The sequence below is a fragment of the Hypanus sabinus genome, chromosome 7 (genome assembly GCF_030144855.1).
Source record: "Hypanus sabinus isolate sHypSab1 chromosome 7, sHypSab1.hap1, whole genome shotgun sequence".
NCBI classification, from domain to species: domain Eukaryota; kingdom Metazoa; phylum Chordata; class Chondrichthyes; order Myliobatiformes; family Dasyatidae; genus Hypanus; species Hypanus sabinus.
Window position 1 is genome coordinate 41,091,678 of NC_082712.1, and position 144,179 is coordinate 41,235,856.

Here is a 144,179-nt window from a genome sequence, read left to right on the forward strand (position 1 = left end):
GTAATATATAATTGATGTAAAAAGTTATATTGGACTAATCTTAACCGGACATTTATTGTATTTGTCATACTCTCAAAACATAGTCTTGACCAATTTTTTTCTTCAATTTTAATATTCAAGTCACTTTCACATTTTTGTCTTGACTTATGGACTCCTTGTTTAATTGCCTGTTTTTGAATCAAATTATACATACAAGAAATGAATTTTTTAATCTCTCCTTTTTGAATTAAAGTTTCTATTTCATTAGATTTCAGCAATAACATTGTTTGACCTAATTTTTCTCTTAAATAAGCCCTTAGTTGAAAGTAACAAAAAAGAGTGTTGTTTGATACTTTATATTCATTCTTTAATTGATCAAATGACATTAATATACCTCCTTCAAAACAATCACCTATATATCTAATCCCTTTTTGAAACCAATTATATAAAAGTTGATTATCCATTGTAAAAGGAATAAGTCTATTTTGAATTAAAGATCTCTTTGCTAATTAGGATTTCTTTATCTCATCTTCAACATTTATCTTATTCCATAAGTCAATCAAATGTTTTAATATAGGAGATTCTTTCTTTTCCCGTATCCATTTAGATTCCCATTTATATATAAAATCTTCTGGTATATTTTCTCCTATATGAACATAATTCTTATACAAGGATAAAATGGATAGTGTTAATTTATAAACAAGTTAAAAGTAGAGCAGCTTAAGATAATAATTTCAATCAAATTTATATCGGAAAAATATGCTTGTTTTCATTTATATTTACTAACAGGAAGAATACTGTAATCACTTGACACCGATGAGTCACTGATTTACAAATGTATATCCTTGCAAATCTGCAACATCAGGATAGCCAAAAGGGAAATTATATATTTCAGAACTAAAGACATTTCAAGAATGTGAAAATAAGTATTTGTTTGCTAATTGATACTTCTCATGTTCATATATATTAAACACATTAGTGCTTTGTAGAATACTCATAGAGTGGAAGAATGTAACAACAGAACACAATTATCATTTAACAATCAAGAGCGAGCTTGGAGGAGTGAGAGTTGATGAAGTGGTACAAGGAACTAGCCCATTTTACCTTCCCAAAATTTCTAGTGCCCCAGATGAAAACCAGAACTCAACTGTCAGCTTTAAGGTGATTTATTTTGAACATACATTTCCTAGCAGTGGTTAACATTAACATCTACTAGTTCACTACAATTTACAAACTAACATTTATCATTACAAAAACTACATAATATCAATACAATATATATTCTCTGCATGATCCAAAATATTTGGTGGCCCCAAAAACTTTCTTCAAAATTCAGCAGCTTATCAAAAATTAAAAGCATGTTTCTATTCCAAATGAAGTTTTATCAAGTTTACACAGAAGCAGACATCCAAGAAATGTTGCTTATATTCATTGAGGGGGTTGCAGGAGAAGATTTCAAGGACACATTCTAACATCACATTACTTGTGAGTGAAGCTCTTTAAAAAAATCCTTTGGTCATTAAAATTCAGAAAACTCCCATGCACAATTGCAATTACTTTCCAATTCTAAAACTTACCATGATAGCTACATGTCTGTCAATACCTCTAACTAGCCCACAGAAATGTGACTACAGAAGTTCAAGAGATTACTGTCATCTCAAGTTGCAGCAGGGAGTGAAGACCAAAGTGCCACTAAGCCATTACTGCACTTGTTTTGATACAAATATCATGGGACATTTACAGTTTTATACTTCATAAATGTCACATTCAGCTGTAATAAATGACAAATTATCCACAGTATGACCCCGTCTCATTCATCACAGGTCCCAATTACAATGAGGTAATACATAATTCAAGTTTACGTATATACTGACAAAACAGTTGAATGCTAATCTTTATGCAGTTTTTAAATTTAAAATCCGTAAAGCTTTGTAGCTGCAGAATAGAACATGTGCGAAATGTGTAAGTGAACACAACACCAAGTTCCATTTCAGGCAATGACCATATTTTTACAAAGTAAAATCATGTGAATTTACACAGTGGTATAAAAGTAAATTGACTTGAATCACCTATCATTGCTAAATAATGTATTGTTAGAACCTTTCAAGGGGGAAGCTCAACCAGGAAAGAAAGGTAAAAGGCTTATATAAAAAGTTAATGCTGACCTGAGATTTCTACAACAAAAATATTCAAGTAGAAAAGCTACATCAATAGCAGCGGCTGTTTCTGCAAAGACAGCACACAAACAGCACTCCATTCGGTGTGAGGAGCAGACAAACTAAGCCGTGCTTTAGCATGCCAAAAAGGCAGATACACTGGAATGTGACAGACTAATTCTCATGACTCCCAACATTCTTCCTACACTCAAAAACCATATGGAACATCTACAGAACAAGCAACCATAATGTGCTGTATATCCCATGATGCATTTAGTTTGAGCAAAAATTGTATGTTTTTTCACACTTTTCATTAGAGTAAGGAACTATTCTGACAGAATCTATTTGTTCCTTTCAATTCCTCAGCAATATGAATGAAATTGAAGCTTTGTTTTACACTCATAAAAGGGCGGCTAAAATCAATCTTAATCATACATCAACAATGCACTGTGCATGCAAATTTGAAAGTACTTCAGCTATTTCAGTTTTTAAGTTTCTCCGGTAATTTTACAAATGGATTTAAATCAGGGAGAGAAAAGGGAAGTAAGTATGTGATCCCATTTTCTATGTTAATAGGTGAGGAAGGTGGATATAATTCAACATTTAAAATATTTTGCATTCACTGTCTCCATTACTAGGTACAAACATACTCTTCAAAAAAATTCAAAACTTTAATACAGACTACAAGAATAAAACTTATTTAAATGAATACCATGATTCAGTGAATTAAATTTCACTGCACAAAGTATTTTTCTTACAAATATTTAACTGGATACTAAAATTAAAATGTTACAAGTTCTTTGTTACAAATATCTGATCAGCAGTTTTCAACATCACACGTCTTAACAGGCTTCTCAAAACTCTTAATTTTAAGTTGGTCACAAATAAAACTTTGCAACGTCAACATAGAGAGAACACTTTCTGTAATGTTCTAATGTGGGGGGTGACTCAGCTGAGAGTACCAGGTGGCTACTATGTCACCTGCTTTAATTTAACATCAGATGCTTGAATGGCAAGAAACATTTCTCAACATGAAACATGAATTTGGTTTCCCTCTGCAGATGTTGCCTAACCTGAGCTTTTCCAGCATTCTGTGTTAAGCAATAATTTATCAGAAGCTCAGTTAAGTGTGATATTGTAAAGTGCCATGCGGGTTTCTAATTTATTTTAGAAAAAAAAACACATGATATTTAGAAAAGATCAGACAAATGAATGAATGTTGCCAGCAAATTGTCCATTCACTCAAATAGGATTTTTGGCTTTTTATTACAATGGCATACCAGATGGAGACCAGAGAAAAACATTACAATCATTTGCCATTTCCACACAAACACCAGAATAAGAAACAAGTAGTAATTCATGTAAATTTTCATTATGGCCTCAATTTTTAAATGAATAACAAAACTAAAATTGAAAACAAAATGCAAGGAGCAACACATTTCTCCCCCAAGGTGCTGGAACCAACTGTAATTTAGGATACTACAAGCCAATTATGTAGAAGTTGTATGCAAATAGAATTGGAGTTTTCAATCATTCAGATAAAGGTCAATAGGACAAGTACATTTAAAGTATCAGACATAAGACCGTTCAGTCTGTTTACACAAAAATTATTGAATGAGGAAATAAATATTTCATATCAATAGCTGTGGATTTCCACTCTACTAAAATGCATTAGCCCTAGCTGGACTTAATAAAGATGCCTCAGTCTTTGAAATACTGCATTTAGATTAGTTATACTATTGTTCAAATTTGAATACTGCTAGTAAATGCAAAAAATTATGCAAAATGTGCTTTGTGGGCACTACAGATTGCCTGTCCAAAACACAACATACTTCAATCATAATTATCCGAGATTAGTGTATCTCATTGAAGTACCTCCTTGGATAAAAATTCATCCAACTGTTAGTGGATTCTCATGTAACAAAATCTTCTACAAACAATCCAATAACTTGCATGTTATTTTGGGTCTTTATAATTGACAAATATTTATTTAATTTCTCATATAGGTAGTCTTATCAGCAAATTAAAACTTAATAATTTTGTACTAAAGCGTTTGAAAAGGTGTTTTAGCATGAAAATTATTTCTGGATGCTAGAAACAAAAAATTGAGAGAACGGATAAAGGGAGAACAAGAAGCAAAAACAATTACTTTATTTTAGCAGGTATAGTTTAATATTACAGTAATAAAATTACTCCTGATATTTCAAGAGCTACATTACTGTAATATTATAGTGTTTTCTTCAGCAAAATGACTGGCCAGAGTGCCTAGAATTAAAGAATCTCAATTATCTAAATTTAATCGTTACTTTGTCTTCTCAAAAAATACCTCCATTGATGTATTTATAAATCTATGAAAACTGTTACAATTATGTAACTTGTATTCCTTACACCTGAACATTGAAGTGAATTAAATCCAACTGGAGTTTTGTTAATGTTTTGTATAAAGTGACACAAATCCAATAGGAAATATATTTTTAGTTAGGCAATATCTGACCTGAAGAAAATACTCTTTCATACCAGAAGCACATTACGCACTTTTTGGAATCAACTGAAGGTTGTGAGCAGAGAAAATTCTTTTGGTTGAAACCTATGAACAACATGCAAGTACATTTCTCTTAAGAATAGCTTCTAGTAGCAGCTAAGGAGCTGTTTTGTAATAACCTGAGCAATTTTTAAAATAATTTATGAATTAATTGGCAATTAAAGTTCATTACATGTAAGTTTATGAATCTGGCACTTCTGGAAATGGCCATGCAAGTTGATGGGAGCTTGTTCTAGGGTTCAGTTAACCAGCATAATAAAGGATTTGTATACACTAAGCAATCATTATGTCAAGTTTGTCCAATCAATTTCCAAACTATGCAAAGGAATGTATAAATGGCATTCTTCATGCAAAGTTTTAAGGAAATTATAATCCACAATGCAATGTGAAGCACACCGTAACTACAAAATTCCTTGCCACAATTTCAGTCTCACAAGCACGCGCAGACACACACACATTCATAAACACACACAGAAAGCCTGTGTTTTTCAGTGCATTAGTTATCCCAGTCATTGCACACAAAAACTTAAAAGCAAGCAGCAAAACCAAAAACAGCCAAATATTGTCTTGTGTAGCAAAATATGCAAATTGAGGAAAACCTAAAAATATGAAAAAAAACTGTCAGGGCTTTTAAAGCATTAAAGTCATTTGCTGTATATCTTAATCTAGCCTTGCAGCCTCCAGAAGTAGTGCAGGGCTCCATACTCTGACCAGCAGAGCTGCTAATTTCCCTGGGGGGAGGGTATGTCCCATCTGAAAAAAAATCCTAACCATCACGGGATCAGACAGTTAACATATTACAAAAGATACATAACAAAGGTCAAGTGTACCAGTTGGTTTTGTTTTCCACATTCACAGTACATAATAAAAAAATAAAAAAAGATTTACAACAAAATACACATTATGGGGAAGGGGCAGAATTCAATGTAAAAGGATTTATTTACACAAAGGAGTATAGAAAGCAACATAAAGTGGAACAAATTAAAGGAAAACGGATCCATTCCTTTTGTACTCCTGCAGCTTTAATGGCACAAAGGGCCACCAATGTGCCAATTTTTGTTTCAAATATTTCAGATTGAAATTTTCACCTATCCCACTTAAGGACAGTTAAGCATCTCATGAGATCATGCTTTGAACAAAAATATTACCAATCAAGTCTGATTAAAACACTAAATAAAGCAAACCTTTCTCTTACACTTGTACATTTTCTTTATATGTTATATAATTATGCAGCTTTCAATTGCCTTACTACATAATTCTTTTAAGGAGGTTCTATAATTTCAATAGTATATAACCATGCAAGAAGCACATCACACTGACAGCACAGAGGCAACAGATTTGCATGGAGATTTCAACTTTCCACATTGTGCAGGTGACACACAATACAATAACAATCTTAACCCTAGTGGATCCTAACGATACTTCAAATCCTTATAAACTGGTTATACCTATGAATAACCTTAACAGAAATTAAAATCCTATATGAAAAGCCTTGGGGTATTTTACACAAAATCTATTCAGTAATATTGCTGAGCTGTACCACTAGAAAAATATTCTTAGTGGGAAAGAAACCTTACCATTTCCACTCTCTATGATGCACGCATGCTAGCTCAATGTCTCACTAAACAAAGCAACCTTACTGCTAACCACAGTGAACCAAGTTACATGCCTGTACCTTTAACTAGAACATGTACACTACAAAGATGTTGCTTAGAAAGAAAATTTGAACTAAGGCATTTTAACCAGTTACTTGTACTATCCTTTGTGTTTCTAAACTGCAAAACTATTTCGAAAGATATGTCAAACTTTAACCAATATGCACGTACCATTCAATGAAAAAACAAAAACCTTATTTTAGGATTTCCCAAGCTATTTTAGGTTGTTACCAATCATTTGTCATTCACTGTGACTGAAAATATTACTTAATCAGAAACTTACATTTTCATAGCTATGATTTTACGTAGGTGTTCACTATCTTGGAAACAAGCTGCTCTTCTGAATTGCCCTAACACTGTCATTTTTAGCTCTCCTAAAATCATGCATAAACCTATTAATCCCCAAGTGTTTCCTTAATTCTTACCTTCAGCCTTAGTTTGAATGCAAAACCCCCATGTCTCTGGCTGTCGACTTTTAACCTAATGATTATGATTTTCTCTCTGCAATTAAACCCACTTTTGAAGCCTACATTACTGCATTTGCTGCAGTTTCCCTTTGTCAGAACATGATGTTTATGGGTCAGATGTCTTCCTTTGTTTCTTCTCTTCTGGTGAAAAGCTCTAAAAAGAAGAGACAAATGTCCATCGAAAAAGACTTCAGGGTTTAACTTTCCCCAATGTCGACTGAACAGTGCGACGGCTAAACATCTCCCTCCCACCTGTCCCAGTAGGGTTGGGATTGTACTATATGTCCCACTGGTTTACCCTTCCCCCCCCCGTAAAGGGTAACTTTTTCCCTGGGTGCAGAGGCTCCCTATGGACTTCCCAGCTTGAATGACCTGTAAAGACAAAGAAAACTATTTTACCACATTGGACAAATACAAACAGTGAATCCTGTTCAAAGAACACATTTCAGAAATTACCACCAATATAGGTTGACAACAGCATACACAGCTAGACTCCATAATATGCTGCAAGGCGTTCCTTCAAAGGAGGTGGGAACTGGTCTGAAAAACGGCTCCAATTCTCATCCCCAATTTGATTTTTAAAGCCATGAAGTATCTAAAATGAGGAAAAAAACATTTTGGGAAAGAATTTAATTGTGCAGGACCAAGTTCAGTAACAGATGTATGCACTATCAAATTAAGAATTTGAGAGCAATATTTTGTTAGCCTCCCCAGCATCGAGGACATCTTCAAAAGGTAATGCCTCAAAAAGGAGACATCTGTCATTAAGGACCCCCATCACCAAGGATAGTGGTCACCAACCTTTTTAAGCCCAAGATCCCCTACCTCGGTCTTAGTGAAAGGCAAGATCGAAAATAAAACCCCACAACCCGGAAGTAGAAATAATGTATAAACACCAGGGATACCCACCCTTTTTTGCACTGCGGACCTGTTTAATATTGACAATATTCTTGCGGACTCGCCGACGGGGGGGTGGTTGGTGTTAAACACAATCGGAATACACCGATACAGGATTCTTATGTCCAGTCTATTCCGCAATTTTTTCCCGGCTCTCGGCATTTAGCTTCTGTCCTGTCTTGCTCACGTTTTTTTCCGCTGAAAAATCTCAACGCGTTTGTCTTTTAAGTGCAGGGTGCTTGGACTCAGGGTACCAAAGCCGTTTTGAGGGCTTCATTTTCATTGCCTTGGATAGCCTTCCAGCCCAAACTGCAGCCTCTGCCCACCCGCTGCCAGACACCTTGGCCAGGTGTGGCTGGTCACGGGTGGAGTGAGAGGACAAGGTCAGGGCCGGAGATGTCCCCGTGCCAGGGCCACGGCGATCGCAGTCCAGACAGAGCGACTGACCGAGCAAGGAGTGTGACAGGCCTGCCTCCCCCCTTGGAGATCTACAGGCCGACAAAAGTTTGTTTTAGTAAATCGCAGCGCAGTAGCTGCTTTGATATTTACGAAACCTTGAGCCCGAATTAGCACCAGCTTCCCCACGAACATTCGGTGTGGTGAACAGCTTTAGAGGCGGCGCTCATCTGTCCGTGCTCCAGGCCCATAGCAACGGCACTTACTACTGGCCGCGCTCCGGGCCAGCAGCATCGGCACTTCCCGCCGGCCGCATCAGGCCAACACTGGCACGAGGGTATCACTGCGTTTAGGCGACTGATGATCTCGCGTGCGTTCAAGTTCAACAGTGGGCATGACAGGGAACGAAGAAAAGTGCAGCTGACTCATATTGTTTCCTCGCGGCCTGGTGGTTGGGGACCATTGAATTACATTGTGTAGTGCTGGGGAGCTACACACATGCACACTGGGCAGAAAGAATGGAACTAAAACCCCACAACCCAGAAACAATCTCTCAACAGTATCTGTGTATTTATTTTTCATTTTTTTCCGGGATCTACTGGAAAAGTCTCAAAGATCGACCAGTCTATCACGATTGACGGGTTGGCGACCACTAACCTAGGACATGTACTCTTCTCATTGCTACCATCAAAGTGGTGGTACAGGCACACGAGGACACACTCAATGATTTAGGACAGCTTCTTCCCCTGTCATCAGATTTCTGAATGGACAATGAACTCATGTACACTACCTAAATATTTCTGTTTTTTTACACTATTTAATTTTGAAAATATATTTATTGTAATTTAGTTTTTATGTATTATAACATACTGCTGGCACAAAACAAATTTCACAACATATGCTAGTGAGATTAAATCTGGTTTATGATTATGGCTAGCACAAGTTAGCAAGCAGGGTTCAATCCTATGATGAAGTTAGTTTCCTCTAAGTGCCCTATTTTCTTTCCACCATCTATTCCCAATGCCCACATATCAAAAAGACACTCAGGTAATTGACCTATGTAAACTACCGTGATTGTGCATATAAGTGGTACAATCTGAGCTAGTTGATGGGAAAGTGGAAGAATAAAAATAGGATTTGCATTACAGACTCTGTGAAGTACTATTTCCCATCATGTATGGCTTTGATTTAAACAGATTAATTTGTCATTATCATAATGCTGAAATTTTGCTGCAAGGTTTTCTCATAACACTTCAAAAGCATTCTTCCACTCTTTACAAAAGCTATTACAGATTGCCTTAAAAATGTATTTTAAAATATTTTCTTCAGTAAATGTCAACAACTTCCAAGTACCAAACCAAAAAAAACTGATTACCTTGTAGAACATATCACGGAGGTCATCTTTTGGACTAATCCAAGATGCCACTGCATCACAGAAAAAAATGAAGTCCTATAAGAAAAAGAAGAGAATTGTGAACTTACAAAAACACACACTTATTTTTAAACTCATGGAAGATAAGTGCCCTTGACAATAAAGCCACCATGCCTATTTCATCCTTCCAATCTAGTAACATTTCCCCATCATTATTTTGTGATGTCCTAGGGCTGAGAGGATTTGCCACATATTATCAGATTTCTTCTGGCCTTGCACTCACACTGTCTTTTGCACTTTGATCAAATATTGCAAGGTCAATTATACTCAATCTCATTTCCACTCTAAAATTTAGTTATTTTACTTAGACCAAGCTGTAGTAAGGTTTGAAACAAGTTGGTTAGAATTCAGCATGAGCATAGTGAGTATATTAATTATGCTATCAACTAAGTATCAAAAATTCACTAAATTAAAGCAAATAGGCAACTGGAGAGATCTATATTTAAAAATGTTTTCTCAAAGTTTTGTACAAAGACTAAATTCAAACAGGACTAACAGCAATCAAATGCTTATTTTTGGTGTAAAACCAATTTCCTTGCAGACGGCAAATTCGGCTATTTTTATTCATAGATTGGAGCTGAAATATCAGTATTGATGTTGAAACCCACAAACTCCATCCAATAAAAAAGATAGCCTTTAGCATTATTTGGGAGGTTGCAGGAAATCCACGTTGATCCTTTCAAGATCGGAATAAACGGACTTTAAGTCAAAGAGATCCACTATGCATCTTATAGAATCAGCCCATGATTTTTTTCCCCAGATGTGTTCACAACTTATTTTTTAAAAAAGCAACATTGCAAATTGAGAAATTGTGTAATTATATTACTTCTATTGTTGCAGCACGCCACCCACATTTAATCTTATTTTACTGAAAACAGCATTTACATTTGGATTGCTATATTTCAAGGGTAAAGGCACTTTTAATTACCTACTAAGCTTGTGACATATATTAAATTCAAAAAGAACGAGTGAACATCTGCTGTAAAACCAGCATCTATTTTAAACTGGCACTTTTTTTAAACCACAAAAGCTTTTTATCAATAAAATTGAGAGGGTCCATGGGGGGTGGGGGTGATTCCACACGACTTCTTTCCATGCCCTTCCTGTGGTGCTGTCACCTTCCTAGACCCTTAACTATTAATTCTGCTATTAACAAAGGAGCTGGTTGTGGACTACAGGAGGAATGGAAACAGGCTAACCCCTACTGACATCAATGGATCTCGGGTTGAGAGGGTGAACAGCTTCAAGCTCCTAAGCATCTACATCACCGAGGATCTCACATGGTCTGTACATACCAGCTGTGTGGTGAAAAAGCACAACAGTGCCTCTTTCACCTCAAATGGCTAAAGTTTGGTATGGGTCACCAAATCCTAAGAACTTTCTACAGGGGCACTATTAAAGAGAATCCTGACTGGCTGCACAACTGCCTGGTATGGGAACTGTACTTCCCTCAATTGCTGGACTCTGTAGAGTGGTGTGGACAGGCCAGCACAACTGTAGATGTGAAAAAAGGGCCCCAGGATCACTGGGGACCTGAGTCACCCCAACCACAAACTGTTCCAGATGCTACCATCAGGAAAATGGTACCACAGCATAAACAGGCTCCAGAGCAGCTTCTTCCACCAGGCCATCAGATTGATGGAGTCACACTGATATAACTGTATTTCTCTATGTTCTATCGATTTCCTAGTGTACATACTATTTATTACAAATTACTATCAATTGCACACTACACATTTAGATGGACATAACAAAAATTTTTGCTCATGTATGTGAAGGATGTAGGTAATAAAGTCAATTCAGTTCTTCAGATTGCACTATGATCTTTGCACCATTCTGCTCTTTAGCACATGCTGTATTTATTGTTCTATGTACACTGTTTATTCCAAGCCTTACTTGAGCAATAAATTTCATTGTATCTTGATCTATAACAATAAACTAAGCTGAATCTGAACAATACATTACTAATGTCTATTTCCTCCTGCTTTTTTTAGCGTTTTGGTTTAAGTTTCTGTGGTAAATTATCCTACTTTGGAAGCCACAAAAATGGCAAATCCATAGTGCATGCAGGCTAGCTTAGGCTGTCCCTCATTCTTTAACAAAATTGTGAACAAGTTTTATCACCCCTTTTTCATCCCACTCTTAATCTTCAGACCAACTAATGTCACACCATTAAGCATTGCATCCCACATACAAAATCTGATAAGCATATACTCAATTTCCATATTTCAAAACATATGTGTAATATCCTTTAACGATATTGCAGAAGTAAGTAAATTCACACGGATTGCTAGCAAATAGCTTTAAAACCAAAGAAAAAGAACAATTTCCAAGGAAGCAAACACAAGGAAATCTGCAGATGCTGGAAATTCAAGCAAAGCACACAAAATGCCGGTGGAACGCAGCAGGCCAGGCAGCATCTATAGGGAGAAGTACTGTCGACGTTTCGGGCCGAAACATTGACAGTGCTTCTCCCTATAGATGCTGCCTGGTCTGCTGCATTCCACCAGCATTTTGTGTGAATTTCCCAGGAAGCCTGCTTACTGGTTTTTAAAATCAGCCAAAGTAAGAGAAATTTGAGCCTTGCATGTGCAAACTGAAACAACTTAAAAAAAAAACATTTGCAGAAATATTGAATGCCACATTTAAGTGAACATGGCTTTAAACTCCATTGTAGATTCTCAAATGGGACCATGAACATCAAATCTATGTCTAACTTGAATACTTCTATTGTTTGTTTAGTGCACTGCCAATAATATCACTGAAAACTTGATTACTGCGAGGGTGAGAGAGAGAACAAACCAGACCCCATCTCCTATGCACTCCCACACACAACCACCTCTCACTCAATCTTTCTTTGGCAGGACCATCTTATCTCGATCTTCACACATCTTCCCTTTCAAGTTCTACAAAAGAAAACTATGGTTGTGTAAACCTAATAGGTATACATCACTGGATTTGGTCTAGTTTCGGTTGCCAATAGTGGTATTAAGACAACAAGGTTATAGAACTAGAGGTGTTACAAATATTCAAATATCTCTGGGCTAAATTTATAAGTTTCTTATTCAAATGTCTGTGGAGTTATGGAGTTTGCCATACCGTCTAGGTCGGGGGTCGGCAACCAGCGGCTCTTTTACCTCTGTGCTGCGGCTCCCTGTTGCTTTGGGAAATAATTGGTCAGTATTTAATTAAAATGTATTTTATGTTAGTTTGTTAGTTTTTGAAATGTAATTCTAAATTTGAAGATTATGGTGATCTTGTACAATCTAAATAAGACGTTGTGGCGACCCATTTCCTGGCACATTGGAACTGGCTCACAATTAGCCACCGTTCCGGCTAAGGGAGATAGCCTACGGGGGTTTGTGAGTACGTGTCTTTGGTAGCATCCGCGCCCACGGGGACGGGTTGAGGGAGGCTTAAAAGCAAGGCTGTTTAGTTCGAATAAAGTTATTCGACTGCAGTTTACAGACTGCGTGAGCACACCGCTACAACGTGTTTTTATCGCTATTAATATACGTCACCACTGCCAATACCTGACACCCGTCAGTGCGCGATTTCTTTAATTTTTCAATCCAAGGTAGGCTAACTATGGAGAATTCTAAAAAAAGAAAAGTGACTGAAGAAAACAGAACGTTTAATGATACGTGGACAGATTCATTTGCTTTCACTGCTGACGAGACTGGTTTACCAGTATGCTTAATATGCAATGAGAAACTAGCAAACAACAAAAAGTCAAATGTTGCAAGGCATTTCCAGAATAAACACGCAGCCTTTGCTCAAAAATATCCGGATAGAGATGAGAGGAAAAAAGCCGTTTCGGAATTGATGCGGAAGGTTGATCTGAGCAAAAATCATTTCAAGCAATGGATGAAGTCCGGAAAACCAACGACATACGCTAGTTTTGTTGCCGCTCAGGAAATAAGTCAGGCACGGGAAGCAGTTTACAGATGGTGAATATATAAAAGAATCTTTCATTAAGATTTCAGAACATCTATTCACGGACTTTAAAAACAAGAGTGCAATTGTGCAGAAAATCAGGGATATGCCCCTCTCTACAAAGACTGTCAAAGACAGAACCATAAAAATGGCAGAAGACATCACAAGACAGCAAATTAAAGACATCAATTCAGCTGTGGCCTACTCGATTGCCTGTGACGAGTCTAAAGACAAAGGTGATGTTGAACAGATAGCGCTGTTCTGCCGGTATGTAAACTCTGCCTGGCCACAGGAAGAACTGATTGAGTTGATACCTCTAAAAGACCAAACACGGGGGGGAGGACATCTGTGAGGCTGTCTTGAATTGTTTAAGAGCCAAAGGAATAAAGACTACCCACCTGGTGTCAGTAGCTACTGATGGGGCACCGGATATGACGGGAATGCACAAGGGAATTGTGGCTTTACTGCAGAAGTTGCTGGACAGAAAGCTGCTGATTTTTCACTGCATCTTGCACCAAGAGGCACTGTGCGCTCAAACATTTCCTCCGGAATGCACAGAAGTAATGGATGTTGTCATTCAGATTGTCAATAAAATAATGGCAAAAAGTTTAAATCACCGTCAGTTCTGTTTGTTACTGGACGAGCTGGAAAGCGCATATTCTGATCTCCTGCTGCACAACAAAGTCCGGTGGCTGTCCAGAGGGGAGGTGCTGAAACGCTTTGTCGCGTGTCTGGAAGAAGTGAAAACCTTCCTGGGCAGCAAAGGGCTCACCTTTCCTGAGCTGGAACAACCAGAGTGGCTGGAAAAGCTACACTTCATGGTAGACATGACAGCACACCTGAACACGCTGAACACTGCTCTTCAGGGGAAAGGACGTACAGCCCTACACATGTTGGAGGACGTTTTGGCATTCGAGCGCAAGTTGACAGTGCTTGCCAGAGATTTACAGAAAGGCACTTTGTCTCACTTCCCCAATTTGAGAGAGTTCAAACAAGGTCACGACATGATAAATTCGGAGTATTTACATTCTGCAATCATCGCAATGCAAACATCGTTTGGGAAACGCTTCTGTGAGTTCAGAGAGGAAAAAAAAACACATTATCCTTCCCGGTCACTCCCCTAAGCATCGATTCATCTCTACTGAATACGACTGCATTGGCAGGCATGAGTAAACCTGATTTTGAGATGGAACTGGCCGACATAGCCGACAAAGACATATGGGTGTCCAAGTTAAGACGTTTGACAGCAGACCTTGAAGATGTTGCCCATCAGAAGGCCGTTCTTGTTCAGAATCAAAAATGGAGTGATATTGAAAACCACCTAAAACCGGACAAACTTGTGTTCGAAACATGGAATGCTATCCCCGACATTTATGTAAACATTAAAAAGTATGCGCTTGGAATCCTGTCAATCTTTGGATCCAGATATGTATGTGAGCAGGTGTTCTTTATTAAACTTATTAAACTTTATTAAAAACAAACATCGTGCACGCCTCACAGATGACAGCTTGAGATCCTGTGTAAAGATGAAGGTGGTATCATACAGCCCTGATATGCAGATGCTGTGTGCTGAGGTCCAGGAGCAGAAATCCCATTAACCAAGTATGATAAATATTTTAATTGCCTATTATTTTACGTATATTCATATTTTTTCATTGTTCATTGAAATAGTCCTTTTATTTTTCAGGTTGACAGCTGGCTGACGTTATTTTTGGTTTGCTGCTGGCGGACAATTTAAGTTCGGCGTTTTTCATAAATACAAGAAGGACTCAAATAGACATTGAGTATTTTACTTAAAAGTAACCTTCAACCCAACGTCTTTTTTTCGGAGTTCAAAATGTTTTTGTTGCATGCAGAAATGTAATTTCGTTTTCTCTGCAGGAGTTCATCAATTTCATAAATGCAACACATTATAGTTTGTTTATACATAGCATAAAGGCAAAAAAAACGTTGTATGCAGTGTTATTTCATTTTAAATGTCAAACGGGTTTTGCGGCTCCCAGTGTTTTTTCTGTGGGAAATGGGTCCAAGTGGCTCTTTCAGTGGTAAAGGTTGCTGACCCCTGTTAGGTCTATAACCTTGTTGCTCTATCCTTATGCATATCTGCTATTCAGGCACAGACATTTCCAGTGAAATCAAAGGCTGAAATATATTTCACTTGGACAAAAAGTAGCAGTGTTTTGGTATTAGTACATAAAATTGTGATTAATCTTACAGTTTCAAATTTGCTCAAATCAAATATAGCATTCAAAATTATTAGCAAACTATTATGCAAACAACTTAAATCTTCATGAAATGAGGATACTACAATATGTATTTTGAACGTAATTTCACTTTATGTTCAAGGAGGAAGTTGCAACTTCAAAAATACAAACTTAATTTTAATACTTCTAACGTCAGTTTTTAAATCTTCATCAGAAACACCTCTGAAAAGTTTGTAAATTAGCATTAGGTTTGTAATTATTAATTTCTCACCTGCACAACTCCTCCTGGGTTGACACCTATCATACTGCAAATGCCACGGAAAGCAGAATCCTTCTCTTCATTATCTCTTATGTTTCGTAGTGAAGTACACCTGTTCAATAGTTTTCAAAAAGGTCGTATGTAAACAGAGATTAATTATAGATATTTCAATGCACAAAGGCACTGCATGTGACAAATCCAGGGCATTTAATGGAATTATGTTTATGGTCCTATTAATTTAACAGCTGAATTCCCTACATTACAAATGTGACAGTTGTCATCAAGAGAATAATGGCACTTTGTGAGCACAATCTGATCTCTTAAGTTTTCCTGGGAATAGTAAATCAATGAAATTGTAATTCTCAGTCTTGAAAAATTGTTGGAATTTCATTTCATTTTGGAAATATATACTTATGTCAATTCATTAATAATTCACAAATGAAGACGTTATTGAATTAAAATAATGTAAAAATGAGATTGTGTTATGTACTATGCAACTTAATTATTCCATCAAACACCTTCAAACAAATTCCATTTAATAGAATTTCATACCTGTTAATCCATCATTGCAACAATACCCCCTCTGTCAGAACTCAATTTTTCACTTATATAAGATTTATTTTAGCCATTCAATTCTAAGCAGCGTGTGAAAGACAAATGACTGACCAAACGACAAGGTGGAACACAAGCAGGTATTCATACAAGCTGTATTATATGTTTTATAATACAACATGGACTTTCACAGTTTGCAAGCATAAGTTTTGACCTTAAAATTAATAACTTCAAAACACATTTCTCAGCCAACTGAGATTTATTTTTTAAACAAAATTTTTGCATGCATTTATCATTCTGGTGAATAAATTTAAAATGCTTTTTAAATGTTCATAATCAAGCTTCTCAACACAGCAAGCATGTGACAATCTTATCCCATGCATCAGATATTTGTTAGCCACAAAAAACTATACATATGACAGTGCTACTGAAAAATCACAAACCTGATAGGACAAGATTAGTCACATGGTTGGCAATGGTTAAGGATTGTGAATTTGCAATCAACTGAAAACTATTGCTATAAGTGAAAAGAGATAGAGAAAGAGTGAAGAGGAAAATGAATTAAATAAAGATTGAATAATACACACCAGGGTCTTATAAACTGCTGTAGCATGGGGGCCACCTCTTGAGGACAAACGTAACCAAGACGACCAATTGTTATTGCTACGGTAACGCAATCACGGTTATACACCACCAAACGCCAACCAAGACATGAGCAAATGAGGGGGAGGAGAAAAATAAAGAAAAAACAACAAATAACTCAGAAACAGAAATCAACAGAATCTGTGTATGATAACAAAATTAAGATCATCTTTTTGTGTTGATTATTAGATTAATTACCACCCAGTAAAGGGAGGCAGGTTATGGTGCAATCTTTTAAAAAAAAATTAAAAAAAAACACGTTAGAGGAACACTCCCAAAACACACCTGAATTTTAAACTAATCCTCAACTGAACAAAGAGTAACCACCCAAAAAAGTTTAATCTTACTCGTAAAAAAAGGCTACTTTAGCAAATACTTAAGATTTGAGTGTTTGCACATCATTTACAATAATTTTAAATGTTACTGGGCATCCTTCAAGCTTTCCTTACTATTAAGTCAGAGGTCTGCTACCATCTTGAAACCTACTAACACATTTCAACATACTCAGCTCTTTCTATTATACTATGAATTTCACTCGATACATACTGAAACTTTACTTAACTGAAAGGTAAATGTACACCATCATCACATCTTGCCCCCAGGCTTCGTGCTATTAAACACTTAGTCAGTCTATTTTAAACTAAGCAGGGAAAACACTGAAACTTAAATAACATTGAATGATTAATTAATCTTTCTTGATATTCCAATGGAAAATAACTTTCAAATTAGAAATTACATTATTGGCAATAGCATTTAATATATTGTTGCAAATAAATGTACCTACCCCTAAAAATGATGTAAAGACTACAATAAAACTCATGTTTACTGGTGGTAAATATTTTTACTCAAAACAGCATAAAAATTTGAAAACATGATTTTTCTTCTTCAATTCAAACTCCTATCCTTTTAAAAAGGCTCTACAGTATCCATTTACATAATTCCAAAATAAATAAAAAAGAAAAAGTGTTTTAGAAGTGTTCCCCTTCAAACTCACGTAAAGTTATCATTTCGAAAGAAAAAAGTAATGGTTTAAGGATTAATCCAAGCTAACTACAAGGACATTACAAAAATCCAGCAGATTCATATAAAGCAGAGGAGGGAAACCTATGTTTAAGAGACACAAACTATGCAACATTCTCATTAAAACAAGCAATCATGAACAGTCTGATGAGACATGCAGAGAAGCAGATGAATGTTCATTCAAAAATAAAGTTCAATGTAGGATATACTGATCAAACCAAGTGGTATGCCAATTGAAATTAAAACTTGCATTGTGCAAAATACACGTTGCACATGTAAGATTGTATCTTTTGCTGGACTTAGCAATCAAATTGTGTACACTGTCACATTCCACCAAAAAATACCCAAAACTGTATGGAGATGGTCTTTACAAAACTCAGTCTGATTAAAACAGTTAACAAGTATCTTTCTAAGATTATGAACTTATAAAAAAATTATTTTATCATTGAAAGGCCGAATTAGATACTTTAATGTATTTTTAAGAAATGCAGGAATATGCAAACCAAGAAAACAGTGACAGCTGATAAATTTTATGATTGGCTGGTACATCAAAAATAATTAAAAATTTGATAATGCAACCCCATGTTATGGCGATTTTGGTAACGGAAATTTACTTTTGCAGAATTCACAAATCATGCCTAAATACTTGAGATAGAAAATTAAATTTGAAATTTGTGTAAAAGAAAGTAAATAAATCAACAAGTTTATTTTTCTTTTCCAACTCTCACTGCTTGATACATGCTCAAATGACTCGTCTTCACATTATAGAAAAATCACAACATGGGACTGTTTTCTAAGAATGAAACCCCCCACTCCCCATAAACAGGTTCACCTGTTTACACAAAAAGTTGCGGGGAAAAATATTATTTTACTTTGAAACACACTGTATATTCAGGTAAAGAATTGATCAGTTATCCTTCATTAAACATACAACATTTTGTTCACATTTACTGCTGTGAAATGTGCAAATACTGTGTCTTATAGCACACCCCATCTACTAATTTGAAGAACCCAAATAATGCATATATGCCAAGAGGAACAAACTTATAAATCAGCTCCCCTATTCTAGGAACTTTAACCATCAATGAAGTCGGAAATGTCAACATAACTTTCAAAAGATATATGCTAAAGGAGTCAAATGAACTCCATGTCTGATGCAAGTTCTGTACAAAACAAATGCAAATAGATTAATTACATTTCAACAATATCTACGCTTCAAAATACTTATTGGTATTAAATTGCTTTTGAGAGATACTAAGGTTTTTAATGTGCCACACAAGTTTAAGCTTTCTTCCCCCTCCTCCACACCAAGTTGCCAAAAAATGCGAGATATTTTAAACGTAGGAAATTTAGATACATATATTCTAATTACATTTAATCACAAATTGTTCCACTTAATAAATGCAGATTATAATTATAGCTGAAATATCAAGTGCATACATAGCAGCTTCCCTAATACAGGAAAACTCATAAGCAGGAAACATCCTAGCCCATAGTCCTAATGATACAATTTGCCATTGAAAATCCTTAATCCCTCAACTAGATTTCAATGGTTTTCCCCAAACTATATTCTGTTTGAGTTTAGAAAAAATTAGAAGTGTCATTTTTGACCCTTCGGTCAAATGTGAAGAAACCTGGAGACCATTTATTCAACATTTTCATACGAGTTAAACTGACCTTTCCTGAACCTTTTTCTTATCACCCTTAGTTATTTGGATAGAGGTGTGGAGTTATTGACACTACTGTGTATACCTGATATGATACAATTGCTCATGTTAGGTTAGCTGTTTCTTTATGGGTTTCCCCCCATTTTTCCATTTTTTGTAATACACTATGAGTTTGGGAGGTTATTATATTTGGGTTATTAACTGTTTGTATTTGCATTCCAGCCTTATTAATTATGTACTCTCAAGCTCTCTGTATTTGCTGTTTTTCTTCTTATGTTTGTTTGAAAATTAATAAAAAGATTTAAAAAGAAAGAAAGAAAGAAAATCCAACAGTATATGGAAATTAATGTATGGCCTTTGGGAAAAATAATACTGAGATATTAGTTCAAATTCTGCCCAAGAAATCTGGGAACTTGATTATTAAATAAATCTAGAATTTAAACTAGATATTAATGTTCATGGATTTAAAAAACTTATCTGGTTCACTAGTATTCATCAAAAAATTTGCTGTGCTTACCAAATCTAGTTAGCCTTTGTGATTCTCAGCATCATATTTAAAAATGGCTACACAACTGTTATAATCACCTTAAGGCAAATGAGGAACAATAAATGTTGGCCTTGCATGAAATGCCTGCACCTTGTATATAAAGACATTTTGTATCTTAGTAAATAATAATTTAAAATCTTATGTTGTTTGATATTCAAATCCAAAATGTCTCCACATAACTTTCTATTATAATTTGGTTTTATTGTAATCGTAAACTATGAGCCCAACTATAAATCCACAAGCTTATTCTAATAATCATGTCCTTACAAGCCTCAAATCTAATGTAATATTTTGAAGTATGTGAATTTAATCAAATTTGGTACGCTATTTAGGCAGTAAAACATTCAGCTAGAATTTCCCCCAGAACAGATTTGTAAATTTTTATAACAACTTTTGATGCTTTGATCTAAATTTGATGCTTGTAATGATTCATTTCACCATCTATTAAATAGTGAAATCATATTTAATGATAGATTCAAAGAACCCTCGACTATAGGATAACCCTGTAAAGAATAATTAAACTGAAACAAAGTGATCAAACCAAGTCTGGGGTGTTACCAACAGATTGACATTTTCTTCACAAGAGATGTGGTTAATGCTCATTTGTCCACCATAAAAATATTTAGTCTCTTACAATATACTTGCTGAGCAATCTACCTAACAAGTTATGCTACAAAATCATTACTCGAGTTACCTGTATTTTCCAGTAATGTTTTTGGTGTGTTAGGCCTATTGATGATCTCCACCAGCTGGGGCAAGACCAATGGAACATAAGGCTGCATTTCAATCCCTAGTAAAAAAAAATAGTTGAATGAAGAGCTAACAGGCTAATTGATATTCAACACAGTTGTTTCAGGAGATGGCATTTGAAGGACAAAAGGAAGAAAAATAAGTGTATGTCAATTAAACTGGAACACCCTGCTTCCTCAGAAAGCTAAGAAAATTCAGCAAGTCTCTGAAGATTCTTACCAGCTTTTATAGATGCACCATAAAAAGCATCTGATCCAGATGCATCACACTTAGTATGGACACTGCTCTGTCCAAGACTGCAAGAACTTGTAGACAGACGTCCACCACACAAACCAGTCTCCCCTCTATTATACTTCCTAGTGCCTTGGAACAGCAGCCAAGGCCCCTCCCACCTCAGTTATCCTCTTCAAGCCAGATACGAATGCATGAAAGCACGTACCACCAGGCTCAAGGACAGCTCTCACACTGCTGTTAAAAGGCTCTTGAATCAACCACTTTTGCACTAAAACTAATTCGATCTCTCATTCTACCTTGCCAGGACCCCTGCCCTTTATTTGTCTTCCTGCACTATTTTCTCTGCAATTGTAACATTTATTCTGCATTTTCCTTTTCCCTTTTACTACCTGTGTGGGAGGAATTCAAACAAAAGCTTTTCACAAACACGAAAAAATCTGCAGATGCTAGAAATCCTGCCAAATACTGGAGGAACTCAGAAGGATATGCATCATCTATGGAAAAGAGTAAACTGTTGACATTTCAGACAGAGACCCTTCAGAAGTTTTTCACTATACTTTGGTACATGTGACAATAATAAACCAATTGCCATTTTTTTTTTGTCATAGCTCTGTCATCAGTTTACACAAGGGTCATGACAACTTGCACTCTAACATCCTCTCCAACCTTTCTTTTGGACGTGCTCAGTTACTGAAAATATTAAATTTTAACAAATGCAGGCACTCATAGGGAACATGGAATCAAAGTTGACTAACCACTAATAATTGAGTTACTATCACTGTTATTCAAGGTCAACAGGTGGATGAATTGATTGAAGGGAAGTCTAATGAAAGTAGATCCAACTGGGTTTTGGAAGAACAACAAAATGGGAATATATACATCGGAAAAGTACCAAGGACATTGGTGAGTAGGGAGAATGGCAGCCCCAAATAACCAATTCCATTAAAGCTTAATGCAGTGAGCTGAATGCGTAGAATACCAATAGCATTCAAACCCACCTGGAACAAGTAAATTAGTGATGATAAAGTCAAGCAACACGTTGTTAAACCACTTATCAAGAGCCTAACCAAGACCAAGAAAGGTTTACCAGTGGTCATACTGCCACTGAAGTTTTTTTAAAATCCAGAATACACTCACATCTTATACAAATAGTTCTTTCAGGTAGCATTCAACATAGCAATAACTTATTCACAAATCCAGAAGAGATGGGAGATTACTATCATTTGCTTTCTCATACATAGGTTTATCAAGAAAGGTTGGGATTAATTTAAGCATCTGAATTATCAATATTATGACCATCAACATTTTGTATCCAGTAAATTCTCTAAGACAATATGGAGGAGATATTATAATTTTGGAAGCATCACTGATGTAGAGGTGGCAAAATTTTATTACTCTATTTGTCTGCAAAATAAAGCATTTAATTAGGTAATAATAAAATTATTTGTTATGAAAGAATCAAAAGCATCGATTTAAAATAGAGAATAGTTCAGAGAAATTTAAGTAAAAAGAGAGCGCTGATTCTGGAGATCCAAAACAGAAAATTCCAGAGATTCTTAAGCAAATCTTAGCTGATGAAATAACAGTGATTTGAAATGTGCCTACACAGATGCTGAATGACCCCCTTAGTGGTTCTGGTACTTGTTTGTAAGTGTAACTTATTTATTCACACAATGGCAACATCACAATTGTAACGGTACGTTTTGCCAGTTATCAGCAAATACATCATGTAATGAAAAATCAAAAACTGAAGCAGAAGAAAATGCAATACTAAATGGAAAGAACATGGTGATTACTTTTGGATTCCTTTTCCAGAAACATTACAGAAAGGTTTAAGAACTTCTGAGTTACAACTCTACAAATACATTTCTTACCAAATCCATAGATCGATGCGTATACATTAAATACTAACCCATTTGAATGGAAATCTCTCCAATTGCCCATGTAGCATTATTGCACACTGAAATAAACTCTGGATTCAAATTAGTTCCAAGAACTGGCATGAAGTCAGCTGCAAAAGGTTAAAGTCAAAATATGTAAGTTAAAGATATTTTCTGTAATTGTTTTCCAATTGAAATTTCATATTATTCAGCAATGAAAAAGATATACAATCAAAAATATGACATACCAATGCATGGTTTTACATGCTGAAAGCAAGCCTTGGTTAAGTCACCCAACAAAGCAAATGAACTCTGCCGTACTTCTGGCATTTTATCCTGTAATTAAAAGAAAACCTATGCTTCAGTTTCTCTTTGGGCATTATGATTAGTTCCGTTGCAATAAAATAATACTAACCTGCATACACTGATACATTAACGATAAAATATTACTCCGTGCTACTAGTTGCTCAATACTTCCTCCAAGACCTTCAGCGAGGCCACTCAATAAATCAAGTGCAACGATCATGAAATCTTTATCTGGCGCCTCACACTGATCAGGTTGAGAGCCATGCAACTGCAATACAATAAAATAACTTGGGTCAGAACAATGAAATATGTTTGCTTAAAAATGCTAGATGCAATCCAAACACTACACACAAATATGAAATTAAATCAACTTCGTTGTCAAAATTCATTTTACTTCCACTGTGACCATGTTTTAAACCACAGGTCAAAAGACCTAGATTAACAATTCTCAAATTCCAAGGAAAATAATAATTCCCATCAGATCAAATTAAAGACAACATTAAATAAAGATGAGGATGACAACTACAAAAACATTTCAATGTTTGCTGACTACAGCTTTAAGTTAAAAGGTAGCCATTATTCATTCTAAATCAATTTAATCTGTTCAAGTACAGTCGGCCCTCCTTATCCGCGGGGGATTGGTTCAGAGACCCCCCCCCCCCCGATACAAAAAATGCGGATGATCAAGTCCCTTATTTAACCTGTCTCAGTGCAGACCCTAGGACCCAGCGGAACCCCGGACTTTATTTAACCTGTCACAGTGCAGCTCTGAATCTGCAGTGTTTCTGTTCACGAAAATAATCACGGTCACGATTGAAAATAAGGTGGAAGTAATAAAGCGATCGGAAAGAGGTGAAACTCCATCAGTCATTGGAAAAGTGTTGGGCTACAGTCGGTCAACGATCAGAACAATTTTAATGGAGCATGTGAAAGGCTCTGCCCTGATGAAAACTACAATTATTACTAAGCAATGCAGTGGTTTAATTATTGAAATACGTATGTTTCTTTAAGTGTTTTATATGCATGGAAAGGTAAAAAAAAGTACTACATACTAAGAAAAACATTTGATTAACTGACGCTAAACAATACCAGATGTACCTGTTCTGAATTCAAATCCGACATAATGACATAATCAGGAACGATACTCATTCATAACCCGGGGACTGCTTGTACTTTTAAGTCATTTCTAGATTACTTATAATACCTAATACAATGTTAATGCTATGTAATTAGTTGCTAAACTGTATTGTTTAGGGAATAATGACAAGAAAAAAATAGTCTGTACATGTGGATAAGGAGGGCTGACTGTATTTATGGAACATAAATTTAAGTACTGAGCACTTTCATTCAGTATGGAGCATAGTAAAACGCTACTCAGTTTAAACCACCTGCCTTGTTGATAATATTTTACATTTTTCATTTTTCCATCAACTATAGGTTGAGTATCCCTTATCCTAAATTCCAAAATCTGAAAACCTGCTGAGCACTGACATGATGTCACAAATGGAAAATTCCACAATGTGCTGGGTGATGCACAGGTGATGCACAGCTCCCTGAGTAAACACATGCTGAAAGTGAAACAAGCAAAAATTTTCATGACAAACAGAAAATGGAAGGTAACTGTGAATATTCAGGAAGCTGAAGTTTGCAGAAATTTAAGAAAAGGCATGGCATTAGATTTTTAAAAACTTAAAGACAAAGCATCTGCTGATTACAAAGCAGCAGAGTAATTCATTGATGAGTTTCAAATATTATCGCTGATAAAAATCTAATACCAGGACAAGTCTGATGTTGATTAGGTTTTATGCAAGGTATAAAAAAAAACACCTAAAACATAAAAAAAACAAGCAAAATACGAATACGGTACATCAAATAATAGCCTGTAACTTGTCTACGCACTTGGAGGCAGTTTGATGAGGCAGAACTGAGGCGAGACAGTGGGCTTGTAGCTGGGAGTGAGGAAAACATGAAGTTCGATCAAATTAAACACTGGGCCAAATTAGAAAGGTCAGGTACAGGCAAATCAATGTGGCAGGATCCAGGCTCCAGAGCAGACCAAAGCAACTGAACCAGATACTTAGATGACGATTTAATCATCACACTGAATGGGAAAGTTTGGGTACCAGCCAAATCAGAGGGAGCCAGAACCCAGAGCATATTGAAGTAAATGAACCCAATGTTTGGATGATGATTTAGGTGTGGGGCCAGATTGAAAATGTCAGGGGTCAGGGCCAGAGGTGAGGGATGAACATAAGGACTAGGAGCAGGAGCAGGCCAGCTGACCCATTGAGCCTGCTCACCATTCAATAAGATCATGGTTGATCTAGCCAGGGACTCATCTCCACCTACCTGCCTTTTCCACATAATCCTTAATTCCCCTATTATGCAAAGATCTATCCAACCTAGTCTTAAATACATTTACTGAGGTAGCCTCCACTGCTTCATTCGGCAAGGAATTCCACAGATTAATCACTCTCTGGGAAAAGCAGTTCCTCCTCATCTCCGTCCTAAATCTATTCTCCCGAACCTTGAGGCTATGTCCCCTAGTTCTAGTCTCACCTACAGTGGAAACAGCTTTCCTGCCTCTATCTTATCTATTCCATTCATAATTTTAAGTTTCTATAAGTTCTCCTCTCATTCTTCTGAATTCCAGCAAGTACAGACCCGGGCGACTCAATCTCTCCTCATAATCTAACTTTGTCATCTCTGGAATCAACCTGGTGAACCTCCTCCAAAGCCAGTATATCATTCCTCAAGTAAGGAGACCAGAACTGCACATAGTTTTCCAGGTGCAGCCTCCACTCATGCTAATATGACACCCCCAACTCTATGCATCCTTATCTTATAGATAAGTCTTTTATGCAGTACCTTCTGGAGATAATGTCCATCTGTTCCCCTCTATCCACTATGCTCATTATATCCTCAAAGAACTCCAGTCAGTTTGTCAAACAGGACCCGTCTTTGCTGAATCCATGCAGAACCTGCCTGATGGATCCACTTCTTTCCAGATGCCTCGCTATTTCTTTGATGATAGCATCAAGCATTTTCCCAACCACAAATGTTAAACTAACTGGCCTAACGTTACCTGCCTTTTGCCTATCATCACATCCATTACATCTCTCTCTGGCATTTTGGACGTGTCTTCCACCATGAAGACTGGCACAAAATAGCCATTTAAAGCCTCTGCCATTTCCTCATTACCCAATATTAATTCCCCACTTCTCGTCTTGCAAGGCACCTACATTCACTTTAGCCACCTTTTTCTGCTTTATGTAATAATAAAAACTTTTACTATCCATTTTTATATTTTGTGCTAGTTTATTTCATAATCTGGCTTCCCTTTCTTTATTGCTTGCTTAGTGGTTCTTTGTTGCTTTTTAAAATTTTCCTTTTCTTCCAGTTTCCCACCATCTTTGGTGACCTTGTATGAATGAGCTTTTAGTTTGATGCCTTCTTTTATTTCCTCAGTTATCCAAGGCTGGCTCTCCCCACCCTTACCGTCCTTGCTTTAACTGGAATATGCTTTTGTTGAGCACCAAGAAAAATCTCTTTGAAAGACTTCCACTGTTCCTCTACCGTCCCACCATATAGCCTGTGTTCCCAGTCTCCACTGTTTAGGCACTGGTTTTAGACTTAACTATTCCACCCTCCATTTGTATGATAAACTCAATTTTACCTGTCATTGCACAGGACCAGATCTCAGATAGCACATTCCCTTGTAGGTTCAGTAACATGCTGTTCAAGAAAGCCAACACTGATGAATTCTATGAAGTCCTCCTCAAGACTGCCCCATCCAACTTGATTCACCCAATCTGTGCAAGCTTAAGTCCCCCATTATAACTGCTGTTCCATTCTTACATGCCTGAGATATTTCACTGTTTATTGCCTGTGCCACTGTAACGCTATTATTCGGTGGCCAATTGACAACTCCAAACAGTAATTTTTTTTCCCTTTACTATTCTTAATCTCTACCCAGATGGATTCAAAATTCTGCTGATATCATCTCACTATCACCCTACTGGGCTGCTTCAACTCGCTTCTCCAAGACCTTTAATTGGCTCTGCACTGAACTATGGGTCTCAGACTCTCTTTAAGGTCTTCAGTTCAGAATGTTATTTGCCTGCGGTTATTGTTTGCACAATTTGATTTTTTTTCCTGTGACAATGAGGTGTTTGACAGTCTTTTTATCATGGGTTTCAGTACTGCCTGTTAAGAGACAAATCATAAGGTTGTATAATGTATACATACTTTGATAATAAATAGGCTTCGAATTTTGAACAGTGTATTGTAATATTTGAACCAAAACAGGGCATCATAGGTGGAGAGTGAAAGCCTGCCATTGTTTCTTGCTGAACAACAGCTGATTCAGGTATTCTGATGCTGTTGTACTGTTTCTGTTACCCTGCACACATTTTACAGTATTTTCATTACATTAAATGGTATGTAATAATTTTTACTGTTAAGTACATCAGGGTTTCAAAGGTACATTTAATGTTAGAGAAATGAAACAATATACATCCTGAAATGCTTTTATTTCGCAACCATCCATGAAAACAGAGGAAGGTCCCCAAGGAATGAATGACAGTTAAATGTTAGAACCCCAAAGTCCCCCCCCCCCCAGCTCACCTCCCTCCCACATGTAGGTGGCAGCAAGCAACCATCTCCCCTCCCCCCACTGGCAAAAAAAAGCATCCCATCACCGATCACTCAAGTGTGCAAAGCAACAGCAAAGACACAGACTTGCAGTATCCCAAAAACCACTTGTTCACCTGGTACTCGACATACCACAGGCTCTCCCTCTTCCTAATAAGGGTGAAAGAAGTGTCTCCATTTCACGTATGTGTGATGAACAAGTGTAAGACAAAGACTGCTGATCAGTAGCACATAAATTCAGAATTGGAAATGGTGATCACAAGCAATTTCATTATATATTACAAAATCTCAAAAAAAAATCCAATATCCAATACACTTCTGGCCCCAAGCATTTTGGATAATGGGTACTCAACCTGTATAGATTTCACTTCCTTTGTTGCCACTTGAAATTTCCTCTTTTAACAAAGCTGTGTCATTCAGTACAATTATTCCCCTTGTCAGCAAAATCTTATAATGGTTATCCGTATGAGGTTTCTCTGGACTCTATGCAGAAGAATGACTAAAAATTTCTTTAGGAAACAAATGACTATATCTTGTGAAAGTTGCATCCCGAGACAATAATGAGCACAATTGCGCTTACCATAACTTGTGAAAGTGTCTTTTGGACTAAGTTTACACAACGCTGGTATACCGGTTCACAGTATGGAAGAAAGCCAGACTGCAAGGCAGTAGCAACAGAAGACAGGCACTGGAATATATAAAAGACTGAATTTAATACCATGCCAGTTTTGGTCAACTACAACTTAGAAATAATAGGTAAGAATAGGGAGGTACATACTTGAAATAGTTCCTTTATTAACCTCTCCTGAATAATTTCAGTAAGTAAAAACTAGGAAAAAAGTAGTTTCAAAACAAGCAGGGGTTCCTAATTCAGATTAGTGCCATCTAGTCATCTCACTATAGGAAGGATGGCTTTAGAGAAGATGTATTAGAGGTTTACCAGGATGCTGTCTGGATTAGAATGCATGTATTATAAGAAGAGTTTGAACAAATCTGTGTTGTTTTCATCAGACTGGCAGAGGCTGAGGGGAGATCTGATCAAGGTTTACAAGATTACTGGAGTCTTGGATGGAGTAGAGAGCCAGTATTTAATATGAGAAGACAGGGTAAATTGAAAGACATGCAGGTAAGATGTTTTAACACTCAAGAGAATGGTGGGTGCCTGGAATGTGCTGCCTTGGGTACAGGTGGATGCAAATACAATACAGGCATTCAAGAGACTTTAGGTAGACACATACATGTGAAGGAAATGGAAGGATGTGAAAATTGTGTGGGTGAAAGGGATTAACTTAGATGAGTACTTGACCTGTTATTTAATTTGGCACAACATTGTGGACTGAAGATCTATTTCTGTGCTGTACTATTCTATGTCCTAAGAGATGGTAAGAGTGGGGGAGGAGCAGGGGCAGGGAGACAGTTGGTTATTTCTAGCTCTAACGATATTATATTTTTGATACTTATGACATTTTGCATCCACAAATTTGGACACCAAATACCAGCCCAGTCACTTATTTAACAATTGTTATCCAATTATTTCATATAGGTTTTCAAAGAATGGATTAGTCTCACAATACACCAGTTAGTCTATCTGACATTATTGTTCAATAATTTGATCAGCAGGATGCTCTGGAAAGCTACAGTGAAAAAGATTTTTATACTTGGAGATGGATTAAAGAAGAGATAGACAGCAGATGGGCAGCTATTGCTCCACTAACATTGAGACATCCAAATTACAGATATACACTTCATACATGCTTGCTCCCTCAACAGAGATAAGTGAAATATTTTCTTTGCTATTAAGTGGCAATGCTTACAGGAAACATGTTTGATCTCTTAGATATAGTTTGAAGAACAAAACACAATAAAAAGAAAACAAAGCAGTAAATGATAGACATGATTGCTCATCACTAATGTTACTCTCATACATCAAGAACTTGCATTATTGGCACCTTTAAGCTTTTCAAACAGTTCCAAGCAGCTTTCAAACAATAGAGGAAGTGGGAGATGAGAGGATTAGGCAATTGAAATCTTGAGACAAAACTTATGTAGTAGAAAAAAAAATTGACAATAACGGATGAAGGGAAATTAGGAATGCCCAAGAAATCAGAATTGGAGGAAGATAGACAAAAAGACAAATGAGATCAGATATTGGGAGGCACAAGGAATGAAGGCTATAGGTTTGATCTTTCTAATAATTAGCCTTAGATGCATTACTCTGTCGAACAAGCAACAGGACAAACAATGGACATTCTGAAAAATGGACATTGGCATAACTCCACAGACAATGCCTAGCTCTCATCTTTCCAGCACTGTTTTCATTTGCAGAATTCGACCATCTACAGCATTTATCTCTTAACAGATAAACCATGCTATAATAGTTTTGCTAAACAGAAGACCTGACTTAACAAATGCAGTACAAAAATGAAACTTAACTTCAAAATTAATTTTTTTGCAACAGAAATACAGAAATTTATTTGCAGTCTGAGCAGTAAGGCAAAAAATATCAAAAGGAAATACAAAGAATGTTTCCCTTTCAAAAAAAAAACAGTGAAGACATCCTCAACAAGCTGAAACATAATTCCTGTTATCTACAAAGATTTGAGCCTTAAAGGTTGAGGTTCTCCTAAATTTTAATGGATCACTGAGATCATATATAGCTAGAGAAAAGTTACTGAAAGCCAACTTTGTTACTTCTTGTAATTGTAACAAATTGCAAGCAGCATGCAAAATTATTCACGAAATTATTTTCAAAGTACCAGAACAAAAGGAAATGTGTCAACAAAAGATGCTAACACTTGAAAACTGATTCATTGCAACATTAATTGAAGACTTACAGAAATTATGTGGAGAAATAAAGCATGGATTACAGAAACATTATCAAAATTTAATTGCAAAAGGCAATATTTTTACAACAGAAAAGTAATGTTGTGGCGATCCATTTCCTGGCACATCCGAACCGGCTCACAATCAGCCAGCGTTCCGGCTAAGGGAGATAGCCTGCGGGGATTTGCGAGCACAGAGCTTTGGAGCCTCTGTGCCACGGGGGGGGGGGGGGGGGCAGGTTGAGGGAGGCTTAGAAGTGAGGCTGGAGATTTCGAATAAAGTTTTTCCTTCGACTGCAGTTACCGACTCCGTGTCGTAATTTTAGTGCTGCGTGTAGCACACCGCTACAATGTGATTAAAGCAAAAATGCCAAGTCATACCTGCCAGTAGGGGGAGATCATAAAATTTCACATACAAGCAAGAAATTGATTATTCTAATAGCACAAAAGTGACGAGTGAAAGCAACAGCTGAATCCAGAAATAGTGAAATGAATTCTTGGCCATTTCATTTGGCATAGTTATAATGCCAGACAAATTTGGCCAGCAGAGAGAAAAAAAACCCAACAACAAAACAATTTCATCAGAGTAGAAAGATATCAGTACTTAAACTACAATGATCTGAAGAAACTACTGTTGGCAATGAACAATGATTTAAACAAATTGAATTTAATCTTTCTTGTAATACCACATTAGGAGTAATGTCAATTATTGGTTAGCTTTGGAAAGACAAGTTGCTTTCAACATGGTGGAACAATTACCTACTATATTAATACACAGAATCATGCAAGCAGCTGAATTAGAAAGAAACTAAATTCAAGTTTGAGAGAAATACATGTGGGGGAAAAAATAAAGACAAATTACACTGATTCAATAATGTTACAAAGAGCACAATAAAGGACAGGAAGCAGGGAATAAACAGAACTTTTAAACTAACCACACTGTTAATCAAGGAAAAAAAAATACAGGACTCATCATAGAGTTGTACTTGATAACAACATTCACTATAAGGGTTCTTCAAAAGTTTTAGACATGGGAAAGAACAGCAAGAAAAATCAGAAAGACAGTGAGCCATGAAATGAAATGGAAGGTAGAAGGCAAATGAAAAACATTTTAAAATCAACCGAACAGAAAGGGATTAATATTACAAATGTAAAGCCAACACAGTCTAGGAAGCAACCAGTAGCATTCTTGTGGACTCCAGACCTTTTTATCCATTTTAGGAAAATCCACTTCTAATATTAATATTCTTGATACTAAACATTAAATCTTCATGTACCTCAAGTAAGGGAAAAAGGTCTTTGTCTTCATCCTTCAACATGTTCCATTTCTGAATGAGTGGAGGCATCAACATTTGAATATACTCCTTGTAAGAAAGAAAGGATTAATTTTACTTCTCTAATGAAATACAGTAAATTATTTGCACAAACAACTTCCATTAAATTGGCAAGCACAAACTATGACACGAAGTTTGCCCTGAACAGTATCAGTCTATTTCTTATGACAAGGAGAGTCTTGACTGGATAACAACGAGACCATCACTTTTCTTTTTATTATTCAAAGATAAACCTGGACCAACTTCCAGAGACCATTTAAGTTTAACATGGAAATCATTAAGTTATCAAAAATTCCTCAGACCCGGAAGTCTCATCAAACCTTGCTGACATTAAAATACAAGACAGGGCAAGAAGCTAGACTATTCATCTGATTATAAAGACTAAATACGAGGGGTGATTGATAAGTTCATGGCCTAAAGTAGGAGTCAATTTTAGAAAACCTAGCACATTTAGAAGGAGATGAGTTATACAGCTCTCGTTACATGCACATGCAGTTAAACTCTGGAGTGATTATGCACAAAGTTTGAAATTAATAACTCATCAGTTAATAACCCATCGGGGTGATTGATAGGTTTGTGGCCTAAGGTAGAAGGAAATGAGTTATTAACTTCGAACTTTGTCTAATAACTCATGTACATATACCAAAAGCTGTATAACTCATCTCCTTGTACTTTAGGCCTCGAACTTATCAATCACCCCTGCTGTGGACACTTTCTGGAGGTCCAAGATCTGTATGCTCCACGCCCACTGGACTAAGTGTGTAAATGTAGGAGGGGACTATGTTGAAAAATAAATATGCTAGGTTTTCTACAACTGACGCATTCTACCTTAGGCCATGAACATATCAATCATCCCTCATAAATACACAGTAACAATGTTGCAATATCTCCATTCAAGTATAGTGATACTTTTTCCTGAAAACTGCTTGTTATTATCAATGCTCCATGACACCTAGAATAAGCTTTCAGATTTTATTTGACTTGTATTATTTCTTTTGATCCAATCTTTTTCTCTTTTACATCATTTTCTGTTCATAAGTAACTATAAACTACTTAACTTGCCCTTTTTAATTTAAGTTTCATTTTGAAGTGGAATTTCTAAAATTGGGTAGGTTAAACAATGTGATAGCTAGCGTTTGACCCATTCAGAAAATATTTAATAATCTAGAATCACTGCAACAATTTGGAGGTGAGATTCCAGGTGAGTAATGATTCAAGGTAATTGACCATGTTGCAGCAGTTATCTTACTTGTTTATTTAAATGGTGTCCAACCGAGTCAGCAAGGGTTCCAATAGCATCATACAGAATAAGAAGATTCTTGTGCTGATATTTATTAAAAGCAAAAACAAGTGTATCCAGTATATAACCAAGGTATGGCACCAACTCTGTGCAGGCCTCTTCCTCTAAGGTAGCAAAAGCACTGGAAAGCAAAAAAAAAATGTATTTTTGACAAACTATTTCCCTAAGAGATCATTAAAAATCAGTCACACATACTATTTATTACAATTCAAGATTCACATCATAAGCACTCCACAAAGTCACAAAAACACAACATACTAAAAAGCATTCAAATCCTGCAGTACTATTCCACCAAAAAAACTTTTTCTTTTAAAACCAAGGCTTGGACTTGGTATCCCCTTGAGTTTTGTTCCAACTTCAACCAGGAAACACCTCTTACTAAAAAAAAATGCGCAGAAATACAGCAAATTGAACAGAGTTGGGAACGAGACATATAGAACGTTGTTTGGATGTAGCCACCATTTCAGAGCAGAGGACTAGAGTACCCATTAGCCACCACAGGAAATTTAGTCCTGAAAGTAACTGGAAAATACACACATAACCTGCGGGATCTTTCACAGAATCCAGTAACAGCCCAGCCCACTAACCTGCAAAAAGGACATGGCCAAGTGCAAAAAATATATTTGGCATAATTCCATTAAAAATCCAGCTAGTTAATTTCCTAATGCAAAGTTTTGATCCAAAATGCTGCCAATTCGCCCACTATAAGATTACCAGGCAACAATCTAGTTACCAGTTTTCCACAAGAAAAATGCAACAAATTGTGGCTAATAACAGTGAAGTCTACTAGTGCTGGCAATGTAATCTACTAACTGGATCCAGCTCCAGCATAATTCACCCATCTGTTTTGGAGTTGATCAATAATGAGGATTTTCTCATCATAAATACTGGATAAAATTGTGCTGGGTGTGCTCAGCAACATTAGACATAATCACAGTTTTGCAGGAAGAATGAAAAACAGATCCTAGTCACCGAACTTCACATGGAGTTGAGTAGTAATACTGGATGGGAAGCTGAGAAATCCATCTCTGAAATGCCTCAACATCTGGGAGGTGCCCTCTTGTCACTACCTTCAGGAAGGACGTACATCGATCCCGAAGACCCACAATCAGTGATTCAGAAAGAGCTTTTTCCCCTCCGCCATCAGATTTCTGATTAATCCATGAACACTACCTCAGGATTCCTTTTCTTACATGATTTATTTTATATCTCTGCACTGATAATAAACCTATTCTGATTCTTATACCAACCAGGCCTGGCAGAATATCAGAATCCTCATTGGAATTGGGATTCTCAGCCTGACTATTTGCAGCAAACTAGCCAGTATCCATTTACTATTTTTTTATTCTAACCCTCATCATTTCTAAGCATGCTTCTCATTATTTCAATATTATTTTAATTAGAGCAAAACATTAGCAGATTTTAAATGTCTATAAATACGAGGATTTTTTTTAAAAATGTTTCCAGCGTCGATGGGAGTTGAGTTCCTTCCCCAGCCTTACCTCCCAAAGGCTGACAAGGTGCTCTAGGAGGATGAGCTCAGAAAAATGTCCCATGCTCTACAAAGAATTCAGATAGACTTGTAGGCAGCAGTTAACACCTCTGTGAAATTCTCAACTACATCATATGCTACTGTCAATATATTCAGTGCTTACAGTTGGCAGATAATTTTAAATTACATGACCATGCAATTGCCAATTGCTGAAACTGTTCTCACTGTACATTTAGATAGAATATACCACACTATCAAATAAATTATCCATAACTCCAATTTTTAAAAGCTCGAGTTCTACTTAAATTGTTAAAAGATGCAATAAGACATGAATCAAACTTACATCTCAATCCCATTCTCCTGCATAGTCTCCATTATCTTTGACACTATTAAGAACCTATCACCTTTGCTTTAAAATATACCTAATAAATTGGCCTCCACAGCCATCCTTGGCAATGAATTCTAGATTTATCACCCTTTAGCTAAAGAAATTCCTCATCTCTGCTGTAAAGGGACATCCTTGTACTGAGGCTGTGCCCTCTAGTCCTTGACTCCCCCACTCCAAGACATCTTCAAGGAACAGTGGCTTAGGAAGGCAGCGTCCTAACATTAAGGACACCTCCCCCCACCCCAAGCAGGACATACCCATCTTCTCATTGTTACCATCAAGGAGGTACAGAAGCCTGAAAGCACACACACTCAGCGAATCATTCAGAGAAGCCAACAACTTTTTCCCTCTGCCACCTGATCTTTAAATGGACATTGAACCCATGAACATTATGCATTATTTTTTATATTACTGGCTTTTTTTGCACTACTTGTTTTAACTTAACTGTTTAATAGACATATATACAGTATAATTACTTTAATTCAGTTTTTTTCTCTATTTATCATGTATTTCATTGTACTGCTGCCATAAAGTTAACAAATTTCACGACATAAACCCAATTCTGATCCTAGATAGACCTTTCAATATTTGGTAGGCTTTAATGAGATCCCTGCCCCCATTCTTCTAATCTCCCATGAATATCAGATCAGAGCAATCAAATGCTCTTCATACTTTAACCCTTTAATTCTTAGGATCATTCTCATTAAACTCCTTTGGACCCTCTCCAATGTCAGTACATCTTTTCTTAGATATGGAGCCCAAAACTGCTCATAATACTTTAAATATAGTCTGGCCAATGACTTATAAAGTTTCAGCATTACATCCTTGATTTATATTTAGTTCTCTCAAAATTAATGTCCCAACATCTAATGAGACAATTTCAAACAAATCAAATGCAGTTTCAAATATTTCTATATAAACATTGCTAGCCTTCCAAAAAGAAAAGTAGTTGATTACAAGTGGCTGCAAAAGTTAGATCATGGTGTGAAAACCAGAGCAATTCAAAATTGAAGCCATCATTTATTATCAGACACCACATGCAGTTTTCTCAGAGTGCAAGGCCTATGGAGAGTATATTTATATAACACTAGGATAATTACAATTACTGGTTCTTTCACAAAGATACACTCCTTAGAAATATTGTAAAACAATTTAAATACAGATGATTCATTGGGCCATCGATTAACGGGGCCTCCGCTTATTTGGGACAACACAAGTTTAAAAAGAATGAGAAAATAGCTGGGATTCTATTTGCCACTATGCTGCTAATTGGAACAGAAGACTGTTGCTAAATAGTTTCTAACAAGTGTCAGGTGCATGCACTTCTGTGGCTGTTAGTGCACTGTGCCAAGGCATCAAAGGGTATGGTGAGAAGGTAGGGGAGTGGGGATGACTGGAAGAACAGGATCAGCACATGATTGAGTGGCATAGCTGAATCGACGGGCTGAATGGCCTACTTCTGCTCCTGTATTTTATGGTCTTAAGAGTGAATAGTTTTTAAATAGTGCATGTTGCATGAGTTTATGCTCAAAAAGCAGTGATTTGTCACTGACAGTTAGTGAGAAATAAGAAGCAAGCCTATTCAAAGCAGTTTTGCTTACTTCAGTTAAGCATTCAAACTTAGAGATGCCAGAAACGGCTGACAGTGAAAATGAAAACTATTAAGTTACAAACTACAAAGAATTTGAAGGTATGACAGTTGTCTTGAATGTTACTATGGAAATGAAGACTTGAAGTATACAATCATCGAAAGCATTGTCTGAAGGCAGTCCATTATTTGCACTAGGTGTCTGAGCTGAGTTTGCTCATTAATAGTCAATCAGAAGAACACGGTAGCTAGGGTACAACGGATGAATTCCTCTGTCGATAACTATTAGGAACTAATAACATTTCTATAATACATTCGTAGTATTAGCAGTGTTCTAATTTGCTGCATATTTCCTTTAAATACACAATCAGTTACTCAGTTAAACTGCAGTTTGTCTTTTATACCTTTTTAACTATTTCATGAAACTTTGACTAACTGGGGCAGCCGCTTAACTGGGCCAAATTGTACTGGTCCTGATGTGTTGCAATTATGCAGAATCCACTGTATTCTGATTGGCACTCAGAAGAAGTAACAAACCTGCAGGCAGCTTCTTGTACTCTCTTATTGCTGTCCAAGATGCGTTTCAGCAGTTCGGTCATTAATGGCTTTAAGTAGGTGTCTGCGGGCTGACTTACTACCCAATGTGCATAGCGGCTGAGGGTCCAACATGTAATAGAACGGACAAGAGCTTTCTTGTCAGCGAGGCACTGAATAAGGTGAGGGATAAGTTCTGGCAGATAAGGTATCATTCCTTGCATGCAACCTGCAAAACAAAATTAAAAGGCTCTTTGGGAAAGCAAATCTACCATGATGTCGTTCCCCCCCACCAATAACCTCACTGTTATCTAGATAGTTTTTGATTCACCAGTATCAAAACAACTTTTAAACATCATATTCTTTTCAACATACAAGCAACTTACAATATTTCCATATTTCCTAAATAGCTTTTGCAAGTTGAACACAGCTGAGTACTGAAGTGTAACAATCATGCAGGCTCCTTCAAGCCATAGGCTAACTGCTGAAAATGAAGATCATGGGGAAATACTTAGAAGATTAGGAACAGTCTGTGGTGAGGAAAATAGAACAAAGTTGCCTAGAAATGAGAAGAGGAGGCGACAAAGGGAAGTAATGCAATATAATGTAGACAAGGAGAGATTGAAAAGCCCAAGAGGTGATGGTATCAGCCAAATTGAGATGGGGGTAGGGGTGAAGATACCCTTGAATAGCTGCAAAATACTTGTTGGGCACGAGGACAGGGGGTAGGAAGAGAAAGGGGTCCTTTTTTTTTTGCTTTCCTAACTCGCCAAACTCACATAGACTGAACTTACACAGTTAACAATAAAAAAAGGACTTAAAGAGATTCAGTTGAGAAACTTTTTCCAAAAGGTGAAGAGGAGAATACAATAGCGCAGGGTAAAGATAACCAGAATATATCTGGAAGGTGGAAGACAGTAACAGTGCAAGAGTAAACAATCTCCATAATAAAAATGACAAAGCAAAACAAAACCAAATTAATTCTGCACAAAGATTTTAGGCTCATGAAAACGGAAAGGAAAATCCTTTCAATGAGTATGAATGGCTGAGGTAAATTTTGAACCAACAATTGACAAAACTGAAGCAGAATAATTTCTTTCTTCCCACCAATGCCGTTTGACCCACTGTGTTCCTCCAGCAGAATGAGTGTTGCTTCAGATTTCAGAACCTGATGTCTTATGTCCAGGTATTACTCCACAGCTCTTTCTGTGATGGTTTTTGCATCGCTCAAAACTCAATTTTATTACCTTCTTCACCAACTTCCACTCTGCTCTCAAATTCACGTGAATCATTTCTGACATTTTCCCTTTGCTAGATCTCACCGTTTCCAACTCAGGATATAAACTATCTACTAATATTTATTATAAACCAACCTACTCTCACTGCTACTTAGACTACACTCTTCCCATCCTGTCTTTAGTAAGGATGCCATTCCTTTCTTCCAGTTTCTCTGTCTTCAGCACATCTGCTCTCAAGATGAAATCTTCTGTTATAGAACATCTGAAATATCTTCTTTTATCAGGAAGTGTCTCTTTCCTTCTGCTGTGGTTGATGGAGCCCTATCTCTCATCCGTTTCTTGTACTTCTACCCTCAACCTACCTGCTCTCAAACAGAACAGAGATAGAGCTCTACTGCTTACCTTTCATCCCATGAATTTCTTCATGCTGCATTTCATCTTTCATTATTTCTACAGCTGCAAAGCAGTGCCAACACATCTTCGCCCAACTCTGTTCCACTTTTCACAGAGCTACACCCTCCCCTGGCCCACTCATCCCTCCACACCCATCTGTCCCTTACCCCTCACACCTTCCCCTGTCCTTGAAATAGATAGAACACTTGTCCTTAGACCTCCCTCACCACCATCCAGGAACTTAAACAGTCCTTCCAGGTGAGGAAAAGATTCACGTGCATCTCCTCCAACCTTGCCTGCTACATTCAAAGCACCCAGTGTGGCTTCCACTACACTGGCGAGGCAATGCACAGACTTGATAACTGCTTCAGAGAGCACCAACAATCAGCTTGCAGCTTTGAACCATTTCATCTCCTTTTCCCATTCCCTCACTGACCTGTCCGTCTTTGGCCTCATCTACTGTTAGGATGAAGACCAAAATAAACTGGAGGAACACTGTTTTATATTTCACATAAGTAGTCTACAACCCAATACAACGTAATAAAATCTAAACACTTCATTCACTAATGTTCTCCCATTCATGGAATAACACCAGATTAAGAGAAAAAACACATGCAAAGGCAAAAATCAATAGCTGAAAATACAAAACTTTAAAATAGTGGTCACCAACCTTTTTAAGCCCAAGATCCCCTACCTCAGCCTTAGTGAAAGGCAAGATCAACCCCAGATCTATTAGTTACACGCATGCGCACCAGGGCAGAAAAGACCGGAGGTGAAACCCCGCAACCCAAAAGTAGTAGAAATAATGTATGAACACCTGGGTCATCACCCTTTTTTTGCACCGCAGATCAGTTTAATATTGACAATATTCTTGCGGACCAGCAGATTGGGGGGGGGGGGGGGGGGGGGTGGTAAACACGACTGGAATACAGCGGTACTCGAAGCAGGTTCCTTATGTCCAGTCAATTCAGCAATTTATTTTTCATGGCTCTCAGCACTTAGCTGCTGTCCCACTTACCTTTTTCACGCTGGGGAAAAAACTCAACAGGTTTGTCTTTAAGTGCAGGGTGCTTGAACTCAAGGTACCGAAGCTGTTTTGAGAACTTCATTGCCTCATTAGACAACCTCCTGCCTGCCCACCGCCAGACACCTTAGCCAGGTGCGGCTGTTCCCGTACGGTCGCAGTCCGGACAGAGCGACCGACCGAGCAAGCGAGGAGTGTGACAGGGCGCTCTTGGAGAATCTATCAGCTGACAAAAATTTGTCAAGGGATGACTTTCAGTAGATCGCAGTGAGGTAACTGCTCTGATACTTACAAATTAGGTCAACTGCGAATATTTTAGCACCAGGTTCCCCACGAACATTGTGTGCTAAACAGGTTTAGAGGTGGCGCCCATCTGTCCACGCTCCAGGCCAGAAGCAATGGCACTTCTCGCTGGTTACCCAAGGTCAACCAGTGATCGCTGGTGCGAGGGTGTCACTGCATTTAGGCGACCTCACGTGGGTAGTAACCTCACGTGTATTCAAATTCAACAGTGGGCGTGACAGGGAATGAGGAAAGGTGAGGCTGACTTATATCGCTTCCTTGCAGCCTGGTGGTTGGGGACCAGTGTGTGGCGGGGGAGCTAAACTCATGCGCACTGGACAGAAAGAACAGAACTAAAACCCCGCAACCCGGAAACAATCTCTCAACAGTATCTGTGTATTTATTTTTCTTTTTTTCAGGATCTACTGGGAAAGTCTCAAAGATCGACCAGTCGATCGCAATCGACAGGTTGGCGACCACTACTTTAAAATAACATTTTACTATAGAACACCTCCATTAAATAGAGGTTATTATTTGTTATAATAAATATTTTTTCCACAAATCAAGTTACATGATGGAAAGACCGCAATGCGTAGACAGATTTTTTTTTGAAGTCCATTTAAAATTTTCAGCATTTAATTCTCCTACTGACCTTCAGCAATAGCTCCAAGCACCAGAATTCCAGACTCCTTCACCACCCAGTCTGGGTGAAACAGCAGTTCCTTCAGCAGTGGTAAAACATGTGGCAACAACTCATCCCGGAAAACATTAGCCAACACGTCCAATGCAGCAGCAGAACATTTTCCTAAATAAAATAATGTTATATAGTACATGATGCCATTTACTGCCATATAGCTCTTCACATTCTTAAACGCAAGACTTGTCAATTTTAAGTTCATTAGTAAAAAAAAAATAACTTTGTGCTCCTCTCATTATTTTTCAAATCCTGAAATTTATACCCAGAAATAAGGAATCTCCAAATCAGAGACTGACAATCATGGAGGGGTAGCAGCAGAATTTCTTCATCATGGAGTAAATGAACTCAAACAGAAAGCTCGTGATATGAGTAAAATGACCTTGATTTGAATATTCCCAAAAGGGGAGCATTGCTAGCATGTTGTGATGAACCTCCTTTGCTACACTGAGGATATGCTAGGCAAGAGAAAAGGTTAAAACTAAAGTCTTTATTCATTAAAATGATATTCGGAACATCAAGCAACTACACTTTACCAATGATTGATACATCAAAAAGGAATTGTCATCTAAAAAGTCAGAGGATAATTTTATAGGACAAAAGAAATTAACAAATACTTGCAATATGTAAGATTTGGTAAGAATACAGTAATTTAAATATATCATTAGTTTACTTAATAAATCTAAGCTCAATATTTCTCAAACACTCAAATTTGAGGAACAGCTAGTGTCCAAATTAAGTGATTTTTGTTCCTAACCCAAATATTCCATGGAACACTAGTTTTCTTTGGAGACCCAGTCACAGAGTTGTATGCAATTATAAATCAGAATTTTAAGCACAATACACTTCACTGCAAATTTACCAAATTACTTTCAAACCTAAGAAATATATGTGATTTCCCTTAGCCAAATTACAAAGGTAGGAAAAGGGAGGAGGTCCTGAAGAGAGAATTGACAAAGCTGAAAAGCACTCCAAATTACTCCAGAGTAATAATCTCTGTGCCATGTGCCAGGGAGGGTTAAGAATAGGCTGAACTTGCAGGTGAATGCATGGCTGAGGAATTAGTTCAGGGACAGGGTTTCTGATCATTAAGGTATCTTCTGGTGAAGATATGACCCATACAAAAAGGCCAGATTACACCTGAACGCAAAGGGGACCAATAACCTAGCAGGTTTGCAGGAGCTTTTGGGGAAGGTTTAATCTACTTTGGCAGGGGGATGGGAACCAATGATCAGCCTGAGAATGGTACAGTTGGTGTACAATTAGTGCAAACTGCAGTGACTGAGAAGAGTTAAAGTGCAACAGGGGGCCAAAATCAAAAAGGGTGATGAATAGAGGACTGAAGGTGTTATATTTGAATGTGCTCAATATAAGGAATAGGATAGATGATCGCGTGGTGCAGTTAGAGATTGGCAGGTATGATGCTGTGGGCATCTGAGTCATGGCTGAAAGATCATTGTTGGGAGCTTAACATACACATTGTATTGAAAGGACAGACAGCCAAGCAGAGGGGTTGGGGTAAAATCAAATCCTTAGAAAGAGGCAACATAGGAGCACAAGATTTAGCATCCTTGTGGGTAGAGTTAAGAAACTGCAAAAGTAAAAAGACCCTGACGGAAGTTACATACAAGCCCCTGTAAAGTAGCCAGGCTGTGGGCTACAAATTACAACGAGAAATAGAAAAGGCATGCAAAAAGTCACTGATTCCCAAGAGAGGGAATTTGCATTGTACCTATGAGACAGCTTTTTAAGAGCAGCCTGTGGGAACTGCAATTCTGGTTTGATTGTTATGTATTGACCCAGATTTGATTAAGTAGCTCAAGGTAAAGAAACCCTTGGGAGACAGTGATCATAATATTATAGAATTCACCCTGTAATTTGAAAAGGAGAAGATAAAATTGAATAATGCCTGTCAAATCTGTTGGAATTCTTTGAGGAAATAACAGGCAGTATAGACAAAGGTGAGTCAGTGGATGCTGCTTAACAGAAGCTCATGGTATTATAGGCAAAGTACTAGCATGGATAGAAGATTGGCTGACTAGCAGAAAACAAAGAGTGGGAATAAAGGGGGCCTTTTCTGGTTGGGGTCAGTGTTTGGACCACTTCTTTTCAAGTTGTATTATCAATGATTTGGATGATGGATTGATAGTTTGCAGGCAATATGAAGTTAGGTGGAGGAAGAGGTAGTGCTGAGAATGCAGGGTGTCTGTGACTTAGATTGGGGAAATGGTAAAAGAAGTAGAGATGGAATACAATGTAGGAAAGCACTTAGGAAGAAGGAATAAAGGTGTGGACTAATTTCTAATTGGGGAGCAAATTCAAAAATCAGAGGTGCAGAGGAACTTGAGAGTCCTTGTGCAAGATTCCCCAAAGGTTAACTTGCAGGTTAAGTAGGCACTAAGGAAGGCCAAACGCATTGTTAGCATTCCTTTTGAGAAAACTAGAATACAAAAGCAAGGATGTAATTCTGAAGTTTTATCAGGCACAGGTGAGTATATCTTGGGAGTACTGTGAACAGTTCTGGGTCTGTTCTTGCTAGAATTTGTAAGAATGGGCGGGGGAGGAGGAGAAAATCTCACTGCAACTTACTGAATATCGAAAGGCCTGGATAAAACAATGTGGAGAGGACATTTCCTGTAGTGGGGGAGTCTAGGACCAGAGGGCATAGCCTCAGAATAGAGGGATACTCATTTAGAAAAGAGATGAGGAAAAACATCTTTAGCCAGAGGGTGGTGAATCTATGGAACTTGTTGCCAGATGGCTCTGCAGGCCAAGTCACTGGATATACACAAGGCGGAGTTTGTCTAGGTTCTTGATTAAACAAGGTGTCAAAGGTTACGGGGAGAAGGCAAGAGAATGGAGTTGAGAGGGATATTAAATCAGCCACGATAAAATGGTGGAGCAGATTCAATGGGCCAAATGCAACAATCATAGTGAAACACCACTCAATTATATCTTGCCAGCTAAAGAAAACCACGTTGCCTATTTTCCTTTCCCTGTTAGCTAGACAATCTGATATTCATGCCAATTTTTTTTCTGACTCCATAAGCTTTTATTCAACTTTTGATGCAACACCTCATGTTTTCTGTAAATATAGTACCACCAATTCCTCCTTAAACACAGCATATGTTACTTCAAAAACCTTTTGCCGCAACATGTTGACTTTGCTTGATTACCTTGAATGTTAAAAGTCCCTTCAATAATATCTTTAATAGTCTAATATTTCCACTGTGATACATTAAGCTAATTAACCTGTAGTTTATGACTTTGAATCTGTTTTTTAAATAGAAAGGTTAAATTTGCTGCTTTCCAAACTTATAGAACTCTTCCCAAACATAATGGGCACCTATTCAATTCACAGGAGCTACTGAGCTTTGAATGTTCATAATAAACACAAATTACTTCTTTCTGTTCTGCAACTCTTATTAAAAATCTCAAAGATCCTGCTCACCAATCTGCAATAAAAGCTCCCAATGTTACTTCTCAGCAGATGACATTTCAAAAAAAAACTAATTCATATCCAAATATGAGCACATCACAAATGCTAGACCGTAGCTTGGCAGATGTTTTGAACCATACAAATTCCAGCCTTTAAGATATACTGCTTGTATAGAAAGCAACAGATACAGTCAACTGATGTAGTTTAAAATAATCATCAAGCCTGTAATATCAAATCTCTCCCCATTAATTAGTCAGAACCCTGACTTACAATTAACAATTCCACAGCAAAAACCTAGCTAACAGCGCTGTGCAGCTCAGCTCATCTCCTCTCAGGCATCTAGGTATGCTTGACAAATGCGGGAATCAATGATGAGCAGCAGCACATTTACCTGTACATTACTTGACTCACTACTCAAACAAGTGCAACAGCAATGATATGTTGAGGAAAGGAAACATTATATGAAAAGTGACCACATTCATGTGAATGGGGCTGTTGACTCCAAATAAAGTTAAGTGATCAGGTTATTTAACTGCATTATATTTTAAGTAGAATTTTAAGGAGCTCCAATCCTTTGAAAGATCTTTCTGAAGAGTTTTTAGAATGTTTATATAAGAGACATGCAAAATTAGTTCAAAAATTTTTTGTCACTAGGCAAGCTGAAAAAGGCTATCAGGATGTTTCAAGAACAGGATCTCTTTGCTCAGTATGCTACAAATCAACCTTATTCTGTATCATGGAACATATACAGCTGGGGAACATGAACCCATCTAGCACAATTAAATAATTGTGATAACACGTTAATTCCCATCACATTTGCATTCTTTAGCTAAATATGTCTTATGCCCTGGTTAGGATTTTTACTGCTATGCTGTAGGAATGTCATTTTAGCAGTTCTGTAGCAGCAGCCTGTTCTGCTTTCAGCTTGTTTGGGTTTGAGCTCAGTTAGGTAAGAGGCATGTTATTCAACTTAGGAATGTGCTGTAGCCAATCAGGATAGTTGAATGGGGAGAAGTTTCTGGAGAACACTGAATTGAGGATTTTCATTGGCAGGAGCTGGAAGAAGACAGGGGACAAAGACAGCTGAGGATGTTGTCCCTGTTGCACAAGGTACTTTGTGCAGTTAAATGGCTTCAAGGAGGAAGAACCAATACTCCCTTGGGAGACCCATTTGTCTGAATGGATTTTGAGCAATGTCGGAAGGTGGTGTGTGCTTTCATGCAGACCACGAGTGAGACAAACTCAAGATGAGCACCAACTTAAGTGTGCATTTGACTGTTTAAGAGTAATGTGCCCTTTTTGTTTTTTTACTTTCTTTCATTTAATACCTGTTTGCTTAATTAACATTCATAAATATACTTCTTTATAAATTGTATGTGGTGTACGACCTGTTATTTCTTGCTGGAGGCAGTAAATCACACAACATTCACACAAACGGGTTTGGGTGGGCGAGATGTCCCAACTTCATGGACATGGTGGGACCAAAGGTTGTATACAGTCGGCACTCCTTATCCGCGGGGGATTGGTTCCGGGACCCCTCGCGGATACCAAAATTCGCGGATGCTCAAGTCCCTTATTCAACCTGTTTTAATCTGGTGGATCTTAGGACCCAGCGGAACCCCAGACCTTATTTAACCTCTCTCAGAGCGGTGGACATTAGGACCCAGCACCAGAGCTCTGAACGCACAGTGTTTCTGTTCACAAAAATAATCATGATCACAATTGAAAATAACGTGGAAATAATAAAGCGATCGGAAACAGGTGAAACAGCATCGGTCATTGGAAAAGAGTTAGGTTAGGTTGGTAAATGATGGGAACAATTTTAAAGGATAAAGTGAGAAAGACTCTGCCCCGATGAAAGCTACAATTATTACTAAGCAACGCAGTGGTTTAATTATTGGGTTTTCCGGTTTTGGGTTTTTGATCCTCCTCATCAACCTGGCATGGTGGAGAGCGCACTAGGGAGCGATCTGTCCCGAGTCACGAGAAATTCCATTCCCAAGCCTGGCACTGAAACGTTCTTAAGTGTTTTATATGCATAGAAAGGCAAAATATATACTAAATACTAAGACAAACGTTTTACTAACTGACGCTAAATAATACCGGATGTACCCGTTCCGACTTACTTACTAAGAAAACTTCCGATTTTTTTCGATTCCGATGCACAATAACCCACGTACATCCTCCCGTATACTTTAAATCATCTCTAGATTACTTATAACTAATATAAGCTATGTAAAATAGTTGTTATACTGCATTGTTTAGGGAATAATGGCAAGAAAAGGTCTGTACATGCTCGAACAACAAGTGCTGGAAGAGCACTTCCGGGTTTTTGCGATGCTTTGAATTCGCGCATGCGGAATCCGCGGATAAGGAGAGCCGACTGTACATCTTAGACATACGAAGCCAGAGAAAGCTGGGTTTATCACCAATGGCTGTTAGCGAGAGTCTGATGAGCTAGATTTCCTGGGATACCCGAGAAGGGGGTGGGGGGCAGTTTAAATTTTCCCCATATTGGAACCCAATATAAAATATTGTCTTTAATATTACAAGATCATTTTACTTAAACTAGAATCACCAAATGTCATGAATAAGATATGGCAAATGAGAATTAAACTGCACTTTTGTTTAGACATACTTAAGTTCCAATCAGAAATTGTATCATCATCATCTAGATCGTCATCATCTTCCTCTTCTTCACCAATTCCATCCTCTTCATGCTGCTGTGCAACAGTTCTGGATCGGTGAAAGCGAGGCTTAATATCTTGCTCATTGTCAGGAACTGTTTCATCTTCTTCAACATCACCCTGGAAATAAAAATATTTGGATGGTATTTATGGTTTAACTTCAAGACCACTCAGGTTCATAGCATATTTTAACTGCTGGCATGTACAATTTGCATTTGAAGAAATAAAATTCACATTTAATATTTAAACTCACCTTAAGAAGAATAATATCTATTTCTGAATATTTCATTCCATTCACAAGGACGGGTATTAACCTGCAATTATCAACAATTCTTGATGAAATTTGTTCATATGCAGAATTCATTGGAAGGACACAAACTACAAACAATGCAACAGACTAACAGGATCTTGAAACTTGTGGTGAAATACAGAACAAGTTAATTATCTAAGACAAATGAAAATCTGTATTGTTCAACAATAAAATATGTCAAGTCAGTCTCTAATCCTAGTGTAAGTGGTTTCCAACATGAAGATAAACCTTTTTATAGTGTTCAGAGTCTGAGGCATAATGACCAAACTTAACTACAAAGACAATGGCACAGTAATTATGCTACACATTTGCTACAAGCTACAAAATGCTGGGCAGAGAACAAAATCATTATATGTTTTGATGCTGTATTTGCTGAACAATAGGATTTTGAGGCAAAACTTGCATGCTGGTATGCATGTTGTGGTACATCCATCTCAAATAAGAATCCCCCTCAATCCAAACCCCTAATCCCACCAGTTACTTCACAAATGAATACATACATTCAATTACACTCAGGTTTCAAAACAATAATATGGTGACATAAATAATGACCACACTTGCATCATGTACTGACATAACTGGTCTTACTGAGGTAGCTTTAAAGAAAGGAGTGTGAACTTAAGTGCAGAAAAGAGGGCCTGAAAACTACAACTGTATTGTGAAACAAGATATATAATAAACTCATCCACAGCTCTACTTAGCTGTGGCTGCAATTGGACACACTTGCAGACAGTCATAAGGGACACTCAAAGGGTCCTTCGTTTCTCTCATTGCCCAGGAGGCCCACATCATGATCTGGGTTTGATTCTGACCTCTTGCCTTTGCAGTGTTTACATGGTCCTAATATGATCTCTTAGACTTTCCCTGGGTACTACAAACTGAGCTCCTTTGTTAATCCTCTTAATTAAAGAGTATCAATCGTGCTAGAGCCCTTATTTCACTCCACATATTACTGACAACAATGTAAAGTCTTTATCTTTGTTTTCCAATAAACTATAGCATATTCAGAAAGAAAACCCACTTGATTCTAATTCCCAATCACACTCTGAACAATTGCAAGGTGGGTGAGGTTTCTAAACTGCAACGGGTCTCTGTTCTGGTGCCATATTTGAACTAGGAAATCCTTAAAACTCACCATCTGCCTGCTGACCAGCAAGAACCATTGAACCAAGGCCAGTAACAATGCAGACCTCCACAATTTCCATTAACCTTTCCTCACAACGATCAGATTCTGAAGACCACTGCAGTCAGTGCACCATAGAGCACAAACCAGCTGTCGCCCGTCTCTCCTTGAAGCCCACAAAGGACAACGATTCCATGTTCTCCCAGCAAGCTTCCATCCTACACCTATGCCAATCTGGTTTCCAGCTCCACCACATTATTAAAATTACAGTGCACTTTACAAACCTGAAGGCAACAAAGTCTTCCCCTGTTCTTCTCAGCTTACCTGATGACTTAGACAAAGGTAACCATTTCATTTTACTCTAATGGTTCTCATTCACTATCCAGAAAAATACAGTAAATTAATGTTGTTTGGGTCCATTCTTTCACAGTTTCTTTGCCAGGTTTAACCCACAGTACTTTGGGTAATACCCAACAATCAAACATCATCTCTGCTCCTCTCCACAGATAATTCCTGATCCCCTGAATGTTTCCAGAAAATTTAGTGCACTCTACAGTTCCTATTATTCACCTGTTACCCAAAAGTACCTCTTGGAAATATCAGATTTCACATGTATAGTGCCTTGCAAAAGGATTCTGCCCCCAACCCTTTGTAATACTCATTTACGTGAACAACCAGGAATGTTGATCAATTTAACTGATAATTTGTATTTGTCAATCATGTGCTTTTTCCCTCCCACATTACAGCCCCAAAACAGGGAAAATTGTGAAGCATGAAAAACTAAAATTTCAGAAACTGAAATGCCTTTGAGATAGGTTTGTATCCTTCTCCTGCTTTTTGCTTCTCCATTTATCATTTCCCTGACTTGTCTTGAATGCTTATTTGTCTTATTTTGCTTTCATCTGTTGAAAATCTACCATACAGACCTTCCAGAGAGAGGGGGTATTTATTCTGACGAATTCATTAAAAACAGATCATCCACCAATTTTCTACATCAACAAATTAGTTAAGTTGGTAAGGTAGTATACAGTATTGCACCTGAGGAAAGTTAGTGTAGTTATTACAAAGTGGATGAATACCTTTTAACCTAAATTTTGGTTTTTAAATTTTTAGTAAATTGTTGACAAGCCCTTTTGAAGTGACATGATGTACAAAATTTTGAATTAGCTCAAATAAAATCCTACTTCGATAAATTTTACATTTATTTTTGAATTAAAATTTAGATTTTAGACTTAGATCAGACCACATTTTATGAGTAACTAATGCAGAAAACCAGGTAACTGCAAAGGGTTCACAAACTTTTTCAGTGGTGTACACAACTTATTTTTTTCCTTCTCATGTCCACACCCCTTCAAAAAAGTCCTAAAATATCATGGTTCCCACTTTAATCAGCAATATTTTAAATAGTTGTCTGTTCATACGTGCACAAGCTATCAGTAGTACAAAATTTCTTCCTCAATAATATGCTCCTACACCAACAGAAAATCACATGTAAACATTAGCATGCACAATATTTGTACTAATAAGCTGATCAGACCATTACTTACAATGACATATGCCCAGAAAGTACATCTTTGCATATGGGCTGTTCAGCCAACGTTAGCCAGAATTCACAAGCTTCTAATGCAACATTTTCATCTTGATCCTGTGTTCTCTGCAACATGTACTATAGCAAAAATAACACTGTCAGTAATACTGGACATGTTAAAGAAAAAATTAATTTTCAGATTAAGTCACAATATTGAAAGGAACAATCAAATATAACACACTAAAGTAAGCACATAATAGGGTTATTAAGAAAATGTGCTTAGGGTTTATACTATAATTTTAATAAGCTTCATGTAATTTTTGAAATATTAAAAAGCAACTGTGATATGTAGAAACTGAATTATAGTTTCAAAAATCAAATGCTCATTTTATGTTCCAATTTAACAGGGTGAAAATTACACTGAAAATTCAAGTAAAGATAGAAAGGAATTTAAAAGGTTACACAGAAACGCAAGGAAGCACAACAGCCTTCAGCATCTCAATATATCCTAAATACACCCAAATTAACATTCTTAAAAATGTGTAGTTTCTGTTACAATAGGTGAAACAAAACAAGGTTTTCACCTCTACAATGTTGTGCATCTGAGGAAGCAACCGATCCATTCGGACTTCAAGCAGCATAACAAGGGCACGGCAGACATTTTTTCGTACTTCAGCTTCTTCATCTCCAGCCAATGCAAATAAGTTCTAAGAGTATAGTATTCAGTAATTAGAAATGCACTATTTCATATTATACATGAGATTTGAAATGGTACTACTTCTCATTCTGTAAGATTCACTAGGTCCGAAAGCTGCATTCAAAAGCCAACACTGCCAACACTGCAATTAGAATTCAGCTTCCACCCCCTTTCCCCCAGAGAAGTTTATAAAATATTGTCACTATCACACATGTAGCAGGAGAACTGGGATGCTATCAGAGCACAAATTAGTCTTTAAAGTTCTTCATTTAGAGATCTAGTAAAATGTCTTTAATGCCTGTATAATTTTTCATTAAGTACAAGAAGAAAATGTCGGTTTGGTCATTTTTAAAGTTGTCTATGAAATTCACTTGCAATTTGTAACAAGTAGGTTAAGCTTTTGGAATTGTTAATTCAGATAGATCTTGGTAAAACATTCATCCAATTACATGAAAAGTGACTTTCAGTTAACTAATATAGGTTAATTTAGGAAATGAAAGGAATTTTTCATGGAAAGATCCAAATGTTACACAAATACAAAGCAACTTGTATTTAAATTAAATGTTTCCAAAGGTATATAATCAAAAATATTTGTATACACGGTATCAATAGGAACCATTCTTTAATTGGTATAATCAACAGATGAAGCACAAGACTACAAATTAAGATTTATCCACATTTAATAACAATTCAAATTACATATTGCCATGAAATGTATTTAAAATTCATTGTTTCACACCGATTCCGCAACCTATAGACTACTTAAAGGATTCTATAACGTGTTCTCAATATTATTTATTACTTATTTATCTATTATTTTGTTTTACTTTTTGTGTCTGCCAGTTTGTTGTGTTCTACACATTGGTTGTTTTTCTGTCTTTGTGTCTAATTTTTCACTTATTCTATTGCATTTGTTTTTACTGCAAATGCCAGCAAGAAAATGAATCTTCAGGTTAGTATATGGTGATATATTCTATGTACTTTGATAATAAATTTACTTTAATAAACTTTGAATAGTTAGATATGTGGTGATTCAGATTAACAAATTAATCATGAAAATTGTAATTTTAGAACTTGTCACAGATTCTAATGGACTTAGTAGAGCAATAAATCCAAGGAGTGGCATTTAAGTCCAAATTCCCAGAGCTTAAATGTAAATGAAACCTCCAATTTCAGTCCACTTTGCTATCACCATTTAACAAACAGCTGATCTGAAATTTCTTTAGAGTTATATAGCTCAGAAGCCTTTTGGTCCATGACATCTTTGCCAACACTTAACTGTCTACATTAACCCCACGTGTCCATATAAGGACCAATCTTCCAAAGCCTTACATATTTAAATGCCTATCTCTACCACATTGCTTTCCAATTCTATAGTAGGCATTTGGCCACCTCCCAATAGTGCTCAGCTATGTTAGAGCAATTTGAATTAGGATAAACATACAGACAAGGAAAATACTTTTATTTGGTGTGCTGAGAGAATACACATTTGGAGCATCTTACAAACCAGCATTACAGTATTCTTCCTCTATTGCAAAAGACTCCAATTCCTTACTTGACATATTCCCCTCAATCTAAAGATTACCTCTAAATAGTCATATGAACATATAAAAAATTTAGATATCTGACATTCCTGCAAGCATTCCTACAGATCATTTACAAGTATCTTATACTTCTCTAGGACAATACAGCAGAATTCATAGAATGGCTGAAACACAAGATCTCCTCATACTGATAACTAGAAGCAACCCACGAACTCTGACCTAGAACACAATAGTACAGAACAGAAACAGGAGCTTCAGCACATAACGTCTTTGCCAATCACCATGTCAAGACAAAATAATATCTGCCAGCACATGGTCTGTGTCTCAATTCAGAGTGTTCATGTGCCTGTATAAATGCTTTTTAAATGTTTATTTATTCAGAGAAACAGTGAGGAATAGGCCCTTCTAGCACTTCAAAATTACACATTTGCAATGTTGCCATCATGCCTGCTTCCATCACATCCTTTGACAGCATGTTCCTGGCAAATCCTATTCCATGTGCAAAAATACTTGCTACATAAACTGCCATTAAATTTGCACACTCTCGCCTTAAAGACATGCCCTCTATTATTTGGCATTTGCGCCCTGTGAAAAAGACTACTTACTAGGACCCACAGTTGCAAGAGGGTTTGTGAAACCATTGCAATTACCTGGTTTTCTTCATTAATTACTCCTAAAATGTGGTCTGGTCTTCATCTAAGTCACAATCAGAGACAAACACAATCTGCCTAAACTAACAACACAAATGTACATCTTCTCGTCAATACTAGGTGCACCATTTAAACAATCACAGCCTAGGTTCAAAAAAGTATGAACCGGATGTGGAAGCCATAGAAAGGGTGCAGAGAAGATTTACAAGGATTTGCCTGGACTGGAGAGCGTGCCTTATGAAAATAGGTTGAGTGAACTTGGCCTTTCTCTCCTTGGAGTGACGGAGGAGAGGTGACTTGATTGAGGTGTTTAAGATGAGAGGCCAGAGGCTTTTTCCTCCCAAGGCTAAAATGGCTAACACAAGGAGGGCATAGTTTTAAGGTTCCTTGAAGTAGGTACAGAGGTGATGTCAGAGGCAAGATTTTCCACACGGAGAGTGGTGGTGCATGGAATGCACTGCCAGCAACAGTGGTAGAGGTGGATACAGGTGGAGTTAAGAGACTCTTAGATAGGCACATGGAACTTACAAAAACTTACAAAAATGCTATATGGTAGGGAAATTCTAGGCAGCTTTTAGAGTAGGTTACATGGTCAGCACAACATTGTGGGCCAAAAGGCCTGTAAGGTGCCATAGATTTCTATGTTCTATGTGAACCTCTGGGGTAATGCCATCTACAAAAGCTATTTGGGTGATTCCAATCAACTTGAGATTGGAGGTGTGGGTTATAGAGGTACCCTGCCCTATTAAAAAGGTACACAAAGTCAGGTTACTAAGATCCTGCTTTCTCAAAAAGATCTTAGAAGAAGAACTTAGAATTATAGAGATGCATGATGTAACTACAGGAAATGTTGGTGGAGGTTATTGCTGCTGAAGTTATACTAGTTATAAAATACAAGGGATCACATACTTTTTCCAGCCTTAACTGTGAAAGATTAAACAATGTTTTCAATAAAGACATGACAAGTACAATTGTTTGTGTGTTATTAGCTTAGGTAGATAGTGCTTGTCTATTATTGTGACTTAGATGAAGATCAGACCACATTTTACAAGTAATTAATGTAGAAAAACAGGTAAATGCAAAGCGTTTACAGACTTTTTCTTGAAACTGTATCTCTCACTTGCAGTTTTCCATCCTGTTACAATTTCCGTATATCTAACAGAAAAGAACATCATCTGCTTAATGGATAATCAATCCTCAGGTAAACCTAGGAGAATATTAATTCCACATTCCAATTTGCAGTTGGGATGAAGTATTGACTTTTATGTATCTACACAAGTTCGGAGGAATGTTTCTAGAAAGAAAATAATGCGGCTCTACGAAGAAAGAAACTGTATTATTGTTTCAGTTGATGACCTTTCATCTCAACCAGGCCAAGTTAGAAAATATGTTGCAAATTGTATAGAAAAGGGAACAAAGTGAATGTTTAATGTAGACTGAAGACCAAGAGACCATGATGCAAATGGTTTGTACCAGATGACAGGTTGTGAAGACCAAGATGAGAAAAATTACAATGGTGAAGCTGAGAAAGAACATAGCAGTCACCAGAAATCTGTAATAAAAGGGAAATAATGAGCAGGCTAGACAGCATCCAGGAAGAGACGGAAAATGAGCCCATGTCCTTGATCTATTTGTGATCAATGCACCTGCCCATGACTGCAATGGTAGACTTGACCAGTGCACAAAGGGTGAAACTTACACAACCACATTCAATCAGCATCCTTTCAAGATCATCATTGAAACTAATCTGAAGACATGCACGCCAGAGCTAACCAAGAATTTTCAGTAGTTAGACATCAGCATCTAAACCAGCCACTTGGAAAATTGCCCCAGTACTGCATCTTCCATTTCCAAGGACAGATCCAATTTAATTGATTACTATCCAATATACTTTTGATGCAAGTTGTCATTGACAGTTCTAACAAAATTATATTTAGTCACCAATAACCTGATCACCAATGAGTGAATGGTTTGCCTTTCACTCAGGAACAAACTACATCTCAGTCATGGACAAAACATTGACCGAAGGGTTGAATTTCCAAACAAATACAGAGTGACTGTTCTTGACATCAGTCAATATTTGAACAAATGTGGCATCAAAATAACCTCATAAAACTAAAGGCAACACATAACAAGGGCATACAATGATTGGAATCATATCACATACAAAAGAATGATTGCCATTAACTGTAAGCAATCAACCTAGCTGTCAGGGCATCACAGCATGAGCTCCTCATCTCCCCTCTTCATAAACACAACCATCTTCAACCGCTTTATGAATGACATTCTTTCATTACAATGTCAGAATTGCTGATATACACTGATGATAGCACAATGTTCAGTTCATTTGTAATTTCCCAGCAACTTAACTAGTCCATAATGCCATACAGCAAAACTGACAACATTCAGGCATGGTAAGCAGTAAAGATACATGCCATAGAAGAGTTAGACCTCTCCATCAAAGTGTTCAACCACTTACCTCTGACATTCAATAGTACAGCCATCACACACACTGATCAGAAACAGGATCAACTACACAAATTTTGTGGATCAGGGCAAATCAAAGGCTAAATATTCTGCAATAAGCAACTCGCCTTACACACAAAAGCCTACTCATAACCTACTTACAAACTTGTAACATGACAAGGGCTTTAACTGTGCGCAACAGAATTATTTACATACTCCCTTTCAAACTGTATACTACCCAATATTTTGTTTCGTCCTCACTGGACCCAAAACTTAGGGCTGCCTACTCAGCTGCAGCATGGAAGACCTCCATCAAAAGGGCCAAAATACAACGTAGAAAAGATTTACAAGGATGATGCATGGGTTGGAATGTTTGCACTATATGGAAAGATTGGATGGAATGTATCTGTTTTCCTTGAGGTAAAGCAGGATGAAAGCTGTCATAAGAGAGGAATATAAAATTTGGAGTGGTAGAGGTACCTAGATTAATTGTTGGAATAAGTACAGTAATGACTCTTAAGAGACATCTGGAGAGATGTTTTAATGAACAGACATTGAGGCATATGGAATTAATGTAGACAAAAGAAATTAATACAGATAGGCAACCTGTTCAAATAATCATGGTGGGATGAAGCGCCTATTTCTATGTTGTACAATTCTATAATTCTAAGTGAGTGGAGCTAAAGGATGAATTGTTCAAACCAAGAACTAGTTCAGCCAAGTGAAAGAGAATGGCGGAGGAGCAGAATGATTGAGCATTTGTTCATGGAAAAACAAAGAAGCCTCCGGCCATCTTAGTGTGGGATGGAAGTGTCAGAGGTAGTACGAATGTGCTGTAAAAGCCTGACCAGACCAGGAATCTGGAAACTCAAAAGCAGCAGAGGGTACAGCACAGAAACAGGCCCTGCAGCCCTATCAGTCCATTCTAATCATGGGACTCTCTGCTAGTCGCAGCAACCTAGGTTCACCCCATAACCATCCAAGCCCTTGCCCTCCAAGTACCTCCTCTAATGCCCCTTACATGCTATTGCACCTCCTGGTTGCTCTTCCTCAATTTGTTCTCATTAAATACCCCCCCAACTCTTATTTTAGACTACAAGACATAGGAACAGCATTAGGCCATTTGGCCCATCAGTCTGCTCCACAATTCAATCATGGCTGATCCTTTTTTTTTAAACCTCCTCAGCCCCACTCCCCATAACCTCTGATGCCATGTCCAATCAAGAACCTATCAGCTCTGCTTTGAATACTCCCAACAACCTGACCTCCACAGCTGCTTATGGTGGTAACAAATTCCACAAATTCACCACCCTCTGGCTACAGAAATTTCTCCACATCTGTTTTAAATGGATGGCCCTCTATCCTGAAGCTGTGTCCTCTTGTCCTAGACTCCCCCACCATGGGAAACATTGTTTCCACATCTACTCTGTCTAGGTCTTTCAACATTCGAAAGGTTTCAGAGAGATCCCCCTCATCCTCTAAATTCCAGCCAGTACAGACCCAGAGCTATCAAATGGTCCTCGTAAAATAACCCTTTCATTTCTGGAATCATTCTTGTGAACCTCCTCTGGACCCTCTCCAATGGCAGCACATCTTTTCTTAGACATGGAGCACAAAACTGTTCACAGTACTCAAGGTGAGGTGTCATCAGTGCCTTATAAACAATAAATAGTACAACCATGGCTGACAAAGGAAGTCAAAGCTATTGTAAGAGCAAAAAAAAAGGCATACAACAAAGCAAAAATTAGTGGGAAGATAGAGGATTGGTAAGATTTTAAAAATCTACAAAGAACAACAAAAAGAAATCATTAGAAAGGAAAAGAAAATATGAAAGAAAGCTAGCAAATAATATCAAAGTGGATAGTAAAAGTTTTTTCCAAGTGCACTAAAAATAAAAGAAATGAGGGTGGATATAGGACCACTAGAAAATGAGGCAGGAGAAATAATGATGGGGGACAAGGAGATAACTGCTGAACTAAAGAAGTATTTTGCATCAGTCCTCACTGTGGAAGACACTGGCAGCACCCCTGCAGTGTATGAAGGAAGAGAAGTGGGTGCAGTTACTGTTACAAGAGAGAAGGTCCTTAAAAAGCTTAAAAATCTAAAAGGTACACAAGTCACCCGGACCTGATGAACTGCACTCTAGGGTTCTGAAAGAGGTAGCATTAGAAATGATCTTTCAAAAATCATTGGACTCTGGCATGGTGCCAGAGGACCGGAAAATTGCAGATGTTACTCCACTCTTTAAGAAAGGAGGAAGGCAGCAGAAAGGAAATTATAGACCAGTTAGCCCAAATTCAGTGGTTGGGAAGATGTTAGAGTCAATTGTTAAGGATGAGGTGATGGAGTACTTGGTGACACAGGACAGACAGTACAAAGTCAGCATGGTTTCCTTCAGGGAAAATCCTGCCTGACAAACCTGTTGGAATTCTCCGAGGAGATTGCAAGTAGCATTGATAAAGGGGATGCAGTAGATGTTATACATTTGGACTTTCAGAAGGCGTTTGATAAGGTGCCACATATGAGGCTGCTTACCAAGTTAAGAGCCTATGGTGTTACACGAAAGTTACAAACATGGTTAGAACTTTGGTCGATTGGTAAGAGGCAGCGAGAGGGAATAAAAGGATCCTTTTCTGGTTGGCAGATAGAATTCAATGCAGACAAGTGTGGGGTGTTGCATTTTGGAAGGACAAATCAAGATAGAACATGCACAGTAAATGGTAGGGCACTGAGGAGTGCGGAGGAACAAAGGGATCTGGGAATTTGGAATATTGTGTACATTCCTGGTCACATATATAGAAAGGATATCAGTAAGATTGAAAGAGTGCAGAGAAGATTTATAAACACAAAATACTCTGCAGATGCTCAGCAACACGCCCAACACGCTGGAGGAACTCAGCAGGTCGGGCAGCAACCATGGAAACAAACAGTCAACGTTTTGGGCCGAGACCCTTTGTCAGGACTGAAGAGGGAGGAGGCAGGGGCCCTATAAAGAAGCTGGGGGGGGGGGGGGGGGGTGGGGGGAGGGTGGTTAGGAGAAGGCTGGTAGGTGCCAAGTGAAAAACCAGTAAGGGAAAAGATCAAGGGGTGGGGGAGGGGATAGGCAGGAATGGTGCAGTAGGAATGTAAGGGGAAAGCACTATGGGTAGTAGCAGGAGGCAGAACCATGAGGGAGGTGATAGGCAGTACCACTGCTGCCCTTGTTAACTCCGGAGACCTTCCATCCTCAGCCAAAAAACTCATAATTCCCACACCCCGCACTGCTCGGTTTTACCTCCTCCCCAAGATCTACAAGCCTGACTGTCCTGAGAGACCCATAGTTTCGGCTTGCTCCTATCCCACCAAACTTGTACCTGCCCACCTGGACTCCATTTTGTCACCCATAGTTCAGTTCCTTCCCACCTACATCTGGGATACATCCCATGCCCTCCACCTCTTCAATAACTTTCAGTTCCCCAGTCCCGATTGCTTCATTTTCACTATGGATCTCCTATACACTTCCATTCCCCATCAAGAAGGCCTCAAAGCCCTCCACTACTTTCTGGACAATAGACCTCACCAGTTCCCCACCACCACACTCCTTTGGCTGGCAGAACTGGTTCACACACTTAACTTCTCTTTTGGCTCTTCTCACTTTCTTCAGACCAAGGATGTAGCTATGGGCACTTGCATGGGCCCCAGCTATGCCTGCCTCTTTGTTGGTTATGTAGAACAGTCTATGCTCCAAACCTATACTGGTACTGCTCCCCAACTTTTCCTTCACTACACTGACGACTACATAACTACTTTGACTATACCTCTTCCAACCCTGCCACATGCAAAAATGCTATTCCCTATTCCCAGTTCCTCTGTCTCTGCTGCATCTGCTCCTAGGATGAGGCTTTCTGTTCCAGAACATCTCAAATGTCCTCTTTCTTCAAGGACCTTGGTTTCCCTTTTGCCATCATCAGTGATGCCCTCACCCGCATCTCCTCCATTTTCCCACACTTCAGCCCTCACCCCATGCTCCCAACACCACAACAGGGACAGAGTTCCCCTTGTCCTCACCTACCACCCCACCAGCCTCCGGATCTAGCACATCATCCGCAACTTCCAACACCTTCAACAGGACCCCACCACTAAGCACATCTTTCCCCCTCTACCCCTTTCCGCTTTCTGCGGGGATCATTGCCTCCATGACTCCCTGGTCCATGTGTCGCTCCCCACAGATCTCCCACCTGGCACTTATCCCTGCAAGCATAAGTGCTACACCTGTCCCTTCAGCTCCTCTCTTACACAATTCAGGGCCCCAAACAGTCCTTCCAGGTGAGGTAACACTTCACTTGCGAGTCTGTTATCCATTGCATCCAGTGTGGCCTCCTCTACACCAGCGAGACCCGACGCAGATTGGGGGACCGCTTCGTCGAGCACCTCCGCTCCATCCACCACAACAGAGAGGATCTCCCAGTTTCCACCCACTTCAGCTCTGCCTCACATTCCCATTCAGATATGTCCATACATGGCCTCCTCTACTGCCATGATCAGGCCAAACTCAGGTTGGAGGAGCAACACTTCATATACCATCTGAGTAGTCTCCAGCCCCTTGGCATGAATGCTGAATTCTCCAACTTCTGGTAATTTCGTCCCCCTCCCTTCCCCCATCCCAGTTTCACTCTGCCTCCTCCTCCAGCTGCCTATCACCTCCCTCATGGTTCCGCCTCCTTCTACTACCCATAGAGCTTTCCCCTTACATTCCTTCACCTTTCCTGCCTATCCCCTCCCGCACTCCTTGATCTTTCCCCTTACTGGTTTTTCACCTGGCACCCACCAGCCTTTCCTTCCCAACCTCCCTCCACCTTCTTTATAGGACGCCTGCCCCCTCCCTCTTCAGTCCTGACAAAGGGTTTCCACCCGAAACATTAACTGTTTGTTTCCAGGGATGCTGCCCGACATGCTGAGTTCCTCCAGCGTGCTGTGCATGTTGCAGAGAAGAGTTACTAGGATGTTGCCGGGTCTTCAGGAGTTGAGTTACAGGGAAAGATTGAACAGGTTAGGACTTTATTCCTTGGAGTGTAGAAGAATGAGGGGGGTTTGATAGAGGTTTACAAAATTATGAGGGGTACAGACAGAGTAAATGTAAGTAGGCTCTTTCCACTTAAGATTAGGAGAAATGATGGAATAGATGGCTTTGATGCCAAGTTTTCAGATGATATGAAGATTGGTGGAGGGACAGGTAGACATTAAAAATATTGGCCATCTCCTGGAGCTCCACACATAGGAGGCCTTAATGGTCTTTAAAGAGAACCGAGTCTCTCCCTGGTCACCTTTTTAAACTGTTAATATAAATTAAGAACCTCTTGGGATCATCTTTATCCTGCCTGCCAAATGCATCTCACGCCCTCCGGATTTCCCTCCTAAGCATTTTATCCAGGAATTTATCTGTACCCAGCTACTGAAAAGTGATGAACTTTTCCTTCTTTTTCCTGACCAAAGAGTTGATATCTCTCATCAGCCAGGGTTCATTGAACGTGGTAGGTCTATCCTTTAACCCAACAGCACATGCTGCTCTTGGACTCTTACTTCCTGTTAAATAAAGCCCCACAGTTAACCCCAGCTAGATGATGTCAAATGTCATTAAAGTTGGCCCTGCTCCATTTTAGGACTTTAATATGTGGATCTGCTCTATTCCCTCCACCCCCCCACCCCGCCCCGCACACCATTACTACTTTAAAGCTAATAAGATTGTGGTCATTGGACCTAAAGTGTTCATCAACTGGCACTACCCAGGAAGTAGAAAGTTCAAAGGTAGAGAATGAACAAACAGGGAGAAAGAACACAGCAAGGTAGGAAGAAATAAATTCCACGATACAAGAACCATCTGAAAGACTTAAGGATACAGGAAGGGTGAAACTGTTGAATTGCCGAACTAATAACCTAGAGCACTAAAATAACAATGCAGAGACTAATAATCAAATCTCACCATAGCAGCTGCAGAAATTAAATTTAGTTACTAATCTAGAAATTATTATGGAATTAAAAAACTGTCATTAAAGATGACCATAGAACCACTGGATTGTCATGAATCTCATCTAGCTTGCATGCAACTTCAGAGTCACTGACATGATTGATTCTCAAATGCTCTTCATAATGAATGAGCAAGCCATTCAGTCCAAGGACAATGAATTCAAATAATGCCAGCTACATCTAGAAACTCCTGCTCTGAATAAACAATGGATCCAGCAAAAAAGTTCCATCTTGTCAAAAGAGGGATGAATTAGCAACCAATGCCTTTACAAGCATAAAGAATAAGCTGAAAATAGTCAACAGATTACAAACTGTTTCAGATCAATGACATCTCATCAGAACTGGATAAGTTCACCTTCTATTTGCTACGGACAGTAAGGGATAAGAGAAAATGGAATCTAATTTATTCCCCTCTATTGTGTATTTCTATTCCATCACTATTCTCCCGACATATTCTATCTCAATACAGTTTTGGAGTTTACAATTTTTGAAGCCCTAAAAAAGTATATATTTTCCATTTTACTTACATTTGCCAGCGATCACAAATGTCTAATTTTTCCTAGACAGGTCAATTAAAACACAATGACAACTCAAATTCAAACAGATCAACACCAAGTACTATCAGACAAAGAAATAAACAAAGTTATTCCCTAGAATTCCTTTACAATGATTGAGCTACAGATTTGTCACATAAAATTAGGATAACCACATGCAGACACACAATGAACAAGATATTTCAAAACAAAGTTAGAGTTATCAAAGAGAAAGGCATTATTCAAAAAACTGTTAATTTACAGCACATCTAATGGCTTACAATTATTAAAGTTGTTTGAGATTACAAGAACGCCTTCTGCAACCTCATTTATATTTAAGTCTTAAAACCTAGCTTTCACTTTACACACTGCATGGGGATTTGAACATTGCACTGTCATTCCATCTACTTCTAAATATTAATAAAGCAATATACTTAGAAATTAGCCACAAATCTTCTGATGACAAATTTTAGCAGTAAATATTTTAGACTCTTAACAATAGTATAATCAAAGATAATTGTATATTTGGGAGGTAAAAAAAATCATATTAACCTTTAAATGCAAAAGAGACAGAATATCTGAACCAGCTGTCAATTTCTTTATGCTCTTCAAAAGTTATCACATTAGTCATTATTTAATTCACAAATTAAAATATTAAAAGAAATTATAATTTAGAAAGGTTGTGCCAGAGAGTAACTGTAAAATTTCAGAAGTCATTCACCTTTTAAAAATAAAGATTGGGACATGACCATCATTTTCCCCAGAGAAAAGATAAACATACCTCAATGAAAGAGTCGATATGCAACATCAAAGCTTGAGTTCTACTGATAATGAACTGGTTTACACAGGCAACAGCATGAGACCTAAAAGATATACATATCATTTTAATAACAGAACGTTTTCCAGTTCAGTTTTGATTTTGTTAAGATTACAAACCGCTTGTTGTCATGCAATGTTAAAGAATTCTAAAACTCCATTATAACTCTTTGAAAAACTAGTTATCAATTTAAATCACAAGTAATCCCAAAATAAATGCTAACTAGAAGACAAAGAACCAGAAAGCATATCAAAATGCCAAAGCTACCAAATTATTCACAGCTAGTCTATTTTGTAAAAACGATCAATGTACAAAAACCACAAAATTCCATTTGCAGCAAATGAAATGATCAGAGGGAACAGCTTCAGAATGAAAGCAAATCTATTCAGAACAGAGATGAGCAGAAATTTTTGTACCCAGAGGGTGCAAAATCTGTGGAATTCATTGCAACAACATTCAGTATATTTAAAGCAGAGGCTGAGAAGTTATTGATTTGTTAGGCCATCAAGAAGGTAAAAGAATGGGATTGAGAGAAAAAAATAAATCAGCCATGATCAATTGGTACAGCAGACTTAGCAAGTCCAACAGCCTGATTTTGCTCCTGTGTCTTTTGGACTTAAATTATCTAGATTTTGCTACAGATACATCATGGAAGCTGCATTTTAAAGCTGTGTGAAGATAGATAACTGGGAAGTTACAACATCAAATTTCTACCACTAGAGGATGCTCTAATATTTAAATTGCTTATAACACTGGCAGAAATACAAAATGCTGATTTTTGAGGTTGTTGAAGTACAATAATTACTCCAGCATAAAGCATGCTCAACAGTGCAAAATAACTTGTTTGAGCAAAGAGACTACTCAATTTGGCTAGAAAATACAGTTCAATCAGCATAATAACAATACCAAGTTATTGTTATCAAGTGCTGTCAGCAGAAACAATTCACAGACTGTGCAAATTAGACATTTCAATGAAAAGGAATTGTAAGCTAAATGTATTCAAAGGTATGGACTAAACTTAGTACTGAAATGCTCAATGTTAAAGTATTACACTGGATTTTCAAATATAATTTTGTTTCATTGGGATTTCTTCCCCAGAATGAAAGAATATTTATTGGAGACCAATTGCTTAAAACAATATAGAAAGTTCCTTATAAAACCGAATATGAAGCATAGGACAAGTTACAGGACAAGCCACCTTTTTACATACAAATTTGACAACAACATTTATTATACCCCAAAGTTTGAAAAGATTGAACTAAAGTTGTGTGCATTGAAATAAATGTAACACATTTATAATTCTGATCTTTCAATCTTCAAGTGGAGGAAAAGCTACCTATTAGAGGGACACAACAGATCAGGAACAATGGCACACCAAATGGAAGACAGAAGGCCACAATCTTAAAACCAAAATATCTGAGAAGATGTCATTCCATGTTAATTCTCATTTCCACTTCATGTGTGAACAGAAGAACCCATCAAGACTAGTACTGGGATTTCTTCTTGTCTCCTCTTCCTCCCTTCTATTAAATACATTTCAGCATTTTATCTCAGCATAGCACATGTGTAAAAAATTTATCGTTAAGACTGTTCCATCTATAACAAAATGTTACAAATGGATGGCTCATTGAGAAACGTGCAAAAGGTTGAGATTACAAAAAAAATCTTTCAAACACAGCTATACATTTCTGAAAAATTCCCAAGTATTTTAACCATAACACAGCTAGTGTGACAAGGTTTGTTATGTTTAATAAGATCTCATGAATATTCCTTATAACATGCTGATTTTAAAATTCTGAAAATTGAGGTCACCATGATTCTGTTAGATGGATCTAAGATCAAGCTTTTCACAATCAGATTTTAAAATTTTGGGTCAACTGTTTCATTGCCTTTTTGGCAACGTCTTCACTTTTATGCCAGATCTCATTTAAGAAATAGGACCATCCAAGATTGACAACAAAATTGAACTAAGAAAATCTGCTTACAAATTTTTCTAGCGACTTATTAAACCACGGAGCACTGCAATATCGTTACATCTAGAAAGCACTCAGGCAACATAGGAAAAGACCATTCAGTACATCCAGTCCATGCTATCTTGAGCTGCATCTCATCAATGCCGTATTTCCAACCTATTTTCCTTTAACATTGTCTCTCCCATATACCTATTAACACCATCAACTCTCTTTGATTCTATCACTCACCATCCAAATAAACTTACATTAGTTAACTGGACAATTAATGCATCTTTATAGATATGGAAGGAAATCAGAAAAGGTTCAGAAAAATCACAAGGCCAAAGGGAAAATGGAAGCTTCACATGATCAGGTCAGCACTGAACCCACACTGGAGTACTTGTAAGAGAGCCGCACCAACTCTAACTTCATTGTGTCACCCATGTTTAGAGTGTTGAATTCCAAAAATACCCCAAAATACCAATAACACAAATTGAACTTGCCTTATCTTGGAACTGCTATGTTTAAAAAACTGCAGAAATTTAGGAATCATGACATTGAGTGGCCTGTCCAAGATATCACTGTCTAAAATCTCAGCAGAATCTTCACATATCTTCTGAAGAGCACCAAAAGCCCCCTGAAAAGAGATGGAAACAGTATAATAAGTAATCAACTGAAATTATATTCCTGGCATTCAGTAAACACAATAAAAGAGAAAAACCTCTGTGGTTTCATTTTCAGCAAACTACTTGTTACAGGTATACCCAGGATTGCCAGTTATGCTGATTAGTGTAGCATTACGACTGCGCTCAAAAGAAAAACTTTGCGTGAGCATGTAAAAGGCATTGAAACAGTAGAAACGAAAAAAAAAACAAATGAATTCTAACAGAATCCCTAATACCATGGATGAACATACTGATTGTGGACTTCAGAAAGGAAAAGATGAAGGGGAAAACACAACAGTTCTTATCAAGCAAGAGATCAGAATGGGAAAGGGTGAGGAGTTTCAAGTTCCTGGATGACAACATCTCTGAGGATCTATCCTGAGCCCAACACACTGATATAATTATAAAGGTGGAACAACAGTGACTATACTTCATTAGGAGTTTGACAATTAGCATGTTACAATTAGCCACCCAAGAGAACCACAACCTTGTCATGGTTTGGAGGCTTGCAAACCTCAATGATCCAGAGAGCAATGTTTACTGAAGTCAGGGCTTTATGCTTTGGCTCTTGATAGGGTCATCCATGCCAAACAGGTTGCAGAGTAAAGGCCAGACTAAGAGCTGTCCACAGGTTCTCCAGGTTCGAGGATTCAGCTCAGGGCTAACCTTGACTAGTAAAATGAAACCCCTACGAAAACAGCAATGAAAAGTCCTTCTACATCTGAGTGCAATGGTATTTTTGAGTCTCCTACCTGTGACTTGCATAGCTGACAGAAATAAAAATGAAGAGGAAACCACTGGCATGATGAAGGAAGCCTTGAACACTGCTGGAGATGCAAAGCTCCTGGTAAGTGTCACAAACTAGGGATGGGAGGAGACCATGGTGATCCTCTCAGCAGTTTCTACTATCCTCTGTAGAGTCTATACACACCAAGTTTCCATACCCCACTGTGATGTAGGCAGATAGGACATATTCAATGGTAGAAAGTCCTTAGAACGGTACACCTAAATCTCCACGGAAAGTGTAGGCGCTGTTGTGCCTTCTTGATTAGTGAGGGGGTGTTGCGGGTCCAAGTTAGATTGTGGTCTTCACTCTCTCCACAGCAGAGCCATTGATGTGCAATGGAGTGTGATCTATCTGAGCCTTCCTGAATTCCACAATCACAACTTTTGTCTTGTCCAAATTGAAACTCAGGTTGTTGTTCTTGCAACATTTGACAAGACTCTCTACCAGCTTTCTGTATGGCGAGCATGTTTCCTTTAGTGGGTGAGCATACGACCAAAGGGTACAGCCTCAGGAGAGAGAGAAGTCCATATAGAACAGAGATGAGAAGGAATTCCTTTAGCCAGAGGATGGTTAACCTGTGGAATGCACAGCCGTGGAGGCAAAGTCATTGAATATATTTAAAACAGAGGTTGACAGGTTCTTGGTTAATCAGGGTGCCCAAGGTTATAGGTAGAAGGCAGGAGAATGAGGTTGAAGAGGGGGGGATAATAAATCAGCCAAGATGGAATGGTGGAACAGATTTGATGGGCCGAGTGGCCTAAGTCTGCTCCTATGACTTGTGACTTGTGGTCCACTTTGCTGCTTAGGTCATATTTGGCTACTGAGGTTTCCAGCACAAGTTGAAAAGGGATTTATTTGAATTGCATTTTTAAAGCTTTATCTAATACTGCAAAGCAGTTGTGCATCAATTTTTTTAAGTATTATTAGTGTGTCAAATCATTTTCAAAATTAAGTTTCAATTTTTGAATTCCTTTTATAATTATCCCTAAGGAACTTGCAAGAAAAGAGCTTTGGAACTTCAAAAATCAAAAATTAATGACATAATTGATTTGGCGATTCTTGCGATTGAGGTTTCTTTGCGTTTGTATTGATTGCCAAGATTAATGGTATCATTCAAATGCTGCCTGCACTATAAGTACAAATAATTAACCAAGACTTTAAATCTGCAAACATTAGATAGCTGAGTTCAATTTTTAATTTATTTATATTTACACTCAAAATTTTAAATATAATCTCAATCGGGATCTTTTTTAACTGCAGTTATTGTAACTATATAAATGAATGGCGAGAGATAAAGCCGACTTTCAATACTTATGTTGCATGGGCTATATTGTGAAACAAAGTCTTGAAATGTCATATTCCTAACACACAGAAAAGGCTGGAGGAACTCAGCAGGTTGAGCAGCATCTATGGAAGGGAATGAACAGTTGAGATTTCATGCCAAGACCTTTCATTAAGTTTGGAAAGTAAGGGGTGATAAAAAGCTTGGGGGGGGGGGGGGGTGGGGGCGGTGCAAAGGAGTACAAGTTGGCAGGTGATTGGTGAGACCCAGTGAGGGGGAAGGTGCTTGGGTGGGGCGCTGGAATGAAGTAAGAAGCTGAGAGATGTTAGGTGGAAGAGGTAAAGGACTGAAGAAGGAATCTATAAAAAGACAGATAATAGGAGAAAAAAAAGGAAGGGAACCAGAGGGAGGTGATGCGCAAGTGAGGCAAAGAGAAAAAAGCGAGGACAATCCACAGAATGGAGATTGGAAAAATAGAGGAGGGAAAAGGAAGTAATTACCAGATATTGGAGAAATTGATGTTCATGCCATTAGGTTGAAGGCTAACCGGACAGAATACGAGTTGTTGCTTCTCTTGTCTGAGCTTAGCAGTAGAAGTAGCCATGGACATACATATTGGAATGTGAAGTCAAATTGAAATAGGTAGCTACTGAGAGAGGCTGCCTTTTTGCATTGGTCAGAGGAAAGACATTCGACAAAGCGGTCCATTAGTCTGTGTTGGTCTCACTGATGTAGAGGAGAGAGCACTGGGTGCTCTGGATGCAATAAAAAACCCTGGGAGACTAATAGATGGAGTTTCATTTCACCTGGAAAGACTGTTAGGGACCCCAAGTGGTGGTGAGAGAGGTGATGTAGCACTTGTCACGCTTGTAAGGGTAAGTGCCAGAAGGGAGATCAATGGGGAGGGATAATTGGAAAAGGAAGTCAGATAGAGAACACTTCCTATGGAAAGCAGAGAGAGGAAGATGTGCTTAGCAGTAGGATCCTATTGAAGGTGGCAGAGATTACAGAGAATGGTATGCTGGATATGGAGGCCCCGGGAGGATAAATGGGAAATGGAGAGATGCGGGTGAAGGGAGCGCTGACGATAGTGGAAATTGAACCATTCTTTGAAAAAAAAAAGGACATCATAGATGTTTTAGAAAGGAAAGCCTCATCCCAAGAACAAATGTGGCAGAGACAGAAGAATTGAGAAGGGAATAGCATGTTTACAAGTGACAGGAAGAAAAATAGTCAAGATAACTGTGAAAGTCAGTAGGTTTGTAAAAGATGTCAGTGGATAGTCTATTTCTGGCAGGAGGTAAAATTGATGGAAGTCACAAGCTCAGCACCAATGCAGTTGTCAGTGCAGTGGAGAAAAGGTTTTGGAATGTAGGCTTGGAACATGGACTGTTCCATGTAACTGATGAAAAGGCACGTTTACCTGGTGCCCAAGCAAGGCCCATGGCTACACCTTGGATTTGGAGAAAGTGGAGAAGCTAAAAGAGAAATTGTTGAGGGTGAGAACAAATTCCACCAGACCGGAGATGGTGGTGGAGGCAACTGATTAGGTCAGTTGTCCAGAAAAAAAATTGGAGAGCTTCAAGTCCTTCCTGAAGGGGGTTGGAAGTGTATAGGGATTGGATTGATCAGGAATATAACTTTGTATTGTTTAGCATCATTTGTTGTTGTAGGTCTGATTTTTTTTCAGCCTTGTAACAGCTTTATGTTGTTCAATCACTTATCCACTAGTATCAACTGTTCTACAAATAAACGTTCCTCTGGGAACTTGGGTGTTATTCATTTGTTGTTACTGAGGAAGAGAGTTTTTTTTTGCCATTGCTAGTTACTCTTTTGAAAGCTGGGATGAATTCATTTGAACCTTCAGTCTTGTTTTTTGCAGTTATTCCCACAGTGCTGTAGAATCAGAGTAATACAGCATGGAAATAGGCCTTTCAACCCAACTGGTCCATGCCAATCACAGTAAGCTCATCTGATAATCTTCCAAACCCATCCTACCCATCTTAAGTGTTGCAATTGTACCCATTGAAATTAGTTTCTCTGGCACCTCCTTCCTGATATTCATTTTCCTGTTTGTGAAGAAGTTGCCCATCAGGTCTCTTTTAAATTTCACCTCTTATCTAGGTATCTGTGTCCTCCAGTTTTGGACTTTTCAGCCTGGGGAGAAGACTGTACACCTTAACCATACACCTTGTCATATTATAAACTTCTATGAAATCACCTCATTGTCTTAAGGTCCAAGGAATAATGATTCCAGAATGACCAACCTCTTGCTTTATAACTTGTGCCCTCTAGCCCAGGCAACATTCTATTCTTTTTCCTGCATTCACTCCAGCTTGACCATGTCCTTCCTATAACAGGATGATCAAAACCTCACAATATTCCCAAGTATCGTTTTACCAATGACTGTGTAACGGCAACATAATGACCCTACTCCTAAATCTGATGTCCTGACTGATGAAGACCAGCATGTTAAAGTCCTTCACCACCCTATCTACTTACATGTTGCTTTCAGCAAACTCAGCACTTGTATTCCCAAGTCCAACACTCACCAATGTCCTGCTATTCACTGTATAAAAATGCAAGACATAGGTCCTGCCCTGGTTTAAATGTCCAAAATGAAAAGATGTTTGGGGCTTTGAACAATGACAGTGATGGAACAATTATGTAAAGTATGGCAAGTGAAAACGCTTTTGGGAGTTGGGAAATGAGTCATTTGTTACAGTTCAGATAGCACTGTAGGATGTAGCCAGGTATTTCATGTAGATATATGGATCCAGTGTCCTTACAGACTTCAAGGCAGTCACCATCATTCTAGTGCCTAAAGGGTGACAGTAACTGGCCTAAACAATTACCATATAGTCCTGAATTCAATAATCTTGGCCTCAAAGCTCTCTGCTTCTTTCTGAACACCAGTTCCCCTCCAACAGCACTCTCCTCCTTCTGGTGGAACTTGACCTCACTCTTGATAATTTCTCCTTTGGCTCCTCCAAATTCCTTCAAACAAAAAGGTGTAGCCATGGGCACTCGCATTGGTCCCAGCTATGCCTGCTTTTTTGTCAGCTACTCATCAGCAAGAACGATGAGTCAGCTTACAGAGAGGAGGTGCAGCAGCTAACGAACTGGTGCAGAGCCAACAACCTGTCTCTGAACGTGAACAAAACAAAAGAGATGGTTGTTGACTTCAGGAGGGCACAGAGCAAACACTCCCCGCTGAACATCGACAGCTCCTTGGTAGAGATCGTTAAGAGCACTAAATTTCTTGGTGTTCACCTGGCGGAGAATCCCACCCAGTCCCTCAACACCAACTCCATAGAAAAGAAAGCCCAGCAGCGTCTCTACCTTCTGCAAAGGCTGAGGAAAGTCCATCTCCCACCTCCCATCCTCATCACATTCGACAGAGGTTGTATTGAGAGCATCCTGAGCAGCTGCATCACTGCCTGGTTCGGAAATTGCACCATCTCAGATCGCAAGACCCTGCAGCAAATAGTGAGGTCAGCTGAGAAGGGGTCCCTCTTCCCGCCATCACGGACATTTACATTACACGCTGCATCCACAAAGGAAACAGCATTATGAAGGACCCCACGCACCCCTCATACAATCTCTTCTCCCTCCTGCTGTCTGGGAAAAGGCTCCGAAGCATTCCGGCTCTCACGACCAGACTATGTAACAGTTTCTTCCCCCAAGCTATTAGACTCCTCAATACCCAGGACTGACACTAACTGCCCTATTGTCCTGTTTATTATTTATTGTAATGCCTGCACTGTTTTGTGCACTATACGCAGTCCTGTGTAGGTCTGTAGTCTACTGTAGCTTTCTCCATGTTTGTTGCTGTTGTTTTTTTTTTAAACATAGTTCAGGTCTCACAGTTTTTGTACTGTGTCATGTAACACCATGGTCCTGAAAAAAGTTGTCTCATTGTTACTATGTACTGTACCAGCAGTTATGGTCGAAATGACAATAAAAGTGACTTGACCTGGAACAGTGTACAGTGCCTACAAAAATATTCACCTCCTTTGGAAGTTTTAATGTTTCATTATTTTACAACATTGATTGGATTTACTTTGGCTTTTTTGACACTGATCTAAAGAAAAATACTAATGTCAAAATGAAAACAGATCTCCACAAAGTGATCTGGATTAATTACAAATACACTATATCCTCTTTATAGAACTCTTCAGACTATGCGGATTCAGAGTTATGTGAGGAACCTATTTCTACCAATGTCTTCTTACATGTATCCAATATGCGAAGAGCCCTGCTTTCCCGCCAGTACAAGTCATGTGCGCCTGCCTCACAGTCTCACTCCTGCCAGTCTCGCATTGATTTTGGCAAGGTGTGGATGCGCCATCTTGTGCTCTTAAACTTTTGTTGGTTTTACCAACAGTACAGTGATTTTATGCTTGAAATATTTAACTATGCCTCCTAAGCATCGGATGTCATGTCCTGGGCCATCAGCCGAGCGGCAGAGAACCGCTTTAACACTTGATAAAAAGTTGTAAATTATAAACAGCGCAACATCAGGTGGAGGTAACACAGCCCTGAGACGCTACTGCCGGGAACAGAATCTTGCCTTTAAAGTTCTTCTGTTGCTTGACAATGCACCAGCCCATCCTAAACATTTGGACAGCATTCATCCTAACATAATACTGCATTTCCTACTGCCTAACACAACATCGCTAATTCAACCACTCGACCAAGGTGTGATCCACATTCAAGGTGATGATTTTTTTTTTTAAACAGCGAACTATCTCTCAGATGCTGCAAGCAACAGACGAATTTGAAAATCCCAGGAGGTTACCAACGGTGAGGGAATGGTGGAAGTCAGAACACTTGGCACAAGTAGCGATGGACATGGACCCAAGTTTAGAACGGAGTCAGCATTTCAGTTGTTCTCTGCCATCAACCCTTCTTCCCTACAAGCAAATTTATGCTGAAAAACAAACTGCTGCCAAGCAAACCCTCACCACTTTCTTCAAACCGGTGTCGGCAGTTCTAAGAGTTCTGTGAGTCTTCCTTCACCCCTTGCTGTGCTTGATATGATCCTGACAACCACAACCATCCATACATCTTATCCACGTAAAGCTGCACATCACCACAACCACCACTCATCTCCCGAAGCAAACACACCTGCCACTGTTGGTGAGTACTGTACACCCTAGTATGTTAACTTTCTATGATTTATTACATTGAATATTACCTTAAATTGATGAAATATCATACGAATATGCCTTGTGGTACTGCTTTTGTGTTGTATTGGTATGAAAATGTGAATAAACTACATATAAAACATATTTAGGAAGCCCTCTGGAACGCATCCCTATTTTCTCCATTTAAATAATTATTCACATTATGCATTGACTGCGAGGAACGTATCCCCCACATATAACGAGGATAGAGTGTATATATATTAAAAAAATCACAAAGTAATTGATTGCATATGTATACAACCCCTTTAACATGACATACCAAGTCATCACTGATGTGGCTACTTGGTTTCAGAAGTCAGTTAAACGGAGATCACTGTGTGCAGTCAAGGTGTTTCAATTAATTGTAGTAAAAATAAACCTGTTTCTGGAAGGTTCAACTGCTGGTGGGTCAGTTTCCTGGCAAAACACCATTAAGACAAAAAGAACTCTCCAGCAACTCTGTGGAAAGGTTATTGAGAAGCAATAACAAAATAAGCAAGATACAAAAAAATTTCCAAGTCACTGAATATCCACTGGAGTACAGTGCAGTTAATCAACCTGTTGGTGGTGTTGGCGCTGCTTCTTTTTATGCTGTATAACAATGATGACAGAATAGATGACTTTGTTGCCAAGTTTGCAGAAGGAATGAAAATTGGTGGAGGGGCAGGTAATGTTCAGGAAACAAGGCAGCTATAGAAGGACTTAGATTAGGAGTATGGGCAAGAAAGTGGCAAATGAAATACGATGTTGGGAAATGTATGGTCGCACACTTTGGTAGTAGAAATAAATGTGCAGACTATTTTATAAACAGGGATAAAATCCAAAACTCTGAGATGCAAAGGGACATGGGAATGCTTGTGCAGAACACTAAAGTCTAAAGGTTAACTTGCAGGTTGAGTCAGTGGTGAGGAAGGCAAATGCAATGTTTAGCATTCATTTCAAGAGGTCTAGCAGGGATGTGATGCTGAGCCTTTGTAAAACAATGTTGAGGCCTCACCTTGGGTATTGTGAACAGTTTTGGGCTCCTTATCTAAGAGATGTGCTAGCATCAGAGAGGGTTCAGAGGAGGTTCACAAGGATGATTTCCGGAATGAAGTTATCATATGAGGAACATTTGATGGCACTGTACGCACTGGAATTCAGAAGGATGGAGTGGGAGGATCTCATTGCAGCCTTTTTAATATTAAAAGGCCTAGACAGGGGAGTCTAAGACAAGAGGGCACAGCCTCAGGACAGAGAGACATTCATTTAAAACAAATGTAGAGAAATGTCTTTATCCAGGGGGTGGTGGATTTGTGGAATTTGTTACCACAGCAGCTGTGGAGACTAGATCATTGGGTGTATTTAAGGCAGAGATTGCCAAGTTCTTTATTAGCCATGGCATCAAAGGTTATGAGAAGGCAGCTAGGGAGTGCAGCTGAGGAAGGGAAAAAAGGATCAGCCATGACTGAATGGCAGAGCAGACTCAATGGGCCAAATGGCCTAATTCTGCTCCTATGTCTTATGGAACTCTCATCTTTAATAATGAACTCCAACATCTTCCAACATCAGTTCAAAAAAGCTTTTAAATTAACGAAAGTCTTAGTATAAATCATTAGCACAACTGTTATATTTGCATCAAAACAAATTTGACTGTAAAATTTTTTCTTCCTTGGGGAAGAAGAAAGCGCAGCAAGTTTACTCTTACTGGATGTCTAAGCTATGTAGCTACAATATACAAATGTTATACCAGTGAAAAGCTTTACTTAATAAAAATTGAAATCACCCTATTCAAACTACTGGCTTTTCATTCCTGTTACAGTTCCTGCACTGACAGTAGCTATATATTTACAAATTTGGTGCTGGTAAATTCATCCTTGTAATTTATAAAACAGCTGTTATGTGATTTTCTCACCAAATTTGAACAGGAAAACTGCATTTCTTCCGACATTCTAAATTTGATTTCTTTTGACATTTTAAAATCTTAACAAAAGTAGCAGCAGTACCTCAATATTAGATACCCAATGTGAAGTGTTTTTCCAGTGTTACAAACTGATTTAACAGTCTGTACTAATGGAATTCAATCTTGGTTCTGTTAGCAAAATGTGAAACTGATTTTTCCTGTTTTAACATTTGAAATCCCCAAAAGAGTCCAATAATGCTATAAATTATCACAGATCACATATTTAAAATGAAAAAAAGACTGCATAACACAAGTTATTATTATTATAGTGAAGGTGGAGTTCACTAACTGTAACTCCAGAAACATGACTAAGTGCATTCAAATCATTTGAAGTGATATGTGACACATTTAGATCAATCTCATCCCCCAAATGACAGTCCCAGCCTCAAAAACTTTCAGCACCAAAAATGAACATTATTCTCTTTCAACAAAGAAAATACTTCACAACAGCTTCCAGTCATTTTAGCTGTCCAGAGATAGACCACATAAGGAACAGTTCAGCAGCCAAGCACCAAGTACTCTGTGTATTCCTATCAGATAAAACTGATCAATGAAACGTCAGTACTGAAACATAAAATCTAGGAACACATTAGAAATCTTAACCCCCATATCTGCTCCGCCACTGAAGGTGGATTTGATTGCAACTCAATCCCACATTCCCATTCACCCAAATAGCTTTTCACCCTCGTTTAAGTACTTGATTACCTCTGTCTCATAAATATTCAAAGACACAACTTCCACTAACATTTGAGTAATAGTTTCAATAACTCTCAAAGCTTACAAATACATTTCACCTGTCTTAAGTTGATAACACCTTATTTTTAAACAGACACCTTGTTCTATATTCTCCAAATACACGCACATTTTTATATTTTTTAATATATATACATACATACACACACAACACACACACACACATATGCACATACATACACACATACCAATAAAAGTAGGGCGCTAAAACAGTACTGTATTTATCTATGTGGAGCAGAGAGCAAGTTTGTAAATCTGGTTGGAGCAAAGAATGTTGGGAATGGCAAAAAATGGAAGAGCTGTGGGAGAGGTGTGGGACAGGAGGCAGAGAAGGAGAGTCAGGCCCAGGCACACCCAGTCCTGAGATACCAGGCAAAGGCAATTTAATTCCAAACAATAGGTTTATCGATCATTACAGAATGTCTCTCTGGTGCTTCTCACTCCCTCCTCAGTCCCTTCCCCTCTTCCCATTCTCAATCCACAATACAGACTCATATCAGAATCACAGTCATCTACACTCACATGTCATGAAATTATTTTTTTCACAGCAAATGTACAGTGTAATACATTAAATTACAGTAATGTACAAAAGTCTTAAGCACTATATGTACACATTTTACATATTTGAGAAAAATGACAATATTACATGCATTTGTTGGAAAAAGTACATGAACCTCTGGGGTAATGCCTTTTACAAAAGCTTTTAGGAGTCAGGTGTTGCAATCAATGAGATCAGATTGGACATGTGGGTTGTATAGGTGTCCTGCATTATATAAAAGACACAAAGACTGTTTACTGACAGAGCCTGCTCTTCATAATAGATTTCTTTATGTGCACCATGTCTTGATCAAAAGAACTTTCAGATGACCTTAGAAGAATTGCAGAGATGCATGAAGCTGGAAAAGGCTACAAAAGCATTTCTAAAGACCTGAGTGTTCATCAGTCCACAGTAACAGAAATTGCAAATGGAGGAAATTCAGTACTGTTGCTACATTCCTTAGGAGTGGGAATCGTGCAAAGATCTTACCAAGAACACAAATGTGCAATGCTGAAGTAGGTTTTGAGAAAGAACCAAACGTAACAGCAAATTACCTGCAGAAATCTCTAGAACTTGCTAGTCTCTGTTCATGTAAACAGAGAAAAATACTGAACAAGAATAGTGTTCATGGAAGGACTCCACTGTCTCCAAAAGAAATATTGCTGCACATCTCAAGTTTACAAAGAATCACCTGGATGTTTGACAATGCTTCTGGGACAATGTTCTGTGGACAGATGAGATAAAAGGGCACTAAACACCAACACCAAAATCTCATCCCAACTGTGAAAGGGGCATCATGTTCTAGGGCTGCTTTGCTGCCTCAAAGCCTGGACAGCTTGCAATCATTGAGGGAACAATGAATTCAAAATTCTATCAGGACATTTTACAGAAGGTCAGGGTAGCAGTCCATCACCTGAAGCTTAATGGAAGTTGGAAGATGCATCAAGAGAATGAACTAAAGACAAGAGTAAATCAACAACAATGTTTTAAAAAGAAAATTTGTCTTTTGGAATGGCCAAATCAAAGTCCTGAACTTAATCCTACAGAAATGTTGTGGAAGGACCTGAAGCAGGCAGTTCACGCAAGGAAGCCCACCAACATTCCAGAGTTGAAAGAGTTTTGTAAGGAGAAATGACCTAATATCCCCCTAAGCCAGTGTGCAGGACTGATCAAATTCCAGAAACTTTTGGTTGAAGTTATTGCTGTACAAGGGGTCACCAGTTACTGAAAGCAAAAGGTCACATACTTTTTCCAACAAATACAAGTAATATTGGATCATTTTTCCTCAGTAAATAAACAAGCATAACTTTTTTGTTTTATTTATTTAATTGGGTTCTCTATCTCGTTTTAGGACTTGCATGAAGATCTGATTACATTTTAGGTCATACTTCTGCAGAAAGAAAATTCTACAGGGTTAACAAACACTCTCACGTATATACATGGACCCTCCTCCCCCCACCCCAAGAAATTTGCACTGCGCTGCAGATGAATACCTCTTGACTGAGCGCAATAGTAGGTACCAGATAAAGCATACTGATAAACAATAATTATAAGGCTTTAATTCATTGCTACACAATAATGATTTGGTTGAGTGAACCAAAATACTGGAGAACACTTACGAATTCACAACATACCCAAAAGTCAATAATTTTCTGTAAAGGAGAAAGAGTAAGGCACATAAACTACACAGTTTAGGATGCAGACAGCAAAGCGGTTCTTTAATGAAACCATCATCTTAACTGAAGTTCCTTGCCCTTCTGATCATGCCTCACGTCTTTTCTGTCCCTTAGACAAATCACAAGCCCAGTTGTGCAGTATGCTCCTGAATAGATTGTACTGAAGATACATTAAGTAACTTCACCGTTGCCACCAGAATGCCTGCTTTCTATGCAATGGTTCTGGTGATATAATGAAAACCATTACATCAATACTTACCATCTTCTGCAGGATAGCTATTATACATTTTCTGAACTTGTGATAACTGGACTGTTGCCCTTGCATTCAATAAGACTATTTTGTTACAAAAGCTGATTATATTGTGAAATGGGAAAAATGCTGTCATGGTGTAACTGATGATTTTTTTTCAACATGTTAAGTGGCCCTGCAACTCAATGGAGTACTTGTGACTAACAATCATTAAATAGCACAAGTGCAGACAAATGTGTCAGTGTAAATATTGACATTAGCAGCCATGGACTATTTTGCAATGAGGAAGTTCCTTTACAGATACTAACAATACAGTAACTTTGAATGAAGTAGATTTCCAGTAAGGGTGAACACCGGGCAAAACAGAGGAAAACCTCCCGCAAAAATTCAATCTATTAAGAATCAAACAGGAACTTAAAGGTACTATGAAATACTATTCTCAACTTCAGAAATCGAGTAGCAGAGTTATAGAATTTGTGTAATGGTTGTTTTCACCAATACAGGGAGACACTAAAATGATAAATAGCTTACATTAGTTTAAATGTAGTTTATGCTCAGTCAACTAGATTTGGGTGGACATTTCAAGCAGGACATCTTCATAGCATTATCATACTACATTTCACTATAAGTTCTATTCCTTATTCCCAAATTGCCAAAGCACTGAAAGGACAGAGAAAGAACACAAGGCATTACTGATCAGTTTGGACTTCGCATAATGCTTATCATATTGTGTTAATATGATTTGCAGCTATATTTCGACTGGAAATAAATTATTTTATTACCTCAGACAGAGCAAAACACATCAGGAATAACACTTTTACATCTTTTGTTCAGAATACCTGTTGAGTAACCCAGTATCAGATATCTATTACAATTTTTCACTACAAACTGATTGTCTTTGGTAATTGAATGGAATTTTATTTATCATTGAAAATTTTTGACTGATTGAGCTTACTCTCTGTCACACAACAAAAATAATTAGGCTACCCAAAGAGCTACCACCCACAGCCTAGCACTTTTAGAAATTTCAGTTGTATTGGCGTGGTATGCAACTAAACAAAAATTCTGCAATTACTGAACTCTGTACACCCAAACTTACTTCACACGTATTGTAATCTTCTGAGTCCAAAAGCACACACAATTTGGGCAACAGATCAGGCCAATTTTGTAGCTCACCCTTTGAGGCTATAGTTGTAATTAGGATTCCTGTTTAAAAAAAAAAGTAGCAACGTTTAAATGAAGCTTCAGCAACTGAAAAATGACAAAAATATTATTCCACAATTAGAACTATGCTTATGCAAAACACTAAGTAAAATTAAATGATATAATCATATTAATGTATGCAATGTACAATTACACAACTTTCCATTTATAATCCACAATTTATCCATACTGCAAAATCTACAACCTGTGTTACTTAAAATATATATGCCCTGAGCTCTCAGTAGCACCAGCAAATCATACATACGAATGCACACCCAGAGGGCAAATAAGGATGGGGAGGATATGCGCACCCCACCACACTCATTCCTGAATGAGTCTGTGAGCAAGACTGAGCAAACAGACTAAATACTGTAGAATCCACAAGTTCTACAAAACCATAATTTATATTAAATCTATAAAACTTTGACTAACTATAAGCAAATTAAAATGGCAAAAAATATTTGAGGTTCTTGCTCCTATATTCCAGCTATTCTGGGCTGCTGAAGTTGCACAACCAGACTACCTGCGTGGGCATTAGGCTAAGTATATCATATAATGGCAGACGCCAACTAATTTTCTGGGAAGTCATGTGACTGCATCTTAGGATCACAGGCACTAGCAGAAGATACACTGCCTGTCTTGAGCTTATTCCACTAAACGATCTTACAACTGAACTAAATTTCACATTTAGATATGCATGCCTCTTCATAATTGTTACGGTTTGTTAAACTGAAGTACTATTACATGGATTTAAAATTTCAGATGAATATTCAATCACATTTGTATTTTAAACTTTGTGGGCATGTGAGGAACTGGCCAGACTTGATTTCATTTGATATATTCACTATGTGGATGCTGGTAAGTTTACCTCTGAAAAAATTCCCAGCCTTGCCATAAACCAGCTAGTATACTTAGTTATTGGAGGGATTGAATAAATTATTGAAGAACCCAAGATCAATGGTATTGGCCGTATGAGAGAGAAAAAAAAATCAATGATGAACTTTATGGCTAATTACATTTCCCCAAGGCACAATTAGAACAGTGTCTCAGAGTTGCAATGATTTGACACCAAGAATACACTTAGATTGAACTCCATTCATTAGAATTAAAAGGAAAATTTCCTGTGAGCTGAATTTTGTCACGTCTTATACTTGGGGAGATACTGTTCCTTTGTGCTCACATCTGCATTCATTATTCCACATGCTTGACCTCTTGTGCACAATACTAACATTAATAATGCTGGATCACATCTGGTGCCACGTGGTTTACAGAATTTAATCATATAAAACTGATTTCACCATGCTATAACACACTGGAAGAACTAATTCACTGGCCTCTCTCCTCTAGTCATTCTCCCCAGTCCATCATTTCTTTCCATCTAATTCTCTTTTGAAAATTTACACTAGTTCCATTTCTACTGCTTTTCAGACAAAAGCATTCTACATCAGAAAACAGTACAACAAAAATACTGTACTAATCTCCCCTTTAAGAGACAAAGTAGGAAGCCACAGGCCAGTCAACCCAACAGCTCCCATTAGAAAGCAGGCAAAGATGTTATAGCAGGACACAAAGAAAAGCAAGATGACAGTAACCAGGTGAAGTTAACATGGTCTGTAAGAAGGAAAATACATTTGATCTTTTGAACAACTGGCATGCTTTGAAACAGTAATAATTGTTGGTGATAAAGGTGAACAGAGAGACTTAGATTTTCAGAAGGCATGTAATAAGATGCCACAAGGTTTAACAGAAAATAAAACCTTGTGATGTAGGAGATAAAATGTTGGCTTTTGTTTAATTCTTGGTGAACAAAAAATATACACAGTGTTGATGAGACCAAATCTGGAGTACTGTTTACAGTTTTTGTCTCTTCATTTAAGGAAGGATGTTACTGCACCAGAAGCAGAATGAATGAGGTGAGATATGATATTTGAGGATTTCCCCCCACCACCCGAGAGAAATTCCAATGTATATTCAAACGGATGTGGACTAATGAACCTAACAATTAAAATACACAATTTTGCAAAGATAAAAATAAACTAAAACCAAATACTAGTTCAACAACTGAATAGTGTACAGCTTGAGCTATTAACTGAGTAGCAAAAAAAAACTTAAAATTCTGGAGGCCTCAGACTGGGGAGTCGATTTCAAGGGTTATGAATTTAAAAACAGGATTAAAATAGTTGAAGGCATTTCTAAAAACATGAGCTGCTAAAAGCACCCAAGGGCTTGTTAAAAATGCCAGTGACCTAAAGATTATCATCTATTAAAGGGCAATTGAATTCATTTCAACCAGCAGAAAATAGAACTCCAGTGAGAAAAGGGCAGTGTAATTAATTTTGGCCTGGTGGTGCTAAACTGTTCATACCATGGAAGGTGGTGGGACAGGATGCAAGAGATGGGTGCTCCTTCCATATTATAACCTGCTGTTCTATCCAGTGACCACCAACAGCCTGGAGCAGACTATAGAGAATCCACTATCCAACTGTTCAGAAATCCTATGTTCAGCTTCTTTCTCAGTGAGGCCCCATTTCCAACATCCTCTGGAATATTTATTTTAACATTGTGTAACAACCAAAAATGATGAACTAAAATGTATTTGAGTATTAACAGGAATAATAGCCGACAACATGAAAAATCTGATAATCTGACACAAAATCCTGAGGGTGCCAGATTTTCAGAACTTTACTATATGTCCAAGATCTGGAGTGTATTAATAGATAACTTAAGCAGTTGAAGGAAACAGGGAAAACCATTTTACAAAATAACTAACCATGATTAGCTTAGAAGATGTTAAAAATCTGAATTATGTTTCATTGGATGAAATCAGTTTACCCCATTTACTGGTTAATAAATCACTTGAAAAGTAAAACTTAAAACAGTATCAAATGCTTCATTTTGAAATGATGGATTCAGTGATGGATTATTTTCAGTTTATTTTGTTCAAGTTATTTCAGCTAAAAATTGGAAGTTGAAATTAAGTATAAAATTCTCAATTGCACAATATTCACAAGAGTGCAATGAACCATACTGCAGCAACTGAAAGCTCAAACATTATTATTCTGCATCAGACAAAAAAAGGCATAGGATCAAGAAATGCATTTAAAACTTCTCATTACATCAGGAAAAATACCAATTTATTTTAATGTATTTTGAGTACAGATTGAGCTGTTTTCTTGAAGGAATGGTAATTAATTTCCACAATCTTTCTTTCCATAAAATATGTACATAAGGAAGCCTTATGAATCAAAAGTCCATAGCATTACAGAGACTTACCAACTGTGGCTCTTATTAAGGGTGAAGAATCACCAATGTTTCTCAGGCACTCATTTTTAATGAAGTCAGTGACCCCATTTGGAAAGTTGTGTAAATGTGCTTTCACATTATTTTTCAAAATCAAACCACTCAGGGATCGTGTGGGCTCATCTGTAATGGAACATATTGAATATACAAATAAATTAATTAGCACCAGTACCTTAATACTGCGCACTACTTTAAAACTCACCAGAGATAAAAACAAAACCAAATGAAAAAGAGGAAAAATCCATTTAAGTAGTGACTTTCATGTTATCACAAGAAAGTACTTTAAGTTAACTGAATGTAATCACTATTGAGCTGTGCAAATTCAACAGACAGCACTGGAGGCCAGGACTGAATGTGGGTCATTGAGGCAGCAATATGTTTCAATAAGATCACTTCAAGTATTTGCTTTGTCTATTTAAACTCTCCTCAGAGAGCAGAGCTCCTATCCCAGAAATAAATATAGCTGGGTAGAGAGTGCAGATCACCAAGGCCACTAGGATCTCAATATTCTTATACTCAAGGTCCTCTTGTAATAAAAAAAAAGGACCGCATACCATTTGCTTCCTAATCTAGATCTTGCTGCCTACAGAGCTGGACTACTTCACTAGCTCAAATGCAAGTCAAGCAGAATATTGTAAAAAGCTTCTACTTGTGACCCTATCTTCAAAGCAAAATCAGTGATGATCCAGCCAAAGACTCCACCCACAGGAACTTCTGTTGTGATCCTAAAACTGAGATGAATGACTTCCAATAGCAATAACCATTTTCAAACCACTCTAGTTCAATAACTTCAATCATTCTCTAATACAACTAGCATTCACCATTCTGCATTCAAACCAACGATGAAACTGTCAACATCATCTTTCATCACTTAGTGACGATTGAGTCTAGTCTAAGAGGGCAATAAATTAGATAGATTTGTTGCACATTTGGAAAACTAGGCCATTTTGCATACTATCAGAGCAAGGTTAATACATTGCAAAAGCTTGAGTATAGTACCAGCAACATGAATGCAAACCTTCACAGAAGCCAGGATAATATCTGGTCTTTCACCAATGGGCAAAGGCTTTAAGAATAACAGTCAAGACATTTAGAGGGCACTGAGGAAGAGATTTTTCACCCAGAGGATATACCCAAAGGGTATAAACTGAGTGCTGGACTCTTATGATTGTGGCAGCATGGAGAGGAATAAGATAATGTCCAAGCCAAGGTTAATTTATAGATCACGTACAGGCGAGAAAGATACTTGAAGAACACAGCAGAGTACTGGAGCCATTTGGCATACCAAGACAAGGATTAAAATGAAGGGTTCTAGGATGATACTTACTAGTGGTCAGTTATTTTATTACTGGCCTTTTAAGTAGATGTTCTATTGGCCATTAATATCTGTATTACTGTAGCGTGATTGGTGACTGATAATACAAATAAGGAAAGTGAACATTCACAAGGTTACCAATTGGTTAATATCTGTATCCAACATCAATTTCTGTATAGTGTCATTTCTTGCTCAAGTTTCAGAAAGGTGTGGTGACAGGGACAAGGTTGTTCTCCTTGTGTACAAGTAAATAAAGTGTGAAAGAGCCCAGTTAATATCAGGGACAATGCGATCATCCTATTTCGTAACTCTCAGGTCAAAATCTTGAAATCTCCTCTTAATCACCATCATTATTCCTCACTCTTCCTCCAAAAGAAAGCTGGTGCCAGAGACAAAACAGCAAATTACCAATGCTACATACTCCAACATCCCACCATGCATCATTAGGGCTTTGACTCAAAGGATTCAAGATGACTTCAAAAACATTATGCCAGATTCATAAGAACAGACAATAGCACATTACCAAATATACAGGCCAATTCTTTATATTGTTAATTCATTCAATAAACACATGAATCCAGCTTTAGCTTCAAGGCCTGGTTTCCATAACTGCATAGCAAAAGAACAGTTCTTTTCACCCAAATAGCAGCCCACAATTCTTGTGCTCACTCCATCTCAAAATTCCTTCTCTTACATTTGTCACCAAGCATAAAAAACAATTCTCATACCAATCTGCTTCACTTTTGCATCTTGCAGACAAGTGCTGTACATATACAACTTCTCCAACTAACCCTTCCTCATTATAGTACACAGTTCACTTTTGTCACCCCTTATTTCTCCTTCCAACATTTCATCTTACCATCATATGTAAAGGACCCATTTTCCTTTTCAAAACGGTTTCCCCAAATTTAATTCTCTGACAGGCATTCAGTAAATAAAAGTACATAAAATAGGTAGCAGCTGGATTTGAAATTGGCTCAGGATTTGCAAGCAGAGAAGTAAAAACATGCTTTAATATACAAGGGAAATTACTTCAAGGTTATTGAGATGATTCAATGAGCCATCACAAATAACAACTGAATGACTTATTTTGTGCTGCAACATTATAACAGAATAACCACTAGATTTTGAGCGTGTTGTTCAATATTTCAAGCATCTGCAAAACTTCGTGTTTAAAACTAGAGGCAATGTTCTGTCTGGAACAGAAATGATACCTTCAAAGCAGTGCAGGAGTTGAATGAATAATGAAGCATTGAAAGAAAAATAGATGTCAAACAATAAGATAAAGGGGACTTGGCTAAGATGGATAAACTTAGCAAAAACGACACAAATGTTTAGGATATCAATTTTCAACAAGGATGACTGAGGGTGAAAAAGGACAATGAAATGAAAATTTGTAAATTTGAAAATTTGTCACAGACAATGATTTACATACAGCCTACAATATCCCGAAGAGTTCAGTTTTTCCAATTGCCGTAAGTTTTAAAAACCATAATTTAAAAAAGTAGCAGAGTTCACGAAGGTATTTGATGATCCATTTGCACATCTTTGATGTTTCCAATGATATCGGTGCTCGAGAAAACAGCCATTTAACTGGCTTGTATTAGCAAATTGTGAAGTCAACTTATTTTCCTAGCAAATTAAATGCTTCTTTTTAAGCTGCAGTTTAATTCACCAAAAATAGCCCTTCACATATTGGTTTCCATACCTCTCGAGGCAATATTATTTTATTAAATTTGGAGTGCTGCTGCTGGAGTACCTGGCTGCTCTAATGTGTAAACATGCAAGTGGCAGATTGATAATAAAATCTAATCTCAATCCTTGCTTTTTTTTGACCAGACCTCATCCTTTCAAACTGATTCACACCATTTAGAAGACTGCAAGAACACACAATGCAAATAAAGTTAACTCAGTATGTGTTCATAAAAGTCAAATTGGTAAACAATCTAATAAATTGAGGTTGCACAGGCTAGCTGCTAGAACTTCCTTTATTGGAGCGTTGGAAACTAAGAGTGATCTTGTAGAGTGTATAAAATCACGTGAAGCAGATACAGGATGAATGCACCAATTCTTCCTACTCCTCAAGAAAAGATGGTATAGGAGTGAATGAGCTCCCAGAAGAGGAGGTTCAGGCAAGTACAGTAACAACTTTTAAAGGACAGATGGACAGGTATATGGAAAGGATATGTACTAAATGCTCATAAATTTGACTAGCTTGGATGAAGCTAGCTTGCTCATCATGAACCAGATAGGCCAAAGGACCTGCTTCTATTCTGTTTATCTTCATCTATGACTAAATACGAATTTCATTAAACCACTGTAAAACCCAGAAGCACAAACATCTCCTTTAGTTGATTTTAATAACTTCATTCAGGTGGTTAGGATTGGATTTCCCATTCTCATTTACCCAGTCATAACAGATGTATCATTTTCAATATCCAAAATGCCATGACGCATCATCCAAAGATCAATTCATACTTCTCAATGACTGAAAACCACCACATCCCTCTCTCCCAAAAGGTTCTCATCTATAAATGTTGTTTGGTGACAAACTCTACGCAATATATTATTCCAGAATTTAGTTCCTTCAACAATATGCTTTTGAATAAGTTTCTACTAAACATCTGTTATGCTAAGCTCAAAGCTTATGCAGCTTTGACTCTCATTTTTCCTACATTTTAAGATGGCCAACAATGGGAGAGACATTTCCAACAAATATTTGGAAGGCTTAAACTACCATCTTCAGTTCAAATCACAACATTCATTTCATGACCAGAAACACCATCCACCTCCTTGGCAACTAGGAAACTGTTCACAACCTTGATGTCATATGTCAGAGGGATCAGCTTTAATTAACATGTAATCATCTTGACTACAAGTGCCTATTTTTATCACCATGGCAAGGCCTGTTTCAATCCCTGCCTGGTTCCTGCTACAAAATACTATTCCACACCATCTCCAGACCCAACTATCCCCAATTTAATTGTTCCACCACTAGGAACAACGTCTTCAGCTGCAAAGGCTCTAAAACGGAACCCAAACAGCTGAATATAAACATATAAGATTATTAAGGAATTGGACACGCTGGAGGCAGGAAGCATGTTCCCGCTGATGGGTGAGTCCAGAACTAGAGCCCACAGTTTAAGAATAAGGGTTAGGCTATTTAGAACAGAGATGCGGAAAAACTCTTTCACCCAGAGAGTGGTGGACATGTGGAATGCTCTGCCCCAGAAGGCAGTGGAGGTCAAGTCTCTGGATGCTTTCAAAGAGTTAGATAGAGCTCTTATAAATAGTGGGGTCAAGGGATATGGGGAGAGGGCAGGAACGGGGTACTGATTGCGTATTATTAGCCATGATCACAGTGATTGGCGGTGCTGGCTAGAAGGGCCAAATGGCCTACTCCTGCATCTACTGTCTATTGAATCACTGCTTCTTTCTAAAATACTCCTAAGAAGCTCACCTTTTGAGCAAACTTAACAACATCTGCCCCATTATCACATCTTTGTGGTGAATTTTGATTGTGCTTGTGTGAATGCCTGAAGAGCTTTAAGACAGCTCATATTACACAAAAACAAATTGTTGCACATTAAAAGATATTATATCCAATGACAAAATGCTGCTTTGAAACATTAAATACACTCAAAAGTTTAATTAAAATGGAGTTTTGGTTTGAAAAATGAAAAGATAGCAATGAGAGATTTACAAAGACAAACAGGAACTAAATGCTATTTTACATAACTGCAGAAGACAAATCCAAGCATATATGACACTTTCTAAGCCACCTATCTTTGATTGCAATGTTTCTTTTTTAAAAGCAGCACACCATATACTTTGTGGTTACAAACTACATGTAGTCAAATATAGAACATAGAATAGTACAGCACAGTACAGGCCCTTCGGCCCACAATGTTGTGCTGACCCTTAAACCCTGCCTCCCATATAACCGCCCACCTTAAATTCCTCCATATACCAGTCTAGTCGTCTCTTAAACTTCACTAGTGTATCTGCCTCCACCACTGAATCAGACTCTGCATTCCATGCATCAACCACCGAGTAAAAAACCTTCCTCTAATATCCCCCTTGAACTTCCCACTCCTTCCCTTAAAGCCATGTTCTCTTGTATTGGGCAGTGGTGCCCTGGAGAAGAGGCGCTGGCTGTCCACTCTATCTATTCCTCTTGATATCTTGTACACCTCTGTCATGTCTCCTCTCATCCTCCTCCTCTCCAAAGAGTAAAACCCTAGCTCCCTTAATCTCTGATCATAATCCATACTCTCTAAACCAGGCAGCATCCTGGTAAATCTCCTCTTTACCCTTTCCAATGCTTCCACATCCTTCCTATGGTGAGGTAACCTGAATTGGACACAGTACTCCAAGTGTGGCCGAACCAGAGTTCTATAGAGCTGCATCATTACCTTGCAACTCTTAAACTCTATCCCTTGATTTATGAAAGCTAACACCCCATAAGCTTTCTTAACTACCCTATCTACCTGTGAACAACACACACAAAATGCTGGTGGAACACAGCAGGCCAGGCAGCATCTATAGGAAGAAGCACTGTCGATGTTTCGGTGTTGGCCCGAAACGTCAACAGTGCTCCTTCCTATAGATGCTGCCTGGCCTGCTGTGTTCCACTAGCACTTTGCGTGTGTTGTTTGAATTTCCAGCATCTGCAGATTTCTTCCTATCTACCTGTGAGGCGACTTTCAGGGATCTGTGGACTTGTACCCCCAGATCCCTCTGCTCCTCCACACTACCAAGTATCCTGTCGTTTACCTTGTACTCTGCCTTGGAGTTTGTCCTTCCAAAGCATACCACCTCACACTTCTCTGGGTTGAACTCCATCTGCCACTTCTCAGCCCACTTCTGCATCCTATCAATGTCTCTGCAATCTTCAATAATCCTCTACACTACCACACCACCAACCTTCATGTTGTCTGCAAACTTGCCAACCCACCTTTCTACCCCCACATCCAGGTTGTTAACAAAAATCACGAAAAGTAGAGGTCCCAGAACCGATCCTCGTGGGATACCACTAGTCACAACCCTCCAATCCGAATATACTCCCTCCACCACGACCCTCTGCTTTCTGCAGGCAAGCCAGTTCTGAATCCACCTGGCCAAACTTCCCTGGATCCCATGCCTTCTGACTATCTGAATAAGCCTATCATGTGGAACCTTGTCAAATGCCTTACTAAAATCCATGTAGATCACATCCACTGCACTACCCTCATCTATATGCCTGGTCACCTCCTCAAAGAAGTCTATCAGGCTTGTTAGACACGATCTGCCCTTCACAAAGCCATGCTGACTGTCCCTGATCAGACCGTGATTCTCTAAATGCCCATAGATCCTATCTCTAAGCATCTTTTCCAACAGCTTTCCCACCACAGACATAAGGCTCACTGGTCTATAATTACCCGGACTATCCCTACTATTTTTTTTGAACAATGGGACAATAGTCACCTCCCTCCAATCCTCCAGTACCATTTCTGTGGACAACGAGGACATAAAGATCCTAGCCAGAGGCTCAGCAATCTCGTCCCTCGCCTTGAGGAGCAGCCTGGAGAATATTCCGTCAGGCCCTGGGGACTTATCCATCCTAATGTATTTTAAAAACTCCGACATCTCTTCTCCCTTAATATCAACATGGTCTAGAACTTCAACCTCTCATACTGTCCTCACTGTCATCAAGTTCCCTTTCATTGGTGAATACTGAAGTATTTATTGAGGACTTCGCTCACTTCCACAGCCTCCAGGCACATCTTCCCACCTTTATCTCTAATCGGTCCAACCTTCACTCCTGTCATCCTTTTGTTCTTTACATAACTGAAGAACACCTTGAGATTTTCCTTCACCCTACTTGCCAAGGCCTTCTCGTGCCCCCTTCTTGCTCTCCTCAGCCCCTTCTTAAGCTCCTTTCTTGCTACTCTATATTCCTCAATAGACCCATCTGATCCTTGCTTCCTAAACCTCATGTATGCTGTCTTCTTCCACCTGACTAGATTTTCCACCTGACTTGTCACCCATGGTTCCTTCACCCTACCACTGTTTATCTTCCTCACTGGTACAAATTTATCCCTAACATTCTGCAAGAGATCCCTAAACATTGACCACATGTCCATAGTACATTTCCCTGCAAAAACATCATCCCAATTCACATCCACAAGTTCTAGCCTTATAGCCTCATAATTTGCCCTTTCCCAATTAAAAAATTTCCTGTCTTTTCTGATTCTATCCTTTTCCATGATGATGCTAAAATCCAAGGAGCAGTGGTCACTGTCCCCCAGGTGCTCACTCAGAGAGATCTGTGACCTGACCCGGTTCGTTACCTAAAACAAGATCTAGTATGGCATTCCCCCTAGTCGGCCTATCAATATACTGTGACAGGAAACCATCCTGGACACACTTAACAAACTTTGAACAACACACACAAAATGCTGGTGGAACACAGCAGGCCAGGCAGCATCTATAAGGAGAAGCACTGTCGACGTTTCGGGCCGAGACCCAACCTTATAGATGCTGCTCGGCCTGCTGTGTTCCACCAACATTGTGTGTGTTGTTTGAATTTCCAGCATCTACAGATTTCCTCGTGTTTGCTTTTAACAAACTTTGCCCCATCTGAACCACTGGAACTAATCAGGTGCTAATCAATATAAGGAAAGTTAAAGTCACCCATGATAACAACCCTGTTATTTTTGCACCTTTCCAAAATCTACCTCCCAATCTGCTCCTTGGTATCTCTGCTGCTACCGGGGGCCTATAGAATACCCCCAATAGAGTAACTGCTTCCTTCCTGTTCCTGACTTCCACCTATACTGACTCAAGAGGATCCTGCTACATTACCCACCTTTTCTGTAGCCACAATAGTATCCCTGACAGAAATGCCACCCCCTCCTCCCCACCCCTTTTAAAGTACTGTAATACAGGAATATTGAGAATCCATTCCTGTCCTGGTGCAAGAACTAAATGCAGTAAGAACTATGGCTTGATTTTTTTTTCTCCATCTTTTCCCAAAATCAAATCAGTAAATTATTCTACCACAGCTTCAATATCAATTCATTAACTGATAGCTCCCAATTTATACCTTTAAGTATGAGATAGGAAAAATAATACCAGAATATGGAACGCAAAGGTGAAACGAGAGCTAACATACCCATCACCTATAAAATGTTCACTCTGAGTGTTCAGGACAATAATAAACACCTTCTGATGTTTTGGTCTGGAGAATTGTGCCAGTCAAAGCAGCACCTCTTAAGTTCCTATTTTTCAGGTGGGTCCATCAGACTATTCAATCATTGCAAATGAACTGCAAAATGTTCAGTGCAAATGAAATCAATTATTTCAACAGAGCAAGAAACAGGGAATTTAGCACTAATAATGTTGTTACTGGACAGGTCTGAACTAACAATCCAGAGGCAAAAAAAAATCAAAAGTAAAATTAGAAAGAAAATCAATTCAATTTACAGAAATATAAAATTACATTTTTAAAAAGGAGCTTCAGTAACTGACTACAAAACCACCACATTATCTCTACTTGGTTCACCTGTATCCTTCAGGAAAGTGAACTTAGTATCTTTGCTTAGTCTGCTCGTGTAGCAGTGAACACACTACCCTCTTCACTGCAATGGCTTTACAGGCCATTGAACTGCATAAAAACCACTATGCTAAAAATCACAAGAATAAAATCACCATCCCTTCAATCAAGCTAAAATTGTTCTCAATATCAATTTTGCAAGATTTTTCATATGCTTAAGTTGGAAAGATATCCCACAGATTAATCGAATTACTGCCTGAAGTCCTGATTTTAAAGTAGCATGTATTACATAATGTATGCCAGATTTCATCAAAATACCTTAGAATATCCTATTCCATGCTGCCCTATATTGGGGAGCACAGTAGCTGGCATAACGCTATTACAACATCAGCAACCCAGATTCAATTCCACTGTCAAGGAGTTTATACATTCTCTCTGTGACCACAAGGATTTCCTCCGGATTGTTTCCTCCCACATTCCAAGGATCTAGTAATAAGGTACCCCATGCAAGGCTTATTGAGAAAGTAAGGAGGCATGGGATCCAAGGAGACATAGACTTGTGGATCCAGAACTGGCTTGCCCACAGAAGGCAAAGAGTGGTTGTAGATAGGCCAGTAGTGTGCCTCAGGGATCTGTTCTGGAACCCCTACTCTTTGTGATTTTTATAAATGAACTGGATGAGAAAGTGGAGGGATGGGTTAGTAATTTTGCTTATGCCACAAATGTTGGGGGCGTTGTGGATAGTGTGGAGGGCTGTCAGAGGTTACAGCGGGACATTGATAGGATGCAAAACTGGGTTGAGAAGTGGCAGATGGAGTTCAACCCAGATAAGTGTGAGGTGGTTCATTTTGGTAGGTCAAATATGATGACAGAATATAGCATTAATGGTAAGACTCTTGGCAGTGCGGAGGATCAGAGGGATCTTGGGGTCTGAGTCCATAGGACGTTCAAAGCTGCAGTACAGGTTGACTCTGTGGTTAAGAAGGCATATGGAGCATTGGTCTTCATCAATCGTGGGATTAAGTTTAAGAGCCAAGAGATAAGGTTGCAGCTATACAAGACTCTGGTCAGATCCCACTTGGAGTACGGTGCTCAGTTCTGGTCACCTCACTACAGGAAGGACGTGGAAACCATAGAAAGGGTGCAGAGGAGATTTACAAGAATGTTGCCTGGATTGGGGAGCATGCCTTATGAGAATAGGTTGAGTGAACTCAGTCTTTTCTCCTTGGATCGATGGAGGATGAGAGGTGAACTGATAGAGGTGTACAAAATAATGAGAGGCATTGATTGTGTGGATAGTCAGAGGCTTTTTCCTCCAATGCTGAAATGGCTAGCACGAGAGGGCATAGTTTTAAGGTGCTTGGAAGTAGGTACATAAGAGATGCTACTTCTAAGTTGTTATTTTTAAATTAACGCAGAGAGTGTGTGTGTGTGTGGAATGGGCTGCCGACAGGAATGATAGGGTCTTTTAAGAGACTCCTGGATAGGTAAATGGGAGCTTAGAAAAATAGAGGGCTATGAGTAAGCCTAGGTAGTTCTAAGGATATGTTTGGCACAGCTTTGTGGGTTAAAGGGCCTGTATTGTACTGTTTTCTATGTTTCTACGGGTTAGTAGATTAATTGGTCACGTGTGTAATTGGGGGGCATGGGCTTGTTGAGCAGGAAGAGGCTGCTACCATGCTGTATCTCTGAATTAAATTCCACCAGTAGCACAATCCTATCAATACACAATCAAGAACAGCACACCCAAAAGTCTTCAACTTTGGCTCCAGAAAAAGATTCATGGAATCTGGTCAATAAGGACAAAAACAAGTACTCCTTCCCTCAGTCCACCCTGTGTCGTCCTTCAGTTGATAAAACTGCAAATGTCTAAATTGAACATTACCCGTAAGCAGATAATAACCACCAGCCTAGAATATACTCTGAATGGCAACTTCATATCAATCATTGTTCAGCAATACCATCTGACAGATTTCTGCAGAAAATTGTTACTGAATCATGGCAAGGGGTAAACTAATATAACCACATCCTGCAACACACTATAGCAGTAACACTGCAGAAAATCTATGACTCCATCATTAATATCAAGTTAGTGAATTAACAAATTCAGTGAGTGCAGAAGGGCATGCCAGGCCAGCCTAGGAACAAGGATTCAATCAGAGTTACATACTAACTATACATGCATACTAAACAGCAATAGTTGCATGCCATAGACAAGAATTTTAAAAAGAGAGCAGCTCAGGGAACTCAGCAGGTCAGGCAGCATTTGTGGAAGAAAACGGACAGTCAATGCTTTAGGTAAGAACCCTTCACCTAGACTGGTCAATAGTTCTATTAAAGCAGCCATCACTCATCAAGAACCTGCTCGTTGAAGTTTAGGATTACCATGGTCTACTAGTCACAACTGTAAACCCAAGAAGGATCTTCTCTTAATTCTTTGCTTTCTACCCAATAACCAATCCATCACCCAACCAGTTCCCCTTTACCACCACTCTCCTCTGTCTAGCGGAATTGGTCCTTACTCTTAATAATTCCTCCTTCGACTCCTCCCACTTCCTTTAAACTAAAGATATAGCCATGAGTACCCATATGGGTCCCAGCCATGCCTGCCTTTTTGGTGGCTTTGTGGAAAAGTCCATGTTCCAAGCTTATACTGGTATCCCCCTCCCACTTTTCCTTCGCTACATCGACAACTGCATTGGCACTGCTTCCTGCACTCATGCTGAGCTTGTTGACTTCATTAACTTTGCCTCCAACTTTCACCCTGCCCTCAAATTTACCTGGTCCATTTCTGACACCTCCTTCCCCTTTCTTGATCTCTCTGTCTCTATATCTGCAGCCACCTTATCTACTGATGTTTACTACAAGCCCACTGACTCTCACAGTTACCCAGACTATTCCTCTTCCCACACTGTTACTTGTAAAAATGCCATCCCCTTCTCTCAATTCCTCCGTCTCTGCCGCATCTGCTCTCAGAATGAGGCTTTTCATTCCAGGACAAAGGAGATGTCTCCCTTTTTTTTAAAAAAGAAAGGGAGACATCCCTTCCTTCACCATCAACTCTGCCCTCAAATACATCTCTTCAATTTCACGCACATCTGCTCTCACCCCATCCTCCTGCAACCCCACTAGGGATAGGGTTCCTCTTGTCCTTACCTACCACCCCACCAGCCTCCATGTCCAACGTATAATTCTTTGTAACTTCCGCCATCCCCAACGAGATCCCACCAAGCACATCTTTCCCTCCCCCCTTTCTGCAGGGATCGCTCCCTACATGACTCCCTTATCCTTTCACACCCCCCATCCCTTCCCACCGATCTCCCTCCTGACACTTACTCTTGTAAGCGGAACAAGTGCTACATCTGCCCTTACACTTCCTCCCTCACCACCATTCAGGGCCTCAGACAGTCCTTCCAGGGGAAGCAACACTTCACCTCTGAATCTGCTGGTGTAATAAACTGTGTCCAGTGCTCCCGGTGTGGCGTTCTATATATTGGTGAGACCCGATGCAGACTGGGAGATCGCTTTGCTGAACACCTACACTCTGTCTGCCAGAGGAAGCAGGATCTCCCAGTGGCCACACATTTTAATTCTACGTTCCATTCCCACTCCGATAAGTCAATCCACGGCCTCCCCTACTGTCCAGATGAAGCCACACTCAGGTTGGAGGAACAGCACCTTATATTCCATCTGAGTAGCCTCCAACCTGATGGCATGAACATTGATTTCTCTAACTTCCATTAATGCCCCACCTCCCTTTCTTAACCCATCCCTATTTATTTATATTATATTTTATTTATTTCTCTCTCTCTCTCTCTCTCTCACACAATAACTCCTTGCCCGTTCTCCCTCTTCCTCTAGTGCTCCCCTCCCCCTTTCTTTCTTCCAAGGCCTTATGTCATACGATACTCCCCCTTCTCCAGCCTTGTATCCCTTTTGCCAATCAACTTCCTAGCTCTTAGCTTCATCCCTCCCCCTCCTATCATTTCAGGTCTCCCTCTCCCCCTTTCAAATCTCTTACCATCTCTTTTTTCTGTTAGTCCTGATGAAGGGACTCGGCCTGAAACATTGACTGTACTTCTTTCTATAGATGCTGCCTGGCCTGTTGCGTTCCACCAGCATTTGATGTGTGTTGCTATCACCTCATCTCCTGTCACCAACCCCAAATGCTCGAATATCTTTTGTGGGAACTTGGCAAAATACAGACAAAAATCCAAATAACCTAAACTGCCTGTTTCCCCATTTCTATGTAGATTATTGTAGATCAATAATGACTGTTCAATCCTATTATGCTTTTTAAGGTATTTTGCTCTTATTTCTTTCAGCATTTTCACTATAACTTACACGAGGGTAACATACAAGTCGATCCCAATTTACTCTCTCCATCATTTTTTAAAATATTGCAGCCACAGGAAAGGGGAACAAACAATGTTTTACCCATAAGACCAAAATGAATGGTGTCAACCTTTACCACAATCCTTATAATCTTGCCTATTCCACCTCACTTTCAATAGCAGGATGATACATCAAATGGAGGCAGTTAGCACACACGCTTTTAAATCTCTAGATTAATTCAACAATATGCACCATCATAGAAACTCTATCTTCCATAAATCCCAGTTTCCCAAAACATGGCTCCCTCTTTCTCTCGTATTGGGGGAATAATGGCAAGTAAGCAAGTTAGTCAAGGAGGGACATGCCATTACTTCATAATCTTCTTAGCCTGCTAGCAGCAGGACTTGCACATTTTTGGAATTTTTGCTCTCCCCTGTGTCCTGGCATGGCATGTGGCAATAAGTGCATCTAGCATTAACCACCATTCAGTTCCTTATCAAGAACTGTTTACCTACCTACCTGAATTCATACTCTAGCTTAACAGGTTATTTTTTTTAAATTGAAAAAAAAGTTAAGTGAAACTAGATACATACACCTCTACAACACACACAAAATGCTGGACTAATCAACAGGTTAGAAAGCATCCATGGAAATGAATAAATAGTAAACATTTTGTGCCAAAACCTTTCTTCATGACTAGAAAGGAAGGGGAAAGATGCCAGAATAAAAAGCTGGGGAAGGGGAAGGAGTACCAGCTAGAAGGTGATAGGTCAAGCAAGGTGGGTGGGTAAGGTAAAGGGCTGGAGAAGAATGAACCTGATAGGAGAGTAAACCATCGGAGAAAGGGAAGGAGCACCAGGGGCAGGTGAGGAAAAGACGCAAGAGGTCAGAGTTGTAAATGACAGAAGAGAGAAGGGGGAAGAAAATTTTCTTACCTAGAAGAGAAATTAATGTTCATGCTATCAGGATAGTGGCTACCTAAATGGACTATGAGGTATTGTGTTGCTCCTCCACACTGAGTGGCCTCATCATGGCAAAAGTGGAGGCCACAGACCGAAGTTTTGGAACTGGAATGGGGATAGGAATTAAAATGATTGGCCACCGGGAAATTCTGCTTTTGGCGGATGGAGGGTAGATGCCCAATTTATGTCAGGTCTCAGCAATGTAGAGGAGGCCATATTGGGAGCACCAGATACAACAGATTCGCAGGTGAAGTGCTGCCTCATCTGGAAAGACTAGGATGTTGAACAGAAGCAAAGGAGAAGGTAAATAGGCGAAGGTAGCATATCTGTTGCCTTGCAGTGATATGTGGCAGGAGGGAGATTAGTGACAAGGGATGAATGGACAAGGGCATCATCTCCGATGATTAAGCAACGGATTGCTCCCTGGAGAAAGCATAGTGTTGGGAGGTTGGTAAAGATATGTTTGGTGATAGAATCTTGTTGAAAATGAAGGATGTTGCAGAGAATGATGTGTTGGATGCAGAGGCTCATGGGGTGGTAGGTGAGGACAAGAGGAACTTCATCTCTGTTAAGGTGTCGGGAAGAATGTGGGGTGAGCGCAGATGTCCGGGAAATGAAGATGTGAATGAGGGCAGCATCAATGGTGGACGACGTTTGCCCCTAATTTTCTCAATTCTACAACATTCCCCAGGACCCTGTCATACACTGTACATGTTCTACTGTACTTTAATGTCCCAAAATGCATCACTTCATATAATGCCTGCACCATTTTTGTGCACTTTATGCAGTCCTGTGTAGGTCTGTAGTCTAGTGTAGCTCTCTGTGTTGTCTTTTTTTTTACGTAGTTCAGTCTAGTTTTTGTACTGTGTCATGTAAAGCCATGGTCCTGAAAAACTTTGTCAAATTCTTACTATGTACTGTACCAGCAGTTATGGTCAAAAGGACAATAAATGTGACTTGACTTGATATTTTTTCAAGTTGAACTCCATCTGCCATTCCTCGGGGCCCACTTTCCCAGTTGATCTAAATCCTGTTATAGCCTGCTTGCCTTAGAATACATGCCAACATTAATCATACAAATTTAAAAAAATGCTGATACAAAAATTTCACATGCATTTAGTAAAAATCCACAGCATTTGTCTGTGATCCACTCTCCTAAGATATATCCTTCAAGGACTCCTGGAAGAGGTAAAAGGAGAGGGGAAAAAGGGGGTCAAAGGAAATAAGAAAATGCTCACTCTCAAAATTAATTAAGAATTTCAATGCCCAGATAAATCTTTGCAGACCATTAACCATGCAGACAAAGAAATAGCAGAGATATATGCCCTATGGTCCATCATCCACCCATTTACACTAACTTCACTTTTAAAAAAAATTCTCATCAAATTCCACCACTCACCTATACACCAAGGGCAATTTAGCAGCCAATTAACCTACTAACCCTATTGCAAGATTCAGAAGTGAGGATGCAAGAAGGAAGGGTAAGTTTTAAAGAAGCTAGAGTGATTACAAAATAATGAGCAGTTAGATCAGCTAAGAGCAGATTCTGCTGGTGCTTAATGCGATTCTGATGACTCTTAAAGCCAATCAGCTAGATCTAGTGGTGAATGGTTAAACAACCCGTCGGATTCATTCACGTTTGACTATCAGAGCTGAAGACTATGCCAGTAAAATGATCAGAAAAGTTCTTTCTAAAAAATGGGGACTACTGGTGAGCACTGTGAGGAAGTGATTAAATACAGGACCCAAGGTTTAGCTATATGGATAACTCAGACAAATGTAAGAGGTGACACGAAATAGGAATTGGGTATTTATATGGAAGTGTAGGTTGAGACAGTATAGAAAACTAATGAACTTTGGACAAAGCAAGGCAGATGGAAATGGTTAAAAAAAAAATCAGAAAATAGGAAGCTGCTTGGGGCAGATGCTGAGACAAGCAACCAAATTATCCTTGTGAGTTGCATTTTTAAAAACTGGAATCTACAGAACAACCTTATTTGTAAAAAAGAGTGGAACAAGTTAAGATACTAGAAAGCATCTTGCACTTAAATCTAAATTGGTGTTGAAAACCTTATGGACGTGTCCACATGCAGAAATTGATGACACATACACCAAACAGGGGAGGCTAGGTGCTATCACCCACAATCCAGATTTCAATCGACACCATGATTTATAAGCAATTATTACAATAATTTAATTATTGACAATGGCATTACTCATTATGTGGACAGACATCTTAAAGGAAGATGCAGAGGCATGATGATTAGTTGGCCACTACTAAAATCTGCAGGGTGCAGCAAATTTGGACAGGAAGGAAACTGGCAAAATCAGGCCTATTTGCATGCTTGGTGAGCAGGAAGGCTGGTAATAGTGTACACTGGGTCAGTCAGGGTTGCTGCTCAAATACCTAAGTAGGTCATTCCGAGGATGACAATTACATCACAGGAATAAAAGCATACAACTGGATTGGGTTTTGGAAAGTGTCCCTAAAAGGGACAAATTGAAGCAAGGTATCACAGAAAATGAAAGGAAATAAAAAACAAGTGGTAGAGTTGGCAGATCAAAAATAGCAAAGTAGACAGATTATGCACAAGTTATACATGTAGAAAATAATGCAAAGCACAAAATGCCTGCTTTTAAGCTACTTCTCAGTTTCAGCACAAAATAGACAAGCAGCTTGTAAAGATCAAGAAACAGTAAATACTAAGGAAATGGACTAAAAAGGAAATGCTGAAACAGAAGATGAAGCAACATAACATCTAAAGAAAGAAACATGGTTAATATTTCAATTTGAAGACCTTTGTCAGAATGCAAGTTAATTTCAAGATGCAGAGGGTGCAGGAACGGTGAGTATGGTTGCCATGGTGATAAACTGCTGATATCCAGCAGATAGAAGTTAAAACTAGTTTACAATCTTTCCTAGTTTTGGCAAAGAATCTTCTACCTGAAATGTTAACTGTTTCTCTTTCCAGATACTACCTGACTTGCATTTCCAGCATTTCCTAGTCTTAACCTTACATTGAGTTTTTAAAAATTCAACAGGAATTACACACATTTTCCCTGACTTCAATTAAAATTAAACATCTGATTATGCAACATTATCAGAGTGAATCTGATGGACGAAATTTTACTGCAGTTAAAACTAGTCTGTCAAAATCCAAAACAGACCAAGTCAATTTAAATCACTTGTTTCTTTTATTGCCCTTCAAACATACAGTTGAAATACAAATTATTATAATAGACATCTACTTCTCCACAGTTACTATAATTTTAAACTCAATTTTACTTTTAACCTATAGGTTGTATAAACTCATTAAATTTAGATGCATTACTGAAAGCTAAGGAGGCCAGGGCTGAAACAAAATGCATGAACAGCAGCAAATTATAAGTCACATCAAAGATGATTATGGAGTGCCCCAATAATACGGCAAGAGTGCTGGGAAAGGACAGAAAACAATTTTCCCACTTCTGAATTTGTAATAAATCTGATACATCATATTGTGCATTATATACATTGTGCTAGATTTCCTTTTCATTCATATCGTCAAAGCCAATGCACATACCTTCTGATTTCAACTTTGTAAGAACAAAAATCAGATAGTTATTGAAGTCTGGATATTGATTAAGTTGCTCCAGTTTCTTTGAGAAATGCTAAGGAAACATCATTATACAGCTGAAGACAGTTTCAAATAAAATTCAATTAAAAGATAAAAATACAGTAAAACTAACTTCATTACCAAGTAAATCAGAAAGCGTGGTCAACTTTTCAGATTTAAAAAAACAGATACAAATGTATTCAAATTGAACGAGTGGATAACGTCGCCGTAGCAATTGGAGGAACGTATTACGACATTCACCTCCCCCAACGAGCAATTTTTACAACGTGAGACGCATGGCGATGGTGGTGTTAGGCATACATTCGAGTTGAAGCACCATTTAAAAAATTAAAGATTCCGAAAATTGAATACGCCATAGACTTAACCTTCATGGCCGCAGGCTGCATTGCTAATAAAATCAGTTGAAGAAAAGAAACCTTCGAAGGAATTCACGAATATTTCAATTTAGAATAATTAAACAGACGTTACTCTATGTATTTGTGTGGGGGCGCGCACGGGGGGGGGGGGGGAAGTACCTCTCGGCCTCTCCACTTAAGGCAGAACCCCAAATTGTTTGATCCCGATTCTTCGCATCTCAAACAAGGCAAAGAAACATTATTCAGCCGAGCACAGTTCGATTAACGATTTTCAGGGGGAAAAAACGTCAGGTCAGCCACATTACCGAACCTGCGGTTTTACAAAGGATACTTGCTGAACAGATCTCTGGATGGCGGTGTCTGGAGATTGTGATTCTTTCAATAGTTGTAAGATCTGCTGGAGCCCTTGCTCGTCGGGTTTCCATTCGTACTCCATCTTGGTTTGCTGCAATGAGAGATAGGCAAGCGAGACTAAACACAAGAGTCCGGTCAAACGCCACCACTTACTAAAGATTCAGCACATAGCGTTCACCATTAACAGATCTCTTTAGACCGCAAAGTAAAATTAAAATCCATTATTCCTACATTATGACAAACTAAACGCACCGAAATTGTGTTTTTGTTAATCCTCCGTTAGTCAAACGTGACAACAATCTGTCTTAACACCGCACTGCCAAGGCCTAAAACGACAGACTCATGGCGAATTTGCAATCCAGTCAGACAACAGAACTCGCTCTTCCCTGGGTCCTAATGCGCAACGGGTCACACGTCCAATCCCGAACTTGCCAATCACGTTCTCCGGGTCCTAAAAGGAAATAACTTCTACTGTCAGCGTTTAAGGGTGAAAATTACTTTACAAATCCAACCTCGGAAAAATCCCTATGAATATGCAATTTTGATAGCATTTGTTCTATGTTTTTAAACTAAAAATCTACTGCTTTGATGTTAACGGCATAAAGGCACAAAAGTAACTAGTCAATACTAACAACATCAGTAACTGTTTTAAGCCCAACATACCACACAAATATATAAATTACATATTTTCTCTCAATTCTTTCTTCCTCATGCTTGGACCAGGATTATGTCCACAGACTTCAAATTGCTTTAAGTCACAGATTTCTACATTAAACATACGGCTTGGTGCTGGATTGCCAGTTTGCCAACCTTTCTTCTCTTCTTTACTTTTCAAAATGTCTCTGTTTTTAAACATTATTATATACTGACATGATCGCCACTTGTGGTTATGACATTCCAGATCCAATTAATCCTTTCTTAATGTATTCAATACTTCAAAGTTCAAAGTAAATTTATTATTGAACTACGTATACACTGTAAATATAAATAATAAATAAATAAGCAATAGATATTGAGAACATGAGATGAAGAGCCCCTGAATGTGAATGCATAAATTATGGGAACATTTCAATGATGGGGCAAGTGAAATCATGCCCTTTTGTTCAAGAGCATGATGGTTGAGGGGTAGTAACTGTTCCTGAACATGGTAATGAGAATCCTGAGGCTCCTGTACCTTCCTGATGGCAGCAGCTAGAAGACAATTGTGATACAGCAACACTTCCCACTGCACATCTATAGAGATATGTCAGTTTTAGATGTCATGCCGAATCATTGCAAACTCCTAAGGAAGTAGAGGCGCTGCTGCGCTTTCTTTGTAATTGATGCTGGGCCTAGGACAGAACAGATCCTCCAAAATAATAACACTGAGGAGTTCAAAGTTGCTGACCCTCTCTACCTCAGATCTTCCGATGAGGATTGGCACATGGACCTCTGGATTCCTCTTCCTATAGTCAATAATCAGGTCCTTTGTCTTGATGGCATTGTGTAATGGCACCACTCAGCCAGATTTTCAATCTCCCTCCTCCAAGCTGATTCATCAACACTTTTCATTTGGTCTACGATAGTGGTGGCATCAGCAAACTTGAATATATCATAGGAGCTGTGCTTTGCCACACAGTCATAAGTGTTCAGTGACTAGAGCAGGGGCAGAAACACACAGCCTTATGGTGTACGTGTGCTGATTGAGACTGTGGAGGGGATGTTGTTGCCAATCCACACTGACTGGGGTCTGCAAGTGAGGAAATCAAGGATCCATTTGCACAAGAAATATTGAGGCCAAGATCTAGGCTTAATGATTAGTTTTGAGGGATTATGGTATTCAATGCTGAGCTGTAGACAATAAAGAGCATCCTGATGTATACATCTTTGATGTCCAGATGTTTTAGGGTTGAGTGAGGAGCCAATAAGATGTCATCTGCTGTGGATCTGTTGCTCTGGTAGGCAAACTGGGGTTGGGCTGGATCTAAGTCATTTCTCAGGCAGGAGTTGATATGTTACATCACCAACCTTTCAAAACACATCACCCCTGTGATGTACTTCTGCTAAAAAAGTACCGTATCACTTATTCAATGACTAATGATTAAATTTTGAATGTGTGACTTTTTTTGGCAAGGAGTCCCAGTTTATTTACTTTTCCTATTTGTAGCATTTTACTCCCTGTTGTCACCGTAGCATACTGTTCTATACGCTCCATTATATTGATATCATTTGGAAAATAATATATGTAAAACTGGACATAATATTTTAAACAATAGCCTAACCAAAGATATAGCTTTTGTATTCTATGCCATTTTCTTAAAAGTATTTCTGCTTTATTTGACCATGTCACAAGTCAATCCAGTGACTAGAGACGTAACTGTCAAAAGAAAAATTGTTGCGATTGCTGGAGGTCAACCCAGCTCTGGTACACAATAGCATTTTTGCCCCTCAAACCTACTCTACAATTCAGAATGATTATGGCTAATCTGAACAGGCCTCAAATTCTCTTCTCTGCCAGTTCCCCCCAGAGCCTTTAAGTCCCTGAGATCTTTCACAAGTTTATCCACATCCACATTAAATATTTCAAATGATTTGGCTTCCACACTTTGATGGGGCTGAGAATTTCCAGAGACAGAACCTTTTCCTTGCGGAAGATAATCTACACACCTCAGTTTATCTCAAATATTTTGTCTCATTCAAAACTTCCCCACTAGTGGAAAATACTCAATTTCTACCCTATCCTGCCCCTTTAGGTGAAATTTCAATAAGATCACCCCTCAATCTTTTCAGAGGATCAAAACTTTGCACAATATTCAAATCATAATACTCTACACCCTTGTATTTGAATTCCATCCTCTTAGCAAGAAAAGACAAATGCTATTTGTCTTCTTACCTTCTGGCTGCTCTTGCCTGCTAACCTTTCATGCTTCTTGTATTGGACACCTAGATCCCTTTATACAGCACTGTCTATCCAGTTAGCTAGTAACTTGCCTTTTCATTCAAGTGCGGGACCTTCACATTGAGCTTAATTTGTCAATCCTTTGCCCATTCACTCCATCTACATCAGTATCCCATTTTAGAGTCACAATAATCTCAAACTAACGTGTCTTAACACCAATTTTGTGTCATTGGCTTACATCCTACTTATTCTTCTAGCTTATTATTTGTTGCTGTCCTGACATTTAGTCAAGTCCGACTCTTCATGACCTCATAGACCATAGGGTCCATAGCGTTTTCATGCAAGATACAGAAGTAGATTGCCAGGCCTTTCTTCTGCGCAGATATTGCTGCTGCCCAGATTGGTACCTGGGGTTGGGTTTGAATTCAGGACCATCTGCATTGAAGTGCAGTACTAATGCCACTACACCACCAACCAGCCCCAGATTATTAATATTAGTAGTAAATAATTGAGGGACAGGTACCAATCACTGGGTTACAGGGAACTAGTTACATCTTTTCCACCTGAAAAAGATCCACTCATTTCAACTCATGAGTTTGTACATAACTCATTTTCAATTCATGTTATAATTTCCTCTAGGTCCACAAGCTTGTACACTAGCCTCTTATATATCTAGTGAAATATATTTTGTAAATGTAAAACACGTCTTTAAACTTCCCACTATCAATTCCGCCTGTTAGATCCTCAAAAATAAGTCAAACAAATTTGTCACACAATTTCTTTCATAAAACCATGTTATCTCATTGATTATATGAAGCTTTCCCAAATGATAATTAGCTTGATTACCCTAGATGATTATCTGATTATTGACTTCAGCATCTTGCCAACAAAAGATGCCAAAATAAATGGACTATAGAATCCTGTCTTTGGTCTTCTCTTCTTGAATGAGGAAATCATATTTGCAGTTTTCTTATCCCCAAGTACCCTCCCAGAACTCTGAGCTTGCCAGACTTCAACAAGTGGGTGCTCCATCTCAGCAACCACTTCCTTTAAAATCCTTGTATACAAACTATTGGATCTTGGCAAATTATCTGTCTTTAGTCCCACGGTTATCCTACGTGACTGGAATTTTTGTAATTCTACCATGCTATTTGAAACTAAATGTCCTCCACATTTATGCAAAATTTGGTTCAACACACTGCCATTTATTTGTTTCCTCTTATTAATTCTCCAGCCTCATTCTCTAAAGTTCCCACTTACTTTAACCACTTTCTTCCCTTTAAGGAATGTATAGAAATCTTAAATTTTGTTTCGTATTGCATGCAACTTTTCTCTCAAAATCAATTTGTTTCTTCCTCTGAGCTTCTCAGTCTTTTGTTGCTGGTTCCTGAAAAATTCCAATATCTCTCATCTAATATTAGCCCTTCCACTATACATGTCCTAGTTTTTGATTTAACATTATCCTTATCCTCCTATACTATGCACAGATGTTTCCTCTCTCATAGATTCCCTCTTTCTAATGGGGATAATTTTTTGCTGAGGTTTATAAATGAGTTGTTTAAATATCTGCCATTGCTCATCCACTGACCTATCTCTTAGTTTATATATCCAGTCCTAGATAACACCCAGTGTCTAGACAATTCCATTTTCATAAAATTATAGTTGGCCTTAATTAAATTGAGGACACTGGCCATGGACCATTCACCTTCAAACTCTATCTGGAATTTTACCATCCTGTGATGATCGCTTCCTTGTGTCTTAAATTAATCCTTCCTTATTACAGATGACCATATCTAAAATAGCCTGTTACTAAGTAGGCTTTATAACACACGGCTAGAAGAATCCATCCCTGAGACACTCTACAGTTTTTCTACAACCTGATTTTCTTATCAGATTCACTTGACCAACTAATATGCAGGTTGAAATATCTCTTGATAGTTACTGTTTCTTTCATATAAAACTTTGATGTTTCCCTATTTATGCATTCCCTTATAATTGGCCACATTTAGAAGCCTATCGGTTATGCCCATCCATATAATCTTTTCCTTGCTATTCATTATTTCCACTCAAACCAATTCAACACCTCTACCACTGTATCTATATATATCACAACTCAAGCATCACTCAGATACTCTTTGAATAACAGCATTATCCCTTCTCTTTCCCATTTCAGAGGATTGTAAAGCTTGGAATATTGAGCATCCACCCTTGTCACCCTGCAACCATATTTTTATGGTACATCATAGTCACATCACTATTTGTGCCATCAATTCACTTATCTTGTTGCCAAGTGCCAAGTGTGTTCAAATAAATTACCTTACGTTTAATTTTTTTTTAAAAAGGAGTTTTTACATATTCCAGATTCACTTTTGGTTGCAAGTCTTTGTTTACATTTTCTGCCACTTTCTGTCATGTTTTAATTGTTATTCCCTCTCATTGTCCTGTAGTAATACTCTCCCCTTGCAATTACTTTAAAGCCTCTTTTCCAATCATATTTGTGATTCAAAAGTGAAACAGTTTTGCAATTTCTCATAGTTGGTGCTGTCTGACCCACTGAGTGCTTTCAGCTTTTTGTTTTACTTCCCTAGGAAATGAAACAGTTCATAAATATGTGCAACAAGGCTTGGATAACATTCAGCCATAGCAAGAAAGATTTATGCATTAAGCAAAGACTAGCTCTAATAAGGGACTCTAACCATCTATCTGTACTGCCCTTTACTTCCTTCGTCAGCCACGGCCACCTTTTACTCCCCTTAGGATCTTTCTTCCTCTTTGGAATGAACCGATCCTGCACCTTCTACATTATTCCCAGAAATACCTGCCGTTGTTGTTCCACTGTCTTCCCTGCTAGGGTATTGTTCCATTGAACTTTGGCCAGCTCCTCCCTCATAGCTCCATAGTTCCCTTTGTTCAACTGTAATAATGACACATCCGATTTTCCCTTCTCCTTCTCAAATTTTAGGTTAAATCATATTATGGTCACTACCTCCTAATGGTTCCTTTACCTCCAGGTCCCTGATCAACTCCGGTTCATTGCACAACATTAAATCCAGAATTGCCTTCTCTCTGGTAGGCTCCAGTACAAGCTGTTCTAAGAATCCATCTCGGAGGCACTCCACAAACTCCCTTTCTTGGGGTCCAGTACCATTCTGGTTCTCCCAGTCTACCTGCATGTTGAAATCCCCCATGACAACTGCATCATTACCTTTGCGACATGCAAATTTAAACTCTTCACTTAACTTACACCCTACATCCAGACTGCTGTTTGGGGGCCTGTAGATAACTCCCATTAGGGTCTTTCTACCCTTAAAATTTCTCAGTTCTGTCCATACTGACTCTACATCCCCTGATTCTATGTCCCCCCTCGCAAGGGACTGAATATCATTTCTCACCAACAGTGCCACCCCACCCCCTCTGCCAGTCAGTCTGTCCTTTCGATAAGATGTATATCCTTGAATATTCATTTCCCAGGCCCTGTCCGCTTGAAGCCATGTCTCTGTTATTCCCACAACATCGTACTTGCCAATTTCCAACTGAGCCTCAAGCTCATCTACTTTATTCCTTATATTCATTCATATATAATACTTTTAATTTGTTACTCCCCTCTCCTTTCATATCAATTCCTATTTCACTTGGTCATACTGTATGATCTCTTCTTGAGCTTTCTACTCCATTGATTCTGTTGTCCTTTTTAACTTTTCTTATTTTCACTTTCCCCTTAACTCCATCCTTATACTTCCAGTTCATCCCCTCCCCCCACTACTTAGTTTAAACACTAAGATAGATGGTTAGATAAGTCCCCGGGACCTGATGGTCTGCATCCCAGGGTACTTAAAGAGGTGGCTCTAGAAATTGTGGACACATTGGTAATCATTTTCCAATGTTCTATAAATTCAGGAACAGTTCCTGCTGACTGGAGGGTGGTTAATGTTGTCCCACTTTTCAAGAAAGGAGAGAGAGAGAAAACAGGGAATTATAGACCGGTTAGCCTGATGTCAGTGGTGGGAAAGATGCTGGAGTCAATTATAAAAGATGAAATTACGACACATTTGGATAGCAGTAGAAGGATCAGTCCGAGTCAGCATGGATTTATGAAGGGAAAATCATGCTTGACTAATCTTCTGGAGTTTTTTTTTGAGGATGTAACTATGAAAATGGACAAGGGAGAGCCACTGGATGTAGTGTACCTGGACTTCCAGAAAGCTTTTGATGAAGTCCCACATAGGAGATTAGTGGGCAAAATTAGGGCACATGGTATTGGGGGCAGAGTACTGACATGGATTGAAAATTGGCTGGCTGACAGGAAACAAAGAGTAGCGATTAACGGGTCCCTTTCGGAATGGCAGGCTGTGACCAGTGGGGTACAGCAAGGTTCGATGCTGGGACTGCAGCTGTTCACAATATACATTAATGATTAAGGATTAAAAGTAACATTAGCAAATTTGCTGATGACACAAAGCTGGGTGGCAGTGTGAAATGTCAGGAAGATGTTATGAGAATGCAGGGTGACTTGGACAGGTTGGGTGAGTGGGCAAATGTATGGCAGATGCAGTTTAATGTGGATAAATGTGAGGTTATCCACTTTGGTGGCAAGAACAGGAAGGCAGATTACTATCTAAATGGAGTCAAGTTAGGAAAAGGGGAAGTACAACGAGATCTAGGTGTTCTTGGACATCAGTCAACGAAAGCAAGCATGCAGGTACAGCAGGCAGTGAAGAAAGCTAATGGCATGCTGGCCTTTATAACAAGAGGAATTGAGTATAGGAGTAAAGAGGTCCTTCTGCAGCAGCACAGGGCCCTGGTGAGACCCCACCTGGAGTATTGTGTGCAGTTTTGGACATTCTTGCTATTGAGGGAGTGCAGCGTAGGTTCACAAGGTTAATTCCCGGAATGGCGGGACTGTCATATGTTGAAAGATTGGAGTGACTGGGTTTGTATACACTGGAATTTAGAAGAATGAGAGGGGATCTGATTGAGACATACAAGATTATTAAGGGATTGGACACGCTGGAGGCAGGAAGCATGTTCCCGCTGATGAGTGGGTCCAGAACTAGAGGCCACAGTTTAAGAATAAGGGGTAGGCCATTTAGAACTGAGATGCGGAAAAACTTTTTCACCCAGAAGAGTGGTGGATATGTGGAATGCTCTGCCCCAGAAGGCAGTGGAGGCCAAGTCTCTGGATGCATTCAAGAGAGAGTTAGATAGAGCTCTTATAGATAGCGGGGTCAAGGGATATGGGGAGAGGGCAGGAACGGGGTACTGATTGTGTATGATCAGCCATGATCACAGTGAATGGTGGTGCTGGCTAGAAGGACCAAATGGCCTACTCCTGCACCTATTGTCAATTGTTTGTGACATTGCCATCATCCAGTCTACCATCATCAACATCACCAAGCAAAAGCTTAAATAGGCAGACACCTAAATATCATGGCTACAAATGTGGGTGAAAGACTGGGTATTCCATGCAAGTAAATCACCTCTAGACACCCAAAAGCTTTCTACTGTCTTTAAGCACAAATCAGGAGGATGATACTCTTTTTATCCAGTTCCAGTTCCAAATATTTGTCCACCACCTTAAATATCCATATCTTCCATTGTCAGTATAGTAACTGCTGGGTTTAAAACATGTCATCACTTGCAAAGACTACTCAGACAGTATCTAACAAACCTGCAACATTTACCATCAAGGATGTCAAGGCAGCAGAAAAACATTACCATAAGTTTCCTCTCCACGTCAAACACCTATCCCGACTTTGAAATAGGCCACCAGTCATTCAGCGCTGCTGAGTCTAAATCTTTTTAGAGTCACAGTCATAGAAAATTACAGCACAGAAAAAGACCCTTCAGCCCATTCAGTCTGTGAATAAGCATTTAAGCTGCCTGCTTCCAACGACCTGCACTGGGACCATAGCCTTCCATACCCCTACCATCCATGTACTTAACCAAATTTCCCTTAAATGTTGAAATGCACTACTTGCATTGGCGCTTGTTCCACACTCTCATTACCCTCTGAGTGAAGCCATTTGCCCTCATGTCCACTTATAGTTTTCACCTTTCACACTTAAACCATGAGCTCCAGTTGTAGTCCCACCCAATCTGACAGTACTGTGTGGATGCATCCTCAGAAGGACTACAATTGTTCAGGAAATTCTCCAGGCCAATTAGGGATAGACAATAAATGTTGGCCTTGCCAGCACCGCCCAGATTCCATAAAATTAATTAAGTTATTCAGAAATAATTTATATACAAAGTTAGAATGTTTACTATTAGAACTAAAGTGGATTTCCATTGTCTGTCTCACTGCAGAACACATTTCATTCATCAATAATAAAACACATCTACAAATTCTGAAACTCTCTGCATCACCAGAAGCAAACTACAGATGTAAAAGTCAATAAATTAATCAAGATTTAATGATTAATCAAATAACAGAAATATACTGCATACTCTCAGATGCAATACCTGTGATATCAACTCTTTCTAACTTTAATAGTAGATAAAAAAATCATATTTACAAAGCTATTTAAAATATTTATTTTAAAACCTATGGATCAAAGGACATCAGTAAAGATCATTTTGGAAACTGCTCCCTGGGAATACCAATGTACTTAGGTGCATTCCAAGTCTGATAAAGTCTGATTTTCCATACAGTCCTTACAATCCAAAGTTATGGCATCAGACAGGAAAGGAGCCGAGGCCAAGTATCAGATCAGTGATAATGTTACTGAATGTTGGAGCATGTTGAAGGTCCAAGAGGCTCCTCTTTCCTAACTGAAAGGCTCCAAGTGATCTTATAAATGGTATAGTGGTTAAGGGTTAGGCTAGGTTACTTTATACAAGATTCAGATGACAAGTAAATCTCAGGTTATAGGGATAGACAATGATCAAATGGACCCAGATTAAAGCTCCTGCTTTATAAACTGAACAGAATTTAAGAATCAAACACGAGGAAATCTGCAGATGCTGGAAATTCAAGAAACACACACAAAATGCTGGTGGAACACAGCAGGCTAGGCAGCATCTGTAGGAAGAAGCAATGTTGACATTTCAGGCCCAGATCCTTCATCAGGACTAACTGAAATAAAAGATAGTAAGAGATTTGAAAGTAGGAGGGGGAGGGGGAAATCCAAAATAATAGGAGAAGACCGGAGGGGGTGGGGTAAAGCCAAGAGCTGGAAAGGTGATTGGCAAAAGGGATATGGAGCTGGAGAAGGGAAAGGATCATGGGACGGGAGGCCTAGGGAGAAAAAAAGGGGGAGGGGAGCACCAGAGGGAGATGGAGAATAGGCAGAGTGATGGGCAGAGAGAGAGAGAGAAAAAAAGGGGGGAAATAAATAAATCAAGGATGGGATAAAAAGGGGAGGAGGGGCATTAACGGAAGTTAGAGAAGTCAATGTTCATGCCATCAGGTTGGAATTTAAGAATATTCATTATAATCTCTAGTATTGAACCTGGCATTTAAAAAATATTGCTGCAATTATATTAACTGTCAAGAAATAGATTATGATATGATAATAGCATATTCTGGCAGTTGAGCTTATTTGCAGTACAAGGAATTAATGTGCGGCTCTAAAGAAAGTAAAATACCAGTTTCAGCCTAATTTGGAGATATGACTGAATAGTATAATAATAATAATTCTTCCTGCAAACAAAATTTGAAATACAAGTCAAATGTTCCGTGCAAAGGAAAATAAAATCAGACAGATAGGTAAATATCTACAGAGACAGGCCAAAAAGGAAAAAAAATCTAAAGGGGCCAGAACACAACTGTTCCGTGTATCACTCCATTCTATTTTTCTTTGATATACAGTGTATAGTACAGAGACAGGCCAAAAAGGAAAAAAATCTAAAGGGGCCAGAACACAACTGTTCCGTGTATCACTCCATTCTATTTTTCTTTGATATACAGTGTATAGTTCAGAAACACTTGGAGTATAAAGGGTACCAAACTGGAGAGGCCACTTGGGAAATGAAAAAAAAATTAAAACAAAATTTTACTCCACTATAGAATTAAAAACAATTTTTTTTTTAAATGAAGGGCATCACTATCCTTAGCCAATACAAGAACAATTGTTAACACTGCAAAATATTACAAAGATAGATTTAGATTCATTATTCTTTATATTTTACATAAATAGTAGAAATTGCAGTTTCTACTATTTACTAGATAGTAGAAATGCCTTTATATTCCTATTGTCATGTCTGGTATTCAGAGATCCTGAATGTAGCTGAAATATAAATTCTGAATATGAAAATCGAAGCAAGAGGCTGAGAGCAAAGAACTAAAGACATCTCGGAGAGAAACCATTTTTTTTACTGATTGGGGAAAAGAGGCTAGACTGCGCAGGCACGTGACGTAGTGTGCCAAAGGTTTAAAAAAAAAGACCGCCATATACAGTGGCCATTGTCGGTGTGGACTGAGTTTTGGCTCAACAGGCTCAGCGTGAACTGGTAGAGGCAAGGATAGGTTACGGTAAGTTTTGTTTTGTTCGTTTAGAGTAGAGAGAATGCCAGGCAGAATGTTGGAATGCTCCTCTTGCAGGATGTAGGAAGTCATAGAGACCTCCAGTGTCCCTTACAAAGATACCTGCAAGAAGTGCATCCAGCTGCAGCTCCTAACAAACCGTGTTAGGGAACTGGAGCAGGAGCTGGATGACCTCCGGATCATTCCGGAGAATGAGAAGTTTATAGATAGTAGTTCCAGGGAGGTAGTTACACCAAAGAAGCAGTGCATAGGTAATTGGGTTACTGTCAGGCAAGGGAAGGGGAAAGGGCAGGTAGAGCAGGGCTCCCCTGTGGCCATTTCCATCAACAACAAGTATACCGATTTAGATACCGTTAGGGGGGATGACTTTCCTGGGACAAGCTGCAGCAGCCAGATCTCTGGCACTGAGTCTGGTTCTGCAGTGCAGAAGGGGTGGGGGGGGGGGGGGAGAAGAGGAGAGCAGTAGTGATAGGGGACTTGATTGTAAGAGGTACAGACAGGAGGTTCTGTGGTCGCAACAGAGTCTCCCGGATGGTTTGTTGCCTCACGGGTGCCTGGGTCAGGGATGTCTCTGATCACATGCACAGCATTCTGAAATGGGAGGGTGAGCAGCCAGATGTCATGGTACACATCAGTACTAATGATGTAGGAAGAAAGAGTGAGGAGGTCCTGAAGAATGAGTATAGAGAGCTTAGTAGGAAGTTAAAAAGCAGGACCTTGAGGGTGGTAATCTCAGGATTGCTGCCTGTGCCACGTGCCAGTGAAGGTAAGAACAGGATGCTCTGGAGGATGAACACGTGGCTGAGGAACTGGTGGAGGGGGCAGAGTTTCAGATTTCAGGATCATTGGGACCTCTTCTGGGGCAGTTGGGACCTGTACAAGAGAGACGGATTACACCTGAACTACAGGGGGACCAATATGCTTGCAGGGAGGTTTGCTAGTGCTATTGGGGAGAGTTTAAACAAGACTTGTAGGGGGATGGGAACCAGAGTGCCAGAGTAGATAGTGGAGCGGGGGTGAAAATAAATGATGTTAAAGGTTCATGCAAAGTCACAAATAGAAGGGTTGTGTGTGGTGGTAATAATCTTCTGAGATGTGTCTATTTCAATGCGAGGAATATTGTGGGGAAGGCTAACAAGCTGAGGGTGTGGATTGAAATGTGGAATTATGACATTGTAGCCTTAGTGAAACTTGGCTACAGGAGGGGCAGGACTGGCAGCTTAATGTTCCAGGGTTCCAATATTTCAGACGTGATAGAGGCAAAGGGATGAAGGGTGGGGGTGGGGGTAGCATTGCTAGTCAGGGAAAATGTTACAGCAGTGTTCAGGCAGGACAGATTAGAGGGCTTGTCTACCAAGGCCATATGGGTGGAGCTGAGGAAAGGTATGACCACATTAACTGGGTTGTATTATAGACCACCCAATTGTCAGCAAGAATTGGAGGAGCAAATCTGCAAAGAGATAGCAGACAAGTGCAGGAGACAGAAAGTTGTGATAGTAGAGAATTTTTATTTTCCACATATTGATTGGGACTCCCATACTGTTAAAGATCTAGATGGGTTAGAGTTTGTAAAATGTGTTCAGGAAAGTTTTCTAAATCGATATATTGAGGTACCAACTAGGGAGGATGCAGTATTACAGTTTGTAGATCTCCTATTAGGAAATGGGTTAGGGCAGGTGACAGAAGTGTGTGTAGGGGAACACTTTGGTTCCAGGGATCATAACTCCATTAGTTTCAACTTGATCATGGATAAAGATAGATCTGGTCCTCAGTTTAAGGTTCTAAACTGGAAAAAGGCTAGATTTGAAGAAATGAGAAAGGATCTAAAAAGCGTGGATTGGGACAGGTTGTTCTCTGGCAAGGATATCGTTGGTAAGTGGGAGGCCTTCAAAGGAGAAATTTTGGGAGGGCAGAGTTCGTATGTTCCTGTCAGGATTAAAGGCAAAGTGAATAAGAATAAGGAACCTTGTTTCCCTAGGGATATTGGAACTCCGATAAAGAAGAGAGAGATATATGACATGTATAGGAAACGGAGCAAATAAGGTACTTGAGGAGTATAAAAAGTGCAAAAAAAAACTTAAGGAAGAAATCAGGAGGGGTAATAGAGGTGAAGGATAATCCAAACAGCTTCTACAGGTATATTAAGAGCAAAAGGATAGTAAGGAATAAAACTGGTCAGCTTGAAGATCAGAGTGGTTGGCTATGTATGGATCCAAAAGAAATGGGGGAGATCTTAAATGGGTCTTTTGCATCTGTATTTATTAAGGAAACTGGCAATAATGGAAATAAGGCAAATAAGTAGTGAGGTCAAGGAACCTATACAGATTGAAGAGGAGGAGGTGCTTGCTATCTTGAGGCAAACCAGAGTAGATAAATCCCCAGAACCTGACAGGGTATTCCCTCGGACAGGAGACTAGTGTTGAAATTGCAGCGGCCCTGGCAGATGTATTTAAAATGTTGGTATCTACGAGTGAGGTGCCGGGAGGATTGAGGATAGCTCATGTTGTTCTGTTGTTTAAAAAAGGTTCTAAAAGTAATCAAGGAAATTATAGGCCGGTAAGTTTGACGTCGGTAGTAGCTAAATTACTGGAAGGAGTACTAAGAGATAGGATCTACAAGTATTTAGATAGACAGGGACTTATTAGGGAGAGTCAACAAGGCTTTGTGCATAGTAGGTCATGCTTAACAAATCTATTAGAGTTTTTCGAGGAGGTTACCAGGAAAGTGGATGAAGGGAAGGCAGTGGATGTTGTCTACATGGACCAGTAAGGCCTTTGACAAGGTCCCACATGGGAAGTTAGTTAGGAAGATTCAGTCGCTAGGTATACATGGTGAGGTGGTAAATTGGATTAGACATTGGCTCAATGGGAGAAGTCAGAGAGTGGTAGTGGAGGATTGCTTCTCTGAGTGGAGGACTGTGACTAGTGGTATGTCGCAGGGATCTGTGCTGGGTCCATTTTTATTTGTCATCTATATCAATGATCTGGATGATAATGTGGTAAATTGGATCAGAAAATTTGCTGATGACACAGAGGTTGGAGGTGCAGTGGACAGTGAGGAAGGTTTTCAAAGCTTGCAGAGGGATTTGGACCAGCTAGAAAAATGGGCTGAAAAATGGCAGATGGAGTTTAATACAGACAAGTGTGAGGAATTGCACTTTGGAAGGAAAAACCAAGGTGGAACATACAAGGTAAATGGTAGGGCACTGAGGAGTGCAGCAGATCAGAGGGATCTGGGAATATAGATACAAAATTCCTTAAAAGTGGCGTCACAGGTAGATAGGGTCGTAAAGAGAGCTTTTGGTACATTGGCCTTTATAAATCAAAGTATTATAAGCATTGGAATGTTATGGTGAGGTTGTAAGGCATTGGTGAGGCCGAATTTGTAGTATTGTGTGTAGTTTTGGTCACTGAATTACAGGAAGGATATTAATAAGGTTGAAAGAGTGCAAAAGAAAGGATTTTGCCAGGAGTTGAGAAACTGAGTTACAGAGAAAGGTTGAATAGGTTAGGACTTTATTCCCTGGAGTGTAGAAGAATGAGGGGAGATTTGATAGAGGTGCATAAAATTATGATGGGTATAGCTGGAGTGAATGCAAGCAGGCTTTTTCCACTGAGGCTAGGGGAGAAAAAAAACCAGAGGACATGGACGTGAGGGGGGGGGGGAGTTTAAAGGGAACATTGGGGGGGGGCTTCTTCACACGGAGAGTGGTGGGAGTGTGGAATGAACTGCCAGATGAAGTGGTAAATGCAAGCTCACTTTTAACATTTAAAAAAAACTTGGACAGGTACATGGATGAGAGGTCTATGGAGAGATATGGTCCGTGGGATTAGGCAGGAAAACAGTTTGGCACAGCCAAGAAGGACCAAAAGGCCTGTTTCTGTGCTATAATGTTCTATGGTTCTATGAAAGAATGGTGGAGCCAAGAAAATAAGCCTTGGTCACCACCCCAAGAGACTCTTCAAACAACATTCCAAGACTGATATAAATAACCTCCAACAACCACAACCAGGCATCCCAAAACTTTTCCATTATATAAAATACAAAAGTCAGGACTATGGTGGAATATTCTCCATTTACCTGAAAACATTCTTCTTCACAACACAAACAGCTCAACACAAAGCAGGGTAAACTAATTCATTCAACCAGTATCCATCCCAAATACTTACTCCCACTATCAGCAGCTCACTGCACTAGTTAGAAGGTACATTGCAGATACACAAAAGCTTCTTAGCATCTTCTAATGAAGATCCACCACAAGATCCCAACCTGGGATCCACGACCCATCGGTTAATAGTAGGGGTTATGGCATAAAAAAAGGTTGGGAACCCCTGATCGAGAAGATAAAAGCAACAGTTGCATATGAATGTAACTTTCTGCATTACCTTTTCAAATCACACTGCATTAACTTATGTTTCTAGTCCATAATTCAATTTCTATTGTGATTCTACATGTTGGATTGAATTCCTATAATTTCTCTTACCACACAGCACTGTGAACAGTTCAAGTGGTACACAATTGTTTAGGGGTGATTCAAGATGGGTATATACTAACTTTGCCAGCAAATCCATATCCTCTGTATGAAAAACAAGTCTTTTTCCATTTAAACAAGGCAGAGCTAAAAAGATTAATTATGATTTCATACCTTCCCTATTTTGCCGTGGTCAAATAAGAGTTGTGGGACATTATTGCACAGGAAAATTTTTGACCAAGGAGATTGCTACATAAAGTACAAGTCTCTTTCTCCTGCATCAGTCTAATCAGTTTTTATTCATCTTCTCCCCACTTGATATTTCTAATATCACTTTGTGTCCTTCTACTTGCCATCATCCTAACAGTTTTTGTTCCAGAATTTTAAATATCATAAATCCCATCTGACTGATCAAGAACATATTCCTAAAATGAATTAAAAATCCTTATCTTCATCATTTAACCTATTCACAGAATAAAGCATTTTACTCAACTGTTAATAATCAGATCCAGGTTCCACCCTGGGTCATCAGGTAGCATAACCATTACACTCTTCTGTGACACTATTGTCAGCAGGCAAGGTACACCATTCCCATGAAAGGTAACCTGCTTGGAATACTTAAGAGCAACTGACACCACTGAATCACAAATAATGACAGTTCTACACTTCTGCAGGTGCTAAATATAACTTATCAAGTAATGGAGAAAGCAAGATTTTATCTTCAGCTCTATTGATAGATATTAATAAATCATAAGGTGCATATTTCATTTAATGTTCATTTTTAAAATAATATCAAATAATGTTCAGGATATTTTAACCAATTTCAATTGAACCTGCTATTTTTCTTCCATGATACAAGATAGCAAAGCCACTACTGAAATATACATTCTTACTAACACCCAGTTTGCGTTGTACTAGGGCTACATGACACCACAACTCAGTTCTGGCATTAGAATTCCAGAGTCAAGGCAAAAGTAATTGCCACTGACAAGATAATGTCACTGTTGCATACGGAAACAAGGAGCCTTGGTAAAATAGAAGTCAATTGCCATGAATGTGGAAAAACACCATTAGTTGGAGACCTGTCCTTTCATCTCAGTCTGCGCTGGTCCAACCATGTAGGTGCCATGGTGAAGAAAGCTCACTAACGTCTCTACTTTCTCAGGTGGCGTAAGAAGATGGTCAGGATTAATGAAGATGTGACAAAGTTTTAATCAATTCACCACAGCAAACATCCTATCTGGGTGCATCCTGGTTTGGTATTTCACATACTCTGCCCAAGGCTGCAAAAACAAAAAAAAAATCTGCAGAGAGTTGCTGACATAGATCAGTGCATCACAGAAACCAACCTCTCCTCTATGGACTCCCTGTCTGCTATTATTAATCAAGATCCTACCTACCACCTACCCTGGACTCTCTTCTTACCTCTTCCATCAGGAAAAAGATACAAAAGCCAAAGGCACATACTACCTTAAGGACAGCTTCTATCTTATACATTGAATAGTTCTCTAGGATGATTAGATGGACTCCTCACCTCATAATCTACCTCAATATGATCTTGCACCTTATTATTTACCCCACTGCACTTTCTCTGTACACTTTATAATGGATTTCTTATTGTACCCTTACCCTTTCTTACCTTATACCTCCTCAATGCACTGTGTAATGATTTGATCTGTATAAACAGTGGCCCAAAGACAACTTCCAGGCAAAGCAGACTGGATGCACCAGCGCTCAGTGTGCAGGAATGACCTTGAGCTTTCAATTTGCCAGATGCTAATTAACTATTCAAATTTCCACTGTGGCCTCCACTATTGTTACAATGTGGTACAACCCATGTTTGAACAACACCTCATCTTCTATCATGGTCTGTTACAGCCTGCAAGAGCCAATATTGGATTACAGATCTCTCTCACACACTCTAGTCTCTCCCTCCCTCTCTCTCTTTCTCTCTGCCCCATCAATCTCTCCCCCTCTTGATCTCACCCACTTTCTCAATCACTCAGCCCTCTCAATCTCTCCTCCCTTGATCTCTCTCCCTCTCCCCATGTCACTCCCTCTCTCTCCCTATCTGCCTCTCCCTGACTCTTTCTCCCCTCACTCCTCTCCACCTCTCTCCCTCCTTCCTCTCCACCCTATCTCCTTCCATCTCACTTTTTCTGTCCTTTCTCCCATCTCCCTTTCCTTCCCTCCCTTCTCCTCTGCCCCCTTCTTACCTCCTCTGTCCCCATCTCTCTCTGCCTCCTTTCAGTCTCTACACCCTCCCTCCCACCTCCTCCACTCTCTTCCTCCCTTTCTCCTCCTCCTTCCCCTCCTCTGGCCCTCTCTCTCCACTCTCCTCCCTCACCCTCTCTCCCCATCTCCAACCTTACCTCCTTTTTGATCTCTCCCACCCTACCCCCCTCTGAATCTTTCCTATCTCTCTCCCTCCCTTACCCTTTCTCCTTCTCTCAATCTCTCCTTCCTCCTCTGCCCCTCTCTCCTCTTACCCTGTCTCTTCTACTTGCTCTCCCGTCTTCTCTCTACCCCCACCCTCTCAGTCTTCCCCCCACCTCCCTTTCAATAACTTCCTCCCTCCCCCCCCCTCACTCTCCTCTCATTCTCCCTTCCTTTTACTTTCTTTCCCCTGGCTCTCCCCTTCTCCCTCTCTCCCTCTCCATGTCCTGGTCATTTGAGCTATGTAAGCATTTAGTTTGGATGTTCATTTTCCCTGTAATGGGCATGTGTAGGAGGGTGGTGGGGGTATGTGAGACAAGAAAATCGCAGCCTAGGGTATTAAATTTGAACTGTGGAAGTAAAGTTCTCAAAATAGAAAAAAAAAATTCTTTGTCGTTTGAGCGCAAGCATTAAAGCAGAGGATGGCTTCCAATTATAGGATCCCACCGGCACTTGACAAGAGCAAGCCTCATGAAAGCTGGAAAAATTAAATTGGAATATGGACTCGGGTTACTGAGCTCAAGCAGGCCTGTGCAGTTGTATTGATGCTTTTCAGAAGAGAATGGGAATTTCAATGAAAGACTTGAACAAAGATGATTGTATGAATATGCTAATAAATGCATAGACTCAGATTTTCTGAAGAACAAACAGAATTGGATTTATGAGGTCTATTAAGACTTTGACAAAGTTTCCAGAAACCATTCTCAAATATTGCTGATAATATTACTGATTTTGAACAAAGGTATAGTCGCATGCATGCATAAATACAAAATGCAACTTCCTGATGCAGTGTTAGCTTTCAAATTGTTGGATACTGCGTGTCTAGACAAAAAGGACAGACAGCTCTTGTTAACTGCACGTACAGAACAAACGTACATTTACATCTATGAAATCAGCACTGAACAGGATTTTTAGAAAAAAAGACCACCAAGACAACAATCAGAATTAGTTTGAGTCAGGAAATAGCATACTTCACTGAGCAGAAACGAGACAGCAGCAGGCATTGTTCCCAGAATGACCATTCAAGACATCATAACCTGGCACAAATCCACTAAACAAGTATGGCAGGAGATCAAAACATGTTGTTTGTCAAAGTACTTACCACTGAGCAAAAATAAACTGTCCGCACAGAACTGAACAAGTTAAAATTAACGGAAGAAAATAGCCAATCTGAAGAAGATGTAGAGAAGTGTCATATAACATTGTTTGCAAAGAAATCACACACTAATGCAGAGATTTTGATGATAGAATCTCTACGATCTGCTGTTATTGATACTGCTTGCGAATGCAGTGTGTGAAGAAAAGTGGCTTGAAAGCCATGCAAGTGAACAAAACCACAATGAAGTGCATAAACTGGTGAACGCAGATACATCTAGTTACAAAGCATTCAAATTTGAAGATAGAAAGATTATACATTCTACCAAGAGTGAAAGTTCCTGCAAAAAAAAAGGTAGAAAAAATACTGTGTTGAAGCAGAGATGGTAACAGTGAAATTCCATTATTCTTGAGTAAAACTTTCCTAAAGAAAGCAGAAGCATTACTGGCCTTTATTGCTAGAGGGATCGAATTCAAGAGCTGGGAGGTCATGCTGCGACAATACAGGGTACTGGTGAGGCTGCACCAGGAGTACTGTGTGCAGTTCTGGTCTCCATACTTGAGGAAGAATATACTGGCTTTGGAGGCAGTGCCGAGGAGGTTCACCAGGTTGATTCCAGAGATGAATATGAGGAGAGATTGAGTCGCCTGGGACTATACTCTCTGGAGTTCAGAAGAATGAGAGGGGATCTTATAGAAGCATACAAATTTTTGAAAGGGACAGATAAGATAGAAGTAGGAAAGTTGTTTCCATTGGTAGGTGAGACTAGAATTAGGGGACATTGCCCCAAGATTCAGGGGAGAAGATTTAGGACAGAGATGAGGAGAAACTGTTTTCCCCAGAGAGTGGTGAATCTGTGGAATTCTCTGCCCAGGGAAGCAGTTGAGGCTTCTTCACTAAATATATTTAAGATACAGCTAGATGTATTTTTACATAGTAGGGGAATTAAGGGTTATGGAGAAAAGACAAGTAGATGGAGCTGAGTTTTCGGACAGATCAGCCATGATCTTATTGAATGGCAGGGCAGGCTTGATGGGTCAGATGGCCTACTCCTGCTCCTATTTCTTATGTTTTTTTCCACTGGATATGGAGAATGACCAAACAACAATGTTTCATCAGCCAGTGGCTCTTGAGCTCACCAGCTCTGGACATTACTGTGTGAACATTCTAGATAAAGACACTACCGAGAAGGAACGTGAAAATGAAGTACTGTCACAGAGAACATGATCCTAGATGATAAACATTTAGTATTGCTCAACCTTCACAAGCAGTTTGGACATGCTTTAACTGATAAGACTTCAGAAACTGTTCAGGAAACAAAGATCCACACTATTTTTCCATTCTAAAGCAGATAGTCGACAGCTGTGAGACATATCAAAAGTATGGAAAGCCCAAACCTAAGCCTGCAGTTGATCCACCACTAGCATCTGAATATAATAAAACAGTAGCCATAGACCTACAGTACATGAACTGGAGCAAGGAGTGTGTTATCTCCACATCATTGACAAGTTCACATGTTTCAGTACTGGTAGCAATGTAAAAACAAAGAAACTCTGAGATAGTAAATAACTTCATCCATACCTGGATAAGTGCACATGGCCCAACTCAGAAATTATTCAGCAATAATGGTGGCTAATTTAATAATGATGAATTCAGAGATATGACAGAGAACTTTAACATTGAAATAAAGAAAGTGGCATACAGTCCTTGGAGTAATAGACTTCTGGAGCAACACAATCAAATGCTTACTGAAATAATACTGAAGGTAAAGAAAAGCAATAGCTATGATTGGAACACAGCCCTGAAATGGGTCCTTATGGCAAAGAATACCATGCCCAAAGCACATGGTAATAACCCTCATCAACTTGTGTTCGGCCAGAATCCAGACCTTCCCTCTGTAATGGCTGACAGACCATCTGCTCTAGAGGGCACTACAAGGACTGAATGGGTTGGGACACATACTTCAGCACTGCATGCTTCAAGGAAAGCTTTCATTGAAGCAGAGTGTTCAGAGAGAATTCAAAGAGCACTGAAGGCACAGGTCCTCTGTGTATACAAATATGACACAGAGGACAAAGTGTATGACAAAAGAGCAGACTGTACAGAATGGAAAGGTCCTGGATTTGCCATTGGTCAGGATGTTGTGGTATTTGTGAGACATGGGAGGTACATATGTAAGAGTGCACCATTCCTGACAACATAAAGCACAAACTAAACATGAAAAGCACTTTCCTGATACAGTGTCACATAGCACAGACAGTGCTGAGGAGAGTGCAGCTGAGGACCCAACAGAATTGTGCAACAGTAGCACACACAATGATTTGAAGAGTGTACATATGGGAACTCAGACTTGCTTGAACAGGAATCATCACAAGTGCAAAGTCAACCTGTAAGGTTCAGTCTTAAAATAGGACAAACTGTGAGATTTTTAGACCAAGGCACTGGTAGCTCATACAAAGCTTAAGTCTTAGCATGAGCAGGCAAAGCCACCAGGAGAAACAAAAGTTAGTACAACTTGAATTATCTAGAACTAGCATGGTCACTGGCACTGCAGGGACAGTCAACATATCACATGTAGACAGACTTCATATTGAACCAAGTAAAGATCAGGCTGGACCATCTAAGAAACATCAAGATGAAGATGTCCTAGTAACTAAGGAAGTGTCTTCTGAATCTGCAAAGCAGGATGAAATCAATAGTTGGAGAAACAATGGATTGTTTGAGGAAGTCAGAAACATTGACCAAAAGACTGTGTCCACAAGGCAAGTGTGCACCCTGAAAGAAACCCCAACAGGAATTATACCAAAAGCATACCTGGAGGCTATAGGCTTATAAAACGTAAAAGAACTCCAAAAAGGCTCGTCAGTTTGGCATCAGAGTCTCCCCAACTACTTCACTCAGTGAAATGTAAAAAGCACTGGCAACCCCACTCCAGAGACATAAAATCCACATTCTTACAGGAAATTGAGCTGTCACCTGACATTTACTTGCAACACCTGCCTGATGCCAGAAATGAAGGAATACTGTGGAAACTCAAGAAGTATGTCAATGGTATTATAGATACATCACCCTACCGGTATAAAAATTCATGGAAATAATGTTGAAAACAAGTGGAAAGATGTCACAAGTGGATCCAGCTGTTTTTACTGGCAAGATTCAGGATATCATGTGATTAGAGACCTTGCCTGTCATGTAGATGACTTCATATGGAGAGGCTCACAAAACTTTGCCACAAAGTTATCCCTCAGCTAAAGTCAATTGAAGCATGTCCAAACTGCTTGTGAAGTTTGAGCAACACTTTGCATTTCTCATCTATGGTCATGTTTTATGTGTCAGTTAGTACTTCATTCTCACATTGATTCTCAGTAATCTTCATGTCTGGAATGTCCAGAGCTGGTGAGTTCAAGAGACACTGGCTGTTGAAATATCATTGCTTGGTCATTCTGCATACCCAGTACTGCTCCTGCATTTTTAGTGATGTTCTACTCAAGAGTACTCATTGGTATCACATCAGGTTCAATGTTACATTTTTTCTGCCTTACTTTTGTGGGAATTTTCACTCTTGTTGGAATGTACAATCTTTTCATCTCCAAATTTGAATGCTCTGTTACTAAACAAACACGAGGAAATCTGCAGATGCCGGAAATACAAACAACACACACAAAATGCTGGTGGAACACAGCAGGTAGTAAGAGATTTGAAAGACTACTTACAATCTCTTACCATTTTTCCTTTCAGTTAGTCCTGACAAAGGGTCTCGACCTGAAACGTCGACAGTGCTTCTCCTTATAGATGCTGCCTGGCCTGCTGTGTTCCACCAGCATTTTGTGAATGTTGCTGTTACTAGGTGTATCTGTGTTCACCGGTTTCTGCAATTCATTCTGGTTTAGTTCACTCACATAGCATTCAAGCCATTTTTCTCCACATGATGTACATGTACACGCACTATCAGTAACAGCAGATCCTACAGATTCTATCATCAAAATCTCTGCCTCAGATGTCTCTGCATTAGTAAGTGATTCCTTCACAAACGATGTGATATGGCACTCTTCTACATCTTCATATTTGTTATTTTTTCCAGTTAACCTAACCTAGCCCAGGCCTGTACCAGAAAACCAGGTATGATTGGCGGAGGGCTATTTCAAGGGCAAAGAGACAATTTCGAACGAGGCTGGAGGCAACTCTGGCAGGGTCTGCAAGGCATTACTTCCTACATAATCAAACCCAATAGTATGAATGGCAGCGATGCTTCACTACCAGATGAACTCAACACCTTCTATGCCCGTTTTGAGAGGAAGAACTACAGCTGTGAAGATCCCTGTGATCTCTGTCTCAGAGGCCAATGTTAGACTGTCTTTAAAGAGAGTGAACCCTTGCATGGCAGAAAGTCCCGATGGAGTACCTGGTAAGGCTCTGAAAACTTATGCCAACCAACTAGTGGGGGTATTCAAGGACATTTTCAACCTTTCACTGCTATGGGCAGAAGTTCCCACTTGCTTCAAAACGGCAAAAATTATACCAGTGCCTAAGAAGAATAATATGGGGTGCCTTAATGACTATCACCTAGTAGCACTCACATTGACAGTGATGAAATGTTTGAAAGATTGGTTATGACTAGACTGAACTTCTGCCTCAGCAAGGACTTAGACCCATTGCAATTTGCCTATCGTCACAATAGATCAACAGCAGACGCAATCTCGATGGCTCTCCACGCGGCTTTAGACCACCTGGACAACACAATCACCTACGTCAGGATGCTGTTCTTCGACTAGCATTTAATATCATCATTCTCACAATCCTGATTGAGAACTTGCAGAACCTGGGCCTCTGTACCTCCCTCTTCAATTGGATCCTCGACTTCCTAACCAGAAGACCACTATCTGTGCAGATTGGTGATATCCTCCTCGCTGATGATCAACACTAGCGCACCCCAAGGGTGTGTGCTTAGCCCACTGTTCTACTCTCTGTGTACACATGACTCTGAGGCAAGGCATAGCTCAAATACCATCTACAAGTTTGCTGATGATACAAGCATTGTTGGTAGAATCTCAGGTGGTGACAAGAGGGCATACAGGAGTGAGATATGCCAACCAGTGGAATGATGTCTCAGCAACAACCTGGCACTCAACGTCAGTAAGACGAAAGAGCTGACTGTGGACTTCAGGAAGGGTAATTCAGGAAGGGTAAGATGAAGGGACACGTACCAATCATCATAGAGGGATCAGAAGTGGAGAGAGTGAGCAGCTTCAAATTCCTCGGTGTCAAGATCTCTGAGGATCTAACCTGGTCCCAACGCGTTGATGTAGTCATAAAGAAGGCAAGACAGCAGCTATACTTTATTAGGAGATTCTAATAAACTTCCATAGTTGTACTGTGGAGAGCATTCTGACAGGCTGCATCACTGTCTGGTATAGAGGGGCTACTGCATAGGACCGAAAGAAGCTGCAGAAGATTGTAAATCTAGTCAGCTGCATCTTGGGCACAAGCCTACAAAGTACCCAGGACATCATTAGGTAGCAGTATCTCAGAAAGGCAGCATCCATTATTAAGGACCTCCAACACCCAGAGCTGGAGGTCCTTTTCTCACTGTTACCATCAGGTAGGAGATACAGAAGCCCAAAGGCACACACTCAGCTACTCAGGAACAGCTTCTTCCCCTCTGCCATCCGACTCCTAAATGTACATTGAAGCTATGGACACTACCTCAAATTTTGTTAATATACAGTATTTCTGTTTTTGCACATCTAAAAAAAATCTATTCAATACTAGACAACGGGGTAACCCCTTGGGACACCCTTTGAGAAAAAGGTAGTGTAGTCTGATGTGACCAGAATGAACATTAAATTTTCCTTAATGCTATTGGTATTGCTTTGCTTTGGAAATTGAAGAATAAAAACCAGTTTATTAAAGAAGAAAGACGCAAGCAAGGCAAATATAGCTCCTCCTCGTTTAACAAAGGACACTTCTGATGGCAACATTTCTGGTTGATCTGCCACCCTTGTGCCTCTCGCTGTCATTCTGGAGATGTGCAGTCCTTTCATGCGCCATCTCTTCAGCTTTTTGTTCTTAGTCACTGATCTTGGAGACGAGCATTTCTCAGCTCCTTAGTCTCTTCCTCTCTACTCCTTCTGTGCCTGTTGTTGTCATTCTGGAGATGTGCATGCCTCTCGTCCCGTTTCTTCTTCTCTCATCTTTTTGTCCTGACTTTTTGATCCTGGAGTCGTGCGACCCTGGCCTCATCCGATTCTTGCTCTCTCCCTCTCCTTGCCACTTCCTGACGACATTTGGCATCCCCCTTTTCTTTCCAAGTGGCATAATCAGGCTGACCATATTTTTTTACCATAATGCTGGATAGAAGATACGAAGCAGTTATACCAAAGGAAGCTGATTATTCTTGATGATGTGGTTGGCGTTCTCCTAAATGGAGAACGCCAACCACATTGTCACTGCTGTTCTTTGACTGCAGCAAAGGGTTTTATGGGTGTCTTGAAGAACGTCATTATGGGTTACGGGATGTTATGTAATGCTTAAACGTAGAGAAGATCCAATATTCAGTTTTTGAATCTAGTCAAGACTTTTATACATTGTGGGGACCATTTTTGAGTTATTTTCAAAACTTTTGATTTGTTGTAAAAAGTACAGATGGTGACTAGTAATATATTTTATTATATGATAAGGGTTTTCCCCCTTTTTTCTTGCTTTTCCTAAGAGTTCTGACTTTGGTAGTGGGTTTAAATTTTTTCCTCCCACTGTATACCAAATTTTTTATTTCAATATTATGATTTAATGTAATTTTTATGAATACAGGGCTTTGTGATTGTAACTTTTTAATAGAATGTATTTGGTACTTTTTTAAACATATCTTGTACTCTGTATTCCTTTATGCAGAAACTAATAAAAATTTCAAAAAAGTATGTAATTACAATAAGATTTAATTATCTCTTATTGATGGGTGGCAGTTAGATCTGTCTCAATCCAACACATACTGATGGCAATATGTGACAGCTTGAAATAGAGCTGCCCTGCCCTGCCCTTTTGCTCCGGTTGATGTCGCTGCTGAGGCTGGCCGTGTGCATGCGTCGTGGTGTCACATCCCGATTTCCACGATGGCAGATTGGCTCTCAGGTGAAAGGCAGCCTGTTGATTTTTTGCAAATGAGCAATTTTATACGAATATATAACCCTGAACTTTGCTTGCATTCTGTAAGTTAGCACATTAAGTCAATTTAGCCAAAAAGTACCACTGTAATGCGCCATTTGCGAACAGAGCACGAGTTTTAGTATATAGATACACAATTGATTTACTTGTTTTTTTTCTCTCTCTCTGCTAGATTATGTTTTGCATTGAACTGCTGCTGCTGAGTTAATAAATTTCACATCACATGTTGGTGATAATAAATCTGATTCTGATCATTCAGTTCAGTGTGCACATTTTCTTGCTCAGTGGTAAACACTTCGGGATACCACACTTTTCAATCTCCTACCATAATTGTTTACTGGATTTGTGCCAGTAATGGTATCCTTGTCTGGTCCCTCTGGGATCTACGATTGCTATACTCTTATTTCTGCTCAGTGAAGTATGCTGTTTCCTGACTCACACTAATTCCATCTGTTGTCTTATCAGCCATTTCTCCAAAAATCCACTTCAGTATTGATTTCATAGATGCAAATGTATATTCCATACATGCAGTTAATGCTAGCTGTTTGTCCTTTATGTCTATTTAAAAGCCAATACAACATCAGGAAAATCCATTTTGTATTTACGCATGCAACTGTACTTTTGCTCAAAATCAATAATATAATTAGCCATATTTTTAGAATCGTCTAAGCTTTGTCAAGGTCTGAATATGCCTCAGAAATCCAATCCTTTGCTTCCTTCAAAAAAAAAGTCAACTGCATTTATTAGTGTATTCATGTCATTATCTTTATTCAAGTCTTTCACCAAAATTGCCACCATGATCTTTCTCGCTCTTCCCAAAAGTGACAATGCAACAGCCAAAACTTGCTTCTTCTCCAGTTTCATAACATAGATCCATATTCCAATTTCACATTTCCAGCTTTCGTAAGGCTTGCTCTTGGGTGATCTTATTATTGGAAACCATCCTCTGCTACCACTGTTAATGCCCAAACAAAGACATTTTTCGTTTAAACAACTTTACTTTCAATGTTTCAGTTCAATACCAGAGGGCCACCATGTTTTCATCTCACAATTCCCCTTTTTCCTCTGGCACACATGCGCACAACAGGGGAAGTGTGCATGCCTACTAAATAAAGTCCAAATGAACAGATCTCAACATCTCTCTCCCCCCGACCTACCTCTCTCTCAATCCATTTCAAGATCACTCTCTCATGATCTCTCCCTCGCTCTCATGTCTCTCTCCTGCTCTCAATCTCCCTCTCACCCACTCGCTAGACCTCTCTCTGTCCCCCTCTATCCCTCTCCAGGTCTCTCTCCCTCCCTGTGTGTCCTTCTTTCCTCGTTCTCTCTCTCAGCCCCCTTCCTCCTTCCTCCAACTGTCTCCTTCCTCTCTGGGTCTCACTCTCCCCCCCTCTTGAGGATTCTCACTCTTACTCCTCGCTAGACCTAGATCTCCCTCTTTCCAGCTTGTCCCCTCTCTCGATCTCTCCAGATCATCCCCTCTCCTCCCCACTCTAGATCCTACACTCCCTCTCTCTGTGCCTCTCTAGATAGTCCCCTTCCTCTTTAGATCATTCCCCCAGATCATCCACCCACTCCTTCTCCCTCGCTAGATCTCTCGCATGAAAATTAGCTGTTTTCCCACCTTTTTTCTCCATTGTCTGGCCTGTTGGGCATATCCTAATAGACAAGATGATCCAACACTAGCGACATATAACAGAGACACATAAAGAACTTTAATTTGACCTTAATTGCCCCTTCATGGCTATGTTACTTTACTCCAATAGAAAAATTCCTGCTGGTCTACCCATCTGCACGACCCCAGCCTTTTCTTAATTCTCTTTATTTTAGGAAAAATGAAGGGTCCTGGATCCAAACTATTGATTGCTTCCACAAATTTTGCTTGAGCTCCAAGTTTTTACAACAATGTTCTCTACCTGAGCCTCTGCCTCTTCATGCCAAAGTATCAGGTTAATGCCTTAACTCTCCAATCTAACACTAACACACAACGGCTGCTCCAAAATGGCCACTCTGTTTGACTCCATCTTCTTAATTTACTTCTGCGAATTAGCCAACTAACATTAAAATATGCCTTCTTTTTTTTTTAAAAAAAGAGGGCCCTGTTCAATGAAGTTTACCAATATCCTGACATCCATCTCATTTACACCATCATGCTTCTCACTCACAGTCCTGATTAGTGAGACCTTTTAGCCAGTCCAGAAGAAGTCTCAAAATCTTGACAGTCCATTTCCCTCCATAGGTGCTGCTCAATCTGGTGAGTTTCTCCAGCGTTTCTGTGTGTTGCTCCTGATCTCTAGCATCTGCAGTTTTACATATCTACTCAATTTCCTTTTAAAATTAGTAGTGTTCTCTGTTTCCACCATCTTGCATAGGCAGCCAGTTCCAAGTCATTATTAATCACTTCATGAAAAAAAATCCTCACCTCATACACCACCTCCTCCCCCTTTTTACACCACCACTCTCACTGTTGCATCAAAGCCTTAATTTTGTGCTGCTTAATCCTCATACTTTTCTCTGCCTAGTACACTTCTGTCAAATCTTTCCTCAATTTTCTAAGTTCCAGAAAATCTCGAAACATTCTAATTTCTTTAACCGCAAAACTAAAATTCCTCATCCCTGGAACTATTCTGCTAAATCTGGGCCAGATGGGGTACCTAGCAGAGTACTGAAGACCTGTACCGTTCAACTGGCTGGAGTGTTCCCTGATATCGGTAACCTCTCGATTTGGCAATCTGGGGTACCCACCTGCTTTAAGCAGGAGTCAAATATAGCAGTGCCCAAGAAAAACATGGCAACCTATCTCAATCACTATCATCCAGTATCACTTACATCTACTATGATGAAGTGCTTTGAGAGGTCCTTGATGAAGCACATCAATTCCTACCTGAGGAGTAACTTGGATTCACTCCAATTTGCCTTATGTCACAAGTCAACAATACATGCCATTTCTTTGGCTCTTCGTTCAGCCCTGCAACATCTGTACATTGAAGATGCCTACATGAGGGTGCTCTTCATTGACTACAGCTTGGCTTTCAATACTGTCATCTCTTCAATACTAACCAATAAGCACCAAGAATTAGGTCTCAATATCTCCTTGTACAACAGACTTGTCAGTTCGGATTTGCAACAGCTCCTCCACAATTGCCATCGGCACAGGTGCACCACTCTGCTCTACTTACTTTATACTTAGAGGTTAAGCATACCTCCAATGCCATTTTTGTTTGTTGATTTCATAACTATCATACCAAGGGGCTAGAGACTACCCAGATGGTATGAGGTGTTGCTCCTCCAACCCGAGTTTGGCCTCATCATGGCAGTAGAGCTCAGGTTGGAGGAGCAACACCTCATATACCATCTGGGTAGTCTCCAACCCCTTGGCATGAACATTGAATTCTCCAACTTCTGATAATTCCCTCCCTCTCCCTTCCCCCATCCCAATTTCACTCGTCTCCTCTTCTAGCTGCCTATCACCTCTCATGATTCTAGCCTTCTTCTACTACACATAGTGCTTTCCCCTTAGATTTCTTCTTCACCTCTCCTGCCTATCCCCTCCCCTACCCCTTGATCTTTCCTCTGATTGATTTTCCACTCTCCCCCCACCTTATGGGGCCCCTGCCCCCTCCTTCTTCAATCCTGATGAAGGGTCTGTCCGAAATGTTGACTGCTCATTTCAACGGATGCTGCCTGACCTGCTGAGTTCATCCAGCTTGTTTGTATGTGTTGATTTGACCACAGCATCTGCAGTATACTTTGTGTTTACAATCCATATTGCCAGTCTCCCAAAATCTCATAGCTATATACAAGCTGTCCATAAGTCAGGTGTTCATAAGCTGGGGAGGAAATGACCACCAAATCTCTAATAATGCTCTGTCCAACTATTAAAAAAATCCTGATGTTTTGGCATCTGGCTTATCACTTGTTGCTTGATACATTCCTTTCTTTTTCACCAAGAGCTCAATGCCCACACTCCCCACTCACCAGGGCCCATGTTTCCATGTTCTGTAGTCCCTTTAAGTTCACCAGATTCATTGAAACATTTGTTATACAGTGGAATAATATCCAAATAAAATTAATTTTATTTAGATGTTCAATCCTCTGTTACACCAACTGAAAAATGGATTAGGCCAGTAAAACATTGCTATTTTACAAATCCACTCCAACTCTTATTTATTGCTCAGACTTCAAGTACCTTTTTCTAATACATTTTTCTAATTTCTTCACCTCCTTTGGTTTTTCCTATGGGTCAAAAATCATGGTTCTACTGCAGTTCTCTGTGTTGACTGATGAGCTGAATGTAGATCCTACAGTCTCTGCAACAACTGGGACAGATGCTGGACAGGGGATTTTTGCTGAGCTACATGTTCTTGAAGGACTCATTAGCAACTTTTCTATCATGAAAAAGTATTAACACAGATGTTTTTTTACCCCATGGAGGCTTTAGTATTGTTAAAGTTAAAGTCTATCCTGAGCCTTTCAGTTAGTCCTGACGAAAGGTCTCGGCCCAAAATGTCGACAGTGCTTCTCCCTATAGATGTTGCCTGGCCTGCTGTGTTCCACCAGCATTTTGTGTGTGTTGTGCTAATCTACATTTATTTTTCCTTAGATGGGGAAAGGCTATGCTGTGTACTGAAAGCAATAGTGAATGTCATCAATATACCTCTTCACAGAAAGAAGGTGCTTGAGATATGAGAAACCGTCCACATTTTCTAGGGTCTTGTCAGGGAACTTTATAGCCAGTAGACATTTATTTTTGTATAGTAAGCCAACTTGGTAAACAACTTTCTTTTCCAGATGAATTATGTAGTACTCATTCTGATTTTTTTTTGTGAACGAACCAGTGACTTCGACCTCTAAAATATGTGCAGACACAAATGTCATCTACACAATGCAACTCAATGACTAATGTTGGAATGATCTTGGTTCTGGAATGGACGTGATGAAGGTTGACGAGTTTAATTTATCCTTGTTATATTAGCTCCATTGCCATTGAAAGCAATAGAGCCAAAGTGCAGGATTTTGGCAAGCATTGCAGCCAGTCCAAAAGGTGGCCTAATACAGGGATGCTAACATGGGAAAGGACACCAAAACACTAATATTGGTTTACCTTTTCTGACAGGGAAGTTAAAGCATTTTTCAGAGAGTGTATCAGTGGACAAAGACCACAAGTTTGGCTTATTTGAAGGACAGGACCACATTCTTCTCATCAGATAGCCAAAAGCTATGCTGGTGCACTAAAAAATTGATTAATTTCAACACTGACACTTTTACCGAGAGGTGGCTCCAAAGAAGAGGGAAGTAAGCCAGTCCAGTTTTGAATCTTTATTTTCAGGTGTCGATGTGGTACAAAGAGGTAAAATTACAAGATCTACAGTTTGCAACAAGGCTTCAATGGGTTGGATGGTCACTCTTACCCAAGGGTTTTTCCAAACACTTGGTCCACTTCATTTCATAGAACCAGATTTAAGGATAGCTCTCTTCTGGTTGGACCCAGAATACAGAGGTCAAGGGTATTCTCCTGAACATACCTGAAGCATGCTTTTCCCTTTATTCTAATATTTTTCTAATAGAAATTTAGGTGATTGAATTTTCCTTTCAGCATCACTCTGGAATCCTTATGCATCTTTAATTTCCCTGCAGTTTTTCTTCTATTTAAAATATCTATAAATATATGCAACACAATCACACCTTTTCTGCATCTCAAATCTAATCCAATGGATTCTGGAGTTGCCTGCTTAAGGACATTTCTTCCAAAATTACTATGATTTTGATGATTAGTACCAAGCTCCTACTTCAATTTTCCCCTTTCCCATATCAAAGACACCCAGTCCACTCCAATTAAAAGCCATATTTCCATTACACCATATTCTTACACAGGTATTTTTGTTTGTATCCCAACTCCTTTCACCACATTTTGTGTATTTACTTACATGCATTATGTAAGTGTTTGTATTTATTGCCATCTTTATTGATCTACATCTACTTGTAAAATGTAGATTACAGTGTACTATTAATAACACTATAACAGCACAACTTCCTTCTCTATTATCTGTTCCTCACAATTCCTCGTTTTGCATATTGGCTGATGTCAATTCCCCGACTATTTACCGTAATTTAAACCCTTCCTAAATCACAACAGTGAACTGCTCCAAAAGGCATTATATTGAGCCCTGTTGAAGTACACACAACTCATCCCTTTTGAATGGATTCCTCCTACCAAAGTACTTGTTTCATGTCCCAACATTTCAAAGCCTTCTCCCCTTGTAATGCATTATCCCATCTTTCTACTTCTACGATCATTGATGTGCATCAATGGGCTTGGTCCACAGGTCCTACTTTTCAATTTCCTCACTTACTCCCAAACAAAAAAAAACTGTGCTCCCCTTTCTGATGCTACACCTCTGGTCCGCTCACTCACTCCTGCAGAATAAGCTGCATTCTCTTAATATTTTCTTTAACTGTGCTGTAATGTTGTATGTTTACTCTTTCACCAAGGAGATATTGCATCATGGAGGACTCAATGATCACAGAGATATCTTTGTCCCCACCTAGCTATGCAATGTCCTGTGTAGATCTTATTTTGATTACTTTTCTGATGTCCCCCATACAACTGCTTTTTTTGCTATCATGGGCCTGTATGCATTCTCAGCAGCCTCATTGCTGAGAACCAGCTTGAAATAAGCACACCAAGAACAAACCTTTCTTTACCATTGTTCTCTACTATTTACAATCATAAATACTGCACCTGTAGATTTGCCATTTCCTTGAAAGTGATGAAGATGATGGCATCTGTTAGTCTTGCGAGACCACGGATCTGCGCCTGGAAAGTCTTTCGGTGTTGTGGCGTCTCAGTGAGGCGATGCTGAATGTCCTCTCCAGGGCGCAGGCCTGGGCAAGGTTGTATAGAAGACCAGCAGTTGCCCAAGCAGCAAGTCTCCGCTCTCTACACCACCGATGTTCTCCAAGGGAAGGGCAACAGCCGATAGAGTTGCCAGACCGAGGTTGATGGCAATGTCGGACTGCCTTAGGGACTCCAGCTCTGGATTTGTCCTCAGGGTTTACTCCTGAAGCCTTTCCCATAAAGGGGTATGGCCGCAAGGCAGCAGAGGTTTGAAATCAGAGTTTTCACCATCTTAGATGGACTGCCTTCCCAGGCTGACAAGCTCCATCTACCCAAAGTGCCAGTACCTGTCTTTGTCCCTTATCCTGTCAGTAGAAGCAGTTCTGCCAGGCTTAGAGGCTAAGCCACACGAGAAGTCCAGGAGTTGGACTTGGTTATCAGAGGCTATTTGAGGTGCACGCTGTGAAGAGCACTTTTAGGGTAGTGGGAGGTTGTCCCCACTACCACTCCTCAGCTTGACAAGCTTGGATTAATTAATCTAATGCTTCACAGCATCTGCATTTCAAGCCAAATCTGAGATTTGGTTTCTTCATGAGGAATCTCTCAAACTACTATAGAAGTGCTATACAAAGTGTGCTGACAGGTTGTGTCTCACTTTGCTATGGCAACTGCTCTGCTCTGGCAGAGTGATAAAGAATACTGTTCTGTCCATCTTCCTTCCATCCAGTCCATCTTCAAAGTGTGCTGCATCAGGAAGGCTAACGGTATTGTCAAGGATGCCTGATATCTAGATGTTCTCTTCTCACCCTTCTACCTTCTAGAATATACAGCAGCTTGAAAGCCTAGATGACAGGATTCAAGAACAGTTTCTTTCCCCACTGATTTCAGACTTCTGAACCAATCAACTTTTTCATATCCCTGTTAATTCTACCTCATCCATAACTGTCATTTTAGCATGCCTTTTTGTACTACTATACTTTGAACCACTCCACTATTTTGCACTTGTTGCTATATTTATTGTCGTGTTTATCATCTTGTATAGTGTGAAGCTCAGAGTAAACACAAGCAAGGAATTTCATCGCACCCTGGTATATATAATGATGTCTACCTCAGAAATTCAGAACTCAAGTTCAAGTTGCTGAAAACACTTCCTACATATATGGAGTTTCCCCAAAAACTTAAGTGTTCCCAACATCCCGTGCAATACAAGAAATGCACACAACAGATCCTTGCTGCCTGTCATGACCTGAACAACACTATTCCCACTTTTGGGTAATTTCAGTCCTGACAAAAGGGTCTTGGCCCGAAACGTCAACAGTGCTTCTCCCTATAGATGCTGCCTGGCCTGCTGCATACCACCAGCATTTTGTGTGTGTTGCTTGAATTTCCAGCATCTGCAGATTTCCTCATGTTTTTGTTTAATTTATTATTTTTATTTCCGGCCACCTCGTGAACCTGTCTAGCCTCAGGTTTTGCTATTTCCCCATTTTGTCTCAGACAATTCCTTGTTTTATCAAGAACTGAAAAACGTTTTAGGCTCATGTCACCAAATTCGGTATTTAGTATTCCGTAGAATCAGCAATGGTGACCCCTGTATTACAGGAACAGCCCATATCACAATATTCAGCAATGTGAAGCTACATCATCTGTGCATGTGTCAAGAAACACAAGTTGAAAAACATAAATTGTGTTTATTTACTTTTTTTCTCCCCCCACATAAATTTCACAAATTTTGGGGGCATGATTTGAAGATGAATTTCCTATCAGACAGAATTCCATGCATTGTGAGAAGAGTTCCTGCTGCAGTTGTTCACAAGGAATAATAGATGACTACAAAGATTTAATTTTTATTTAAAAAAAATAAAGGAATAGACAAATTATTGTTACTTTGATACAAAAATAGCACGATTTCCTGTTTAGAGTCCTGTACTAAGCTGAAAGCAATTGTCACCATAGTGAAAATTAAGCTTTGCTTTTTTTTTTAAAGTAACCACCAAACAAGATCTGCAACTTAGTGGATTTTTCAATTGTTATTGCATAAATGTAATTTCTTTGTAAATATCACCAAACTAAAATGCACTTATTAATACTAAAATAACAGCTAAAGAAACACAGCAAAAGAATTCTCTTCTGATGATGACTAGTAGCCTGATGGATTATTTGATGGCCATCAGTGAAAAAAAAGATTAAGACAGTATCATTGGTCCACAAAAAACACAAGAAAATAGAAAGAGTAAGCTCCTCAGCCTATGCCCTGCTATTCAATAGGATCACAACTGTTCTGTGTTGGCCTCAACTCTTCAAGTGTCACTTCCCTATAACCATTGATAAATATTTAAAAGTTGGAAGAATTAATGTCCATCTTAAATATACATATTTAGCTAGCTTCCATCAACATCCAGCACAGACAATTACAGATATTCACTGCACTCTGAGAAAAGTTTCTTTGCATCTCATTCTTAAATGACTAGCCCCTTTTTTGTAGCTATATCCCTCATTTCTCCACAAGTGACATCTACCCTGTCAAGTTGCCTTAGGAGCTGATATGTTGGATTAAGGTCATCCCACATACTTCTAAATTTCAAGGAATTCAAACCACAACTGGCTAGCCTCTCTTGAAAAGATAGCCCTCTCATCCCAGGAATTAGCCTAATGAATATCATTTGATTAACCTCCACTGCTACTGTATCGTGTAGGCAAGGAGCTAAAACATGGGCACAATAGCTTCCAGAATTTACCAACACACTATAAAGCAAAGCCTTCTTATTCTTAAACTTCAGTCTTTTTGCAATAAAGACCAAAATGAAACTGGTTTTCTTCCCAATTTGTTGGACCCATCTGCTAACTTTTTGCAATCTGTGCACTAAACCCACAAGCATAAGCGACCTCTCTCTTTTTAAATAACAACACATCTTTAGATTCTTCTTAAAGTGCATGACCTAACAATTTCCCATATTAACTCCAATTATGGTTTTGCCCATCTATGGCCTAATATAGAATCACAATGCCCACATTGCAACAACATGCTCTTCCACTTAGTTTCATATCATTGACAAACTTGGAAATCTTATACTTTATACAGATTAATATAAATAGTAAACAATTAAGAGCTAAAAAAAATCCCTCAAGTACTCCCCTCTAGCCTGAAAAGGACCCATTTATCCCATTCTCTTTTCTATGTGATAGCCAGTTTTCAATACAGGCCAATACATTTCCTCCAATGCCTTGGGCTCTTAGTTTATACACAAGCCTCTTAAGTGGCCTTTTGGAAATCTACATGCATAACATCTAAAAGGTCCCTTCTATCAACTCTTCCCATCACATCTTTAAAGAATTCAAGCAAATCCATCACACACGAGTTGCCTTTTATAAACCATGCTATTCATCTTTCATAAATGATTAGCTTTCTCCTCTTTGATTACTGATTTTAGCATCTTGCGAATAATAAACACTAAATTAACTGGCTATAGTGCCCTACCTATCTTTGAATAAGGAAGTCACTTTGGCTATTTTCCAATCTTTTGGTACCCTCCTTAACTTTAGGAGGTCTGCAGCCATTCGATCCTAGCAATTGTCTGCCCTTAGTCCTGTGAGCCCATGTGTTAGCTTAGGGAAAAGACGTGCATCTCTACAGTGTCCTCCCTGGTGAAGATTTATGCAAAAATCCAATAAAAGCTGCAATTTTTTTGACTCCCACCCTTAATTCAGCAGCCTTGTTCTCACAGCATCTTAAATAACCTTCCAGTCCGCATATACACAGAATATACTTACTACTTGGTTTGATACTTTTCTCTCAAAAGTCTACCTTCTCCCTTCTTAAGCTTTAGATTTTCACAGTTGGATCCCAAAACCTACCTAATCCTCTGGCCTACCACTAACCCTAACCACTTTTCAATTTAATGTTATCCTTAACCTTCTTTGTTAATCACTTGTGTTGGCTCGCCCACGTGGCAAGCAAACCAGCTCCAGCAGTCGTGGGCAAGTCCGCAGCTAGCAGCAACCGAGAGGGCTCCAAGTGCGGGGCAGACCTCGGCCCGGAAGCCGACTTCACTTCTGCCCCGGAAGGAGTGGGGGATGCTGGGAGTGGACACTTTAGTGTGCACGGATTAAAACAGCAAACAGTTCAACCAGACCCTGCTTGACTCAGTATGTTGCTTTCACTCGCTGCATATCAGTGCGACTACACACAGTACTTTTTCTTCTGGAATTCCTCTTACTAATTGGAATAAATTCCAGCTGTGTGATATGAACAAACAGTTTGAATATTTGCAAATGTTCATCTACTGACATTCATTTTCCCCCCATACCACCTTCACGGCATTACAATTGCTCTCATTTAAATTGAAGACAGTGGTTATGGTCTTGTAGTATTCACCCTCAAACTACATCTCGAGTTCTATCTTACTGTTGTCATTATTCACTAGGGGAATATTTAACCACAAGAGATCTAATTAACCCATTACTCAAGACCAAATCGAGAAAATTCAGTAGACATAATATCCCCAATGTGGACTATCCCTGTGCAATTTCTCTACATTTGCTAGTGCTCTTCTGCCACAGATTCCACACTTCTTCCTCTGAAACTGGACTAGATTGTTCAGAGTCTTTGTAGTATATTATTTCTGTATCAAATATCAGCAGGATATTAGTCTTGTATTTCCCTCTCCAATCCCTCAGTTGATTCTTGAATGAAATCTTCATCCATCCTTTCATAATAACATGTATTAACCATTCAAACTGATTTTTGATCAGACATCACTACTAACTTCGAAAAAAAGTTAATTTAAAACTGTACTGCCTCTGTCTTAAATCACAAAGTCCTGTTGAACTCAGTAGAAACATAGAAAATAGGTGCTGGAGTAGGCCATTCGGCCCTTCAAGCCTGCACCACCATTCAGTATGATCACAGCTGATCATCCAACTCAAAACCTTGTACCTGCTTTCTCTCCATACCCCCGATCCCTTTAGCCACAAGGGCCATATCCAACTTCCTCTTAAATATAGCCAATGAACCAGCCTCAACTGTTTCCTGTGGCAGAGAATTCCACAGATTCACCACTCGCGGTGTGAAGTAGTTTTTCCTCATCTCGGTCCTGAGAGGCTTCCCCTTTATCCTTAAACTGTGACCCCTCGTTCTGGACTTCCCCAACATCAGGAACAACCTTCCTGCATCTAGCCTGTCCAATCCCTTTAGAATTTTATACGTTTCAATAAGACCCCCCTTCAATCTTCTAAATTCCAGTGAGTAAAAGCCTAGTCGATCCAGTCTTTCTTCATATGAAAGTCCTGCCATCCCAGGAATCAATCTGGTGAACCTTCTCTGTACTCCCTCTATGGCAAGAATGTCTTTCCTCAGATTAAGGGACCAAAACTGCACACAATATTCTAGGTGTGGTCTCACCAAGGCCTTGTACAACTGCAGTAGAACCTCCCTGCTCCTGTACTCAAATCCTTCTGCTATGAATGTCAACATACCATTTGCCTTTTTCACCGCCTGCTGTACCTGCATGCCCACCTTCAAAGACTGGTGTACAATGACACCCAGGTCTTGTTGCATCTCTCCTTTTCCTAATTGGCCACCATTCAGATAATAATCTGTTTTCCTGTTCTTGCCACCAAAATGGATAACCTCACATTTATCCACATTAAATTGCATCTGCCATAAATTTGCCCACTCACCTAACCTATCCAAGTCACCCTGAATCCTCTTAGCATCCTCCTCACAGCTAACACCGCCGCCCAGCTTCGTGTCATCTGCAAACTTGGAGATGCTGCATTTAATTCCCTCATCTAAACTGGGGTCCCAGCACAGAGCCTTGCGGTACCCCACTAGTCACTGCCTGCCATTCTGAAAAGGTCCCATTTACTCCCACTCTTTGCTTCCTGTCTGCCAACCAATTCTCTATCCACATCAATACCATACCCCCAATACCGTGTGCTTTTAAGTTTACACACTAATCTCCTGTGTGGGACCTTGTCAAAAGCCTTTTGAAAATCTAAATATACCACATCCACTAGTTCTCCCCTATCCACTCTACCAGTTACATCTTCAAAAAATTCTATAAGATTCGTCAGACATGATTTTCCTTTCACAAATCCATGCTGACTTTGTCCGATGATTTCACCTCTTTCCAAATGTGCGGTTATCACATCCTTGATAACCGACTCTAGCATTCTCCCCACCACCAATGTCAGACTAACCAGTCTAATTCCCCGGTTTCTCTCTCCCTCCTTTTTTAAAAAGTGGGGTTACATAAGCCACCCTCCAATCCTCAGGAACTAATCCAGAATCTAAGGAGTTTTGAAAAATTATCACTAATGCATCCACTATTTCTTGGGCTACTTCCTTAAGCACTCTGGGATGCAGACCATCTGACCCTGGGGATTTATCTGCCTTTAATCCCTTCAATTTACCTAATACCACTTCCCTACTAACATGCATTTCCCTCAGTTCCTCCATCTCACTAGACCCTCGGTCACTTATAAATAATCTTCCAGAAATTGTGTCCTCCTTAGTGAAGACAGAACCAAAGTAGTTATTCAATTGGTCTGCCATGTCTTTGTTCCCTATGATCAATTCACCTGTTTCTGACTGTAAAGGACCTACATTTGTCTTGACCAATCCTTTTCACATATCTATAAAAGCTTTTACAGTCAGTTTTTATGTTCCCTGCCAGCTTTCTCTCAATCTTTTTTCCATTTCCTAATTAAGCCCTTTGTCCTCCTCTGCTAGTCTCCAAATTTCTCCCAGTCTTCAGGTGTGCCGCTTTTTTTTTTTGCTAATTTATATGTTTCTTCTTTGGACTTGATACTATCCCTAATTTCCCTTGTCAGCCACGGGTGCACAACCTTCCCTGGTTTATTCTTTTGCCAGAATGGGATGAACAATTGTTGTAGTTCATCCATGCGATCTTTAAATGCTTGCCATTGCATATCCACCGTCAACCCTTTAAGTATCATTTGCCAGTCTATCTTAGCTAATTCACTTCTCATACCTTCAATGTTACCCTTCTTTAAGTTCAGAACCTTTGTTTCTGAATTAACTATGTCACTCTCCATCTTAATGAAGAATTCCACCATATTATGGTCACTCTTACCCAAGGGGCCTCGTACGACAAGATTGCTAACTAACCCTTCCTCAATACCTAATCTAGAATGGCCTGCTCTCTAGTTGGTTCCTCAACATGTTGGTTCAGAAAACCATCCCGCATACATTCCAAGAAATCCTCTTTCTCAGCACCCTTACCAATTTGGTTCACCCAATCTATATGTAGATTGAAGTCACCCATTATAACTACTGTTCCTTCATTGCACGCATTTCTAATTTCCTGTTTAATGCCATCCCCAACCTCACTACTACTGTCAGGTGGCCTATACACAACTCCCACCAGCGTTTTCTGCCCCTTAGTGTTATGCAGCTCTACCCATATCGATTCCACATCCTCCAGACTAACATCCTTCCTTTCTATTATGTTAATCTCCTCTCTCACCTCAGTACTTGTTAACCCAAATAGCTCCTAGATAAACAATACGTCAATTTAAAAAAATCCTTGCTTTCCAATTCAATCTGTGATTGTGCTGGTAATATCTCCTAACTCCAAATTTCTCAGATATGCGTTCTACTTTTGGCAACTTCAAAATTGTGGATTCTACCCATTCTAATTGCACACCTGACCATATTCCAAGTCAATGGAGGAAAACAATATTTGAAGAGCAATGTCTATCAAGATCTCAAACCTGGCACAAAGGTCATGTCCAGTAGGGACAGTGATCTCTGCCCTTCTATATGCTTGTGACTTAAAGTCAGCAATATCTCAAAGGATAACAATAACATCTCTGCAAAATCCTGGAAGGATAAGTCAACAAACAAGTGTCCCCCCTCAGGCCAACATCCCAGAATCAAGGGTTTTAGTAATATTCAGTTTACCATGTCTTTTACATGCTCAAACTTAATTAAATCCCAAAAACACTTGTTACTCAGCTAAGTAACAGCAACCGTATACCACACAGAGGAAAAGATTCAAAGTAGTAAATAAATGCAACATCCAACCATCTCCCGAGAGTCTCTCACCCAAGATCATTCAAAGTGAAGGAACATTTGGAATAGTATTGAAAATCAAGGCCAAATATTTGTAAGTTCTGCTTTAATAGCGGATACGGTTTTGATCATAAACCATCTACCCCCACCCCCCCCCCCCCCACCCGTCAGGTTCCTCCTACACCATATGTAACTACAGTACTGTAGTTTCTGCAATGACTTCATCAATGACCCGAGAACCACAAACCTAGGGAACTGAAGGGTTATGTGCATAAGCACGGGAAACAATGACATGATCCCCAAATTCAAACGTGGCAAGGTCCTTCTCCTTGCACAAGGGTTTCTCATTTTTTTTAAAAAAAAAACCATGAAAGAGAGATAAGGTCTAACAGAGCAGCCAGCATTGGAGTGGCTATTGTCAGTGAGGGATAGAGTCAGAGTAGGAACCTGAAGGCTTTGACTCAAGAAGCTTCAATGAGAAGGGGCTGAGGCCAAAGAACAGGCAAGAAGGATAGATTTTTCCATTTGTTATTGCTGATTTGGTCTCGGTTGCCCATAGTACAGTGCAGGCAGGAGGGCAGATGTGGCAGTGGAATGCTCCTCCTGTAGGATGTGGGAAGTCATGGAAGCTGATGGTCTCCATGATGACCACACCTGTGGGATGTGATCATCCAACTTCAGCTCCTGAAAGACCCCATTAAGGAGCTGGATGAACTAAGGATCGTCTAGGAGGCAGAGCAATTAATAGACAAGACTTTGAGCACGTGGTTACACCCAGAGTGCAGAATTCAGAGAGTAGATGGGTGAACACCAAGACAGGTAAAGGGAGAAAGAAGTCAGTGCAGGGTCCTCCTGTGGGCATTCTCCTCAGCAACAGGTATACTTATTTAGATACTAATGAGGGGGATAAACTACCTGGACAAGGCAGCAGTAGCCAGACCAGTAGCACTGTGGTCAGCTCTGAGCAATGTTCCTCAACAACAACAAAATAACAAATATTTAAGTCACTCAGTTATTTTTTCTCTCTTCTGTCTTTGGCATTTACCCATTCTTTGATCTCCACTGGATTTGATCATTTTCACTCTTGCTTACCTGCACTCAACCACAACATGCACACCATCCAAATGCAATTTATTTGTCAAATGACACTTCAAAAAGTCAAGTTTCCAAATATCATCCCGCTACTTTCCACTAGCAAATTCTCCAGCAACTTTCGCATCACGACGATACAAACAGATAACTCCAGTTTCCGAATCATACATAAATATTTCTCATAGCAGAACATTCATGACCTCATGAGCTTTGTGTAGCAGTTTCTAATATTTTGTTAAGCCATTCAACTTTAAACAAATTCATAGTTCTTTTGTGCTTCATGCCCTTTGCTTCTTTTGAATTCAACATAGTAAGTAAATATTTTTTCAATAAAAACTTAGTAAGCTACCTACAGGATTTACAGATCTTTGTAAACTCTACGATATGAACACTGTCCACCAAAGATGGCTGTCGCCATGATGCAGCTGTACAAACTGGAACAGGAAAGGTGAGGTGACATAAATTAGTGATGTGCATTGTGGTATTTGAAAAACTGACTAACTAGTTAACAGAAACATTTAGCTAAAAGATTATTTTCAATAAGTATAATTATTAATTACTACTTTATTTTAGGTAACTAACCTTTTGCGCACACTTTAATTTCCTTTGTGCGC

General features: G+C 39.2%; 1 protein-coding gene across 4 annotated transcripts; it reads right to left on the reverse strand.

Moving 5' to 3' along the window:
* Positions 1 to 1,129: 1,129 nt before the first annotated feature.
* Positions 1,130 to 101,483, reverse strand: tnpo1 (transportin 1). Of its 4 annotated transcripts, XM_059974590.1 has the most exons (25): positions 101,326 to 101,482; positions 101,051 to 101,164; positions 100,310 to 100,385; positions 82,571 to 82,720; positions 79,194 to 79,300; positions 65,516 to 65,649; positions 63,025 to 63,106; positions 50,935 to 51,057; positions 50,370 to 50,488; positions 47,643 to 47,703; positions 47,341 to 47,509; positions 41,222 to 41,374; positions 37,636 to 37,861; positions 33,580 to 33,751; positions 32,274 to 32,360; positions 28,755 to 28,862; positions 23,631 to 23,789; positions 23,464 to 23,551; positions 23,248 to 23,346; positions 21,046 to 21,141; positions 17,063 to 17,138; positions 15,936 to 16,035; positions 9,468 to 9,542; positions 7,256 to 7,394; positions 1,130 to 7,171 (listed from the first exon to the last, which is right to left on the reverse strand). In XM_059974590.1, the coding sequence occupies exons 2-24, from the start codon at positions 101,153 to 101,155 to the stop codon at positions 7,287 to 7,289; spliced, it is 2,673 nt and encodes an 890-aa protein (XP_059830573.1). In that variant the 5' UTR covers positions 101,156 to 101,164; positions 101,326 to 101,482; the 3' UTR covers positions 1,130 to 7,171; positions 7,256 to 7,286. The 4 variants fall into 4 exon arrangements, 3 of the variants coding, with proteins under 3 accessions (XP_059830573.1, XP_059830574.1, XP_059830575.1); XM_059974591.1 differs by lacking the exon at positions 23,248 to 23,346 and having other exon boundaries at positions 101,326 to 101,483; XR_009513099.1 differs by lacking the exons at positions 1,130 to 7,171; positions 7,256 to 7,394; positions 17,063 to 17,138 and having other exon boundaries at positions 101,326 to 101,483.
* Between the last annotated feature and the right edge of the window lie 42,696 nt (positions 101,484 to 144,179).

Coding starts and splice junctions, on each gene's coding strand:
- tnpo1 (XM_059974590.1), bottom strand. CDS start 101,155: ATGGAGTACGAATGGAAACCCGACGAGCAAGGGCTCCAGCAGATCTTA. Junction 63,107..65,515: donor CATAGCAGTTCCAAGATAAG/GCAAGTTCAATT, acceptor TATATCTTTTAG/GTCTCATGCTGTTGCCTGTG. Junction 23,347..23,463: donor GCATGTAAAACCATGCATTG/GTATGTCATATT, acceptor AACCTTTTGCAG/CTGACTTCATGCCAGTTCTT.